Source organism: Artemia sp. Qi Xiang Cuo, chromosome 1, assembly GCF_049724085.1.
Source record: "Artemia sp. Qi Xiang Cuo chromosome 1, ASM4972408v1, whole genome shotgun sequence".
NCBI lineage: Eukaryota > Metazoa > Arthropoda > Branchiopoda > Anostraca > Artemiidae > Artemia > Artemia sp. Qi Xiang Cuo.
The window spans coordinates 59,261,214-59,385,883 of record NC_142794.1 but is presented as its reverse complement, the minus strand read 5'-3'; the positions used below and the strand labels follow the sequence as shown (position 1 = coordinate 59,385,883).

The window sequence follows — 124,670 nt, the reverse complement described above, 5'->3', positions numbered from 1 at the left end:
TTGATGTTGGCAGTTTATAATTTAACCTCCAGGATTGCTTAAATTGCCCAAATTTTTGTGTGCTACACAGTAATTTTCGGTGATAAAGTAAAAATTTGCTAAATTTCAAAACTTCAAGATTGGCACTAAATAAACAGATATATTAAGATAAAAAATTTAACTTAAAACTAATCCAAGTGCACTTAAATGGATTGTGTGCGTGTCACAACGCAAGCAACGACACGTGAAAATGTTTTTGACCTCATATCATGGGCAGCACAAGAGCGCTGCCTAAGTAAAGAACGATATTGGCAAAATATATTACTTACTTATTTTTTGGTTTTAGACCAGGGCACTTCGTATCGAAGAATTTGTCGTAGAAACTTAAAAAAAGGCTCATTCGATGGGAAATTAGAAGAGCTTGAGCCCTATTTAATAGCAAAAAAAATGGATGGAACTAACCCCCTTCCACGCCCACCATGTCCTCAAGCACATGCAATCAAAATTTTGTGATAGCCATTTTGTTCAACGTAATTGAAAGATCTGGAAATTATGTCTTTGAGGAAGATGATCCCCCCACAGCCCTCTGGGTAAAGGTTGTAAGTTATGTCCTTGGGGCATATGTAGAAAGTGTTGTCGTAGAAACGTCAAAAGGGGCTAATTTGATTGGAAATTGAAAGGGCTAGTACCATTTTTAATAGTCAAAGTGATTGGAGAGCAGCTAGCCCCCTTTCACACCTATTATTTCCCCAATAGCATCCAATCAAAATTTTTGAATATCCATTTTGTTCAACGTAGCTGAAAGTTCTGAAAATAAGGTCTTTGGGGATGACAGCCACCTCCCCCCACAGCCCTCAGGGTAAGAGATGTAAATTATGCCCTGGGGGCATAAAAGGTTTTTATAGAAAGGTTTGACGTAGAAACTTAAAAAGGGCTCATTCGACTGGAATTTAAAAGGGCTAGTGCCCTTTTAAATAGTTGAAAATGATTGGAGGGTAACTAACGCCCACGATTTCCCCAGATACATGCAATCAAAGGATTGAGATAGCCATTTTGTTCAATGTAGTTGAAAGTTCTTGAAATTATGTCTTTGAGGATAACAAACCTTCCTCACCCCTGAAGGCAAGGGTTGTAAATTATGCCCTGGGGTTATATAAGTTTTTTTTAGATAGCGTTTATGTAGAAACTTCAAAAAGGGCTCATTCAATTGGAAATTGAATGAATATAATTTGTACCGTAGAATATAATTTGTACCGTACTGAAAAATTCTTTTAAATGTTTTAATTTAATAACTTTTATAAATCAAAAATTAATTAAGATCTTAAGGGGAAAATATCAGCATATAAATATTAGATTGACACTACACATTTTTTTCAGTGAATGCATTTAAATTTTTTCAGTAAAGTACAAATTATACTTTTGCTTTTAGAAAGCATAAGGTTTTAACCCTACTCATATTAATTTCTGCTCGTTTGAGTTTGACTCTGTAATTTATTTTAATTTCTGTTTGTTTTGGGTTTCATTTATTTGTTTATACTGATTTGTGGTAGACTGGTAGTTTTATGCTTGGTAAATAATTTGATGCTATGTTGTTCATTTTAGGTTTAATGGAGTTCTTTACTTTTTTTTTGAAAATCTTATTTTGTGGAAAAAGTTTTCTTTTAAATTAATATCCTTAAGTGACCTATCAGGCCTAGTAGCATAAACACATTATTATGAACTGCTATCCATGACCAAAACATATCATATGCAGAAACCGTTATATATTGACGACTGGACAACATGACGGCATGGAGAATTTGAATATGCCAAGTGAAAAAAAGTTGGGGAAGGAGGTCTAGGGGTAAGACTGTATGTTTTAACACTTTTGGCCTTTGGTGAAGCTAAAAAAATCTATTGAAAGGTTGCTACTACTCAAAAAATACCAATGTGCATAAGGCTCGCAAAACAAGGTTTTTGTTAGCCGAAAAATCCACAAGCTGATCAAAAAGATTGTTTTTACGTTTAGAGCAATTATTTTTAAGACATAATAGGACTTCGAAAAAAACATTTTTCCTATAATGCCGGTTTCACATTAGATAAAAGGGTCTTTCACACTTGCTCACTTAAGGTCCCTAACCTCCATAAGCTCCGTAGCGTGACCTACTTAAGCTCTGTAACGTAAGCTAATTACAAAGTTGAAAAAATGTCAACTTAACATCCGTAACGTAATTGACTTTGAAGAAAAGGGGATACCATCAGATGGCTAATTGAAAATAGTACAGTCTCTGTATAGTGGATGTCCAAAAGGGGATACCACCAGATGGCTAATTGAAAATAGTACAGTCTATATATAAAGAAAAAAACCTTAGCCAAGCATTAGGCTATTATGGCTAGGCTATATAGCCTAGTTGTATGCTTCAATCAGGGACAAGAGAGATGCTTTGTCAAGGTAACAACTGTAATGGTTATAAGGAGCATAAAACAAGGAATTAATGGTAAATATATAATGTGAATAGGCCTACACCATTCAATGCCTTTTTTAATGCTGATTATGAATATAATAATCATTTCTATCAGAAATGAATTTTAGCTCCCCCCTCCCTATATATGCCAATTCAGGGTATATATTTCTACATTAGGGGGTGGGGGTAAAGTTTAAACTTACCTCCCATTTACATCAGAACTAAAATTTGCCCCCCCCTAATGTAGAAATATATACTCTGAATTGGCATATATAGGGGGGGGCTGAAATTCATTTACGAAAGAAAAGATTGTTATATTTGTAATCAGCATAAAAAAGGTATCCAATGGTTTATTCACTTTATTACTAACTCAATAATATGATTTGGTATATATTTACCAAATCAACTGCTACTAATTTTATTTTATGTTAGTTTATCTTTAGCCTAGTGCTATGTATGGGAGGTATATAGCCTAGGGTTTTATATGGGACTGTGAGGGGGGGGGGATTGTTGAAAAATGATTTTATCCATGAAATTAGCTTTCTCTTTTCTTTCTAGCATGTTTCTTTCTTTAGAGCTGCAATTTTACTACCCTAGTTAGCCTAAATATTTGTTGAAATTGTCTAAAGTTCACCATAGAAAAATTGACTTGATAAACTTCCTTTACTTGTCAAGGTTAAGTAGATAGGCTATGCATAAGAAAAATGAAAACTTCAGACATTTAAGTCCAGAGGAAGATTGATTAGGATTTGTTGTCCTAATTTCTTAAAAATGTTAGGTAAAATTGTTCAAAGATTCCCATGGAGCTCAAGCACTATAATAATAAAAAAGTTGCTAGTCCCTTCCTCCCCACTGAGGCCAGATATAGCCCAAGGCTATATGCAAGACTTCCATATTTTTTATAGTTAAATTAATTTTTTGCTTATATCTCATCTAGTCTGATCATAATACCAAATAAGGCTAATATGACAAATGCACTAAATCAGCTTAGTGTTTTGCCATCACAGGGCAAGGGGTGATTGCATTAACAATAATAGAAATAGTATATTTGGAATCAGCATTAAATGACACCTGACACAACAACTTCTCATGTTGTTGGGCAATTTCTAAACATGATATTCCAACAGCTCATATGGCTTAATTGAGGAGACACAGCTATGGTTTTTTACCTTAACTCATCTCCTCTAGGCCTCTAAATTTTCCATAAAGCTAAAAAACTAAAAGGGATATTAAATTAGGTGTATATGCTATTTCCAATTCTGATTACAGTCTTGCCAAATCCTTTGGTCTGAATGCTCAGAAATGTATCATTTTCCTTTGCAATATTTTGACAAATCTATTTACAAATAAATGTAAAAACAATATTTACTAGTGCTCAAAACAATTTTTATTTGATGATGTGTATAATAATAAATGCATGGGTGGTTTCTATAGCTGTAAAAATATGTCTGAATATAAGTTTTGTTTTTTCTATTAAGCTCCTTTTCAAAGGCAATGATATTCAGTGGCTATAAATTTTCTTTATTTTTGCTGTGCCTTCTGTTTTTTTTTTTTTTTTACCAATATGGATTATAAATAATTTCTAAGACCACAATGGCTAATCATGACAAAACAAAACAATAGTAAAAAAAGAGAAAAACGAGGATTATACAAGCCAGTGAAAAATATGGACTAAATATTTCGGTCAAGACCTCCGCTTGACCATCCTCAGTGCAGGATAATAACATCAAAATTACTAATAAAACTCCATGGATACTATAAAATTTTTTTTTCAAACCTTGAAACAAAACGCAACTAAAATTTGAAGACCCTCTCCATGTAACGGTGAAAGGGTAACTGAATGAAAAAATACAGTACTGAATGGGAATTCAATTTTTTAATTTATACAGAGCATGCTCTGTATAAATTAAAAAATTGAATTCCCATTCAGTACTGTATTTTTTCATTCAGTTACCCTTTCACCGTTACATGGAGAGGGTCTTCAAATTTTAGTTCCTTTTCGTTTCAAGGTTTGAAAAAAAAAATTTATAGTATCCATGGAGTTTTATTAGTAATTTTGATGTTATTATCCTGCACTGAGGACGGTCAAGCGGAGGTCTTGACCGAAATATTTAGTTCATATGTTTCACTGGCTTGTATAATCCTCGTTTTTCTCTTTTTTTACTATTGTTTCATTTTTAATATGGATTATGTGTTCCAAGAGGTTTCATGGACAAAAATCTTAGTACTAAGCTAGAAATGCTTTTCTCTCACAATGCTAGCCCATTAACTAAAAAACAAATTAAAGAGTTGGGTGTTTGGATGTATAGCTTTTGTTCCTGATATTGGTAGATGTTGACTTGCAAAGGCGGTGGACTTCTATAAGTGAAAAATATGTCAGGATGCAAAAAAAATGACCCTACCAAGTGTCTCTTCATCACCAACCTTGAAAAAACAAGATTTGAAATTTTTAGATGCAATGTAGTTTTTTAATGATTTTTTTGTGGAGAGAAATAGGAAAACTTTTGGTGTGTACATAAAATCTTCTGCTCCTCTTAGCTGTTGTATATAACAACATTATAATGAATTTGTACTTGCATGCTGTAACTCAGGATTTTTAAAGAATACAGAATAGCTGTACAATTTCAAAAAGTCATATGAGGCAAAGAACTTAAGAATCAAAATAGTCTAAATACACCAAAAAAGTAATATAATTCCAATTTGTTTATTGCACCATAATTTTGGAAGACTATGCAGCAAAGGGTTCAATTGCTACTGAACCACCATGCAGCAGGACCACTGTGCAACTGAACCACCATGCAACAAGACCCTTTTCCAACTGAACCCTCATGTAGCTCAACCCCATTTAAATAAACCTCCATGTAACCCCTTGGTTAAGTTACAGGCAAAGATCAGCTGATGTATGGTACATCTTTTTCATTAGATCTTTTTCTTATTGGATTTCAGTGTAAAGCATAGTTAAGCGTAATTTTCTGAAATCAACAATCTGAGCTGTTAATAGATCAGACCCAAGTGAAAAGAAATAAAAAATTATAGTAGAATTAAAGGTTAAATTTAATAATTGAAAGCCATACCAATTACTTTATATCATTCAAAAGATAAAACATTCATTTTGCATCATATTAACAACATCTTCAATTTGAAACAGATATTTCAATGAATTAAGAATTGTTAGATCTGCTAATGACATAAAATACAATAAACAATGATGTAAAAATGAAAACAAAATAAGCTAGATATATCTACCCCTGAAAGTGCCCTGGGGGTTTGTTTTTTGTGTAGGCACTTGTTTGTTATTCTAAGGAGAAACTTAAAACTATTTGTAAAATGTTAGCTTACTGTGTATTGATTCAGGGCATTCATTCTCCAATCATAGTGTTTTAAGATATTTATTCCTTCAAGACAATTATTTTATTAATCCCTGACTATGAATCAAAACTGACTTGTTATGTATTTTTGTACAGTTGGAGGTGAGGAGGGCATTTGATATCAGTTAGACAACCATACTTGGCACTGTAAAAATATACGATGGAACTTCCTTGTATGGCTGTGATATTGCAAGGTGCTTTATCTCAACCTTCATATTAAATTGTATCTATGAAACAGTTATTCTTATAGGGGTTATTTACAGCAATGTGTTGCCCTTGCTTGTTGGGCTACTTGTATCATTGTGGACTGAAGTAAAATTTATGGATCTTTTAAACAATATTGAAAAAAAAAACTTTAGAATATTAATTTGATGCTGTGTTGGGGTACAAGGGCACATGTGGTATTGAAGATGTGTTGTGTTTTTCTTAACAAGCTTTGGCCCTTAAAAGTGATACAAAACTTTCACAACCCTTCCCAAAGTTTTTATATGATGGAAAACATATGAAACATGACTGTTTCATATGAAAACAATCATGTTTTTTTTCTGTGGTGGAAAAATTCCATAGAAGGCTTAATGACTCTTTGCTAAGAAGATTTTTTTTGCTTTTAATACTACTAATTGTAACTAAGTGTAATTTCAGAATTAGCAAACATTATTACATAGGACTTATGTAAATCATTTGGAAAATTGATGTAATTTGATTTTGACACTTAAGTTGCAAAAGGCCTGGTAGCATAAATATTATATTGAATTGTAGGTTACAATAATAAGGCAAAATTCACCCCATATTTCAACTCATATAATTCTGAAAGTTTGTAATATCTAGAGTTACTTTTAGTTTAGCCTTGTAAATTATATCTGCTGCTTAAATTTTGTCAAAAATAAGTAAAAATTTCTAATTTTATAAATAAATAAACTATCAAAGCAACAAAATTTATTCAAAACAGCTTTTTTTTTCCAAGAGAATCTAGTCAAAAAAGTTTTTTCATTTATTTGTGTTTTTAGGTAACTGTGTATCTTCTTTACCTGTTGTGGGAGTCAATGAGATAGATGTAACTAACTTGGAGACAAATTATACAGAGGAAATTTGTGCAGATGAATTTGTTGAAGAGGATCTGAGCAGAATTTTACATAGTGTCACTCCTTCTGCTGATGAATTAATTCTAACCCCTTCTGCTGATGAATTAATTCAAACTCCTGAGATTTCTGTGGGTGTGTTTTGTTTTCTATTTGATACTAATCATATTGAAATAAATATAAGAGGTTTTCACATATGTAGATATAAATTATAGATTTATTACCAGGCCAACCTGTATGGAAATATAAGATATTACAACTTAACACATTTATAAGAGATTAATTATACACAAATATATGTAACAATATAGTTGCTAAAAATTCACACTCTTAGAAGAATTTAATCTCAGGCTTGTGTCTTTAAGAGTATAATATAAAATATATTTTGTTTTGTTTAATATTATTTGTATTAAGCTGAACATGTTTCTAATTGCATTTGTGCATGTGTAATACCTGCAATGGTATATTTTTTTTTATTGTTTTTTAAAGTGCTTGTAAAATGACAGAAGCTCTAAACAAAATTCTGATCTCCAAGGAATAAACTGAAGTTAATGTTCCATGTTTTCATCTAGCACAATTAGAATATTCCTGCTCCAATAAATATAATACTCTGAAAAGAGAATAAAATAGTAAAATTGAATGGGTTCAGAAAACATTACAACAAATTATCTATAGAGGTTCCCTCTTCCTTAACTTTTAATATTTTTGTTAGAAGACTTTGGCAAGGACTGGAGAACAATATTTTCCCTCTTTCCCCTAACACCCAATTTTGAGTTTACCCCTCCCCCAAAAAAATCAATTTCTTTATGTTTCACCTCTATACCTGTAGCCTATGTGTGGCCAAATGGGTAAAGTAACCTATTCATGTACTTAATTTCTTACTTCTCAAGAAACTTTCTGAGTGTAGGTAATTTCTGTAATCGGAAGTACTTCGTTTAACCTCCAGAGATTAGGAAAACATATATTCTCTTGCAGGGATCCCAAAATAAACTAATTCAGCTTTTTCAATATAATCTTGAGAAGATGTCACTCTTTGTAGATACTTGTCTAATTAGTTTTTGATTAATGGGTGGTGGATTAATACGTATAAATGACAATTCAATTCTACCATTGACAACAATATGATAATTTGAATTGATTAATTTGTAAAAAAATATGCTTTTTCAAAAAAGACCTACTATGTCAGCATTTTCCAAGTATAATTTGAGATTTTGTACTCTTATTTAGATTTTGACCAGATTTTATTAAGATTTTTGAGATGTGTTGACTCTTTCAGAAAGTCCTCATATATCGAGTACCCGTGTGAATCCCCGAAAATCTCCAGCTATTTCAAAGAAGAGAAGGGACAATGAAGAGAGATTGGAGGCATCAACAACTCAAGAGTCTCTTGCTACCTATTTAAAGGAGAAGCTTGCAAGGAAGAGCACAAGGCCAGATATATTTGATAAAGATGAACTGTTTTTATTGTCACTCCAGCCCCATTTTGCTAGAGTTGCAAAAGAAAAAAAGCAAGATGCCAGATTCAAATATTACAAACAATATTAGAATTCACTGATGAATAATGAAATTGATTTTTAGCTGTTTATGATTGTTTTTTATTTTTCTTACTTTTTAATACAATATATAGTTCATAACGGTTGCTTTAATCTTGAATGAATAACTATTCCCGATGCAATGAAGGCAGCTTTGCTATTCCGTAATTTTTAATTCCTGTTTTTCAAAACTAAAAAATAACCAGAAAAGGCTCTCTTAGCCATAAGACAAAGTCCCCTAAGGTCAACACTGGTTTGTACAGGCTTCTTTTATTTTCATAGTTGTGTCCTCAACTAGCATAAAGAAAAAAAAAATTCAGTAGCATTGGCTCTAACTTGATACATACAGTTAAAGAAACTCTATTAAAAAAAATTAACAAACAAATTTCTGACAAACACTATGTAATTAATATTTAATCAAACACTATAAACCATCAGTGATTAGAAGGAGCCACGAAGTGCTTTCTCTTGCTGCCATGGGACTGAACCAGCATCAGACAAGAAATATTCCATGAGTTTATTTCTCTGGTCCTGGTTATGTCTTGAAGAGTTGTTGCTTCCCACTCTTGTCATTGCAGAAAATCCTCCTGACACGTGTGGATTTCTATGATAATGGGATTCTTGGGTCTCTTGGGGAATTCCTCTTGATGAAACTATAAAATTATGAAGACACACTGCAGCTATTACAATTTGCTTAACCTTTTCAGGTTGACTAATAATTTCTGTTCTAAAAATTCTAAAACGCTGAATAAGAATACCAAAAGTATTTTCAATCAGTATTCGGGCAGAGGATATTCCGTAATTGAATATTTTTTGACCTTCAGTCAATCTATTCCCTGGAAATGGTCTTATTATATGTTCACTAAGGGGAAAAGCTTCATCTGCTACAAAAAAGTAAGGGAAATTGTCTTGTGTCCCAGGCAAAGGTACAGAAGATGTTAGTTGAATATTCCCATTTTGCAGACCTTTTCCAAAATCAGACCTTGAAAAAACTCCATCACTTTCACTACCATAAGCACCAACATCCACAAAATTAAACTTGTAATTAGCATCACATGAAGCCAACAAAACTAAACTAAAATAACGTTTATAATTGTAATACTCTGAGCCCGAATTATTAGGACACTGTATCCTTACATGCTTACCATCTAAAGCTCCAATACAATGAGGCAATGAGCCTTTTAATTTAAAAGAATTTGATATTTCAAGAAACTTCTCTGATTGAGGTTCTTGTAAATATAACGGGCACAGAACTTCTATTAGTGCAGATAACGTATCTTTGATGATTCCAAAAGCAGTTGATATTCCCACTCGGAATTCATAGTGTAAGGTTGTCATTGACACTCCAGTTGCTAAATGGCGCAATGTCAAGGCCAATTTTAGCTCTGGGGTAATTGCTTTTCTAAAGTTGGAATCTTGTTTTTTGATTAAATGTCCAACTAGATTTAGAAGCTCCAAAAACTCAGCTTTTGTGAATCTTATAAAATTGTAAAATTTTTCTTCACTGTCTGTTTTTAGTAAGTCCTTGAGCAGTGATACATGTCCCTTTGTAGCTCTCTCATTTTCTTTTAAGATTGGACGTACCCACATCCTTTTTTTCCTGAAAGATGCAATTTCATTAAAAGATAAAATAGAATGATATATACAGGCTAGATATTTTTATATACAAAAACAGATTAAAACGCAATTGTTTTTTTTTTTTTTATTGGAATATTTTCTTGGTGACTTTATTTTAAATATGATTTAGCAGCTCTGGGAAAGGTCACCTCACAATACATTCTCAAGTAAGTTAGTTCCCTTGGAATTCTCACCAACTGGTGGAGTCTCAGCTAACTTTTAATATTAATCTACTTCTACTATTAATAGCCTGCTATTAAATAAATTAAGAACATCACATATAATATTAGTTTTTATCACCCTACTGAATAGACCATGTTTAGACAAAATTCGCTTTGATCAAAAACTTTTCAAAACACCGAGGGCTTTATCCTATCTGTTAAATAAAAATTCCAAAGAGTTTTGAGGTGAGAATTTTGTTTGTTATTCTGTTAAGGTCAGAATAGGGTATACTATATTTGTGAATAAAATTTTAATTGAATAGCTTTTGTCATCTTTTGAAGCACCTGGGGAAGGGGAATTAAACTCCCAGGAATTAACCCAGAGCCTCGAAAATTTCTTAGGAACCTAGACAGGTATTTTTAAGTACAATATCTTCACTCAAAAAATTGCCATTTGGATTTGATTCAGGAATGGTAATAATGTTTTTCATTAGTATTAGCAGTGTGATATTATTATGGAAGCGAATTTGCAGAAATAAAAAAAAACAAGACACCCCGCAAAATGATGTCAGTTTCACTGTGATGTTATTCAGTGGCGCCAATTCACGAAAATGTAGGGGGGGGGCAAGGATTTTTTTTTCGATTTTTTTTTTAATTAAGATGCAAAAAAAAGAACAACATTTATCAAAGATACCTAAAACAGGGGGTAGCGGCAAGGTCGCTGCTTGGCAAAATCGTTGACTAATCTATCCAAATCCAGTTTCTTTACCTCCTCGTTTTCAACGGCCATTATCATGAGATCACTGAGTCTGTCGTTTCCCATCGTCGATCGCAGATAGTCTTTCACACGCCCTAATGCCGAGAAGAATCGATCATTACTGGTAGTGGTCACAGGCAAAGTAGCAACTAGCTTCATCAGTTTTAGCACTGCAGAATAGGCCACTGGGAGGTCGGATAAGATTTCGATAGCTCGAAGAAGATGCATTTTTGAAATATCACTTTTTGACAGATGCAGCTTCGCAAGAGAAAGCTGGGATTCTATGGCATGGTCGTCAACACCGAGAATCTCTTGATAATGACACATAACTCTTTCCACTTTTGAAAATTCGAAAAAATTGGAACTTGAGAGGTCGAAGGCAGATAAAGCGTCGAGTAGAGGTATATTTTGCATGAAACGTTGGTCCATCTCACTCGTGAAACGGTCTATTACCTCAAAGCACAGAAGTTTATCGCAGGCTGATTTAACTGGCTGACTGATATTGCGTTTACCGGTTGTTGAGTTTGAAAGAAAGGCTTTGAGACGAATGGAAATGGCTTGACTTCTCTTGTTTCGAGCACTGGTTTTAGATTGTGGAGATTTCGATTCCTGGATATCGTTTAAAGCTAAGAATTCAGATATGTTTTTGCTTAAGTTGTTCAATTCGTTATCATTTCTCAGTTTTTTGAGTGTCTCACATGTCCCAGAAATCAGTGCAAGCGCCTTATAAATCAACAAACTTCCGGATTGAAGTTGCTCTGATAAATAATTTACAATGACTAATACTTTTTCCATTATGTGCAAAGTTGAAACAAAAGAGGCAGAGTTGATTTTGTACAGTAGTCCTTTTGCTTCACACGCTGCCTCGCTGTTGGAACTATCAGAGACTGTGGCAAGCACACAATACAATCAAATCTGGCCTTCACCTTTGAAATAGAGCCGACTGCGTAAAACCAGCAAGTCTGGACGGTCCTCTCTAGCTCCAAGACTTTTTGGCCGCTAATACGCTGGGATTCCACAAATAGCTCGCGACGAGTATTGCTGCATGATATAAATGCGTAAAGTCTTTGCACCACAGAGAAAAATTCAGAAAGTTCGCTGATATTTTTTAGGCAGTCAGTCAAAACCAAGTTCAATCTGTGGGCGTGACAGTGTACATAAACTGCATGAGGCACCTTCTCCCTAAACTTTGCTTGAACTATGTTAAATTCCCCACTCATAACAGATGCGCCATCATAACATTAGGCAATACACAGCATCGAATCTACACCAAGCTTTTCTATAGTTTCACAAATCGAGGTGGATAAGCTCTCGGCATTTAATTTGTGCATGTGATAGCAGCCGATTGGTCGCTCCACTACTTTTCCACTTGATATGTACCTGAGTAGGATCGCTAACTGTTCTTTTCTAGAAACGTCTTTTGTCTCGTCGACAAGAATAGCAAAGTAATTAGCTGATTTTACTTCTGAAATAATATCTTGGCGCAAGGCATTTCCTATCAGTGTAACTGCCTCATTTTGGTACTGATGACTGCAATAGTGACCATATCGGCGCTGTAACTTGGCCTTCAGCTTTTCGTCGCCTTTAGACATTTCCTCCATCAATTCAACCAAATTACCCCGGTTTGCAGATGTTTCCGATTCGTCATGACCCCTCAAAGCAAGACCCTGGCGGCCAAGAAAGCAAATAGCGCGAAAAATGTACTTCACATGATCTTTATTTTCTTGAACCTCTTGAGATCTGTACTGAATTATGGCATTCGCTATAGATTTCGAAGTACCAGTACTCATTATCTTAAATTCCGTCCATGCTGACATACAATGCCTATGTCTTTCAGAACCATCATGTTGCTTTAATAGAGCAGAACTGTCTTTCCACTTGCAAAATCCTGACTCAATGAAAGCCCTTTTTCCAGCAGTTTCTCCAGCCCTTAGAGTCCCCATAGAAAAATGGCGGCAAGCAAAACAGAACACGGAATTCAAGTTTTTTGAGTATTCAATCCATTCATAAGTCTTATAGTAATGTACACTGAATTTCCTTCCGTTAGAAATGGAAGCCGGATATCTCTCAAGAATAGGTTGAGCTGGTTTGTCGTGAAGCGTCCTAGAGATATTTGAAAGAGTTTCTTGACTGCTACTGGAACCCGCACGGGGTTCAGCGATGCAGACCGAAATTTCATTTTGACCTGAGACATTTATTGTTCCTCTTGTTTCCTAAATTCTGTCACAGGCGGGGAAATTTATCTCAACTAACCTGAGACTTTGGGCGCTGACACTATTGCCAGTTTCTTGCACTAAAGTTTCTTCATTTTTCTTCCACATTTTCACCGAAAAAAATCCAAAGTTTGTTGTGGCTTTTTACTCATAGTTAAACGAGTAGTAGACAATGACTTCACTCAGACACGACAAGAGAAGAACTGAAGAAACACGTAGAAACTCACTTAGAAAATCACTCCCATACTCCACGATGAAACTACCCCGCTTAGAAACCCCATAAACCAATCACTTACATTTCCTGCTCACGACAGTCCCATACACTCCACTGGGACTAGTTATCACATAAACTATTCAACAACGTCAAGAATCTGCTGACCAAAACCCCTTGAAACCCTAGAACACATTTGCTTTCACAGCTACTAAAAAAGGCAATATACAAAACTCATAGTTTACAACGAATTCTTCACAAGAACAATAACAAACGGGTACTGACCACATGAAGCTTAGTTTTGAATGAACCCTACTCGGAAATAAAATAGTGTAGACACGCTCGCTCTTAGACATTTCAAAACAAGATTATATAATTAGGGCACCAGTTTGTTGGTCGCATTTATTGGACCAGTTGCTGGTTTAATATAGCACATAGCTAAAATAGAAAATAGCTGTGAAATATAAATAAGAAGGTAATTTTCAAAGTGTAGGGGGGGCCATGCCCCCCCCCCTGTCCCCTCTAATTGGCGCCTCTGACGTTATTTCTTAGGAATTTCAGGCTCCTTTTAAAACTTTCTGCAAATTTGTTTTTCGTAAAATTATAGATGAGCTTCTTTTGGCTATTTTGGAAATGGGTTAGGATATGAAAATGAAACTTCCAGTGATGAATCCTTGGCCAAAAGCATATTGGCCAAGCATATAAACTACAAATTTACCCAATTTTTTAGGAAATAAATCTTCGAAGGGTAATTGGCTGATATTGGACAGTAGCTTAATCTTAATTACTCATTTTCTACTAGGTTGCCCAGCTTCAGCTTAGTTTACTCTACTTTTTAGGTGTCTGCTGCTCCTCTTCCAGAAAAACAGCCAACAGCGCAAGGTCTTCATCACTGCTGGAGTCAGAATAGAAAGGACGGATTCCATTTGTTTCCTCAGTACCTTCCAGGTCTTTACATCTAAATATCTTCTTCTTCTATTTAACAGCAGGCGGGCTTTTCAGTATAACTATTTAGCCCTTTTCCTTTTGCTTCACTCTGTGGGCTACAGAGCTACTGGCTTGATTGCCTCATATTTATTAGATATATTCAGATATCTTTCAGCAGATCTTTCGACTCTAGGAGTTCAAATATAAGATGATAGATGTCGATTTAAATGCTCTGTGTGCAGGTACAGTTGGCTAGGCTCTTGGCTGAAAGTGGGATTTTGTGGTGTTTGAAGTATTTTAACAGTTTACAAAGCAAGGTATGTTGTGCAGACGTCAGCATATTACATTCAAATAGGCAATGGTCAATTGTTTCATTATTCATATTACAATGCCTGCAAAGAGGGGACAGGGGAATTGAACCACTTGAATTAGAAAGCTTATATGAGAATGCAAGGAAATTTAGTCCATTTGTTCCAGAACGAATTCTATGATAAATTTTAGAAAGATACTTATTGGGAAAGGGGGACAGGATAGGATTAATCTTATTAAAATTAATATCTGATAGCCTCCATCGGTAAATATCTCTAATTGGGATTGGTCTCCCACTTGGCTGGTCAATATTTATAGCATTTTTTGCTATTTCATCAACCTGATGATTACTACTTATGCCAGAGTGGCTAGGAATGTACTGAAAATGAGTTTTTATGCCACTTGAAGCAAGATTATCAATAATACTGAGACAATGATAAGTGTAAATGTCCAACTTATATTGAGGAGCTGAGGCCAGCAACTCAAGGCTTGATAAAGAGTCGGAATAGATGATAATATTTTTCGAATTTGCAATCAAAGGTTGGTTTTGCTTAAGGTGTTCTAATGCCATGATTATGGCATTTAACTCAGCAGACATTATAGATAAATTATTAAACAATCTCTCTCCCATCGCAATTTTCAGGTGAGGAAGGAAAACACCACTTGCAACTTTCTCATCCATTTTTGACCCATCAACAAATATTTGGAAGTGATTTTTATAGGTAATTGTATTAAGTTCTGCAAATTTTTTCTGGACAAAAGCAATGGGGGTTAAATCTTTATTCCATTTTGAAAATTCAGTATTTATTATGGGAAATGACCAATTCCATGGAGGGGATTGGGGGAAAGTAGGTGCAATAGATTTTGCTTGTACAGGGAACTTCTTTTGAATATTGGCATACTCATCTGCAATACCTCTATACATGGCTGGATTTCTTAACCAATTATGTAATGTGTGTGAGCTATTTGATTCAATTTTTGTAAGATGTTTTATCAAGAGAAAGCTACGTCTCTCCCTTATTGTTGTTAATCCACTCTCCATAAGCAGAGACTTGGTGCTTGTGGGTTTCCTAAGACCAAATATGAGACGTATTATATCATTTTTTGTTGTTTCAATTTTTTGCATCTGGGTCTTTGCACATGCACCATAGACAATGAGCCCATAGTCAATATGGGGTCTTATATGTGATTTATAAAACTGGAGTAAGGTTTTCTCCTTACAACCCCAGGGTGTGGAAAGAAGTCTTTTTAGTATATTTGCTTTTCTATAACATTTTTTTATTGTGTTTGAAATGTGGAGGTGGAAATTAAGTTTTTGGTCAAGCATGAGACCTAGGTAATTAATATTATTATCTTCTGGAATAGTTGTTTTATTTAGAGTTAGTTTTGCATTAACATGGTTTCTCTTCCGGTGAAATTGAATTATTTTTGACTTGGTGGGTGCAATGGGTAAATCTGAATGTTGAGAGAATTTTTCAAACTGGAAAAGTGACTTTTGCAGATTTGACTGTGCTATCTGAAAGGTGTTGCCAGATGACCATAGCACCAGATCATCAGCATATTGTAGATTTGTGTGGGGTAGGTTCATGTCCCAGAGATATAGGACAAAAAGGAGGCAACTGAGGACTGCTCCCTGAGGTAGGCCTTTGGAAATTGTCTTTTGGGGTGAAGAGGCTGAACCAACACAAACAATGAAACTTCGCACTTCTATGAAGGATTTAATAAAGGATACTAGCTTAGGAGGTATTCCAAGGTTTGCAAGTTTATTTAAAAGGATTTGGTGGTTCACATTGTCATAAGCTCCTTCAAAATCTAGGAAAGCTGCCACTAGGATATCATTTTTTTACAAAGATTCATTTATTGCATTTGTTAGCAAAATGAAAGCATCTGTTGAGGAGTGGTATTTCCTAAATCCAGTTTGAATGTGTGGAATCATGTTATTTTTCTCAGCAAACCAGAGGAGTATGTGATAAATCATTTTCTCCATTATTTTCCACATCACAGGTGTAATCATTATGGGCCAATAAGACTCAGGGTTATCTTTTGGTTTATTTTTCTTTAGGATTGGTAGGAGGGACGAACATTTCCATATATTGGGGAACCTAGAAGATGTCCAAGCGTGACTATAACAATTTAGCAGTTCTTGTTTGTATGAAGGTGTGAGATTCTTTATCCATGTAGGGTGTATATTGTCATAGCTACTGCTAGTTTTGGACCTAATATGATGTATTGCATTATTTAATCCCTGGATTGAAAATGGATTAGTTATGTACTTGGATCCTGGGTATGGTTGGTAACTAGGGTTCATAGGAATTGTGGACAGTTTGCTTTGATTATTTGATGTTAGCTTATTAACAAAAAGAGTTGCAAATAGGTTAGCCTTTTCATTATCATTGTCATAATGGGTATTATTATGTATAAGCTCATACAGGAGTGGGTTCGGAAAAGTCTTTTTCCCACATATGTGGCTTATGACTTTATGTATAATTGTCTCATTTGTTTCTATGGAGAGATTATTTGCAAAATTATTCAAGTATTTATATTTAGCATCTATTATAGTCCTTTTTAGATTAGATTCTGATTGTAATTTTTTTAAATATGTAGTAGGTGTTGTTTTTTTTATGAATTCTGTCCTAGCTGCCTTTTTTATCCTCCATTTATTTAGGCACTCATTTGTCCACCATGCTTTAGGAATTTGTTTAGGGAATGTTTTCTTAGGTGTTGTCCTGGGGATAGCATGATTAGCTGTATTTATTAGTAAAGATGTCAACGCTTCAGCATGTGTGTCAACTGTTGTGTTAGAAATGCATGAACTTTGGGTGAAACTTGTAATTTCATCATTTAGCTTATTTTGGAAAATAGACCAATTTGCTTTAGTGTTGATATATTTGGATGTATGAGATAAAGTTTCAGCAGGTTCATTTAGGGAGCAAACTATAGCAAAGTGGTCTGTACATAGACTATCAATTTTATTTATGTAAATTTTGTTCAAAAAATTTAAAGACACAATTTGTAGGTCAATTGTGGAGAAATTGCCACTTTTGGGGTTGAAATAAGTATTCAGGTTTGGAGGGGTAGCAACAACTAATTCATTATTATTTGAAGTCATATGCTCAATGAATTTACCAGCTTTATTTGCTGGTTTATTCCCCCACAAAAGGCTCTGGGCATTGAAATCACCACAAATAATGATATTTTTTAACATATTAGAATTATTTATATAATTAAAGAAATCCTTGGCATCCGTAGTTTGGCCATTAGGGTTATAAAAGCTTATTATGTAGGTTTTTAAATTATTCAGCCAAACACTTATACCAATTACATCAACATCATTTTCAAAATCTGGAAAATTTATGCCACAAAATTTTATATTATTATTAACTAATAAAGCTACACCAACTCCTTTTCTCTCTGAAGATCTATCCTTTCTCACGATAGTATATGCCAGAGACTTAATTTGTTGATTTTGGGTTAAATGAGTTTCCTGGAGGCAAGCAATATTAATTGAATTATTATTCATAAATGATATTAGTTCATTTAGCTTATTTTCTGTGAGTGATCTTACATTCCATTGGAGCATTGATAAATGTTGTGTTGTTGATTTATTCTTCATACGACTGTGTATCAATGTTCAGCTTTGTTAACAGTAAAGCAAGATCTTTTTTTGCTTGAATGAGCATATCATCTGGGATGTAGATTTTTGCCAATTCTGCAATAATTTTTGTTTTCTGTAGTGGATGTATGTTCATGGCCTGAACTGCATTACAGTTTAGAATGAATAAGCATATATTTGGGGATTGCATTTTTGGTAGTGCATCCTGTTTGTTGGTTAAGGGATTGATTCCTGGTAGTGTTTCTGGTTTGTTTCTTCTTGGGAGGGAGGGCCAGGCTGACCTCATCTCACCGGACAAGGAGGCTTGTTTGCTTGGTGCTTCCCTCTGATAGGGATTTGAGCTAGGGGGCTGAGAAGATGGTGTTTTATAGGGGGTGCGTGCGGCATTGGGGGCATTTGACTTGGGGGGTTTGGTTGGTTTCATTACAGGCTTTATTTGGTATTGTTGGGCAGCATTTGCTTCCATTGCTGCAAAGGGGTATGGGATTGCCTTCTCTGTTGATATTTGGAGTGTTAGAGCTCTTTTCTTGTATGCAGGGCATAATGATTTATTTGTAGATTCATGTGGGCCTTTGCAATTGATGCATGTAGGCTGGGTGTTGTTGCAAGTTGTCAGCTCTTTAGGATGGAAAGATTTACAATTACTACACTCTTGTAGAATTTCATTGCATTTGTTTGTTGTGTGTCCCAGTTTGAAACACTTCTGACACTGAATAGGCTTAGGTTTGTATTCCTTGTGTGGTTTGATTTGCCCAAATAGGACTAATTTTTCTGGGATATCAATTTTATCCTTCAGTGTGAATAAGAAGGATCTACTAGTTTTTAGGCCAGTAGAGTTGGGTTTTCCAAGTTGGGTAACATCCTCAACTGGGATTGTGTTTCCAGCCCTATCTGAAAGGCCTTCTTTTAACTCCTGAGTAGATATCTCTGGGGGAACATTATAAACTACTATTTTTGTTGGTGATTGTTTAGGGTTCCAATTAGATGCAATAATTGGGTTATTCAGAAGGGATTTAAGGTTAATTATTGTATATGCTGATTTCTGATCTTCTACAGCTATTAGCAGAGATCCATCACGGTTAATGTTAAGAGAAAACATTGATTTTAGCAATTTAAAAATTGCAACTCTTATTGCAGTGATCATTTTTATTTCAAAGGGGGTAGTGGGAGTAATTTTAAGGTAAATTCCTAAGTTTTTGGAGGGAGGATCTTGGGCAGGGAGAGGGGAAATGCTTTTAAGTGGGGATATTTTTTTCCTTTTTTTAGAGCTTCTAGAGAGGACCTCTTGAAACCCATTATCATCTATGGTTACATTAGCCCCTACACTTATCATTGTCCTATTCTCCGAATTGGAGCTATCATTAGAACTTTGAGATAGGGTGCTTGACCAGCCAGGATGGGTATCATTCACTATGACACTTTCACTGTAATTTGATTTGGGTTCTGGGGGGACTTTTTTTTTTGGAGGACTTCTAATCATTGCCTATTGGAAAAAGCTTTAAACACAGAAATAAAACTAAAACAAGAAGGGAAAATAGATGATATCAAACAGTCTGCACTATACTATGGGGGAGGATAAACACCACAGTATAGCCCTGAGGATGTCTTGAGCAGAATTGGTTTGGTACAACTGCTGATTAGAATAGATAATAATCACAAGAAAATATATTTCGATTTTCTTAAAAGGTTGCTGATCTTGTTCATCAAGATAAGAAAAATATTGACTATCATGCAAATTGTTTCTTCGTCTTCTTTTGAAGGTTAAATAATACAAAAAAGCTTACGTTACGGAGTTTATGGAACTGAAAGTGTGATAGGCAAAATTTAAATGTGAAACAAATTTACTTAAGCTCCATAGCCTAAGCCACTTAGCGTAGGCCACTTAGTGCTAATGTGAAACCGGGGTAATGGATATTAAATTTGTTGATACCCAATGCTTCCAATATAATTTATTACATTTAATATATTTTTTGTCAACAAAAAAATTTTTTCCTTGTCAGCTGGATTTCCAGACATTTTTTTTTTACATTTAAAAATTGGCGATTTGCTATTAACAATCAATACACAAAGAATGAAAATTGACATTAGCAAAATCTGTGAAAACATGGAGAAGCCCAGTGACGTCAACGCTGACCGAAATCAGCTGAAGAGCGAGAGTGTGCTTGATTGTTATTCATGAGAGAAAAGTATTCATTGACAGTGTAGCACTAAGGAGCGGCAGATCAAAAAATGAATCCCATGTCTAATTCAAGAATATGGATATTATTCTTTACATTGTGTGCTGTCTATTGTTATGAAACAAATGACACTTCTACGCTGGAATTGGTTCATATTGTAAGTGCAGGTAAAATTCTACTTTAGCTACTTTGGACTATCTTGGAGAGGGGTTAGGTTAAAAAAATGAAACTTTCAGGGATGGGTCAACAGACGAAAGTATATCCCAGGAAGATATTTTGAAGTACCTCCACTCCACCTCTCTCTCGTGGATCCTGGTCTTTAATGACCTTTAACATCTATGATTTATAGAAGCGAAGCCTTACAAAATAAATTTTCTGCTCAAATAAAGTACAACAAAATGGTTTCCAGCTTCACAACTTTGCTCAATCCTAATTTATAAGGTTTTAAAGATATGCAAATACATTTCCTGAATTTTGAAAATTAACATTGATATGGCTTAAAATACTACTCAAATAACAGGAATTGCATTTTCAGAACTAAAGCCAGAGAAAAAGAATCTTATAACTAAAAATTAAGGTAAAATGTTGTTTTGTCAAAATTTCAATAGGTATAGACCTGTCATGTAGGCAAATTTCAGGATCCTCTAGAGGGAGAAGGAGAGGATATAAGTACTTCAAAATACCTTCCCAGGACATATTTTAGCCTGTAGACCCATCCCTGAAAGTTTCATTTTCCTAACCTCACCCCTTTCCAAGATAGGTAAAAGTAACTAAAGTAGAATTTTACCTAAGTGCATTCATTCTTCGTAGGTGCAACCATGGTTAATATTTATATATATAAAATTCATAGCTAGGACAAAAGTACTAGGCTACAAGTAATTTAAAGTCTAAGTTATCATTGTATATAGCAACAGTTGCAGCAGACTTCAAAAAAAAAAAAAAAATGAAGAGCACACATTAGCCTTATTTAAATGTTACAATGGTAGAGCATGTTAAATTGGCCACAAACAACAGCTACATGAGTTTATTATTGTTTGACCTATAGGCCTATTGTGTATTGCTCAAGTAAGACTTTTCTTGACATATTTTGAGCCAACATTACTTTGACATAACAAACATCCTTCACATATAGCCTAATAGAATATCCTACAATATAATCATAGCTAGGCTGGTGCAAAATATGTCAAGAAAACTCTTATTTGACCAGTCTACAATATAAATCAAATGGGAATAAACTCATATAGCTACCAGTGGTCTTAAACTATTTTACTGTTCTTTACTGCCAATTGCCCACTGTAATATTTAAATAAGGGTAATGTGTGCTCTTCATTTTTCTTGGAAAATCTACTACAACTATTGCTGTACACAGTGATAATTTGGACTTCAAATTACTTGTAGTACTTTTCTCCCAGCTGCAAATATTAGATTGAAGTGATAGACTTCACTACTGTCTAATTCAAATTTTCTATCATTTGACTTGCCTAAGGCTATATTCATAAAAAGTAATCAAAGGTACCCTGCCCTAGTGCTCACTAGCTGTATTAAGATTGCATTCTTAACAACAAATTTGAATAATATTTAAAAGCTTCTAAGAGCAAGAACTTAAAGGGTAAAATCTGGGTAGGTAAATTGCATTTAGTTTTTGTCAGAGGCAATGCTGTAGTTTTGCCATAGCAAAGAGCCATAAGGCTTCAATGTTTGATTATTATTTTATTTTCCCTGGGGCACTTCATATTCAATTGGTGGTCATAAAGACTTTGGATGGGGTTGATTTAACCCCCCCCGCTACCTTTTTTTCCATATGTTTCAATCAAAATTTTGAGATAGCCATTTTGTTTGAAATAGTCTGAAAGTCAATTAACTATCTTCCAGGTTTGACAACCCCTCCCACCCAGGCAAGGGCTGTAAGTGATGCAAGTAGCTAATTGTTAACATAGAAGGTTTTTATGGAAGAGGTGGTTGTATAAACTTTGGAGGAAGCTCACTCAATATAATATTGGAAATTCTAGCTCCTTTTTGAAAAGTCAAAAGTGACTGGAGTGCAACCAGCCCCCCCCCCTGCCTTTTTCCCCAAATGTTTTCAGTGAAAATTTTGAGATAGCCATTTTGTTTGAAATACTTTGAAAGTTAATTAACTATAGTTCCAGGTTTGACAACCCCTCCCATCCAGGCAAGGGCCGTAAGTGATGCAAGTAGCTCATTGTTAACATATAAGGTTCTTAGTGGTGGTTGTATAAACTTAGGAGGGGGCTTTTTCCATTTAAATCAGAGGTTCTAGCACCCTTTATAAGAATCAAAAGTGTTTGAAGGACATCCCCTGAATACCCTTTTTCCTCAAATGCATACAATCTAAATTTTGAGACAGCCATTTTATTCAAAATAGTCCAAAAGGAAAATAAATATACCTACAGGATTGACAAACCCCCCACAGCCCCCAGGACAAGGGCTGTAAATTATGTAAGTTGCCCATTGCTAACATTGTTTTTTTTTTTTGTTGAAGGGGTGGTTGTATAAACTTTGGTAGGGCTCTTTTGAGTGGAAATAAAAATTCTAGCTCCTTTTTTAAGAGTTCAAAGTGATCAAAGGGTAACTAGCCCCCCCCTATGCCCCTTTCCTCTAAATAAATATGACCAATTTTTTAATATAGGCTATAAGGTTTTTATGGAAGGGGTGGCTGAATAAACTTTAGAGGAGGCTCACTCTTTTGGAAATGGAAAGTTTTAGTGCTCTTGTTAAGAGTCAAAAGTAATCAAAGGGCAACCAGCCCCCCTCCGCCCCAATCACGCCATCTTACCCAGATTCTCTCCTTCCCCCTTCCCTAACCATAAAAGTCTAAAGTCTATTGCATTATTTGTGATTTACTAAATATTTATTTAGTATTTGTAATGTTTGAAAATATTACAAATGTTTTCTTTTGTATTGACAACATTGAAAAATAAAAATTAAAGCTAAATAAAGTCTTCAATTTCTGAGTTTTCAGCAATTATTATCATTATATATTGGATGTTCAGTTATTTTTATTAGTTCTTTGCATGGACTTTACAAGACAAATAGATTTCAGCTAAACACAAATAGACTTTACAGCCCTTGTCCTGGGGGCTGTGGGGGGTTTGTCAATCCTGGAGGCAGGGCTCTTTTGAGTGGAAATAAAAATTCTAGCTCCTTTTTTAAGAGTTCAAAGTGATTGAAAGGCAACTAGCCCCCCCCCCCTACACCCCTTTCCTCTAAATAAATATGACCAATTTTTTTACATAGGCTATAAGGTTTTTATGGAAGGGGTGGCTGAATAAACTTTAGAGGAGGTTCGTTTGTTTGGAAATGGAAAGTTTTAGTACTCTTGTTAAGAGTCAAAAGTAATCAAAGGGCAACCAGCCCCCCTCCCCCCCCCCCCAATCACGCTATCTTACCCAGATTCTCTCCTTCCCTCTTCCCTAACCATACAAGTCTAAAGCAAATTGCATTATTTGTGCTTTATTAAATATTTCTTTAGTATTTGTAATGTTTGAAAATATTACAAATATTTTCTTTTGTATTTACAACATTGAAAAATAAAAATTAAAGCTAAATATAGTCTTCAATTTCTGAGTTTTCAGCAATTATTATCATTATATTTCAGATGTTCAGTTTATTTTTATTAGTTCTTTGCATGGACTTTTCAAGACAAATAGTTTTCAGTTAAACACAAATAGACTTTAGATTTTTACAGTTAGGGGTGGGGGAAGGGAACAGTAGCCAACCTCTGTTTGCAGGGCCATATCCCGGATTTTGTTTGGGGGGGGGGGTACAAAAAACCTTAAAACTCATTAAAAATGTTTTTTTTATTAAAGTTTTACAAGTTGGATAAAAATTCGGGGGTTTATGCCCTTTAAACCCCCTCATGAATATGGCCTTGTCTGTTCATAGCGGTTTTTGTTTGTCTTAATTTTGACTTGAATATTCAATTTAATTTTTATTTGTTTTAAGATTTATGTATTCCTTTATATTAGTACCTGTTGTGGGTTTGTTTGCTATGATTAATTAAAAAAACTTTTTCCACAAAATAAGTTTTTCAAAGAAAAGTAAAGACCTCCATTAAACAAAAAACGAGCAAAAATAAAATCAAATAAACTACCACAACCAGCATTGATAAATAAATGAAACTCAAAACAGACAGAAATTACAATAAATAACTGAGTCAAACTCAAAACGAGCAGAAATTAACATCAGTTGGGCTCAAAACCCTCAAGTCTTTTCCAGGCTAGAACATAACTTGCACTTTACTGAAAAAATATAAATGTTCTTACTTTCATAACTTTAATAAATCAAACCATATAAACATTTTGATTGCTAACTATGAAAAAAACTATAATAATCTGACAATGCAAATTTATTTGTATTTCTTTCAGTAAAGTGCAAATTATGTTCTGGCCTTGGGAAGGCATAGGGGTTTTGAGCCCAACTAATGTTAATTTCTGCTCGTTTTGAGTTTGAGTCAGTATTTATTGTAATTTCTGTTCATTTTGGGTTTCATTTATTTATCGATGCTGATTTGTGGTAGTTTCACACTTGGTAGATTATTTGATTTTATTTTTGCTCATTTTTTGTTTAATGGAGTTCTTTACTTTTCATTGAAAAACTTATTTTGTGGAAATAGTTTTTTTTTTAATTAATTTCTGTTTGTTTTATAGCCTTATTGGGAATTAGCATTAACACAGTAAATTTTGATTTAATCTTAAGGCAACATTTCGTTTTTAAACAAAATGGAAAATGGGAGGGTGGGGGTGGGAGGGGGATTAGTTTCCCTTTAATCGCTATTGAATATTTTAAGGGGCATTAGGCGTTTCTATTTTCAATCGAATAAGTCCCCTCCAAACATCTCACGACAGCCCCTTCAATACGAAGTGCTCTGGTCTAAAAAACAACAACAACAAAAAATCAAATTTCATACCCACATCGATCTTTACTATAGAAATGTCAAGCCTTCCAATCACTTTTGACTATTAAAAAGGGCACTAGGCCTTTCGATTTCCAATCAAATGAGCCCTTTTTGAGTTTCTGCAACAATGCTAACTATAAACACCTTATATGCCCCCTGGGCATAAATTACAACCCTTACCCTAAGGGCTGTGAGGGTGGTTGTCATCCTCTAAGACATTATTTTCAGAACTTTCAACAAGGTTAAACAAAATGGCTATCTCAAAATTTTGATTGGATGTGTTTGGGAAAATGGTGGGCATGAGAGGGGGTTTAGTTGCTCTCCCATCACTTTCAACTATTAAAAAAGTCACTAGCTCTTTCAATTTCCAATAAAATGAGCCCTTATGGAGTTTCTATGACCACGCCTTCAATAAAAACCTTATATGCCCCCAGGGCATAACTTAAAGTCCTTATTATGAAGACTGGGAGGGGGAGTTGTAACACTCAAATACCTAGTTTCTAGAATTTTCAAAAATGTTGAACACAATGGCTATTGGAAAATTTTGATTGGATGTATTTGGGGGAATGGTGTGCACAAGAGGGTGGTTAGGTACCCTCCAATCACTTTCAACTATTAAAAAGGGCACTAGACCTCTCGATTTCCAATTGAATGAGCCACTTTTGAAGTTTTTATGAAAACTATCTATAAAAACCTTATATGCCCCCAGGGCATAACTTACAACCTTTGCCCTTGGGGCTCAGGGGGTTTGTCATCCTTAAATACATAATTTCCAGAACTTTCAACTATGTTGAACAAAATGGCTATATCTAAACTTTGATTGAATGTGTTTGGGGAAAAGGTGGACGTGAGAGGGGGGTCAATTACTCTCCACTCACTTTCGACTATTAATAAGGGCAATTTCAATTTTCAAACAAATGAGCCCTTTTTGAAATTTATACAACAAATTTCTATATAAACATTATATGCCCCCAGGGCATAACTTACAACCCGTGCACTGAGAGCCAACCCTTGCACTGAGGGCTCTGAGGGGTTATCATCCTAAAAGACATAATTTCCAGAACTTTTGACTACGTTGAACAAAATGGATAGCTCAAAATTTTGATTGGATGTGTTTGGAGAAATGGTGGGCGTGAGGGGAGGGTTAGTTGCCCTTCAATCGCTTTCGACTATTAAAAGGGCACTAGTCCTTTCAATTTCAAAGCGAATAAGCCCTTTTTGATGTTTTTACTGCCTCGCTTTCTATAAAAACCTTACATGCCCCCAGAGCATAACTTACAACCCTTGCCCTTAGGGCTGTGTGGGGGGAGGGTTTTCATCCTTAAAGACCTAATTTCCAAAACTTTCAACTACGTTGAATAAACTGGCTCTCTCAAAATTTTGATTGAATGTGTTTGGGGAAAAGGTGGGCATGAGAGGGGGGTTAGTTGCCCTCAAATCACTTTTGACTATTTAAAAGGGCACTGGGCCCTTTGAATTTCCAATCAAAAGAGCTCTTTTTCAAGTTTCTATGACAAAGATTTCAATAAAAACTTATATATCCCCAGGGCATAACTTATCACCCTTACCCTGGAGACTGTGGAGGGAGTGTCCTGCTCAAAGGTATAATTTCCTGAACTTTAAACTGCATGGAACAAAATGGCTATCTAAAAATTTCGATTTGATGTGTTTGGGGAAATGGTGGGCATGGAAGGGGTTTTAGTTGCCTTCCATTCACTTTCAACTATTAAAAAGGGCACTAGCAATTTCAACTCCAATTGAATGAGCCCTTTTTGAAGTTTCTATGACAACACGTTCTATAAAAACCTTATATGCCCCCAGTGCATACAATCCTTGCCCTGAAGGCTGTGGGGGAGTGTCCTCCTCAAAACCATAATTTCTATCTGGAAATCAACTATGCTGAACAAAATGGCTATCTAAAAATTTTGATTGGATGTGTTTGGGGAAAAGGGGGGTTAGTTGCCATCAAATCACTTTCGACTATTAAAAAGGGCACTAGCCCTTTGAATTTCCAATCGAATTAACCCTTTTTCAAGTTTCTACGACAAAGATTTCAGTAAAAACCTTATATGCCCCCAGGGCATAACTTATAACCCTTGCCCTGAAGACAGGGAGGGGGTGTGTCCTGCTCAAAGGTATACTTTCCCGAACTTTAAACTGCGTGGAACAAAATGGCTATCTAAAAATTTTGATTGGATGTGTTTGGGGAAATGGTGGGCGTGGAAGGGGTGTTAGTTGCCTTCCAATCACTTTCGACTATTAAAAAGAGAACTAGCCATTTCAATTTCCAATCAAATGAGCCCTTTTTGAAGTTTCTATGACAACGTGTTCTATAAGAACCTTGTCAACCAAATGAGCCTTTTTTGAAGTTTGTATGACAATGCCTTCTACAAAAAACCTTATATGCCCCCAGGGCATAACTTACAACACTTGCCATGAGGGCTGTGGGGGAGTGTCCTCCTCAAAAACATAATTTCTATCTGGAAATCAGCTACGCCAAACAAAATGGCTATCTCAAAATTTTAATTGGATGTGTTTTGGGAAATGGTGGGCATGGAAGGGGTGTTAGTCGCCTTCCAGTCACTTTCGATGATTAAAAAGGGCACAAGCCACTCCAATTTCCAATTGAATGAGCCCTTTTCGAAGTTTCTACAACAACTTCTTTGATACAAAGTGCCCTGCTCTAAAGGAAAAAAATAATAGATGATAAATTGTGCCAACATTGTTCTTATATGCCCCCAGGGCATAAATTAAAACCCTTGCCCTGAGGGTTGTGGGGGAGTGTCCTCCTAAAAAATGTATTTTCTATCTGGAAATCAACTATGCTGAACAAAATGACTATCTCAAAATTTTGATTAGATGTGTTTGGGGGAATGATGGGTGTGGGGAGGGGGGGGGGGCTAGTTGCTCTCCAATCACTTTCGACTATTAAAAAGGGCACTAGCCACTCCAATTTCCAATAGATTGAGCCCTTTTCGAAGTTTCTATGACAACTCCTTTGTTACGAAGTGCCCAGGTATGAAAAAGAAGTAATACATTGTGCCAACATCATTCTTTACTTAGGCAGCGCGATTGCGCTGCCTATGATTGTTTATTTGTTTTTCGTTTGTTTTGGATTTCATTTATTCTTTAATAGTGATTTTTGGTTGGTTTGAGTTCAAACTATTACAGGAATTTATCTCTACTGGTCTTAGATTTATACAGCTCTTTACTTTTATTTGAAAAACTTCTTTTTAAGAGTACTACTTCTATTAAGTACTACTATTACAACTATTAGTGCCCTTTTCATTTTTCCAGTCTTTCCATTCCGGAAATGCCACCCAGAGTGCACATTTCAAGTGTTATATGACACTATATGATTGCATTATTTCATGATGTTCCAGTGTTTGGACCTACCTTCGGACCCACCCAGCCTTCGTCATTGAGTTGAATTTATAAAAAAAAAGTGATAAGACAAAAAATTGGGAACCAGTGTTTACTACTACTACTACTACTAAGAACTCACCGCAGCATCAAGCCGCCTGAGACCAACACAGCTAAGCACGTTCCTTCTCCATACCAATCTAATTAAAGCCTCTCTTTTTATACCTGTCCACAAAGTTCCCATTTCCTTTAATGGGAACTTTAATCTTTCTTTATGACGTCCTCCCACCCCAGACGGGGACGTCCTGCTTTCCGTTTAGCCCTAGACAGTTGGCCGAAAAGAATAATCTTCGGCAATCTGTCATCCGCACAACGTGCCCTAGCCACCTCAACCTTTCTTTCATTATAGCCCTAGAGAGCGGTATTGAACCACATTTTTCGTATAGCCTATTGTTTATATAGCCGTATAACCAGTGTTTACCACCACGGAAAATCCTCCCCTCCATGGCTGGTTGGTCTCCAATCACTTCTGACTTATAAAAAAGGAAGGGGTAGCCCCCTTCTATACGGAATAAATTCTGCTCATTTTGGGGTTTAATGTTACTTTTTACTTTCATAACAACAGTGTAGACCAGAAATAATCCCAGAAATTAAGAGGGATTAAATATTAGTTTCACATTTTTGATGCATTTTGTCCGCCCCCCCCCCCAGAAAAAAACACCCCCAACACAAGTCATGGCTATGGCCCTGTGAATTATCCATCAATTTATACCTTAACCCTCCTCTCTTAGTATTATATAGAACAAATTCTGTATTTATTGGAAGGCTCAATGAGAGTTGGGGTTTTGACATTAAAATATACCTTTTGAGGCAATTGCCTCCCTCCAAACATTTGCATATAAGGGCTTTAAACCTGTGCAACAGGGTTCTCTGATTGTTTTGTAGTTAGGGAGGGAAGGAGATACCACAAAGAGTGCATTTTAATGCAAAAATGTCCTAACTCTCATGTGAATACCATGTTAACTTATGAACCATTTTATGACCAAATACTGTATTGGCTATAACTAGATTGTTATACATACAAAACTGCAGCAATCTGTATCCATTACTGTTTTCTTTTCTTACGCCAAATTTACCCAGGCTAGGATACCATCTATCCCTATTTCTACCAACCTGGACATTAAATCTCTTAATAAAAATACCATATTTCTACCTAGTAAAATTCATCTGAGTCACTACTATCTCTGTCCTGTCAATCGGTTCTACAAGGGCATATACTACTATGATTGATATCCTGCAGTTTTTAGTCATAAAATGAGGGACTAGCATTCTATTATTAATACCTTCCCGACCTAAACAAGACTTCAGTTTCCTTATTCATCATGAACCCTACTTCCTGTCTATGTACCCCATCTTCTTGCATGAGTAAATAAATTATATATATATCCTAATTTTATGTTTTGCAGCCCTGAAATCTAGTTCGAAGCGTCTTAATTCGTCAGTCAAATGTTGGTGCGATAGCTGTTCTTTAACGTTGAAACATTCCAAGTTGCAATCCTCATATTCTTTAAACCAATGGAATTATTTTGGCCTCAGGAAAAGCAACAGTCCCAGAACCATTGCAGGACGGGGACCGACACATCTTCTCAAGTCTACACAAAGTGCTTAAACCAGTGTAGAACCAGACAGCAAGAAGTCCTTGGGACTTTCAGTTGAATGGAGGGTTTGTGTAATTGTTGGCCCATTTTGGTCACGACATGGTTTTCAGCACTTAGCGATGCTCTTCTATCAACAAGAGTCGAAATCCTGCACAGGCAATGTCAAATCTGTTACCTCCGACTCATTATATATTCATGCCTACAAATATTATGCTACTACATGGAGACAACCCATAGTAGACAAATTGGCTAGGAAGAAGTTTTTCAGCCGGAAAACGCCCACCAAAATATACCAAACCCAGAAGAATTATCCATTAATCAAAATTCAGTGGAAATTCTATGTCGTTTACTAGGCTATAACTTCCTCAAAGGGCGCCTATCTTCAAGATCATCCTGCAGCGCGTTGGCCGTCACCTTAATCGGCGTGAAGCTTAGTGATATTTACACCCCTTCACCACGTTGAGGTGTACTGACGGATTTATTATGCTACCTAGGATGCTTTCGAGTATCGCTTTCTAGAACTCTACCAGCGCTGCAGAAATTTCCAGCCTTAGCATGCCACATGCTCCTACTAAGCTTCGAGTGGATCAAAATCCAAGAACGCGTGCAAAAGAGGAATGAAGACAATGTTAAAAACATGAAGTTCAAGATAGGGCTCATATTCTTCAGGCTTTGGTGATATTGTTGCCAGAATCAGTCACATGGTTGGTGGTAACGAACTCATTAAGTTTAATGTTGCCCATTAAAACTTATGAGTCTTAAGAAAAAATAACCAATTTTCGAAAAAGGCGAAACGCAGCCCAAATATTCATTGACTTAATAAGAAAAAAGAAAAATTTCTGATACAGCAGATAGTGTCTTTAGGTCTCTGACAGATGTTGAATTTCATTGCATAGTTTGTTGCAATGAACGGTTTGTGGCCTTTCTGGGGAGCTTATTTCCTGTTTCTAAAATTAACCTCTTGTGGGGATATTCCCATGGACTCCAGTAGGTAGGACACCCCCCGCGGGAAGCTAGAAAACATTAAAGCTTTTATATAAACAGGAAATAAAAAATATTCCCATTCAAACTAGGTTGAAACAAAACTCCTAGTAGCACATGCCGACCTCACCCCCCCCCCCCAAGGTATTTCCTAGTAATGCTCATGATATCCCGCCCTCACTTTTCCCCCTCTGTGCTGGTAGGCATGTGAAAATAATCTTTTATGCTAGATAGAAAAAGATTGTCGCGACGGGAGGGTACTACCAACATAAGCACCAATATTAAAGGGGTGGACCAAAACTATTCTTGGGAATCAAGAGGAATTAGAGATCAATTTCTAAAACCCCTTCTCTAAAAATCTTTTTATATTTATATGAAGGCTTGATGAGAATTAGGAATTTTTTAGCATAAATATTAAAGGCATATTTTTGAGGGTTTAGGCACACTCCCTCTGCCTACAAAAAGTTTCACAGGTCCTTCTTCATAGTGACCAAATATATAGCATTTTACATAATTCTATCAAGACTAAAACGAATAAATCTAGTTGTATCAAGCTTTAAAAGAAATGTTTATATTAACCGTTTATTTTGTGGGAGTATGTGTACCCTTAGGAAAGAATACAGCAGCGTGAGGCATTACTGTCTCTGAGGTGGGAAAGCTCAATATACAGTTTCCTGGTAAATTTAAATCGATGATTTATCTTAGCATCTTCACTTGATAGCTTTTTGGCACCCTTAGGACTAACATAGTGTTTCATGCCACAAAATGGTGGAAAATACCACTTTGTCTCCTCACAATGTTTTTGTAATTAAAAAGATCTGTAGAACATTCGATTTTTCATGAACATTCGAACATTAGCATCTTTTCGATATTATATGTCCTTTGGCTCGATACGATCATCCCTCAAAAAAAAAGAAGAAACAACAACAAATAAACACGCATCCCTGACCACCCTTCTTGGGGGAAAAAAACAAAAAATCATATTTTTATAGAGAAGGACTTGAAGCTTCTAGAATAGTTTGTTATATATGCTGAATTTGAGGGAGTAATTATCATCAAAATCACTCGCCCCTTTTGGGCTGCTTTTCCCCTTTTTCGAAAATTGTTTATTTTTTCTTAGGCTCATAAGTTTTGATGGACAACTTTAAACTTAGGCTACCGGTAATGAGTTCGTTACCACCAACTATGTATGAAAAACATAAATAAACATAAATTCACTATTACTATTGAAATGTCACTAAAAAAACGAAGTTCCTGGTATCAGCTCCCTCCTCCTCCTTGAGGTAAATTTCCTGGCGGTGGTCTTAGTGCCCTTTTTCCGTCGTTTGCACCAGTAGGAATATGTTGCCAAAGAAAGCATTTTTCCGCAACAGCAAGAGAACTAACTATGTGCCACCATGCATCACTACCTCCTTTGAAACTGAGAAGGTCTATACTACGTAGTTTTCTGATTCATTTAAACCGGTTGGCTATCTCAAAATCCAGTTTTTGTGTGAGCATTGTTATCAAAACTTTTTTTTTAAGTTCTGGGTTACTATTAGCCTGTGTCACTCCTTACTTACACTTTGCTATCATGAACTGTTTGATAAATTTCCCGTATACTCGAGTGATTTTTTTTTTCCCAAGGGAGAACACCTTCCCAGTATGGTGAATTACAAGAAATATATAAGAAATTATAGATCAATCTCGGTATTTGGGAAGGTGTCGAGGACTCAGTTTGGTCATAGTTTTTTTTTCAATATTATTTTTTGATTTGGCGTTTGACGGCTTAGGGTACTCCCTTCTTGAAATAACAGTAAAGTGAATTTTTATGTTGCGTTGCTTAATTTTTGAAGGTGTTCATCAAAATTTGACGTAAGTTCATCCAAAAGCTCAGATTTGCACAAACTTGCAAATAGTATAATTTGTCCAAACTTGCATTTTTCACAAGTATTCTGTCATGCAAAAAAAGTATCTTGCAGAACCAGGATCTTTTCTCTGAACATTTAAAATGTTTAGCATTTTATAGGGGGTTGCTGTATGAAATGTAGAAGTAAGATGTAATTTTAAAAGCAACACAGTTCCCAATTTGTTCTATTGTATTGCTTTTGTGGTAGCCACTGCATTTACTGTTTCTGTCAGTAATAAATTGAATGGATTTCTAAACTTAGTTGTTCTTTTATAATAATAATGATAAGCTGTATACTTTAATTAAAGCCTTAGCTAGAAAAAAATATTTAAATACACTAATAACAAGTAAATTACTTTCAATTGAACACCATTTCTTTTAACATGGAATAGAAATAATAATAATAATAAATAAACACGCATCCGTGATTTTTCTTCTGGCAATAGAGGCAAATTTTTCAAATTTTTTCTCTGATATGCTAATTCGATGGTGTGATTTTCATTAAGATTAATTGCTGTTTTTGGGGTGTATTATTCCCTTTTTCAAAAATTGGGCAAATATTCTCAGGCTCGTAACTTTTTATGGGTAGCATCACGGGCGGATCTAGAGCAAAATCTTGGGGGGTCCAATGTGACAAAGGTACCAATAATTGACGAAATCGACAAATTTATTCTAAAAAAAAGAGTAAAAAAAGGAAGAAAAAACAAGGAATGAGGGCGCCATAAAAAATCTTGGGGGGTCCTCAGACCCCCCTGGATCAGTCACTGGGTAAGACTTTATGAATTTTATGTATTTTGAATAAGCTTCAACATGAGATTCTTCTGAGAGTTTCAGTTACTATTGAACCGCATTGCTCCTCACTCACTGTTCGTTATCACGGACTGTTTGATAAAGTGAAAAAAGGTTAGCAGACCCCAAGAGAGAGAAAGAGACGAGTCCGTAATTGCTCAACCCTTACCATGCGTGCGTATCTACCAGTGATGCTAATTCACAAAAATGTAGGGGAGGGAGCAAGGGTTTTTACGATTTTTAAATAGGGACATAAAAAAATATTTTCGCAATTTAGGGGGGGGGAGATTGACTCCCCACCCCACTCGCTCCCCTATTGAAGCCACTGCTATATGCTTTTACTTTATAATAGTATTTGATGTAAGTTAGTTAATAGAAACAAATCAGGAAACAAAATTTTACCGTCGTATTCGTTGACTAGTTGATAACTTTTTCGTTTTCTTTCAGCTTTTCAGACATGGTGACAGAACACCTATTAATCCATATCCAAATGATCCTTACAAAGATCCAGTCCATTGGCCTATGGGCTGGGGCCAGTTAACAAATGTAAGCATATATTCTTTTTTATTAGGCCTATTATCATTTCACGGGCATTGTAGCTATTGCGACGGTCGTTCAACAATTTTTAGAGTGTGTAATTATGAAAACAATTTATTTAAATTACACAACAATGAATTTCTCGTCTATAGACGGGAAGAATAATTCCCCCGTCCCCATAATCAGTTAAAAACCTGAGTATGTTCGTATATTTATATACGGATCCGCACATAGTTACATAATTTTTTTTTTTGCTTTGTCCAATTAAGTACTATTTACCATTTACTTTTTAGTAAATAGTTAATATTATTTATTAATATATATCCTGTTGCTAAGAGTGCGGTTTGCCTCCTCCTCATTTTTTTGTGGCGACTTCTAAAATACATATTTATTGAAATATATTGTCAGAGCGGAAATTTCTCTCATGGTTGTCAGTTAAGGTTTTGAATTTATTGCTAGTCTACACGTGACCGTAAACCATTGAACCATAAACATTATTGTGGGGATGAAGGGGGGAGGGGTAGCTAAGATGTAAAAATTTAACCATTTTTTTCGTTTTCAAAACAAGAAATTTTTTATTGAAGGTGGAATTCCTCAAAGGGTTTGAAAATTAAATGAATTTAATTTTGTATCCTCAAATTGAAATCGGGGGCATTTTCAAAAGGAATTTCATAGTAAAATTGCAGGGTTTTTTTAGATTAAAGTTATGATTGTTCAATTCCAAATGGGTAAGAATGCAAGAGTTTTCTGGGAAGAGGGGGCTCAAATACACGAAAACATTAAAAGTTGGCAAATTGTATGGAAATATTTAACTAAACATAAAATTCGTGATATTTCAAGGATGACCTGAAAGTCTTCTCTCTTGCGGGTATTGGACATATTTCACTCTATGAAAAGCTAGCCTTCGCATGCAAACACTCTTATTGAATTTACCGGGCAAGTCTTTGAGGATTTATCAATGAACAAATTTTTTGCCATATTCTTGTCCGAATGTAATTTATAAGATTGTAAGAGTGTCACGTAGCTCATAAAATACTGTTGGAGGTATTTGGGCATATATTGTCAATCTAACTTTTCAATTGACTTGGAAAATTAACTGCCTTAAGACAAGAATTTGAGAATGCAGGAATTTAACCGAGACTACTTTCGCGCGGATTGGACTATTTTTTTGTAGATGGCTGTATTGGAAATATGTTTGTGCTTTTGTCCACCTTAGGGAACATTTTCTACCTTGAAAAGCATCTCAATTAGACATTTCTGGGAGTCTATTCAAAAGAAGTAATACAATAAGACTTTTCGCCATTTTCCGTGGCATAATAACTATATAATTAAAGTGATACATTTTTTTTGCTTCATAACTTACCCAATCTTAGCTGATGTAACAGGAAGTCATCTTTCCATAGTGACCCAAAGTTTCCGTTTCAGGAAGGCAAAAGAAGACACTACCGCCTTGGGCAGTTTCTAAGAGAGAGATACTCAAATTTTCTGAATTCGTCCTATAACTTGGATGAAATTGTCATTAGGAGCACAGATGTCGACAGGACATTGATGAGTGCAGAATCTAATTTGGCTGGCTTGTACCTACCTATAGGGGATCAGATATGGGCAAACTTGTCCTGGCAACCAATCCCTGTCCATACCATTCCTGTTGTCCAGGATTTTGTAAGTTGTTAAAAGTTAGATTAATTAGTTTTTAGTCACTTGTTTAATCATCTTTAAATGACATTTATTTTAATGAGCACTTGAGGCTCTTTAATGGTAATATAAAAAGTACGTGGATTAAAAAATTAGCTTTTAAATGAGCCCTTAAACATCCCTTTATGACGTTTCAGTGCCCCACTAGCAGGGAAAAAAGAAGAACAAAAGGCGAGAAACATCGCTGCTTCCATTGTGAAAAAAAAAATTTCCTTGTTGCTCAATAACGGGGACTGTAATTCGCATAATGACTATGGGCTAGAGTTTGCTCTTTACTATGTTGCTACAAACGAGGCTAGTCCCCCCCCCCCCGCGGAACACCCCTCCCTTCCCTCTCCGGAAAATACCCCCGCGGCCGGTTTGTCGTTAGTCACTTTCGATTTATAAATAAAGGACCAGAACTCTCAATTTCTAACTGAATGAGCATCCTCCGAAGTTTCTTCGACCATGAGGCGGATTCTTATACGGTATATTTTAAAGCTCTAAACAAGTTTCACTGTCTTCGGTAAATTTCCTGTTGTTTTACAATTTCAAAAATTTGCATATAAGGGCTTTAAACCTCTACAAAGGTGTTCTCCGATTGTAACAATCCGATTGTTAAAAATCACATAAACCCTTTATCCAGAATACAATTAGTGTTGGCATTAATGTGCTCTAGCTCTTCCATTTAATCACCACGACGAGATATTATACAAAAGCCGAAAATATTAGACAGAGTACCATATAATACTATCCATTTCTGGGTTCTAGGCTTCCCCCCTCAGAAAAATTTCCCCTGAAATCCCCCCGATAAAATTTTGCCCGAATACCTCTCCTGCCTCCACGGGAAATTCCCCCACGTGCAAAATTGAGCAGCCATAGTGAAAGTACAGAATAGATGCCTCAAAATGCCTATCAGATGTCTTAAGGGGTAATAAAAGGACCAGATGTCTGCCTTTTTAATGAAATTTAACATGCCTGTTTCAGTAACAAAATTGAAAAAAAAATGAATGGAATCAAACCGTTTATCACATTTTCTGAGCAAAAATGTAAACGAAACAAACCAAATAAAAATTTTAAAAAACTAACAGGCAACGCGGAAAGCAAACAGAAATAAAACCCAAATTAGTAAGATTAAAAAAATCTAAAACTCTCCTTGAGAAGGAAAAGGGATTTTTCTTAAGGAAACATGTTCACATTTTCTGAGCGAAAATAACAACGAAATAAACCGAATAAAAATAAAAAGACGACGCGGATAGTAAAAAGAAATAAATACCCAAGTTGAAATAATTAAAAAAGCCAAGAGCGTGGAAAATTCCAATAACAGATAAACTGAACAACATAAATTTTGTATGTAAACAATGGACAAATTGTAAAATTTACAGCCCTTTCCCTAGGTGTTGCGGGGGGGGGGGTCCTGTTATCCCCAGAGGTATATATATTGGACTTGGCCTTTCAATTATGCTGAACCAAACGGCTATCTCAAAATTTCCATCGTTTGTCTTTGGGGGGGGGGGGTGGCAGAAAACGAACCAAGAAGGAGGCTAATTCCTCTTCTAGCTTCCAGCCTTTAAAAAGTGCACTAGAAATTTCAATTTCGAATCGAATTAGCTCCATCATAAGTTTGTAAGATAGCCCGTTCCGTTTGAAGTGGGTGGAAAAAACTTTTTGGTCCTATTTCTTAACTCAGCCCCCATCGAAGTCATCCCCAATACAACTCAAACCCAATAGCTTATGAATTAACACCGTGCAACTTGACCCCAATTGGCAAATTTGCCATGGTTGACCACATGAAAAGAAAATATTCGAATAAAAACAAAGTACTATCATTAGATTTCGTATTTTATGCTCTTTTCAAATATTATTTTTGAAAACCTTTCCACAGCCCCAGCGTTAACCTTTATCTTACTCTGCTATGACAAGTTAACCCCCAGAAACAAGATAAAATAGATAAAATAAATCGCAAAAATAAATACCACAGTAGATTCATGAGCGGTTACTAGGTATCTTTAAATTAACGTCTCTTAAATATATAGTGGCAACATGTTTTCTTTAATAGAGTTTTATTTTACTTATTAAATAAAGAGACAATTTTTTTTCAATTGAAAGTAAGGAGCAACATCAAAACTTAACACGAACAGAAATTATACGTTTATAAATGGTGTTCCCACTTCTCGATACCTCGCTCTTTACGTTAAAGATTTTTAGTACTTTTAAAAAAGCTTCTTATTGTTCTAATTAAACGACCCTTTGTGTTTCAGGAGTTGTTTTTAAAGAATTGGGACACAATTCAAGCTTTAGCGTAAAAAGCGAGGTGTTGAGGAGGGGGTAACGCCCTCATATACGTAATAATTTATGCTCGTTTTAAGTTTTAATGTTGCTCCTTACTTTCAGTTGAACAACCTTGTTCTATTTATTTAATTTTTTATTGTTTTTTAAATAATGCCAGGAAATCTGGCTCCACCTCCGCGGAAAATTTACCCCGGACGATTATCCTTAACATCTCCACGCGTAAAATTAAGTCGGCAAGAGAAAGTAAGACATATAAAAATAATTTTGTGTAGGAATTGCGGCAGATTCCCCCAGTGAAAAAGTTAATCCCCCTGGAAACTTCCCTGCCCATGAAATATTCTGCCCATGAAAATTGACAAAATCTAAGTATCAGAGTGAATAATTTTTTTATCAACATTGTTTGCCAGATACATCGAGTAAAATTGATACAACTTCCTTTGTCAGATACATCGACTAAAATTAATAAAACATAAGTGTCAAAGGGAATAAATTTTTTTTATCAACATCTTTTGTTAGATATATCAAATAAAATTGACGAAATCTAAATTTCAGATGAAGAAATGCTATAACAAAATCCTTTATCGGATATGTTGGACAAAATTCACAAAATCTAAGCATCAGAGTGACTAAATTATACATCCACATCCTTTTCTCGGACACATAGGATAAAATTGAGAGAATCTAAGTGTCGAAATGAATAAATTTTTTTATCAACATCCTTTGTCAGATACATCAAATAAAATTGACAAAATCTAAATTTCAGAATGAATAAATTCATTATCAACATCCTTTGCCAGATACATCGAATAAAAATTGATAAAAATATAAGTGCCAGAGTGAACAACCTTATTTTTTATCAACATCCTTTGTCAGATACATCGAATACAAATTTACAAAATCTAAATATCAGAATGAATAAATGCTTTAACAACATCCTTTATCGGATAAAATGGACAAAATCTAAGTATCAGTGTGATTAAATTCTACATCAACATCCTTTTCTCGGATACATAGATTAAAATTAACAAAATGTAAGTGTTAGAGTGAATATTTTTTTATCAGCATCCTTTGCCAGTTAAATCTGATAAAATTGACATAATCTAAGCGTCAGAGGGAATAAGTTCATTAACAACATCCGTTGTCGGATATGTCGGATAAAATTGATAAATCTAAGCATCAGAGTGATTAAATTCTACATCAACATCATTTTCTCGGATACATGGGATAAAATTCGCAAAAACTAAGTATCAGAGTGAACGAATTCTTTTTCAAGATCCTATAAATGCATTATCAACATCTTTTGTCGGCTGTGTCGTATAAAATTGACAAAATCTAAGTATAAGATTGATTAAATTCTATATCAACATCCCTTTCTCGGGTACATAGGATAAAATTGACAAAATCTAAGTATCAGATTGATTAAATTCTATATCAACATCCCTTTCTCGGGTACTGCGGATAAAATTAACAAAATCTAAGTATCAAAGTGAATAATTTATTTTTTATCAACATCTTTTATCAGTTACAACAATTATAATTAAAAAAATCTAAATATCAGAGTGAATAAATGCTTTTTCAGCATTCTTTTTCGGATATGTTGAATAAAATTGACAAAATCTAAATTCATTATCAAAATCCTTTGTCGGATATGTCGGATAAAACTGACAGAATCTAAGTATCAGATTGACTAAATTCCACATCAACATTCTTTTCTTGGATACATGGGATAAAATTGACAAAATCTAAGTATCAGAGTGAATAAATGCTTTATCAACATCCTTGAAATGCATTATCAACATCATTTGTCAGCTATATCGGATAAAATTGACAAAATCTGAGTCTCAGATTGCTTAAATTCTATATCAACATCCCTTTCTCGAATACTTGGGACAAACTTGACCAAATCTAAGTATCAGAGTTATTAAATTCTATATGAACATCCCTTTCTCAGATACATGGGATAAAATCGATAAAATCGAAGTATCAGAGCGAATAAATTCTTTATCAACACCTCTTAAATGCATTATCTGCATTACGTGACACATATATCGGATAAAATTGACAAATTCTATGTACCAGAAAGAATAAATTTGTTTTCAAAGTTTTTATTGGATACATATGATAACTGTCATAAAATCCAAGTTTTATTCATTTTGACTTCATGCGTCGTTACGTTGAACTTAGGTTAGACCGGTTATAGATGTCAGCAGTGCCACTGGGAAAGCACCTCGGAAATATCAAAACCATAGGTTAGGTTAGGTTGCTGACGTGCGCGCACTCTGATACTTAGATTTTGTCGATTTTATCCCATGTATCTGAGAAATGGATTTTGATATAGCATTTAATAACTCTGATACATAGATTTTGTCAAGTTTATCCCAAGTATTTGAGAAAGGGATGTTGATATAGAATTTAATCAATCTGAGACAATATGAGATTTTGTCAATTTTATCCGATATAGCCGACAAATGATGTTGATAATGCATTTCAAGGATGTTGATAAAGCATTTATTCACTCTGATACTTATATTTTGTCAATTTTATCCCATGTATCCGCGAAAGGGATGTTGCTATGGAATTTAATCACTCTGATACTTAGATTCTGTCAGTTTTATCCAACATATCCGACAAAGGATGTTGATGATGAATTTAGATTTTGTCAATTTTATTCAACATATCCAACAAAGGATGCTGAAAAGCATTTATTCACTATGATATTTAGAATTTGCTAATCATCGTTGTTGTAGCTGATAAAAAATGCTGATGAAGAATAAATTATTCAATTTCATACTTAGATTTTGTCCATTTTATCCTATGTACCCGAGACGAGAAAGGGATGTTGATATGGAATTTAATCACTCTGATGTTTAGATTCTGTCAGTTTTATCCGACATATCCGACAAAAGAAGTTGATAATGAATTTAGATTTTGTCAATTTTATTCAACATATCTGACAAAGAATGCTGAAAAAGCATTTATTCACTCTGATATTTAGATTTTGTTAATTATAATTGTTGTAACTGATAAAAGATGTTTATAAAAAATAAATTATTCACTCTGATACTTAGATTTTGTCAATTTTATCCTATGTACCCGAGAAAGGGATGTTGATATAGAATTTAATAACTCTGATACATAGATTTTGTCTAGTTTATCCCAAGTATTCGAGAAAGGGATGTTGATATAGAATTTAATCAATCTGATACTTAGATTTTGTCAATTTTATCCTATTCACCCGAGAAAGGGATGTTGATATAGAATTTAATCAATATGATACTTAGATTTTGTCAATTTTATCCGATATAGCCGACAAATTATGTCGATAATGTATTTAAAGGATGTTGATAAAGCATTTATACACTCTGATACTTAGATTTTGTCAATTTTATCCCATGCATCCGAGAACATGATGGTGATATGGAAATTAATCACTCTGATACTTAGATTTTATCAATTTTATCCGACATATCCGACAAAGGATGTTGATAATGAATTTATTCACTCTGACACTTAGATTTTGTCAATTTTATCCGATGTAACTGGCAAAGGATGTTGATAAAAAAATATTCACTCTATCACTTAAATTTTGTCAATTTTAATCTATGTATCCGAGAAAAGGATGTTGATGTAGAACTTAATCACACTGATACTTAGATTTTCTCAATTTTATCCGAAATATCCGATAAAGGATGCTGTTAAAGCATTTATTCATTCTGATATTTAGATTTTGTCAATTTTTATTCGATGTATCTGACAAAGGATATTGATTTAAAAAAAAGCTTGTTCACTCTGGCACTTATATTTTTATCAATTTTTATTCGATGTATGTGGCAAAGGATGTTGATAATGAATTTATTCATTCTGAAATTTAGATTTTGTCAATTTTATTTGATGTATCTGACAAAGGATGTTGATAAAAAAAATATTCACTCTGACACTTAGATTCTGTCAATTTTATCCTATGTATCCGAGAAAAGGATGTTGATATAGAATTTAGTCACTCTGATGCTTAGATTTTATCAATTTTATCCGACATATCCGATAAAGGATTTTGTTAAATCATATATTCATCTGAAATTAAGTTTTTGTCAATTTTATCTGATGTATTTGACAAAGGATATTGATAAAAAAAATTATTAACTATGAAACTTATATTTTAGATACTGTATTTAATATATTTGAAAAAGTATGTTGATAAAAAAAAATATTCAATCTGATAATTAGATTTTGTCAATTTTATCTAACATATCCGACAAAGGATGTTGATAATGAATTTATTCATTCTAAAATTTAGATTTTGTCAATTTTTTTTATGTATCTGACAAAGGATGTTGATAAAAAAAATTTATTCACGCTGACACTTAGATTCTATCAATTTTATCCTATGCATCCGAGAAAAGGATGTTGATGTAGAATTTAGTCACTCTGATCCTTATATTTTGTCAATTTTATCTGAAATATCCGATAAAGGATGTTGTTAAAGCATTTATTCATCTGAAATTTAGATTTTGTCAACTTTAGTTGATATATCTGACAAAGGTTGTTGATAAAAAAAATTTATTCACTCTGACACTTATATTTTATCAATTTTATTCGATATATCTGGCAAAGGATGTTGTAAAAAAAATTATTTACTCTGATACTTAGATTTTGTTAATTTTATCTGACATATCCGATAAAGGATGTTGATAATGAATTTATTCACTCTGACACATAGATTTTGTCAATTTTATCCGATGTATCTGGCAAAGGATGTTGATAAAAAAAATTCATTCACTCTAACACTTAGAATTTGTCAATTGTATCCTATGTATCCGAGAAAAGGATGTGGATATAGAATTTAGTCACTCTGATACTTAGATTTTGTCAATTTTGTCTGACATATCCGATGAAAGATGCTGTTAAAGCATTCATTCATTCTGAAATTTAGATTTTGTCAATTTTTTTTATGTATCTGAAAAAGAATGTAGGTAAAAAAAATTATTCACTCTGACACTTATATGCTCTCAATTGTATTCGATGTACCTGATAAAAGATGTTGATAAAAAAAAATTATTCACTCTAACACTTAGATTTTGTCAACTTTTTCCTATTTATCCGAGAAATGGGTGTTGATATAGAACTTAATCACTCTTATACTTAGAGTTTGTGAAAATGCTGTATTGTCTGTCTAGGAAGCGACTTCAATCGATAATGAATGTTAATAAGGAATTTATTCAATTTTTTTTTCATAATTTCCTTAATTAAATTTATCAATTGTGTATCCAAGAGGTGAACTCAAGAAAGAGTTTGTTACTTACTTACTTATTCACTTACAATTTTTCCATAATGACATCCAACAATGGATGTTGATAAAAAATTTATTCATTCTGATAGTATTTTCGTGTTTTTTGCAAGCCATTCGTACTATACCTTAAACGCATTCAGATATTTCCTTGATAAAAAAAATTTGTCCGACATATCCGACAATGATGTTGATAAAGCATTTATTCACTCTGACGCTTAGATTTTTTCAATTTTATCCCATGTATTCGAGAAAGGGTTGTTGATATAGAATTTAATCAAACTGAAACTTAGATTTTGTCAATTTTATCCGATATACCCGACAAATGATGTTGATAATGCATTTAGAGGATGTGGATAAAGCATTTATTCACTCTGATACGTAGATTTTATCAATTTTATCCCATGTATCCGAGAAAGGAATGTTGATATAGAATCTAATCACTCTGATACTTAGATTTTATCCGAGATATCCAACAAAGGATGCTGATAAAGCATTTAATCACTCTGATACTTAGATTTTGTCAATTTTATCCGTCATATCCGACAAATGATGTTGATAAAGCATTTATTCAATCTGATACTTAAATTTTGTCAATATTATCCAGCATATCCGACAAAGGATGCACATTTTACCATGTTCTCTCTTGATATTGTAGTTATTGTCTTCTCTTAGTTCGTAATCAGTAGAATAATCATTATTCCATTTTGAGTCATACACAATTTTTACTGGTGTGTCATCGACAGGCTCAATATGCTTTTCGTCTTTGGTATTATTTGGTTCATTGACTGTTTGATCAATGGCAGTAACGTTTGGTGGTACTTTGTTTTTCATCGATTCATCTTTATATTCCATAGTGATATTTTCTGCCACTGCCCTTTTTATTTTTCTGGCAATTTCACTGTCTATTATCACATTATTTTTACGCAGGTAAGAGTTTTGGCACGTAGACAAGATAGGGTTTATGATATTAGTAGAAGAGTAGGCCTTTCTTTTTTTGTTCTTCTGTTGAATGCTAATACCCGAAAGCTGATGATAGGATGTATCAGCAGGTAATGTGTTACCTGCAACAGTAGCAAGGAGTTGTCCTCTGTCATCAACGATTATTTTAATGTTGACATTTTCTTTGAGTGCAATCATCTCTGGAGATCTCAATCTTGCATATCCACCAACATAAGAGTTGAATTTTTTCGGTACTCTAAAGAAATTTAATTCCTTACTGTCATGACAACGTATGCATACATTACCAATAGTGCTACCACTTGTTCTTGTTTCATAGTTTAAATACTTCTCCTTGTCGGCAGTCAATGCTACAATAACATTGTCATGTGAACACACATTATTAAAATACTCCATCTTCACTTTTTTTAATGATACGACTTATGTGTTTGTCGTTCCACCGCGTAGAAAAATAATGATTTAATGCATGCAATAAACAAGATAGTGTCGATAACCATCCATAAAGTACCAGTGGTAAAGCCGCATCATGTCTCTGATCAAGCATAGAGTACAATTGTTAGAGCTGTAGGAATATTTTATGTCATTTTAATATACGTAAAAAAAAGTTGAATAATTTCGAAGTCCAAAAAAAAAATTTCGTCCAATAAAAAAGTGCTACTACAAACATTATTTTTCTAATAGTAAAGGTCATGACTATCATGTCTATACCATTCTCATTTTGAGTTTGGAAAATATTAAATGTGATTTTTTTTTTCGTTTCAAGTATGTTTCATCTCATTCGAAGACATGTAAAAAAAAGTTGAAAAAAACATGCTACAAAAATAATAAAAGAAGTGAAAAAAAATTAAAAAAAAAATGGGGGGAGGGGGCCAAAAAGTTGGAGGGGAGGGGGGCGCTCTTCGAGTTTGGGGATAGGGGACCTTTGGGGGGTTGAGGTCTCTGCTGGTTAGGGTCGTTTGTGGTTATGATACTTGATGGTTCGTAATCACATAAACCATAATACATTATTTTCAATGATTTATAAGGTTTTTTATTAATTTAAATATTAAAATTATTTTATTTCCATCTACATCGCTCTTAGTATCAACTTTTTAGCACACTAAAACGCTAGACTCTATTTTAAACTGACAACACTGTTCAAACGCCACTTGTGTATTATACAGAACACATTGAAGAAGTAAAGCTAGGTCAAGTCATAAGACCATTTTATCATCGTTAACCATTTCCATAGATTGATATTGTTCCAAATTTATGATAAATAAGGTATGAGTTAACATGCTCTTCAGGGTTACCTTAACTGCTTATCACTTTAACCCTTTTTCTCCATCTTCATACGATCCAATCACTAATCAGAATCATTCACGCTCCTATTATTCAAACATTAATTAATATCGTTCATAGAGTCCAATTCGCGAATCCCTTATCCCTTTTTGAAAATGTCAATCAAACAATTCCAATTGTATCATCCAATTTTTTAATTAGCAACAACAGATTAATAACAAACTACTCTCGAGTTAAGGCCATTGTCCAAAAAATCAGAAAAACCAGTCTGATTGTCTTATACAATCTCGACTATAGTTTCAAAACGTGTTTGACCACTTTATAGGTAAAGGATTGCTCGCTTTTTACAATGTGCACGTGAAACCACACTGTATATTCTTGTCCCTTTGAAATCAGCATATAGGTTACTACTGATTTCCTCCTTATTCGAAAATCAGACAAATTTTCTCAGGATCGTTTTTGATCGGTAACACTAAACTTAATGAAACTTCTATATTTGGAATCAGCATAGGAAGCTACTTATTTTGATGTACCTATTGGTATAAAAATTCCGTTTTTAGAGTTTTGGTTACTATTGAGCTGTGGCGCTCCTTACTTACAGTTCATTACCACGAACAGTTTAATTTTCATCTAATTATTTAGTATGCTTATTTGTATCAGTTTTGCGGCTGAGGCGTTTACCCCCCCCCCCCCCCTGGAAAATAACCCCGTCTCCCCGCTGCTGGTTGGTTTCCAATCACTTTCGACTTATAAAAAAAGGACTAGAACTCTCAACTGCTGATCGAATGAGCATCCTCAGAAGTTTCTACGACCATGAGGCGAGGATGAGGAAGTGGCAGCCCCCCTCCTATACGAATACATTCTGCTCGTTTTGGGGTTCAATGTTACTCTTTACTTTCATAATAACGGCGTAGATCAGAAATATTCACAAAAATCAAGAGGGATTAAATATCAAGTTCATATTTTTGATGCGTTTTTTAAAGTATTTTCGTCCCCCAACAAAAAAAAGTCCTGAATACGGCCCTGGGGATTTAAAATCAATTTTTACCCGTTGTTTTCTGTATCTGTTAAACATTGAATGGGCACCGGCAAGGGTAACAGGGGGGCTATGGCCCTCCTGGAAATTTGGGACTATAAGGTAATTATTAGGAAACCAAAGGAAAGAAATCAGAATAGGAAAAAACCATAGAAAAAAATGTTTGTTGTCCCATTGTTGGCTGCCTACCAATAGATTTTGACCCATAATAAGGAAAATATAAGTTCTAATTTGTGGCTGAGTAATCCCTAACCAGTTTTCCACAAACATTTTTTCTATATGATTTGGAGAAAAAAAAATGTTTGTCATAGTAATGAATGGTAAGTAAATTACGATCCTTGTCAATAACGAAAGTATAACAGCCTAACTATTGATAACATTCAGTCAAATAATCAGCTTTTTATGGTGATTTTAAATCTGTATTTGTTAATTAGTAATTAGCGCAGTTATTAGAACACAAGAAAGTTCGTATAATTATAGAAAGCACAAGGAAAACAACTTAATAAGGGACAATTTCAATAAGAATATGCCGTCAACTTTTGCTTGCATTGCAATTTGCAAGAGTACCCATGAGCTGATATATGAAGCCACTATAATCACAAAATGTTTCCCCTGAACGGAATGCTAAGAATTTCTGTATTTTCCCCCACGAACGGATACGTTTTTTGTATTTTATTATCATTTTTTTTTCTTGGAGTGATCGTATTTGTCACTTTGAAAAAAAAGTATGTTTTACAGTTATGAAGTATAAAGGTGTCTAATATATTGGCCTTTGGCATTCAAAACTAAATTAAAAATATTTAATTACAAACTTTTATTTGATTTCTTAATCTCAGCTTTGATGTTTTACTTTGAACAAACCGCTTAGATAATGTGTTACTTTTTATAAATACTGAGTCTAAAGGCATTATATATTTTGTTGCTTGATTACCAAGTTTAAAACTGTCGATATTGTTAAAAAATATCCGTCCAACGCTTCGGCATTGCTCAACAGAACTTAATGCTGGGAGTTCGTATCTCAGTTTTTGTAATTAGGCTATCGTTTTCTGTATGTTTTGTAACTACTTACTTTTTTCATTTTTAAATACTTTGACTTTAATTGACATACTTGTTCCATTGCCTTTAGAAAATTGTTTGTCTCTAAGCTTCATTAAATAAAGAAAACAAAACAAGTTTTTTCAACTGAACTTAAGGAGCAACATTAAAACTTAAAACGAACAGAAATTATTACGTATATGAGGAGGGTTGCCTCCCTCCTCAGCACCTCGCTCTTGAAGCCACAGTCTTTTGGCACTTTAAATAAAGTTACTTATTGTTCTAATTAAGCGACCCTTATGTTTTAGGAATTGTTTTTAAAGAATTTGGACAACATTTGAACTTTAGTGCAATGAGTCAGATGTTGAAGAGAGGGTAACATTCCTCATATGCGTAATAACTTCTATTCGTTTTCGGTTTTGATGCTACTCCTTACTTTCAGTTGAAAAAACTTGTTTTTTTTATTTTTGATCGTTTTTTAAATAAAAAAAACGAGTAGCTTCTGATGGGTAAGATTAAACTTAATGAAACTAATATACTCGGAATCAGCATAATAAGTCAATTCTTTCGATATTTCTATTGGTATCAAAATTTCGTTTTTTAGAGTTTTGGTTATTATTGAGCCAGGTTGCAGAAGTTACAGTTCATTACCGCGAACTGTTCGATTACCCGTGAAAATCCAAACAAATATAATTGAAATGTTGATCGTTTTTTGTGCGTCACCAAAAGTATTGTATTTATAAAACTTTACACTTTCATGAAATGTAATTAAACAAATAGAAAGGTTTTTCAACTAAAGTAAGGAGCAAGTTTAAAACTTAAAAATATATATATAAATTACTTTGTATATAAGGGGACAGTCCCTTTTCGACACCTTGCTCATTAAAAACTAGTTTTTTTAGTGCTTTGAAATTTTTTTTTGCCAATTGTAAATTTTCTTAAAAAATTTCGAAATAAGCCAAACTTCACAGTAAAGAGTAAGGAGGAGACAGCCCCCTTCGTACAAAGAAGCAAAAAGTTTTGTCAGTAGTTTTGTGCATTTTGGACCCCCCCTGGCCCTTTGTCTCACAGATATAAGTTATATGGCATTCTGGGAAACAATTTGACCGTTGTTTTTAAGGCTCATGTCTCAAGCTGATATTGGTTGTGCAGTAGAGTCCTCTCGGTCCTGGAATTTACAGATGTAAATTTCAAGCCTCTGCATAATCTGAGAAGCGGTACCTTTTTTTTCGTTTTAAGTTTTGATCTTCCTATTTATTTCCACCAGAAACACATCTCTTTATTTTTTGTCTGCCACTTTGAAGTGCTTCTTCTATCGGCCTTTCCTCGCTTTTTTAGTCACTGGAGTAAAAAAAAATCGCAAAAGTAAATGTCAAACAACTCGACAAGTAGAGTTTCAAATGGTTTCAAGCTTCGACTTCCAAATGTTTTTTTTTTTGGAAATAGACTATTGAATTGTCCTGGTACTAACTAAAGTGAAAACATCGTGCTAAAACAATTATGCAAACCTGGTCTTAGTGCTTTCTTTTACTTTCTATTTTTTCGTAAATAACATTGCCGTTCTCGGAACAAAAAATAAATCTACATGACGCTTAATTGGAAAGTAAATCCGTCTAGTCCCATATGCCGATGCCTATTTGTTTCATAAAGTGTTGTAAAGTCCTTCCACTATTTAAAACTACCACCAAAGAGACTATATGACACAAGGCCTTTTTCCGCCGTCCAATTAAAACTATTAGCTAACATTGTTAGAGAATATCTATAGCAAATCGAATACTTTTTAGAGAAAATTATTGGAATAATTTATTTCTGTTAGCTAACTATTGTGTTTCCGCCATTCAAACAAGTACCTTTTAGCTAACATTATTATCCAACAGATGGACAGCGGGGGGAAATCCCAGTATTCTTACTTGCTATTATTATTATTATATATTGAAAACCCGTCTTTGTACCAGTGGCGGATCCAGGGGGCGAGGGGAGCGCGCCCCCCTAGCGTAGTCTATAGTAGTGTAATTTTCTTAATTAACTCAAGCTTGCGTTAATTAAACTTGCTCCTAACGCAAGTTTATCGGATCTACCAATTTTGCGCCCCCCCCTCTAATTTTTTTTATCGGATCAACCTATTTTGCCTCCCCCCCCCCCCTAAAAAAAACCTGGATCCGCCCCTGCTTTGTACAAAAAGAAAATGACGGAACACTACAAAGTATATACTAAAATATAGTGAAATAAATCTACTGCACCAGCTAAATTATTTTCTTTCTTTTCAGTTGTTAAGTCCAGATTCATTTTGCCCTCGCTACAATCAGATGCTTATTGAATTGGACAATTTACCTGAAATCAAGAGATTCAATGAAGAGCATATGGAATTGTATAGATATCTAACAGAACAATCAGGGAAACAAATTAATAATGCAAAGGATGCTGAATATATTTATGATACGCTTTTTATAGAGGTAGGAATCGTTCAGTGCTCTTTAAATAAAGTCTACACCAGGCTAATCGCCTAATCTCATCAAATCATGAGTTTGACAACCTGGTAAATAGCGAGTGATTTTTTTTTGTAATGCAATTGTAAAGTGCCATAAGACACCTAAAATGGCGCTTTAGGTGCCATTTTTGATGTTAAAAGAGTGTGGGCAATAGAATGAATACCATTAAAATTCACATGGTTAATAACTCCTGGAGGTTTACAATCTCTCTTTTCATATACTCCCAATCCCATAAGCAAGTGAAAAAGAAAAAAAGCGGGGCTTAAAAAAACGCCTAGTAAAAAAAATCATTTAAAATTGATTAACGAAAAATAACTTTTTTGATGTTTATCTTCCTAGTTTTTTTTTATCGATAATTCCAGCAGATTGCAATGAAAAGGGCAGGATTAGAATCATCAAAATCTTTGACCAGACGTTTATAATGCCCAGCTTGCAAATTTCTGCCCCACCCTCATCTTAAAAATGCATCTTCTTGCGTTCGAAACAAGGGAGTATCCAAGATTCTTGGTGGGGGGGGGGCACAATAAAAACTTTAAAAAATCCATCAAAAATTTGTTTTTATTACAATTTTGTTACGTTTTTACGAGTTGGGCAAAAATTTCGGGGGGGGGGGGTCAAACCCAGTACTCCCGCTCCCCTTCTGGATACGGCCTTGTTTCAAAACTATTGTTTAAGTACAATACAAACAAGTCATGTGTGCACTCTCATGGAAGGCAGCCAATATAGCCACTTTAAATAGAGAGGGATTTAGGGGAAGGCTCACCTTGGGGGGGGGACACTGCGACTAGTTTATTAGTAATAGTAGCTGTGTGAGGCCGAATACTTTTTCCTGTTTTTTTTTACATTAAGTAGGTAAACTTAAATCATTTCTTAAAATAACATTTTTTACATTATCTGAAGTGCTTTAGAATTCGGTCAATTGTAAACCGTGCATTCAATGACAAAAAATATTGGACAAATGTAAAAAATAAGAAAGGGGGGAGATCATTCACTATCTTTCACTTCCAGGAGTTTCTGGTTGTAGAAAAGAGTATTAGCTTCTTTTGTTAAAGGTAGAAGTAGTAACTGAAACTTTATTATATTTAAAGTATAATAAACGCTATACAAATTTGAAAAAATAGCGCACTCGAATTGGCATGTGTGCTACAATTGTAACTTAACCCATAAAATTAAATTGAAAATTATTAATATTCAGCTAACAAGCTTCTACTTATAAATGCAAAGATAGCCAAGAAAACTAGTGAAATAAGAAAATTCCAACTACTTATTGCCCTAATAATGTCGAGTATATCATAAAGAAAACTGACAGATTAGTATTGTTACCTATCCTCTGAGGAAAAGAATTGAAAGGCGTTTCCTGTGTGTTCTAAATTAAATCTGGAACTGATTTTTCAAGCTTGCGAAACTAGGCCATCAGCATAAATTGCGTTATGAGTAGGAAGTTGTATGCAAAAAAGCTCAAGAAATTATCTGATACCATTCAACTAAAATCCTAACATTTACACTTAGTCATTTAAACTTGTATTTTCTTGTCCTTCATCAGTTGAGAGAGACATGCTTTTGCTCGGATCCATACAAGGTTCTATTTAGAGGAGACTCTCCCTCCCCTTTTTTTAACAATAGAGAATCTTCATGTAGCTTCAGCTGAACTTACATGTTAATAAAGTAGCGTTAAATAGTGTGCTAGAAATAGGGTTCCCAAGCTGTCTAAAGCCTGAGTGAAGGCCCTGAGTCCCTGAGCCTTTGGCCCTGAGTGAATTAAAAATAAAGAAAATGATACCCCCTTGCCTGTATACCTCAACGTTGATTTAAAACATAATATTGGAACTTGAAGTATTTACAATATTTTGAAGTCCAAAATTCCAGCAGTAAATTGTACATTATTTTTCTTCAGTTTTACGACTTAAAAAGTCATGTCCAATTTCAATGCTTAAAATAAAGCAAAAACTTGTTTTAGAACAGCTTTTTAATATTTAACTAAGCAATTTGCTTCATCTTTCACAAAATTATATGCATTGATGTGTAAGTGCGCAGCAGCTATTATGAAGCAGGGGGGGGTAGATGCTCCAAAGGATTTGTTTTAATTCCAGACATCCTAACTATCATTAAGCCCTCAGATAAATACAGAACTCCACTTCCTTACAAGTTCTAGGGAAGGGGGGGAGGTTAGAAATTGATATATAAACCCTCTTGTTTTCCGAGAATATTTCTTGTTTACGCCTTTATTATGAAATTAAAGAGTTATATCATATCCTAGAATGAGTAAAGTTTATTCCGTATAAGAGGGGGACTGCCCTCTCTCTCCTCAGCCCCCTTGTGGTCGTAGAAACTTCGGAGAAAACTAATTCGGATCGCGAATTTAGAATTTTCATATATTTTTTTAATCCCTCTTGATTTTTGGGAATATTTCTTATCAAATCCTAGAATGAGTAAAGTTTATTCCGTATAAGAGGGGGACTGCCCTCTCTCTCCTCAGCCCCCTTGTGGTCGTAGAAACTTTGGAGAAAACTAATTCGGATCGCGAATTTAGAATTTTCATATATTTTTTTAATCCCTCTTGATTTTTGGGAATATTTCTTATCAAATCCTAGAATGAGTAAAGTTTATTCCGTATAAGAGGGGGACTGCCCTCTCTCTCCTCAGCCCCCTTGTGGTCGTAGAAACTTCGGAGAAAACTAATTCGGATCGCGAATTTAGAATTTTCATATATTTTTTTAAGGTCAAAAATGATTGGAGAGCAACCAATTACTGTCCTAGAACTTTTTTTGGGGAGCCGGTGTTTATGCCCGCCCCCCCCACCCCGTAAAAAGAGGAAGGGGGCTAGTTGCCCTCCATTCTGGTTTAAAAAAATCTCCATTCTGTTGGTCACTTAAAAATGCACTTAAACTTTTAATTTTTGTTCGAATGAACCCTCTTCCGATCTTGTAGAACCCCTGGTTTCATACGATCGTGCCTGGGGAAAACTTATTGTAAGTTTCTTCTTTTTTATTTAGATAAATACAGAACTAATTCTAAGGGTGAGACGGAGTGAGGGTGGATGTAGAAATGGGTATAATAATCCCAAAAGTAGTACCCAGGACTTTTGGTTGGGGGATTATTTTTCCCGGGGGGGGGGCACAAAAACTTTAAAAACGTGAAATTCATATTTAATCCCTCTTGATTTCTGGGAATATTTCTAGTCTACGCTGTTATTGTAAAAGTAAGGAGTAACCTTAAACCCCAGTAAGGAGTAACCTTAAACCCCAGAATGAGCAGAATGTATTCCGTATACGAGGGGTACAGCCCCTTCCTCATCTCTGCCTCGTGGTCGGAGACACCTAGGAGGATGTTTATTCGACGGAAATTGAGAGTTCTAGTCCTTTTTTATACGCCGAAAGTGATTTGAGACCAACCAGCCGCGTGGGGTATTTTCTGGGGGAGGGGACAAACGCCGGTTCCCCTTTTGTTACCCCTTAGGACATCTGATCGATGTCCCTATGATGGAGGTACCTATTTTGTACTAGTAGAGTACTAGGTACTATTTCCAGGAGCTTATGTTCCTTCCTATGCTATTCCAGGAGCTTATGCTCCTTCCTATGCTATTCCAAGAGCTTATGTTCCTTCCTATGCTATTCCAGGAGCTTATGTTCCTTCCTATAATATTCCAGGAGCTTATGTTCCTTCCTATGCTATTCCAGGAGCTTATGTTCCTTCCTATGCTATTCCAGGAGCTTATGTTCCTTCCTATGCTATTCCAAGAGCTTATGTTCTTGGCACCTTTTCAGAGCATGTACTTATGGATTCTACGACTTTATGTTCCTTGGCACCTTTTCCAAACGAGCGGGGATTCCCCACTGGTCCGGTTTTAACTCGAGAGTAGTTTGATTAAGAATGTAACATGTCTAGAATTGTTTGATTGACATTTGCAAAAAGGGGTAAGGGATTTGCGGATTGGAGTGTAACTCGAGAGTAGTTTGTTATTAAAAAATTGGATGCTACAATCAGAATTGTTTGATTGACATTTGAAAAAGGGGTAAGGGATTTGCGAATTGGATTGTATGAAGGTGGAAAAAAAAGAAAATAAAAGGGTTAAACTAATTATCAGTTAAGGTAACCCCTCAGGGTTTTTAACTCAGGCAATTTCTTATAAATTTGAGACAAGATCAATCTATGAAAATGGCTAATGATGATAGAATGACATTGTGAGTTGACCTAGCTTTATTTCTTCGATGTGTACTGCATAATACACAAGTGATGTTTGAGCAGTATTGTCAGTTTAAAATATGGTCTAACGTTACAGTATACTAAAAAGTTGATACTAAGAGAGATTTAGATAGCAGGAAATGAATTTTAAAAAAGAAAATCAGAACAATCCATAGAAATCCTTAAAGATCAAGTAGTAAGGTGTATGTGAGTACGAACCATCAAGGATCATAAGCACCAATGGCCCTAACCACCAGGGACTTCAACCCTCCATAGGTCCCCTATCCCCAAACTCGAAGGGCGCCCCCTCCCCTCCAACTTTTGCCCCCGTCCCCCGATTTTTTTTTCTTTTATTTTTGGCAATTGACATTTTTTCTGATAACAAGTATCATTCATTACGATCGTAGCTTTCAAATGTGAAACTTAAGTCCATTTTTGGATCGAAAAATAAAACTATTTCCGTAAAATCTGAGCTAATAAGGGTTTTTGACCGTAAACTCTAGTTTTTTTTTTTTAAGAAAATTATGGAAAATACAATTGTCTAGTTCAAATTTGAAACTTAAGTCAATTTTTGGATCGAAAAATAAAATTATTTCCGTAAACTCTGAGCTAATAAGGGTTTTTGACCGTAAACTCTAGTTTTTTGTAAGAAAATTATGGAAAACACAATTCTCTGGTTCAAATGTGAAACTTAAGTCCATTTATGGATCGAAAAATAAAACCAGTTCCGTAAAATCTGAGCTAATGAGGGTTTTTGACCGTAAACTCTAGTTTTTTGTACGAAAATTATGGAAAATACAATTATTTGCTTCAAATGTCAAACTTAATTCAATTTATGGATCGAAAAATAAAACTATTTCCGTAAAATCTGAGCTTATAAGGGTTTTGACCGTAAACTATAGTTTTTTTGTAAGAAAATTATGGAAAATACACGTCGCTGGTTCAAATTTGAAACTTAAGTCCTTTTTTTAGCATTGAAAAATAAAACTATTTCTGTAAAATCTGAGTTAATAAGGGTTTTTGACCGTACACTCCAGTTTTTGTAAGAAAATTATGGAAAATACAATTCTCTGATTCAAATGTGAATCTTAAGTCCATTTTTGGATCGAAAAATAAAAATATTTCCGTAAAATCTGAGCTAATAAGGGTTTTTGACCGTAAACTCTAGTTTTTTTTTGTAAGAAAATTATAGAAAATACAATTCTCTGGTTCAAATGTGAAACTTAAGTCCATTTTTGAATCGAAAAATAGAACTATTTCCGTAAAATCTGAGCTAATAAGGGTTTTTAACTGTAAACTCTAGTTTTTTGTAAGAAAATTATGGAAAATACAATTCACTGATTCAAATGTGAGACTTAAGTCCATTTTTGGATCGAAAAATAAAACTAGTTCCGTAAAATCTGAGCTAATGAGGGTTTTTGACCGAAAACTCTAGTTTTTTTTACTAAAATTATGGAAAATACAATTAATTGTTTCAAATGTCAAACTTAACTTCATTTATGGATCTGAAAATAAAAATGTTTACGTAAAATCTGATCTAATTAGTGTTTTTGAAAGTAAACTATAGTTTTTTGTAAGAAAATTATGCAAAATACAATTCTCTGGTTCCAATTTTAAACTGAATTCCATTTGAATCGAAAAATAAACAATTACTGTAAAATCTGAGCTAATCAGGGTTTTTGACCATAAAATCTAGTTTTTTGTAGGACAATTATGGAAAATACAATTCTCTGATTCAAATGTGAAACTTAAGTCCATTTTAGGATCGAAAAATAAAACTATTACTTTAAAATCTGAGTTAATAAGGGTTTTTGACCGTAAACTCTAGTTTTTTGTAAGAAAATTATGGAAAATACAATTCCCTGATTCAAATGTGAATCTTAAGCCCATTTTTGGATCGAAAAATAAAACTATTTCCGTAAAATCTGAGCTAATAAGGGTTTTTGACCGTAAACTCTAGTTTTTTGTAAGAAAATTATGGAAAATACAATTCTCTGGTTCAAATGTGAAACTTAAGTCCATTTATGGATCGAAAAATAAAACTATTTCCGTAAAATCTGAGCTAATTAGGGGTTTTGACCGCAAAGTATAGTTTTTTGTAAGAAAATTATGGAAAATACAATTCTCTGGTTCAAATATGAAACTTAAGTCCTTTTTTTAGATCAAAAAATAAAACTATTTCCGTAAAATCTGAGTTAATAAGGGTTTTTGACTGTAAACTCTAGTTTTTTGTAAGAAAATTATGGAAAATACAATTCGGCTCATAGGTGAAACTTAAATCCATTTTTCGTTAAGTCTCAGAGTGAATAAATTCGTTATCAACATCCTTTGTCAGATACATAAAAAAAATTGACAAAATCTAAATTTCAGAATGAATAAATGCTTTAACAACATCCTTTATCGGATATGTCGGATAAAATTTACAAAATATAAGCATCAGAGTGACTAAATTATTTTCTTATCAACATCCACTGCCAGATAAATCGAATAAAATTGATAAAATATAAGTGTTAGAGTGAATAAATTTTTTTTATCAACATCCTTTGGCAAATACATCGGATAAAATTGACAAAATCTAAATTTCAAAATGAATAAATTCATTATCAACATCCTTTGTCGGATATGTCGGATAAAATTGACAAAATCTAAGTATCAGAGTGAATATATTTTTTTTTTAACTAAATTTTTTTTTGGACTTCGAAATTATTCAACTTTTTTTTAAATCTCTAAATCATATCAGAAAAATATAATGACACTTTTGATTTAAATTTTAAAATATATTATTGTGCATACCCATACTCCTATTGATGAGGACTGATGGTTCTAATTCAATATTTTTTTGATGAAAGCAAACTACTTTTTTTAAATAATTTTTTTTTGGACTTCTAAATTATTCAACTTTTTTTTTACATCTCTAAATCATATCAGAAAAATATAATGACACTTTTGATTTAAATTTTAAAATATATTCTTGTGCATACCCATACTCCTATTGATGAGGACTGATGGTTCCAATTCAATATTTTTTTCATGAAAGCAAACAATGTTTTTCTAACTAATTTTTTATTGGACTTCTAAATTATTAAACTTTTTTTTACATCTCTAAATCATATGAGAAAAATAGAGTGGTACTTTTGATTTAAATTTTAAAATACATTCTTATGCATACACATACTCCTACTGATGAGGACTGATGGTTCTAATTCTATGTTTTTTTAGTGAAAACAAACTATTTTTTTAACAAATTTTTTTTTTGGACTTCGAAATTATTCAACTTTTTTTTACATCTCTAAATCATATTAGAAAAAAAGAGTGGTACTTTTGATTTAAATTTTTAAATATATTCTTGTGCATACCCATACTCCTATTGATGAGGACTGATGGTTCTAATTCAATATTTTTTTCATGAAAGCAAACTATTTTTTTTTAAATAAATTTTTTTTTGACTTCGAAATTATTCAACTTTTTTTTTACATCTATAAATCATATTAGAAAAATAGAATGACACTTTTGATTTGAATTTTTAAATATATTCTTGTGCATACCCATACTCCTATTGATGAGGACTGATGGTTCTAATTCAAAATGTTTTTCATGAAAACAAACTATTTTTTTAATAATTTTTTTTCGAATTCGAAATTATTCAACTTTTTTTTTACATCTCTAAATCATATCAGAAAAATAGAATGACACTCTTGATTTAAATTTTTAAATATATTCTTGTGCATACCTATACTCCTATTGATGAGGAGTGATGGTTCTAATTCAATATTTTTTTCATAAAAAACAAACTATTTTTTTTTGGACTTTGAAATTATTCAACTTTATTTATTTTTTTTATTTATTTTTTTGCATGTATCTTAAAATGACATAAAATATCCTTATGACTATAAACATTGTGCTCTATGTCTTCTCAGAGACACAATGTAGGTTTCCCACTTGTATTATGTCACCGGTTATCAACACTACCTACTCTATTGCATGTACTAAATCAGCATTTTTTACACAGTGGAATAATGAAAACATAACTAATATCTATAAAAAGTGAAGATGATGCATTTTGAGAAAGTGTGTTCACATGATAGTGTTATTGTAGCATTGAATGCTGACAAGGAGAAGTATTTAAACTATGAAACAAGTACAAGTGGTAGCACTATCGGAAACGTATGCTTGCATTGTCATGACAGTAAGGAATTAAATTTCTTTGGAGTACCAACAAATTAAACTCTTATGATGATAGATATGCGAGATTGAGATTTCCGGAGATGATTGCACTCAAAGAGAATTCCAACAAAAAAATAATCGTTGATAAAGAGGGGTATCTTCTTGCTAGTGCTTGTGGTAACATGTTACCCAGTGTTAAACCATATCGTCAGCTTTAGGGTATTAGCATTCAACGGAAGGTAAAAAAAAGAAATGCCTTCTCTTATACTAATATCATAAACCATATCTTGTCTACTTGTTGAAAATGTTACCAGTTTAAAAATAGTGTGATAATAGACAGTGAAATTGCTAGAAAATTTAAAAGGGCATTGGCAGAAAATATTATTAAGGAATATAAAGATGAATCGATGAAAAATAATGTACCAGCAAACGTTACTGCCATTGATCAAACAGTCAATGAACCAAATAAAACCAAAGACGGAAAGCATATTGAGCCTGTTGATGACACAACATACGAATTGTGTATGAGTCAAAATGGAATAATGATTATTCTACTGATTACGAACTAAGAGAAGACAATAGCTACAATATCAAGAGAGAACATGGTGAACTATTTTATGGAACAGATTCAAAATGTCCAAAGTTGTTCATTGATATTAATAATGTATAATAATATATATTTTTTGTATTAATATTCTACATGGCATTATTTCATTAAAAATATATTATGCATTACATTGTTATGTTTTCATTATTTTTAGAGTAAGCTAGCATATCAAACGTTCAGAATGTCTAATAAAACATCAGAGATGTAAGAAAAGGAATTTGCATACATCTATTGTCTGACACATGGGATAACATTGACAAAATCTTGGTATCAGAATGAATAAATTATTTATCAACATCCGTTGTTGGATATGTCATTATGAAAAAATTGTAAGTAAGTAAGTAACAAACTCTTTCTTGAATTCACCTCTTGGATACACAACACAGAAATTTAATCAAGGAAATTATGAAAAAAAATTGTAAGTAAGTAACAAATTCTTTCTTGAAGTCACTTCTTGGATACACAATGCAGAAATTTCATTTAAGAAATTATCAAAAAATTGTAAGTAAGTAGAAAATTCTTGAATTCGCCTCCTGGATAAATGAAAAAGACATTTCATTCAATGAATTATGACAAAATTCTAAGTAAGTAACAAACTCTTTATCGTTTTCACGTCTTAGATACACAATGCAGAAATTTCATTCTAGAAATTATAAAAAAATTCTAAGAACGTAAAAATCTCTTTCATGAAACCCCCTCTTGGATACACAATACAGAAGTTTCATTCAAGAAAATATGACAAAATTTGTAAGTAAGTAACACACTCTTTCTTGAAGTCACCTCTTGGATACACAATACAGATACTTCATTCAAGAAATTATGAAAAATCGCAAGTAAGTAACAAACTCTTTCTTGAATTTGCCATTTGGATGCACAATACAGAAATTTAATTCAGGAAATTATGAAAAAAAAATGTAAGTAAGTAAGTAACAAACTCTATGCTTTTTCACCATCAATTGTCGGATATGTTGAATAAAATAAGCAAAGTCGACATAGCTCTATTTCATTTTTTAAAGTTAATTTAGACAAGGTTACTTGCGTGCGCGTAACCTCGTCTAAATTAACCTTAAAAAATGAAATAAAGCTGTGTCGACTTTGTTTATTTTATTCAACATATCCGACAATTGATGCTGAAAAAGCATAGTTTGTTAATTACTTACTTACTTACATTTTTTTTTTCCTAATTTCCTGAATTAAATTTCTGTATTGTGCATCCAAATGGCGAATTCAAGAAAGAGTTTGTTACTTACTTGCGATTTTTTCATAATTTCTTGAATGAAGTATCTGTATTGTGTATCCAAGAGGTGACCTCAAGAAAGAGTGTGTTACTTACTTACAAATATTTTCATATTTTCTTGAATGAAATTTCAGTATTGTGTATCCAAGAGAGGATTTCAAAAAAGAGAGTGTTACTTACTGAGAATTTTTTCATAATTTCTTGAATGAAATTTCTGCATCGTGTATCTAAGACGTGAAAACAATAAAGAGTTTGTTACTTACTTAGAATTTTGTCATAATTTCTTGAATGAAATGTCTTTTTTATTTATCCAGGAGGCGAATTCAAGAAAGAATTTGCTACTTACTTACAATTTTTGATTTTTCTTAAATGAAATTTCTGCATTGTGTATCCAAGAGGTGACTTCAAGAAAGAATTTGTTACTTACTTACAATTTTTTTTCATAATTTCCTTGATTAAATTTCTGTATTGTGTATCCAAGAGGTGAATTCAAGAAAGAGTTTGTTACTTACTTACTTACAATTTTTTCATAATGACATATCCAACAACGGATGTTGATAAATAATTTATTCATTCTGATACCAAGATTTTGTAAATCTTATCCCATGTGTCTGACAATAGATGTATGCAAATTCCTTTTCTTACATCTCCGATGTTTTATTAGACATTCTAAACGTTTGATATGCTAGCTTACTCTAAAAATAATGAAAACATAACAATGTACTGCATAATATATTTTTAATGAAATAATGCGATGTAGAATATGAATACAAAAAATATATATTATTATACATTATTCATATCCATGAACAACTTTGGACATTTTGAATCTGTTCCGTAAAATAGTTTACCATGTTTCACTCTTGATATTGTAGCTATTGTCTTCTCTTAGTTCGTAATCAGTAGAATAATCATTATTCCATTTTGACTCATACACAATTTTTATGGTGTGTCATCAACAGGCTCAATATGCTTTTCGTCTTTGGTATTATTTGGTTCATTGACTGTTTGATCAATGGCAGTAACGTTTGCTGGTACTTTGATTTTCATCGATTCATCTTTATATTCCTTAGTGATATTTTCTGCCAATACCCTTTTTATTTTTCTAGCAATTTCACTGTCTATTATCACACTATTTTTACACAGGTAACTGTTTCGGTACGTAGACAAGATTTGGCTTATGATATTAGTAGAAGAGTAGGCCTTTCTTTTTTTGACCTTCCGTTGAATGCTAATACCCGAAAGCTGACTATATGGTTTAACACTGGGTAGCATGTTACCACAAGCACTAGCAAGAAGATGCCCCTCTTTATCAACTATTAGTTTTATGTTGGCATTCTCTTTGAGTGCGATCATCTCCAGAGATCTCAAACTCGTATATCCACCATCATAAGAGTTGAATTTTTTTGGTACTCCAAAGAAATTAAATTCCTTACTGTCATAACAATGCACGCATACATTTCCAATAGTGCTACCACTTGTACTTGTTTCATAGTTTGAATACTTCTCCTTGTCAGCATCCAATGCTACAATAACACTATCATGTGAACGCACTTTACTAAAATGCTTCATCTTCACTTTTTAGAGATATTAGTTATGTGTTTATCTTTCCACTGTGTAAAAAATACTGATTTTATGCATGCAATAAACTAGACAGTGTCGAAAACCGGCCATAGAGTAACAGTGGGAAAGCCGCATCGTGTCTCTGAACAAGCATAGAGTACAATTGTTAGAGCCGTAAGCATATTTTGTCATTTTAAGATACGTGCAAAAAAAAAAAATTGAATAATTTCGAAGTAAAAAAAAAATAGTTTGTTTTCTTATGAAAAAAATATTGAATTAGAACCATCACTCCTCATCAATAGGAGTATGGGTATGCACAAGAATATATTTAATAATCTAAATCAAAAGTGTCATTATATTTTTCTGATATGATTTATAGATGTAAAAAAAAAGTTGAATAATTTCGAAGTCCAAAAAAAATTTAGTTAAAAAAAAATAGTTTGCTTTCTTGAAAAAAATATTGAATTAGAACCATCAGTTCTCATCAATAGAAGTATGGGTATGAACAAGAATATATTTAAAAATTTACATAAAAAGTGCAATTATATTTTTATGATATGATTTAGAGATGTAAAAAAAAAAGTTGAATAATTTGGAAGTCCAAAAAAAAATTTGTTAAAAAAATAGTTAGTTTTCATGAAAAAAATATTGAATTAGAACCATCAGTCCTCATCAATGGGAGTATGGGTATGCACAAGAATATATTTTAAAATTTAAATCAAAAGTGTCATTCTATTTTTCTGATATGATTTAGAGATGTAAAAAAAAGAAAGTTGAATAATTTCGAAGTAAAAAAAAATTTTTTGCTTTCATGAAAAAAATATTGAATTAGAACCATCAGTTCTCATCAATAGGAGTATGTTTATGCACAAGAATATATTTTAAAATTTAAATCAAAAGTACCATTCTATTTTTCTGATATGATTTAGAGATGTAAAGAAAAGTTGAATAATTTCGAAGTCCCAAAAAAATTTAGTTAAAAAAAATAGTTTGCTATCATGAAAAAAATATTGAATTAGAACCATCAGTCATCATCAATAGGAGTATGGGTATGCACGAGAATATATTTAAAAATTTAAATCAAGAGTGCCATTCTATTTTTCTGATATGATTTAGAGATGTAAAAAAAAGTTGAATAATGTTGAAGTCCAAAAAAAAAATTGATACGATAAAATTTTTTTTTCATGACAAAAAAACTTAATCAGAATCAACAGTCTTCATCAATGCGAATATCGGTATTCAAAACAATATATTTTTAAAATGAAATCAAAAGGACCATTATATTTTTCTTATATTATGTAGATATGTAAAAAAAAAGAAAGTTGAATAATTTCGAAGTAAAAAAAATTAGTTTTCTTTCATGAAAAAAAATATTGAATTAGAACCATCAGTTCTCATCAATAGGAGTATGGGTTTGCGCAAGAATATGTTTTAAAATTTATATCAAAAGTACCATTCTATTTTTCTGATATGATTTAGAGATGTAAAAAAAGTTGAAGAATTTCGAAGTCCAGAAAAAATTTAGTTAAAAAAAATTTCATGAAAAATATTGAATGAGAACCATCAGTCCTCATCAATAGGAGTATTGGTATGCACAAGAATATGTTTTAAAATTTAAATCAAAAGTGTCATTATATTTTTCTGATATGATTTAGAGATGTAAAAAAAAAAGTTGAATAATTTCGAAGTCCAAAAAAAATTTAGTTACAAAAAAAATATTCACTCTGATACTTAGATTTTGTCAATTTTATCCGATGTATTGGCCAAAGGATGTTGATAAAAAAAATTATTCACTCTAACACTTATATTTTATCAATTTTATTCGATGTATCTGGCAATGGATGTTGATAAAAAAAATTTATTCACCATGATACTTAGATTTTGTCAATTTTATCCGACATCCGATAAAGGATGTTGTTAAAGCATTTATTCATTCTGAAATTTAGATTTTTTCTATTGTATTTGATGTATTTGAAATAGGATGTTGATAACGAATCCCTTCTCTCTGAATATGAACCAAAAATGGACTTAAGTTTCACCAATGAGCCAACGAATTGTATTTTCTATAATTTTAGTACAAAGAACTAGAGTTTACGGTCAGAGACCCTTATCACCTCATACTTTACGGAAATAGTTTTATTTTTTGATCTAAAAAAAGGACTGAAGTTTCACATTTGAACCAGGGAATTGTATTTTCCATAATTTTCTTACAAAAAACTAGAGTTTACGGTCAAAAACCCCTATTAGCTCAGATTTTACGGAAATAGTTTAAATTTTCGATCTAAAAATGGACTTAAGTTTCACATTTGAACCATAGAATTCTATTTTTCATAATTTTTTTACAAAGAACCAGAGTTTACGGTCAAAAACCCTTATTAGCTCAGATTTTACGGAAATAGTTTTATTTTTCGATCCAAAAATGGGCTTAAGATTCACATTTGAATCAGAGAATTGTATTTTCCATAATTTTCCTACAAAAAAACTAGAGTTTACGATCAAAAACCCTTATTAACTCAGATTTTACAGAAATAGTTTTATTTTTCGATCCAAAAAAGGACTTAAGTTTAACACTTGAATCAGTTAATTGTATTTTCCCTTATTATCTTACAAAAACTAGAGTTTATGGTAAAAAAACCTAAGTATCTCAAATTTTACAGAAACAGTCTATTTTTTCGATCCAAAAATGGACTTAAGTTTCACATTTTAACCAGAGAATTGTATTTTCCATAATTTGCTTACAAAAAACTATAGTTTACGGTCAAAAACCCTAATTAGCTCAGATTTTACGGAAATAGTTTTATTTTTCGATCCATAAATGGAATTAAGTTTCACATTTGAAGCAGAGAATTGTATTTTCCATAATTTTCTTACAAAAAACTAGAGTTTACGGTCAAAAACCCTCATTAGCTCAGATTTTACGGAACTAGTTTTATTTTTCGATCCAAAAATGGACTTAAGTTTCACATTTGAACCAGAGAATTGTATTGTCCATAATTTTCTTACAACAAACTAGAGTTTACGGTCAAAACCCCTTATTAGCTCAGATTTTACGGAACTAATTTTATTTTTCGATCCAAAAATGGACTTAAGTTTCACATTTGAACCAGAGAATTGTATTTTCCATAATTTTCTTACAAAAAAAACAAACTAGAGTGTACGGTCAAAAACCCTTATTAGCTCAGATTTTACGGAAATAGTTTGTTTTTCGATCCAAAAATGGATTTAAGTTTCACATTTGAAAGCTACGATCGTAATGAATGATACTTATTATCAGAAAAAATGTTAATTGCCAAAAAATAAAATAAAAAAAAAATGTGGAGAGGGGGCCAAAATTTGGAGGGGAGGGGGCGCCCTTCGAGTTTGGGGATAAGGGACCTATGGAGGGTTGAAGTCCCTGGTGGTTAGGGCCATTGGTGCTTATGATCCTTGATGGTTCGTACTCACATACACCTTACTACTTGATCTGTAAGGATTTCTATGGATTGTTCTGAATTTCTTTATTAAAATTCTTTTCTTGCCATCTACATCTTTCTTAGTATCAACTTTTTAGTATACTATAACGTTAGACCATATTTTAAACTGACAATACTGCTCAAACACCACTTGTGTATTATACAGTACACATCGAAGAAGTAAAGCTAGGTCAACTCACAATGTCATTCTATCATCATTAACCATTTTCATAGATTGATCTTGTCTCAAATTTATAAGAAATTGCCTGAGTTAACAACCCCGAGGGGTTACCTTAACTGATAATTAGTTTAACCCTTTTTTTTCTTTTTTTTTCCATCTTCATACAATCCAATTCGCAAATCCCTTACACCTTTTTCAAATGTCAATCAAACAATTCTGATTGTAGCATCCAATTTTTTAATAACAAACTGCTCTTGAGTTACACTTCAATCCGCAAATCCCTTACCCCTTTTTGCAAATGTCAATCAAACAATTCTAGACATGTTACATTCTTAATCAAACTACTCTCGAGTTAAAACCGGACCAGTGGGGAATCCCCGCTCGTTTGGAAAAGGTGCCAAGGAACATAAAGTCGTAGAATCCATAAGTACATGCTCTGAAAAGGTGCCAAGGAACGTAATCTCTCAACCTGTGTGAGGGAGTACTGACTCTCTTTTAAAAGGTGTAGAGGGCCCGTAGAATAACATAGGAAGGAACATAGTTCCATAGAATAGCGTAGGAAGGAACATAGTTACATAGAACAGCATGGGAACATAGTTCCATAGAACAGCATGGGAAGGAACATAGTTCCATAGAATAGCATGGGAAGGAACATAGATCCATAGAATAGCATGGGAAGGAACATAAACCCTTAGAATAGCATTGGAAGGAACATAAACTCCTGGAATAGCATGGGAAGGAACATAAGCTCCTGGAATAGCATAGGAAGGAACATAAGCTCTTGGAATAGTATAGGAAGGAACATAAGCTGCTGGAATAGCATGGGAAGGAACATAAGCTCTTGGAATAGCATAGGAAGGATCATAAGCTCCTGGAGTAGCATTGGAAGGAATATAAACTCCTGGAATAGCATATTAATAAGCATAAACTCGGGTAATAGCTAAGGAGGGATCATAAACTCCTGGAATAACATAGGAAGGAAAATAAACTCATAGAATATCATAGGAAGGACTATAAACTCCAAGAATAGCATAGGAAGGAACATAAACTTCTGGAATAGTACCTAGCACTCTACTTGTACTTGCTCTTTGGCTCCTCAATTTTACGTCTAGTGGAATTATCGGTGGGGGGGGGGTATTTTGGGCATCTGATCAATGTTTTGATCGAGGATTTTGTCAGCCAGTGGCAAAATATGAAAACGAAAAATAAGCAAATATTTCGACAAGGACCTCCGCCAAGTCATCCTCAGTGCTAAAAAAAATGCTGATCAATGTTTTTTTTAGCACTGTGGCCGACTTGATGGAGGTCCTTGTCAAAATGTTTGCTTATTTTCGTTTTCATATTTTACCACTGGCTCACAAAATCCTCGTTTTCTCACCCTTTTTTGGTTTTATTTTTCATTTATTATTTCCTTTCCTCTCTTAGCTTCATTAATTTACATGGAAGGGTGACATAACCCCAGATACCCAGGGATAACGATCATAAATTTTGCGAACTGTCAACTCCTTACATATGTATTTTACTGTGGAAATAGGGGGGAAGATATTAGATCTTGGGAGACCAGTGGCGTGAAACTTTCAGGTACTATGCTCTTGGTAAAAAATCATAATTATTTTTCTGTGGGAAAATGGAGGGATTAGGGACCCGGAAATGAGCCACAACACCTTTTTTATTATCAATTTGAAGCTTACAGTCGTAAATCCTTGGGCCAAGGGGACTAATGCACAAAAAGTTATTCAGAAAATGACTCTATCATCTGACAAATCTTTCCGATTAGCCTGAAACTTATGTGAAACTTTGGACGTGGAGACCGCAATGCAGAAGTAAAATTAAAAACATCGTTCCCCTAAAAATATAGCCCAAAAAGGGTGAGAAAAGTTCCAAAAATCTTTATCCCACCTGCTTCAAATGGAGGGGGCTATTTTAGGAACTTGGGGGGATTTTTGAGTGGAAAACTGAAAGTTCTTGTATTCTTTTTGAGGCCGAAAGCTACTAGAGGGCAAACGGCCTTCCTCTCGGTTCTGTTTCTGCTTTCCGGCCCTCCTCTAACCCCTATGATACCGAATTAAATATGGATACATCTGTTTCGTTCAAAACTTTGGAATGTCTAATAAGTTTGCCTTCAGGATTTATATCACCCCCACTGCCTCAATATCTAGCCTTATCTTACCCTGCTATAATAATTCAATCTTCACAAAACAGAAAAAGAATAAGAATAAAATAAAAATGTAAAAAGAAAAAAAATACTATACAACATTCTACATCACACATTCTGCCTATATTTTAGAATATTGGTAGAATATTTCAAAATTCTTTCTTTTTCTTCATTAATTTTGTTTGTCATACTTTCTCTATGGTTGCTCAGTTTTGTTATGGCTAGTTATCTTTATATGTTTTTATTTTGATGTTTTTCTTTTGCCTTAGACACGTTTCAACCTTACACTTCCCAATTGGACGGACAGTGTTTACCCAGAACCATTAAAGGAGGTGTCAGATTTTAGTTTTGGTATGAAAGCATACACAAACGAAATGAAGAAAATACGAGGAGGTAAGTTCGTTCGTCTATAACGATAATGTAGTTTGTCAGTGATGAAATTGGTTCAAATCAATTAATTCCTGTTTGTCTTTTTTTCGAAGACAAACAGGAATTTAAATCCTTTTGTTTTTTTTTTTCGATACTGTTGTTCAGTCTCTTTCAGTTTTCGAAAGACGAAGGAAAAAAGTTTTTTTTTTTTTTTGGTGTCAATGGTAAATCAGTATACTGTGTGGTTGTTTGTGCCCAGTTAGATGGCAATAGTTTCTAGCGCTATTGCTGCTTTTATAATGTATTCATTATGTAAAGATAACATTTCGAAAAAAAAATCGTCATATGATGTTTATGCATCTAGTACAGTCAAAATACGGTTAGACCTTGAGCAAATTGCAACAAATTTATTTTTATACCACGCAATAGAGAAAATTGAGCTTATTAACATGTCCAAAATTGGCATCACTAGCCCTGGTGAACTGGGTTAAATTCACTATTAAAGTGCGGAGGAAGGAGAGCGAGCTAAAAGTTTATTTCACGATAGTATATAGATAGAGTTGTCTTCAGTGGGGTTATTGAGGTCGTAAAACCAAAAATGAAGATTTTGCAGGGACTTTTTTGCAAAATATAGTTTGAAGTGAAAGGATAAAGTTAAAAAAAACAGTGAAATATACTATTTTAGTAAGTAAGGAGTCCTCTCTAGAGTTTTCTTGGTCGTAGATATGGAATATTTATTATACGCTGCTTCTGTAGAATGGCTAACTTTTGCTGAAACTCTTTTTTTTAAGATTGAATAGACAGAACTGGGGTGTAAAATACAACTTAATCGAATACCTTGCTAAAAAAAATTCCAAGGCGTCAAAAAATATAAAGTATGGTTTATTAATAATATAGCAAAATCTATTCACGTAAAAATTAGGAAATGAACTAGGTAATCTTGGTTTCAGCTATTTTCACTTTGTCAAATGTAAAAAGATAGAACTTTCAAAAATCATTGGCATTTAAGGAAGGTGCCATTGTCTTAAGCTTCCATGGGATTTTTGCAAGAAATCTTCTGCACTGTTTGCAAGCAATCGAGCAATCCAGACCTAACTTCTTGCAAGAGCATTTTTATGAGTCACAGCTATTCGACTTACAGGAGCACTTCACAACTTTCAGAGGCTTCATTTAAGTGGGAGATAAGTCAGTCATTGTAGGAATAAAGACAGTTTATCTGCACCTGAATCTCCTACTGAAGAGGGTCGAGACTGTTATTTTCACTCCAATTTTGGACTTGATAATAGAAGTGCAGCTAGGAAAACTTTGCGGATGCACGTGTGGGTGGTAAGACTCTAAGATGCGCAAATTTTGAGGATATTGAGACCTTCTTTTGGAAGATGTGATAGTAAGCTGAGTTTAGATCATCATCACTCTTTTGCCCATAGATAGAAAATAAAGCACATTCTCGAGCACTAACCATCTCCTCCTTTGTGCTTCTCCACCTTCAGGAAAATTTGAGAACCTCTTCAGAACGCATCGTCTCCTTTAAATAGGCTTACAGCCGTTCTTTCCCAGTACCATGTATATGGGAAGTGGTATTGGAGCCAAGTAGCGCTGATAGAAAAACATGCAATTGCAGAGTTCTATTCTCAAGCTAGTTTTCATCATCTGTATGTTCCACACAACATCATCTGTATACCCTCTTGTTCCGCTTTGGGAGAATAATGAATTTGCCTGAAAAACAGCCTCAACACCTTTAGAATCTTATTTATATTAATATTTCGAACGTTAATTATATTAAAATCACGAATATTGTCCTTTTAAATATTAATATTTCTACCACTTTTACCAAGTCTCTTTAATGTAATACATGATGACACTTGAGGGTTTTCAAAAAAATACGTGTGTTATATCATCTCTTCACAAAAGATATGTCTATTATATCATCTTTGTAGGAAGATACAATTTTTGTAAAAAAAATTATGCTTTGACATTATGTTTTGTTACTTACAAAAGGCACTTGATATTACAATCGTCTTCCAAATTAGCTCTGATTATTCAGTCATCCACTAGTGGTAATGAAAAAAAAGCAGGGAACAAAAGTAGACACATCACTGTTACTCATACGAAAAATTTAATTTCCTTGTTGCTCAAAGCGGGAACTGTAATTCTCCTAAATAGGATTTTCAACTATGGTGATTCAAACCGTGCTCGTTTTATTTCGATCCGCATCATTTTTGATGGTTTTCTGGCTATTTTTCTAAATTCCCGTAAATTTATTTTCTCTAAACTTTTATCATTAAGATAAGTTAAAATAATAGTTACCACTCCTGAATAAGCTTCAGATGGTGACTCTTCCTCACTTGACAGTTTTTTTTTCGAAACGGGTCTTTAAATTTTCGTTTATTGTGGGCTGAACTTCGTTCTTTACTAGGTTGCAGTAAATGCTGCAACGATGATAGTATTTCACTCAAAACTTCTTGTGTAAACCCATCTTCTTTTTTAACAAGCTTAAAGAGTTTTCGATAATATTCCTAGCTACGTTTCTTTCCCTTCATCCCAATGACACTTTCTGGTACTTCACAAACAATTTTCCTAAAACTCTCCATCCATCTTCTTCATTATCAAATTTTAAACTCTCCAGCTTGATATCCAACCGTTCTGGATAATTTCCTGTAACATTCTGATCTTGGAGTCTACCAACTTCGTAACTTCCTGGAAGGTAGTTATCCCTAAGTTTTAGCTTCATATTAACTCTAGTCGCTACGGGATGAATATTTTTACTTTTCGCATCTATAACTGCACTCCTGTATAGCCTAGTGTCTTGTATCGATCCGCATCCTTTGATTTACAATAACACTATCAATGAAGTTGGCCGTCATATCAGTATGTGACTACCATGTTAGCTTATAGGCTATTTTATGACCAAATACCTTTTTTTGTAACTTGATTGTTGTACCTAAAAAGCTACAGCAGTGTATAACTGTTGCTATTTCCATTTCCTTCACCGAATTCACCTAGGCTAAGATACCATATGTCCCTATTTCTATCAATTTGGGTATTGAAACTCCCTAATAAGAACACCATATTTCTACCCGGGATCCTGTCTATGTGTTCTTGTAATTGTATTCAAGATCCACCTGAATAACTACTATCTCTCCTAGTTGGTTCTACAGGGTTACATACCACTGGTTTATACCTTATAATTTTTATCATTAGACGAGCAACTAGAATTTTATTTTTAATTGTTTCCCAACCTAAATAAGACTTAGGAGCTTCCTTTCTTACAATGGGCCCTATTCCCTGGCCCTGTACCCCATTTGTCTTGGATTGCGCATTAAAACGTCAATACGATATCTTTTTTAATATTGTAGCGTTCGAAGTTGTAATTTTCGTATTATTTAAATCAGTGAGATTGTCTTGGCCTCAAGAAAAACAGTGGATCCCATCGGTGCAAGTTAGAAACTAATGCTACTTCTCAGGTCTACATAAAGTCCTTAATTCAGCTTAGAACCAGGCAGCAAGAAGTCACTGGGACCTCCAGTTGAATGGAGGCTTTGTGCAATCTTGGGCCCATCTTAGTCACAACATGGTTTCCATTCTTGGCGATGCTCTCCTATCAACGAGAGTCGACGTCCTACACCAGCAATGTAAAGTCTATTTCCTCCGACTAATGATATGTTCACGCCTACAAAAATTATACTACAATCGGGATAAGGCAGGTAATAATAGATCACATGGCTATGAAGAGATGATTCAAATAAAAAAAGCCAACCCAAACAAGCAAAACCCACTAATGAATTAAACCATTAATCAAAATTGAATGTAGTGCTGTGCCGTTTACTAGGCTATAATTCCGTCGAGAAGCCCCACTCTTTAATGTCACCCTGAAGCGCGGTTTTTAGTTACGGTTCTTGTTAGTCAAGCTTGTGAACGATTCACTGTGACGCCACTATGAGGCTATGCAAGCAGGGTTCCCCTTCCGGTGTAGGGATGAAGGAAGAAGCTTATGACCGAGCGGAGATCCCAAACCATATCGCAACACCGGTGCAGTTCCAACCTTTTATACTTAGCTTATCCTCGTCATGGCATTCGTCTGGGATATTTCGCTACTGATTTTGGTTGCTGTCTTTGAATGGCTGTGTACAAAGCTCGTAAAAAATGCTCTGCTTAGGCTTTTTTTGTGATAGTTGTTCTTAGTGTTTTTAGTTGTTAGTATTTTATTAGTGGCGCGTCCACGATGGGCTTAGCTATTAGCATCTTCTCAACATTCTGTGAAGAGCTCGCATTATTCATAAACACGCGGGAGTGCTTAATTTTATTTTCCATGCAAAATTTAATAAGGATCCTTGAATCTTTTTTTTTAAGTGAAAATTTGCCAAGAACGCAAGAGTAAGTCTAACCTTTATATCTGTCAAGGACAAACTAAAAATGCAAACGCGTGATGGTGTCAACACATGTTGAGAACCCCTTAACCAGCATAACAAAACAAAAAGATTGATAAATCGGGGTTGCGTGAAGATTGACCTTTTAATTTGGACATGCCTCACACATATAAAATTCTTTTCTGTTTTATAGGTCCACTTGTCCGTGAAATTAGAGAACATATTAAAATGAAGATTCAAGGGAAGTTATTTCCAAAGAAACGACGTTTCTTCATGTACTCTGCTCATGACGTTACGATTGCGATGTTTCTGCAGTCCCTAGACATTTTCAATGGGATTCAGCCTCCGTATGCAAGTTTAGTGATGCTGGAGCTTCGTAAGGATGAACTGGAGAGGCATTTTGTCAAAGTACGTCCTAATAAATGAGTTTAGTGACTAATTATTTTATCTCATTTATCCAGTGACAAATCATTCTTAAGTGCTCCATTGCATGCTCTAATTATGTCGAGGCTCCTCAATATGTCCGTCTAGAAAAAGTAGATTGATAATGAAATTCCAAAGAATACTAAAGCCCTTATCCTTAGCATGATTCTATTAAATAGTCAACAAGGAGATAAGAGAAAAGTCAGTTGCCCCAGACTACGCTTTGATTAGATTCTTATACACTACAATCTTCAAAGGTTTCTCCAAATTGGCAATGCAACTCCAGCATCGCACTGATTTGATCGGACAATATGAATCATGATTCTGTATCTAAAGTCAAACCCAGCTAATTTAGATGTAGATTGCCAAACGTTCATTTTTTGCGTAATGTTTCTTTTTTTTAGCAGATTTTATGCTTCACCGACTTGACAAGAATGTCCACATCAGAGCCATTATTTTCAATAGAAATTGCCACATATGATAGTACTGAAAGTTGCCATCTCTGATACTATATTGTTATAGATGGCGATGTTTACTTTTGAATATGAGAGACGGATAAGGCAAGTTTTGTACCGGTTATAATATACAATAATGTTAAAGTGGCACAAATATATTAAACATCCCTTAGAAACATTTGGAAAATAAATGTATAATACTATAGATTTAGCAAAATTTTGATCTTCCATACAAATTCATTGAAATCCAACGATGAAATCCAAACAATTGAAATGCAAAATATTTTTGTTAATAATATTCATATATGCGTAAATGTTCTAAAATACCATTGATAATTGTTCCGAAATTTTAGATCCCGCTTATTATGTTCCCCTTATCATGTTCCCAAATCCACATATGGAGAGAGGGCGATGTCTGGAGGCTCTTCTGAATTCCCTCCACTCAGAAAAACTATATTCTAAAAATACAATTTTTCCCTTTTTTACACACATCCCCATTTGCTCCGCCGAGAAAACTCCATCCCCAGGAGCTAGGCGTGTGTATGTCTCTGAGTGTGTGCATCACGAAAGCAAATATTGACGAAGACCACACTGCCTTTCCATATCAAACAGACACAACTTAAAAACAATAGGGAAATTTTTTCCAAGACAGTGCAAAACAGGTGGTCCGGGAATCAATCGAAATTAGGCTCAAAATAAATAAAAATATTTCCTTAAATAGGGACTTAGGAGAATATTCACTGAATTCTTTATACTCAAATTTAATTAGAAATGATCTAACAAAATATTTATTAAACCAATTGACAATAGTATTGAACCCGTTACAAAAAGGCCTTTAAGACTAGCTGCTAAAAAAGCAAGATTAGCTTTGAAAACTTGCAGTTAATAATTTTATTTTATTTCGTTTGAACGGATTCATCCTCTTTCCTCATTTTATTTATCAGTCCTGGTTGAACTTCGTTGAAGTAAGGTTACTGGGGCTGTTTTAAAAGTTTTTTAAAAGCATTTTTAGTTTTAAACTTCGTATTTTAATGTAAGTTGTTTATATATATTTTTTTTCTTTAATGTTGTGCTGAAGACGGCCCTTGGACATAGGGCCGAAATATTCACCGATTTAAATTGCACTGTCTTGGAGAAAAAAAAAATAAAAAATCCCTATTGTTTTTAAGTTGTGTTTGTTTGATCATGAAAGCACTACTTGGTGTAGCAAAATCTTAAGCGTAGCTTTACTAAATAGCCCCCAAGAATAGGCCGGCCTAGAGCTATTGCGATAAAAGAAACCTAAAAGTTGGGATTTTCTTGGGAAGCGCCCGAAATTTTTTTTAAACAAAGCGGTACGTGGTAGAACGCTTTTTATATAAATACCAGTATATAACATACAAGCTTGAAAGACAGTGCCCATGCCTGCTGGCACACTTCAGCGCTGCAAATATTACACAAATGGAGACGAAAGCAACCTTAAATGAAGAACACACAGAAATACTCTCCAGCAGATTGAAGTTTCAGATAACGTTTTAACAATTGCTTAAACAGTCTTTTATCAAAATGATCACGAACTTCAGCTGGAATTGTGTTCTAGATTTTTAGTCCTGTGTGACAAATGCTGTTCTAGATTTTTGGTCCTGGGTGACGAGTGCTGTTCTAGATTTTTAGTCCTGAGTTGCGAGTATTGAAAGACGCCTTCGAAGTTAAAGGAATTTCGCAAGAAAAATCTAATCTGTATCTTCTTTTGGGCTGTTAAACTTCGTGTCGAGTATGTAGTCAAAGAAGTAGCATTATGGGATAAAAGCCAAAGCTAAAAGTTTGCTTATGTTGGTTCTTCATGTGTGTCTTGTACTGAAATATAAGTGCCAAAAAGTCTCGAAGTTGAATTTTTGCTTCCTCTCACACTGTTCGGGTTTTTATGTCGAATATCCAGAGGATTATGTATATATTTTTTTGGTGCTTGCTCAACTAATAAATTGTTTTGACTGTTCCAAGAATCTCCGCAAAAAATCGATATCCCTATATTTAGTTGGGACAATACTCTTTTTTTAAGTTTCTGATTTCTCTCTACAAAAAAAAGAATTTTTTTTATAACCCTCATGGTTGATTTGAACTGTTTGCAGGAAAACAGGGGGTCTAAACACTTCTTTTTTATTTCAGGCTCCCTCACATGAAAAATAGCTCACATTTTCCCTTATGCCAACATCACGATTTACTATAGTTTCAAATCCTATTTGATAAACTTCCCCTGCCTCATGGTCAAGGTTCTTAGACGGGAAGTTCCAGAAAATTAGAGTCTTTCTGTAACAGCCCTTACTATTTCTGGATTTATTTTTGTGTAGGTTGAAGTTACAGCAGTATGTAGGTTTGAGCTTTTTCGACAAAATTTCCAACATTTTGAGTTCCACCTTAACACTGATTGCCACATATCATGGCTGTTGTTTTTTTTTTTTTTTTTTTTTTTTTTTTTTTTTTTTTTTTTGTATACCTAACTATTTCTTTCTCAGTTGATTTTTGTTTAAAATTGATAAATTCTTGGTGAATTTGTATTTTGGTACACATTGTCGTCGGATTGTATGTGGCAGTGAATGTCTCTCATAGATAGGGACCGTACGGGTGGCCATTTTTTCCTATTCAGCCAGTAAAATGAAATGAGTTCTGTATATTTCAAATGAAGTAGTTTTCGCCCTTAAAGGTATAGAAAAAAAGATCTCCCAAGATATTCAATGTATGTAGATTTTTTTATATAACAGCTAATATCTACCGTTTCCATAGGTGAACTCCTCCTTCTCCTGAACGGAGTGCCCCCTGACAGTAGTCTGAGCTGCTTCACCCTATCGGTAGTAATTAATGACTATTCGATCATGCAATGTAATATATATATTTAAGCTTCCATAACAAAGATATAATATAATTTTAATGAATTAAGCTTTAATGAAATAAGCAAAATACATAAAGCACCAACCACCTTTCAAAACTCGCAGCGCCTGACTGACTTATGTTCACATCTTCACTGTTAGTGATGAATACTAGTCTTTCAATTCTTGGCAAAAATCAAATCTATGTCATGAAATAGTTTATCCTCTTCGGCTAATATTTATCCGTTAAATTTTATTCTGCACACACCATTTTTATCGCGAAATTGTCCTGAAGGACAGGCTATCACTGGGAAGTTATTTATGTGACTGACATTAATTGGTATTTTTGTAACAAGATGTTCAGTCTCTTCTTTGCTTGCCTCTATAAGTTCATAGCTAACATCTGGCTCGTCTGTTGTTTCTGATTTTTCTACCACAAGAGATTCCTCATTGGTTGTTGGGTACTCGGGCTTTTCTTGTGTTTCCGTGGGACAAATTCTAAAGCGTGGAAATGCTAAAGATGCACTGAAGAAGAAACATAAAACTAGTATCACTTTCATGGTTGCTGAAATTTAACTGAGGCTTTTGCATTTTGTTTTTGGCTATTAAAAGTTTTTCAGTTGCCGAAATCCATCAAAGACTATTTAACTTATGACTGGCATGAATATGCAGGTTTCTTTTGAGTAAGTAACCGTCGTCTGCGATAATCTGTCTGTGACTATAATTGGAGAATGACGTTTAATTCGAGGAAATTAAACTAAAAATAGTTGGATTTCCAACTATGATCTAATCTTGAATATTTAATTTATTATATTAATTGAACCAATCAGATTTTCCGTAGAATTTTATGATTGGTTGAAAAACTAAATGAAAAAATTTGATTCGCTCAAATTAGCACTAGGAAAATCTCGGCATTAGTAAAATCTCGTTGTGAATACAGTAGGCATTTATTGAAGACAAACGTCTTTATTTTCAAGTTTATTTAGAAGCCTTAAGGTGTTCATATTAATAGTCAATACGGCAAGAATAATTAATATTGCAGTTATTGGTTCAAATCAACTAGCACAATGAATTACAACTAGCACAATTTAAAGAAAACGTATAAGGTGAATTGTATTCGGGCATGTGTTCAAAAGATATAACATATTATGAAACACTACCCAGCAAAATATGAAACATCTATGACAAGTTTAAACTGACTTTAATTTAAATTTACTTGGAAATTTAGACTATAATAAAAGGCATAATTTCTTCTGGAAGTTTTCTGAATGTGAGATTGTTCATTTGTGTTTAAGTCCTTTTGGATTATAAAATAGATAGGGCTAGCTTAGTCAGCAGAACATACCCTTTTTTTAATGTACGCAAGAATAATTATTGCGGCCTTTTTGCCAAGTGGGTCCTTTGTCTCCCACTTAATGTAAAACAAAAGTAAATAGGTTCAAGGCGGTACCCAGGATTTTTTTTTCGGAAGGGATTTGACTCAAAGATTTCTTTTTTTTTGGGGGGGGGGGTTACAAAAAAAACGCATTCAAAATTTGTTTATAGCTATTTTTGTTACGTTTTTACGAGTCAAACAAACAGTTCGGGGGGGAGGTCAAACCCCCCTAAACCCCTTCCCTTCTCTGGGTACGGCCTTGAATAGGTCGATAAATAAAGGAGATATGATTAGTATTTTTATTTAAATGCTTACAATTCGCTTTGGTCTCTTTTTTTCTTGTGGATGAGTTACTTGAGTTTCCTCTTCTCAGCTTCTCTAGTGTCCGATCTGATTTTACAGGTATAAATTTTCAGTGGATCATGATGGCCCTTTTTTTTCTTTCTTTTTTTCATCTAATACTAATCTTTGTGTAGAAACATCTTACAGTGAAATAAGACACAATTTTAAATCTAATGCTGAACACAAAATGAACGATTGACATTACATGCTTGTTATTGATTTTTGAGTTTCTGATCAAATAATTACTGATGCCTTGATTGCCAGCTTTGCATATTCCTGATTGCCAATTGTGCACACACGGTAAGGAAAAAGAATATATTGGGAATTGGATGAAAAGAGCTAATGGTTGTAACAGGCGGGCTGCATACCTCACAAAAGCAGAAGTTAGGCTACAAAAGAGATAGACTCGTACTGTGCCCCTCTTCATTCTTCTGGCTTCAGTCTTTTGATGCTGATCAATACATTTGATGCTGATCAATTTTATTAGTATAGTTGACCATTGGTCAGTTATTGTAATGTATGTCTTTGTGCAGAATGTCTTATGGTAATCAGCTAATTTATGTATAAGAGTTGTACTGTTTTCTAATCTTGGTGTTCACTAAGTATCCATTCATTTTTCTTCTATTTCCTTATTTTTAACGAGCCTCGGGTTTGTCGTTCAGTACTACACCAATTAGGAAAATGATTTCAGTCGGACAATGAATTAAATGGTGTTAATAGTATCAAACTTGGTTGGTGCTAAATTGCACGTACCACTGACCTTCCTTGTGATGACGTTTGTTGTCCGTTTGCTTTGTCTAACTGAAATCCCTGGATAATTTCATTTCCCATGTTTGTTAACTTTCGAGCCATTAGTATATTTAAGATTCATGATACAAAATAAATATTTACTCTCCTCTTAGTACTTAAAAACTCTTGGTCATATAAATTTTCGTCTTTTTTCTTTAAAGATATAAATTGGAATGAGCTATTTATTATAATACTCAAGAAATATTTGGGTATTATTACTCAAGAAATTCAAGAATCTAATTACTAAAATCTAATTATTCAAGAAATATTTGTTATCGCCACTTAAATACGTCACATAGGGCACTAACAAAGAGAGGGAAACCTTTGTACTAAAAGAAAAGAAAAAAAGACACTAAGAAAATTGACTGTTGGAGCCTTCTTGCTCCTATTTCTGTTATGGCATAGGAAGGAAATACCCAAGTTGGATCACTTGGTACTCAAGCGATAGTACGGTTCTACTAGCTGTCACATTTCAAGTTAGTAGCTCAGCTAAACTTCTCTGTTATAATCAAACCATGTTTAACAGAAATGCTAGTTACTTCACTAGGCCTCTATATCCCTCTATTAGACTTTGCCTTATTCAAGAAAGATTTATTGTGTTGTTTTTGCCTAATGCATATATTTTGAACAAAAAAAAAAAGAGAAGAAAAGCGAAAATGGGCTTTTATAAGGTTAGCGAAAATACTGGATGTTACAGAAGGAACTATTTCGAAAAGACTACAGCTTCCCTTCTTCAGCATTATCAGAGAAAGCCTAAAAAATCTAGTGTACTTTTCCTGAGCGAAAATGGGAACGATTTAGACCAGAAAAAGGAGGATAAAATAAATATAAACACAAAAACAAACACCTTGGACATCAAAATGAAACGAAACCCGTAATGGAAGAATTCAAAAGCTAACAGCACAGAATAAAATAGCAGGTAAAAAAAAATTCAAAACAACAAACCCAAATAAAAAGTCAGCCACTCACCCAAAATCTTACGACTAACGATGTTTTTGATTAGAGTCTAGACAAGTGACTTCTCAATTCTAATTTCCTAGGTTTTTGCTGTGTATAACAGGTTTCAATTAGTTTCAAACTTGAATATCATATTTCTTTGAACTGAAATCCTGCATAATAATCCGGTCGCCCAACTGAGAGTAAATGGTGTAGGTATTCAGTAGAAAGCAAAAATCAATTTGTTTTGTTCTTCTGCACCAACAGTGATTTACTATTTGTCAGTTAAAATCACACCTTTATGTTTATTAAATTATAAAAATATGGGCCTTTTATATTCCAAATTTACTCATGTCCTTTAAATATTTTCCGCTAAACAGACTAAAATTCTGCCTTTCAAAATTTGGCAGTGTTGAACTATGCGCGTGGCAAAAATAATTGGACGACAAATACAAAAGAATCGTTAATATTCGAGAATAAATTTGCTGCGTGGGAGGGGTTTATTGGTAGAAACTCTTTATTGAACCTTGGAAAGGTTGTTTGAATGTTCGTAAACCCTGTACGTGTGTTACTAGTCTCTCATTATCTCATTTAAATAAATGTGAAGACTATTTTGCCTCTATAATAACATAAATTATTCTGTAGATCGTTTACAAGAATCATACACGAGAGACGAGGGAAATATATACTCTGGTTCTACCTGGATGTCGCCCGCTTTGCCCCGTTGACGACTTTCTCCGTTTGACACAAGGTGTTGTGATTGATGATTATGTCGATTTTTGTAAGACTGCACCGACACCAACACCTTTGTTTCCGGCTTTATCCAAGATAGAATTTATCGGTAAGATTTATTTTTAAGATATTTTAAGTGCGTATAGAAACAAATTCTCAAGTTGAAATGATTTGAAACCCTATAATCCTTCTTTTTGACCCTCCAGAGCCAGGAACGGCGCATATTGTGCTTACAAAACTTCGTCAGACATCTTGGAGCCAAGTTACAGTCGTGACTTCTCTCCTTCTGTGGTTGGAGAAACAGTTTTTAATTCTCAGGTCCCGGTCATGCTGCCATTCTAAGGTTTGTCAAGGTCTGCCTCTTTTGTCTCTCCCCTAGAGACGCTACTCATACACTGTTTTTGGAAGTTGATCCTCTGACATGTGAAGGACATGGCCAAAGTACATCCATCTACGTTTCAAAGTTTCAATAAATAATGGCTTACCAGTTTGCCGCTGAAGTACTAAGTTTACCTTGGAACTCCTATATTTTGAGCTGAAAAACATTCTCTCTCTCTCTCTTTCTCTCTCTCTCTCTCTCTCTCTCTCTCTCTCTCTCTCTCTCTCTCTCTCTCTCTCTCTCTCTCTCTCTCTCTCTCTCTCTCTCTCTCTCTCTCTCTCTCTCTCTCTCTCTCTCTCTCTCTCTCTCTCTCTCTCTCTCTCTCTCTCTCTCTCTCTCTCTCTCTCTCTCTCTCTCTCTCTCTCTCTCTCTCTCTCTCTCTCTCTCTCTCTCTCTCACCATCTCTCCTTTTCTGAGAATGAAGGAGTGTGTTGTAGAAGGGCAGCATATTAGCTCTTTCATTGAGATCAAAAGTTGTCAAGCTAGATAAGCTACAACTTTCAGGAATGGATAAGCAGCTAAATTTCTCACCTCAAAATTCTTACCTCTTTGAACTCTTTTGTCTTTTTTTTACCTTTGTCTTTTATTTTCGTTCAAGATTGCTTTATGGATTGGGCATTGTCAGCGGGGGAATTTCGGCAGCATTGAAAACTTCGAAATTTTTTGTAGTTGAGAAAGCAAAACTTTTGAAATTGAGAAAGCAAAGGTTTCTAATCGTTTCGATTGCGTATTGGTACGTTTGGAGGAGTGTTTTTTTTTGTTTTTTGTTTTGTTTTTTGGCTCTGTTCGAAATAACAATAAGTTTGGCATAATAATCTCAATAATCTTTCCTTTGACAATAACTTACACTCTTGAGGTTTTTGGTTTAATATTTGTGTTTCATTTGATATTTATAATAAATTATTTTTATATATGATCACATTTTTTTTTCAACCAAATTTGAATCTGAACGTCCTTTTTGACAGTTGAATTTGAAAATGTAAGTCTTTATATTTTAAACAAGTGAAGATTGTTTAAATTTTCAACGAGCAGAATATACTAAATAATAGGGCGAGGGCTGCCATAACAGGCGAAAATAATGCCACGGAGTATGCGCTAGCTCACCATTTACCGAAAGCTTTATGGCTCAAGTGCCACTATTTGTATTTTGTTCTTGTTCATGTCGGTGTTTTGAGTAGAGGATACAGTTACATCCTATTTTACGTCTGAAGGGTTGGGGGTCTGCAGCCTCCCTTAACATTAGAGAATTTTTCCTTGTTTTACCTTCAATCGCTCTGTATTTTGTATATACATTGTAATATACATTTTGTGTGTACACTTTCGTATAATTCCTATGTTTTTATAATTCCAGCGTAAAAGATTTTCATTTCTGTATCACAAAAATGTGTGCAAGTCTTCGCCCTATAAAAGTTCCTTTTCGGGCCAAAGAGGAACGAATTCTTTTTTTGCTCAGGTGGTATGGCCCAAATTTATGAAAATTATCAGAGACTCTGTCACAGTGGCGAAAGAACATATTTTTCTGTTGCGGAGGTGTTGGCAATCCTCCTCGTCTAATCCTCCTCCTATTCTTTATGTTTCTAAGTTCTAAATATAAACTTTCCAATTTTCCAATCCCTCCAATTTAAAACTTCCAGGTCAAAACTTTCCAAGGCTTGCCAACTCGTCGTCATTTTGAAAGATTCCGGTTCTATGTTTAAGGACGAAAAATGCTACCACTGGTTGTTTGTTGTTTGAGTTGTGAAACAATTGAAAAGGGTTCTGGAAAATCTAATTTGATTTCATATTATGTTTGTTGTTTCGGATGTCAGTTTGGTCCTTTTTTGGCCAGAAACGCCGTTTCCATGCACAAAATCGTTGAAAACGATAATGTCATGGTAGGATGTCTTTTGTTACTTCGGGATCGAAGGCTACTAAATATAAAAAGGCTCTTTTAAATGAGCTCTCTTCCAAATTTCCTGTGACTTCAAAAAAAAAGTTCAATACCATCACCCCTTGAACTAAGGGAAAAAATATAAACAAACGGGAGTAATGACGGAACATGAAAAGCGTTACAATTTTTACTGTTTTAGAAAGGGCGTTAAAAAGTCGAATAAAGTTATTGGGTAGCTCAAACCACCCCCTTTATCCGACAAAATACCCACTTTATGCCCCCTTTGAGTCAAACATGAATTGTTGTGCAATCAGCAATCATTAGAATATTTTTGACTCTGCGTTGTTTTTTTAATTTCTAAATTAAAATAATTTTTTAATTTCTAATTTTTAATAGCTAAACACTTCCGGCGTTAAGGCTTGATTCTAGTTACTATCAGCATATTCTTTTTCAGCTGTCCTTGTTTCTGGCATGCTGTTTGTTCTACTAGTTCTTACTTTGATCGCGTGCTTGGTCGCATGGGGAAGACTCAGGGCAATACGAAGACGAGGCTATACTCCAATATCTGAATATGGCTCAGCTATTGAGTCAACACCAATTCTTTCGTCCCTACCATAGCTGGATCTGTCATCCAGAAGCTATAGATGGGGTTTAAGTTGTATAATGGTCGTATTTATATAGTGTGTGCACCCATTCTTAAAATTATGTTTAATCGTATATCAATCTTTGATTTATCGATTCTAATCTTATGTATATATATATATATTTATTTATATATTATATATATATATATACATATATATATATATATATATATATATATATATATATATATATATATATATATATATATATATATGTATATATATATATATATATATATATATATATATATATATATATATATATATATATATATATATATATATATATATATATATATATATATATATATATATATATATATATATATATATATATATGTATATATATATATATATACATAATATCTAGCTATAGAATATTTAGCTAATTGAACGTTCATTGTTTGTATTCAATTACCTTTTCTTTATTTTTATAATACAAAAAACAATTGAATATAAATTATGGAATTTAATTTCGTCAGATGAGCTAATTCGTTTTGGGATGCGGGGGGGGGGGCTTTGCACTTCGGCATTTTATTTATTTTTGCATTATAGGACATACCAAAGGAAGAGAACCAGTATTTATGAATTGTTTAAAAATCTATATTAGATAATTACTATGTTTTTCCACTCTTTTTTTTAAGAATTGTTCTGGTGAATGATGTTTGCCTTTTTAATCTTTTGGACAGGAATAATAAATACTTTGTTACGTGAACGAAAGCAAGATTTAGCTAGATCTATCGACAATTCCATAATAGTAATTAACAGTATTACACAGTGAAAATGATAAAAGTAAAGCTTATATTTGTTAAAAATAAACTCTGTTAACTTTTTTTATATCGCTTAGGACCTTGCGTTAATTCAGGGCCATAATCGTTTTGTTTCATTAATAATTTGTTTTATTTTGTTTCCACTAAGTGTAAGAAGTGTCTCATTGTCAATTTATTAAATGACTTTATTTGCTATATATCTTACATTTAGTGTTACGATCCTGTTGTTAAGCACGTTTTTTATGCGTCTATCCTGCTTCATATATTTTATTGAACTAAGGAATTTTATTATGTAAGCTCTTTAAGTAGGACGGTCTACTCGCCATTAGACTTAAATATTGTCGTGAAACTAAATTATATTACTGCCTTGAATTTTGCGTACTTAAAAGATCCTACGTTTTTTTTTGTAATTTTCTAATGAAAATCTAAATATCTAGAAAATAAAGTATTTAGTGTAATATTTTATGTTTGGACTATAATTTGGTGGTTTAAGCAGGCTATTTGTTATTCTTGTGCTTTTACTCCGTATTATTTTTTACGTATTATTTTCGTTTGAGTGCTAAATTTGTGCGGTATATTTTATATATGTATATATATCTATATTTGGAGTGTAATAAAATTCAAAGTATATAAGACATGCTTATGACTTCCTATGCTTTCTTAGTTTAGTATTTCGTTCGTTTTTACTCCTTTTCTCGGATTGAAGTTTTATGTAGATTTGCAGATAAGGAAAAAGTGAAATGTTATGCAAGTAATCTTATAGGTAATATATCTAAAGAATTAGAGGATTTTTCAGTTCGAAGTGGTCTAAAATTCCAAATACTTTGTCTTTAAAAATAAATTATCTTTAGGGGGGAGGCTTAAGCAACCTTGTTAGATATCCCTGTTTTGAAGGATAGCTCCACTTCTCTGTCCTTAGTCTTTATTTATTTAACAGAATTTTACAAATTAAACTCTGAAGGGTAGTTTGGGTGAAAGTTTGAATAAAGAAAAGAAGATTATTGCCTACACAACCGTTTTAAACTATCCGCCTTTTAGCGTTTTTTTTGTCATTATATGAATGCTTATATTATTCATTGATTAATAGTAGATACCAAGTAGTTGCAAAAAATGAAATCTAACATAGAAAGTGTTTCCTGGATCTCTCAAGATACACAGTGTTTTGAAGCATCTTCAAACCCAACAGAACGGCGTTTGGAATTAAGCTGTTAAATTAAATCAAAGGTGCTTATAATGGTTTCTATTTCTCTGGTGTTTTCTCTCTACCTGTCTTTCTTTCTCTAATTCACTTTTTCTTTTTATAGTCCAAAAAAGCTACTTTTTCATTTTCTGTTTCATTTTTCATCTTCTACTTTTTCTTTTTCATGATCTGTTGAAATGGTTTTCTTCGGAATGAGCTTTTCACCGGGTGCCACCGTTTCTCAAGGTGATAATAATATTGTTTTGGCACACACCCTGTTCTGACTGCCCAAATGAGAAAATTCTAAGGCCGTGTGTTAAATAAATAACTTTGTTTAATACTGTCCATCTATTTATAATACACTCCCTGAGGGGGCTGTTTTGTCAAAGCCATTTTTCAATTTCTCAAACAAAGGTTCAACAGATAGATTCAGCTTAAACCGTGCTCCATTTACACTTTTTCTGAGAACATTTAGCTGCAAAACTGAAAAACGTGTTCTATTATTGTCTGTGCGAGTATTAGTTTGAAAACTTTTTTCGTTTTGGATGTTCTGAGCAAGTCTTTACGGAAATGTTCTGAACGTTCAGAAAAAATAACTCTTCGAGTTCTCCTCAGTGGTATCAATTGTAGGAAGAGAGTATTTGTCCCTCCCTATATTTTGAAAGATACTTCTTTATTTTCATTGAAAATGAAATTTTTTGGCATTTCATTAAAAAAAAAAAAATTGTTTTGTCTTCTAGATCTTGAAAAATACATTGTTTTCCCAAACCCTTTCTTTCTGTAAATTGACGCCACGTGAATACTGAATTGACGCCACACATACTTTTTAATAATACCAAATATTTTCTTGAATAATGCCTAGGAAACAATAATTTTGCAATAATATTTTCTTTATTGTGATGTATAAGAATTTATGTTTCAAATATGTTTCTCAGAAATTCGTGTTCTATTTAAAGCTAAGATTTTGCGACAAGAGCTCGTAAAACCAGTTCCATGTGAACTTGTCTCGACAAATATTTGAGAGAAAATAAACGAATGTAAAGCAGCTCTGGAGAGGGAGCTAGGTAAACAATTTTTGGTCCATTGGGTATTTCTATTGAGTCTAGCAACGGGAATTGTGTTTCAGAAAAAAATGCTCAATTTGTGTACCTGCTCAAGTTAAAGGAAGGTCTCAATCTAAAAAGATAATAAGCGGTTGAGGGAACCAAACCTAATCAGATGTCCTACTTATCACTCTTCCCACCTTCTAGGCTGAGTAAACAGTGCCATGGCATTGCTCGATAGTGACGTCCTCAGCAAACTACTGTCCATAGGATCAAAGACACTGAGAGAGTTTGGGTGTCTCCACCCGCGTGAGTCTTTGGCTCTTGCAGATTGGCCTTGCTGTGCTGCCATTTTTTCATGATAACACATACGCCGCTAATATATTTTTTTTTTCTTCATATATAGATTTGAATTCTTGTTCAGGATTATTTGCAGAAAGTTTCTAGGTTAAAAAGGTTAGCTGTTAAATCAGTCGACAAACTGACTATACTAAACCTTACTACAGAAAAGATTGAGGCTCGCAGGATGAATTAGTTCTACATCTTTACAGGTAGAGTGTTTGATAAATTCATGAAAAAAAGTCTATTATAGAAACCATACATCTGCAAGCAAATACCACGTGTTAGTCTAGTTCTGAATAGAGAGGCTTTAGAAATAATCAATTACATTCTTTTACTATGATGCAACGTTAAGCTATAATTCTGATGAAAAAAAAAATATTTTTAAACATTCCGTATAGATATTTTTTTTCGCTGAAGTTTAAACGTTGTTCAAAGACTATGCGTATTGTATCTAGGACATTCTTAAGTTTGAAAAATGTCAATATATGGTGTTTTTCTTAGAATAGAACATTTTATGCCACTGGAGTTTAGGATGCCACTGGAACTGTTACCAGGAGTTTAGGATTAGTACTGATTACTTACTGCGTGTAGGCAGAAGAGTGTGTGGGTGGATAAATTAAAAAAGGGAAGATGAGTTTAGAAGAAGGGCTACTCAATTAATATTATAATTAGTAGGCTATGCGTTTTGATTGTCGCATTGGCCTTCTTAAAAAAGACATACAATGCTTACGTTTCCCATCATGTGATTCTAAACCATTTAGTGTTTAGAGATGGTATATTGTGTTTCCTATTTGATGTTAAAAGTATCAATTTTAAAAATGAATGATTAAAAATAAGATAATTTCATAGATTCTCAAGCTGACCTGAAGAATGAAACTCCATTGAATTCCCAATAGACTCTGTGTACAGTCTTTTGCAACCTAAATAAACGTAAACTCTTTTTATTTATTTAAATCGTACTAGTGGAATTAGTAACAGCAGTATCCCAAAAGCTATGGCCTATAATCCCCATTTGTTTTCAAAACACAATCGATGTGTCCTATTCACAATAATAAACACAATGCCTTTTGAATTATTTTAAAGCAACATTTAGGTTTAAAGCATAATCGGCATATTGCATAATTGTGGGGGGTTGACATGTCTAATATCCCTAAAGACAAAGTTGCTGGACCGTTCTACTATGCTGAACAAAATGGCTGTCTCAAAGTTTTGACTCGATGCTTTCGGAAAATGAATGGGCTTGAGAAAAGGCCTGCTCGTCCTCCAATCTCTTGTTACTCTTAAAAAGGGCACAAGAACTTTTAATTTTGAATTGAATTAGCTCCTTTAAAAGTTTCAATGACATTCTAGCTATTATAGAATCATGCTACCGAAAATATTGCTTAAATGCCCTTTTGAAAACCTGCATGCATACAGTTTTTTCCTTCAATTGAAATTCCTAAACGTTCCATAAGAATTTCATCTTGATACCTTTAGCGTCATTAGTTACATTAACTGTAGTGGTAGCATTGAAAGTACACATATAGTGCTTTCCATTGGCGCCCATCTGGCTGAATGATGCTGCCTTATTTTTATATTTTTGTTCTGATATTTCTATTATACAACATTAAAAGTGCCAAATAGACGTGGTTTGCCCCCCCCCCCGGAATTCAGCTTATGGGCGCCCATGGTGCTTTCTGGCTAGTTCAAAATCCCCAACAACTTACCCTTAAAAGTCTAAATTAACAATATCAGTTGACATAATATAAGTTGAAAATGTGGGGAGGTTGACCTCCCCAAAGATATAATTACTGGACCTTTCAGTAATGCTGAACAAAGTAGTTCTCTTGAGGTTTTGATTGGATGTGTTTTGGGGAATGATAGGATTGTGGGGGGAGACTGGTTGTCCTAATTTCACTTTTGACTCTCAAAAAGGGCACTACATCTTCCGACTTCCAATCAAATGAGCTCCATCCGATCCGAAGTTTACTCGACCATCCGTTCCATAAGAATCTTATATGCCCGGGCATAACTAACAACCCTTGCACCTAGGCTCTGGATGGTTTTTCCAGCCTGAAGCCATTGTTATCCGCTCCTTGGACTATTATGAACAAAATGGCTATCTCACAATTTTGATTGGATGCGTTTGGGGAAGACGGGTTTAAAGGGGGGGGGGAGGGTAGTTGCCTTACATCAATTTTGACTCTTAATAGGGAACTACAACTAAACATTTCCAATCAAATGAGCTTCCACTAAATTTCAAACAACCACACCTTCCATAAAAACCTTCTGTGCCCCGGGGCATGACTTACAATCCTGGCCCACAGACTCTGGGGGGTTGTGTAAACCCCAAAAGCCTTGCTATGTGATCTTTGGACTGCTTTTGAACAAATGGATTTCTCAAAATTTCAGTAATGTAGCAGATCAAAAAATATAAATTTCTTCATATAATAGCTTAATAGCTATAATGTATAATTATTAGTTATAAATCTTATTTTAGAACAAACTTATCTTATCTTGTATTTTTTTTTTTTTTGAACAAAATTATCTGTTTTGCGTTCACTTTCCCGTTGAAGACTCAAAAGCCATTCAAATCCTTTCATCCTACGATATTAAACGATAAAATACGTTTAAAATGTTGAAATTTTATAATTTTAATAAATAAAAAATTGTTAAAACTTTCGAAAATATATATAAGTATATGTATCCTAAACTGACAATCCTCAGAAATTTGGGGGTTGTCAGAAACATAATTTCCAGACCTTTCAACTACGCTGAACAAAATGGCTATCTCAAAATTTTAATTAGATGTGTTTTGGAAATTGATGGGCGTGGGGGGGGGGGCTTGTTGTCGTCCAATCACTTTTGACTAATGAAAAGGGCACTAGCCCTTTCAATTTCCAGTCGAATGAGCCTTTTTTTAAGTTTCTACGATAACAAATGGCCATCTCAAAATTTCTATCAGATGCATTTCGAGAAAATACGAGGTGTGGGGGTATCAACCCTTGATCACTTTCAATTTTTAAATAGACGCTAGAACTTCTGATTACCAATCCCATGATCCCCCTCTAAAGTTTATACAATCACCCTTTTCTACATAAACCTTATATCTTGTCCGTTACCACTATGAAATTACTGGGCGTTACCATCTCAAGCGACTTAAAATGGGATTGTCATATTAATGACATCTTAAAACGTGCAAATGCCGCATTTTACCTCCTTAAGCTCCTAAGAAAATTTAAATGCCCTAAATCGCACTGTTTAAGGATTTTCCTGTCATTTGTACGCCCAACCCTAGAGTACGCCTGTCCTGTTTGGCATCCTGGGATTTCCATTGAATTGTTGTCGGACAGAATAGAGGCAGTACAAAAAAGGTGCCTAAGAATTATCTTCAATGAGGGTAAAGTACCTTATATTTCCCTTCTTAGGAGAGCTAATCTTGTCACCCTTAAGGAAAGGAGAGCAAAAATTACATTGCGTTTAGCTAACAATGCCCTTCATAGGCCTCGAACACCTCCCCTTGTCCCTGGTCAATCTTCACCCCTTCAACCTCGCCTCCTACGTTCTGTGTCAACAAAAATTCCTCTTCTTGCCCCAATAAGAGTTTGCACAGAAAGATATAGAAGAACTTTTATCCCTTGCATAGTTGACATTTTCAACCACTGAATCTCCGCTGCCTCCCCCCCCTCACTCACTCTTTACCTCATAGTTATTAATTTTAATGCCCATTTTGCAAATTTAGAGGTTTTATATTTTATGTTTGTTAGTCACCAACTAACTTATGTTTTTGTTTTAATTCTACTTTATCCCCTTGTTTTAATTTTACGAGTTTTTTTTCTGTTTTTTTTTTGGGGGGGGGGGCATTTTTGCTGACTTGACATTGGCCTTCTAATTTTATGAGTTTACTTTGTACTTTGTTTTTAACGTTTTTACGTATTTGACATTCACCCTTTTATAATTTACTGTTGTTGTTTGATTGTTTGTTTTTGTTGTTCTTTTTTCGCTGTATTTGACGCTAAAGTGCGAATTCGGCCCTTTTGGGCTTGTGATAGCCATTTTTCAGCAATAAATCTTATCTTATCTTATATTTCCTAAGGGCATAACTTACAACCCTTGCCCTGAGGGCAGTGGGGGTGTCATCCTCAAAGACATAATTTATAGACCTTTCAATTACGTTGGACAAAATGGCTATATAATAATTTTGATTGGATTTGTTTGGGGAAATGGCGGGCGTGGGAGGGGGTTAGTTGCCCTCTAATCACTTTCAATTATTAAAAACGGCACTAGCCCTTTCAATTTCCAATCGGATAAACTCTTTTCGAAGTTTCTTCGACAACAAATGGCCATCTCAAAATTTCTGTCAGATGTGTTTCGGGAACATACGAGGTGTTGGAGGGGGGTATCCACCCTCCGATCACTCTAAATCTTAAAATGGGCACTATAACTTCTGATTACCAATCCACTGAGTCCCCTTCAAAGTTTATATGATCACCCTTTCTATATATACTTTATATGCCCCCCAGGGCATAACTTACAATCCTTGCCCTGAGGGCTCTGGGGGGGGGGATGTCATCCTCCAAGACATAATTTCTGGACCTTCCATTAACGTTGAACAAAATGGCTATCTCAAAATTTCGATTGGATGTGTTTAGGGAAATGGTGGGCGTGGTAGAAGGTTTAGCTTTAGTTGCCCTCCAATCACTTTCGACTATTAAAAAGAGCACTAGCCCTTTCAATTCCCCATCGAATGAGCCTTATTTGAAGTTTCTATGACAAAAAATGGCCATCTCAAAATTTCTATCAGATGCATTTCGAGATAATACGAGATGTGGGGGGGGGAGAGCATCCACCCTCCCGTCACTCTGAATCTTAAAAAGGGCACTAAAACTTCTGATTAACAATAAAATGAGCGCCCTCCTAGGTTTATACGATCACCCTTTCTATAAAAACCCTATAAACTCCCAGGGCATAACTTACAACCCTTACCCTGAGGGCTATAGGGGGCTTGTCATCCTCAAAGACATCATTTCCGGACCTTTCAACTACGTTGAACAAAATGGCTATCTCAAAATTTTGATTGGAGGTGTTTGGGGAAATGGTGGGAGTGACAGGTGTATTAATTGCCCTCCAATCACTTTCGACTATTAAAAAGAGCACTAGCCCTTTCAGTTTCCAATCGAATGAGCCCTTTTTGAAGTTTCCACGACAAGTCCTTCGACACGAAGTGCCCTGGTCTAAAAAAAAATAAAATAATAAATTGTGCTCACATCGCTCTTTACTTAGGCAGCGCTGTTGCGCTGCCTATGAAACTACGCCTGCTGTCGCTAATAGCTCGATTCCGTAAAAGAAAAGGAAAAATTAAGAACGATATGAATCGAGCGGATACTTGACTCTTTTTAATGCTGCTTATTCCGAGATAATCCCTTCTTTTACGAAAAAAAAAATATGATGAAAGCTTAGGAAATATTTAGCGATTCAAACAGTTTGTGGTAACGAACTGCGACTAAAGAGTGACTTGTGCTAATAGTAAACTAAACTGTAAAATAAGGATTTTATTGCAATATATGCATCCAATGAACTGTTTTTTTTTTTGGAATGACTAAAAATATGTAAATTTAACGAAGATTGTGATTGATAATGCAAAAGCTATGAGGCAGAGAAAAATCACCTAGTTTTAGAAACAGGAGGAAAACACTCCCGAGATGAGGATTAATGCTGCTAAAAAATGTGCCATCAAGTTTTGTATGACAATTTGCCATAATATTTTATTTGAGCAGTGCGTTCTTATTTGAGTATCATCAACAAAAAAAGAAGGAAATATACCATTATAATTAAGATTATTGAAACGAACTAATGAAAGTTCCCTGACTGTTTAGTATATTATGATATCCACTCCTCGAAGTCTCATAAATTTTGGAATGATTAATATTATAAAAGAAAAAAACATTTAGAATACGTTCTGTCTTCAGAAAGACGCCAATTACTCTCTGGCCTTCAGAAAGTTAACGGGCACTACTCCTTCTTCTGTTTGGGGTAATTTCTGTTCGTTTTAAGTTTCTCTTGGTTATTCATTGTAATTTCTGTACCCTAATCCGTCTCTAAAATATTAGAGATACGCCCTTTTCGACAACCTAGACGCTCATGGTGTCTTCTGATTTAGTTCAACATCCCTTGAAAGTTTCAGCTTAATACCCGCGACCGTTAGTAGTATTGGCTTATTGAATACTAGCGGCCTAATAGCAAATGTACTATCCGTTAAATTAGTCTTACTAGTCCTTCAAAATTTCTGTATTATTAATAAGGGTTTTCTTAGGATGGGACATGGTGTTCTGGTAATGAGGATGACGTAAGGGGATTTAAATCCATTGTTATCAATCGATTGATACGACCTTGACAAGGCCACATTTTTTTACAAATGTACTTTGATTTTTCCAAAACCTGCTATTGATTATTTTTTGACAAAGACGACGTAGCATAACCCTTTAAATCGTCATTTGTTTATATGAATGTAGGGACATGATGAGAATTTTTCAAAGTACTAAATTATTGAAGGAAATGATGAAACTTATGGGAGCTGACCCTGGCTGACCCTCCAAGGGCCTGTGGTACTCCATGTTATTTTGTTTTGTCTCGTTTATTACATTAATAAATTGAGTAAATGTTTTGGGACCACGATGCATTAGCCTCGTGCAATAGCCCAATGATGGAGAGTCCTGTTTCAGTATATCATCAGTCATTCCTTGACTGAAGATCCCCTTCTACACTGACAACCTATGGCACTGGTCATCTAGATTCAGCCATTTTTCTAAAGTAACAAGATTTCGTAGGATTTTTTGTCTGTCCACTTCTTTTCTCTTAAAAACAGGAGCGTAAAACCACTCCTTTCATTTATATTTTGAAAATTTATAAGTTACAAAATCTTAGTCCTGAGAAAAAATCTGTCCCGAAACAAATTCCTCTACAAAAATTCTTTTTTAAAGGAAAAAATTACGACAGACAAATATATACCATGTTCGTTTCATACTAAAAATCTAAAAAAAAATTTTTTTTTTTTGGGGGGGGGGAGGAATGGGGAGGGAGCAGGGCCCATGGGCCATAGAGGGCCTGGGGGTATGGGGGCATGGTGGGCCTTGGGCTTAGGGGAGCTGGATACGGAGGGCCAGTGGGCTCAGGATGGGGGGCATAGAGGGCCAGGGTCAGTTCATATTAGTTTTGAAGCACAATATCGTTAATAAGTTTTCTGAGGGGCATGGGGCACAGGATGCAACGGGGCCATGATGAACCACGAGGGAGGGCCTGTCACAGAGCTTGGGTGTCCCCTGGACCATTATGATCCGCAGGATATGTATTACTATGGGTCAGAAAGTGCCACGGACCACAAAGTGCCGAGGGCCCTTGAAGGGCCAACCGGGGTCAACTCCAATAAGTTTCATCATTAGCTTCAATCGGTTGGTCACAGAAAATTCTCATCAGATCCTTACATTCGTAATCAGAGGCAACACTATAGCGTTGCCTATAGTAAAGGCCATACGGCTCCAATGTTTTATTATTATTTTTTTCCCAGGGGCACTTCATATGGAAGGGGTCGTCACATAAACTTCAAAGGGGGCTCACTCGATTGGAAATCAAGAGTTCTAGTACCCTTTTTAATAGTGGAAAATGATTGGAGGGCAACTAGCCCCCTCCCCACGCCCATCATTCCCCCAAACATATCCAATCAACATTTTGAGATAGCCATTTTGTTCAGCATAGCTGATTTCCCGACAGAATATATATTTTTTAGGAGGACACTTCCCCAAAACCCGCAAGGCAAAGGTTTTAAGTTATGCCCTGGGGGGCATATAAGGTTTTTATAGAAGGCGTTGTCGTAGAAATTTCAAAACAGGCTCATTCGATGGGAAACTAAAGGGCTAGTGCCCTTTTTAATAGTCGAAAGGGATTGGAGTGCAACTAGCCCCCCCCCCCACGCCCACCATTTCTCCAAACACATCCAATCAAAATTTTGCGATAGCCATTTTGTTCAGCGTAGTTGATTTCCAAATAGAAAATATATTTTTGAGGAGGACACTCCCCCACAACCCTCAGGGCAAGGTTTTTAAGTTATGCCCTGGGGACATATAAGGTTTTTATAGAAGGCGTTGTCGTAGAAACTTCCAAACAGGCTCATTCGATTGGAAATTAAAGGGCTAGTGCCCTTTTTAATAGTCGAAAGTGATTGGAATGCAACTCGTCCCCTGAGAGCGGTTTTGTCGTAACTAAGGTTTACAAAATTCCGAGAAAAACGACTTTGAAAATTTCACCTTTGCTGGAACTTACACGGTACAACTGATTTTCTTCGCAAATACATAAAAAAAAGAGAAAAAATAACAAGGAAGGTCTCCCCAATATGAGATAGAAAAGGTAAAGTTTTCATGGTTGAAACTTGAAATGAAATACAGATACGAAAATCCGCCCTTAACGAAATGGGAGTAAACTTAGATACGATAAAATGGTGTGGGCTGCCTATTCTTTTCACCATGAAGATACGACAAACGAGTTCTGATGCAGCAATACTATTTGAAAAAGCATAAAAATTACAAAAAACGTCAGAAACGTTTATTTTTTGTTGAGTTTCTTTGCCGGCCGCCGGTTTGTTTCAGTGGAGTCCTCCTCTGGACAGGGATCTCGCATAGACGGTGAGGCTTCCAAACGTTCAGCATCCTCCTTGGCCTTGTAGTACTGTTCAATCTTGGTTTCAAAATACTCCTTGTCTTGGTTGGGGATGAACTTCAAGAGATACTTGACATCTTTGATTTTCACCTCAGGTAGATCAATGTTTTTGCCACAAAGCTTGGGCAAAACAAGACGTTCAATAACACGTACAGCCGAAGTATTGGGACACTTTTTAACCAAAGTACATTCTTGTGATATAGTAGCCATTTGCAAGTCTCCAGAGAAGGAAGTTTTGAACCAAACTCTCTTAGCGTTATCCTGACGGAACTCAAGTTGTTTTACCTTTGAATACGGTACCAACGAGTACTTGTATAGCTTTGCTGGCTTTTGAAAGTCAAAGAACTTTGACTGGGTCATTTGCACGACATTAAAAGGATGTATGCTTCTTACTTTCAGTAACTTCCTCACCAGATCTAGTGGGGAAAACAAATCAAGATGCTTTAGCCCCCGCTCAATAGTGCTATGTACAGCATCAACCTCCTGTATACTCGAATGACCTGGTTCACAATACTTCATAACCACTTGTTCTAAGCGCGGAAATTTTCTTAGAACATCTTGGATGGCGAAGCTTATAATTGAGTTTCGGTTCTGGGACACGCAGGAGTCCGACCTAGTAATTAACTGGCAGATATCAGGGTAAGTATCAAGGACTTTTTCCAGTATGGCCACTAGTCCACTAACTATTTCGTTTGCTCCACGTCCAGCCTCAAACTCGGACCAAATGCAACAGTATACCTCATTGATTTTCTCTCCAGTCCTTCTCTGGAATGAAAGAATTGCCGTGAGGTTGAATTTAGTTATCTTCCTTTTATAGAAAAATGAAGAAACATTACCCCGGGGCAGCGGAAAAACATTCTCCAGATCAAAGCAAAGTAGGGGAATAGATAGGTTTGACCTGTCCACGTCACGTTCAATCTTGGTCTCAATTTTACTTTTCACATGAGCCTCATACTTGTCTTTTACTTCCTGATCCATTTCAATTCGGTTTTCTTCACTTACACGTTTTTCCTCGCATACATCACATTGATCTGTTTTCGGAATATGAAATGACAAATTAAACTGCGTGTTGAAGATCTCACGATACTTGAACTCACTAACATCATTTCTTGCTAGTTCTCTGCAGTATTCCTGATACAGTTCATACATTTTGCGAACGTTTAGATTTGCCTCCAAGAATTTTCTGGAAGACTTGGCGCGAGTATAATGCGATTCAACGCACGGGAAAGATTTAATATGCTTTTTCACTAGTTCAATGTCCTCGTTACTAGTTTTGTTTCGATGTACCTGTACTGCCTTTGGGTTTGGCACTCCTGTTGTAGCAACATTTGAATATGCGTAGTAAACTCTTCTCTCTGAAATATCAAGAGTAGCCAAATAAAATGTCTTGCAAATCTAGACTGTTTTCGTGTTAACGACAAAATAATATCGCAGTGTGCAACTCCTGCGCGTCTCCGCTTTCTTCTTGGTTTTAGTCTTGGTTGGAACGGTCTTAGTTGTTTTCAAGTAAAAAATTTTCTTCATATCCTTACTTAGTCTCCAGAAATCATCAAAAATCTTTTGCCTCTCTTCAGAGGCAATAGCCTGACCGCAATTGTAATGACAATCCTTATTAAAAACAACATCCTTCACTTTCCCATGAGTTTTCTGGTTGTTCGGATTCATGTATACAGTACCAGAGTTTACTGCTGCCTTGATCTTTGTCTTAACCTAGTTCTTCCTATCTGAAGTTCATTTTCTGGTCTTTTTACATGAATTAGGATGATCCACTGTATTGCTTTGACTATTTAGATCTGGCTCGGTTGTGTCTTGTACATGTTCAGCATTATTGGGAATCTCGAGGTGCTCCTGATTTTCTGCTGCCACTGAACCTGTTATGGCACTTCAACTAGAACCACAGCCAACACTGACATTAACCTCTGAAAAGAGATCATAATCCACATTTTCTTGAAAAGCCGCAGCTACTTCCTGATCAGATTCTCGGAAATTTAGTTCTGAAAGGCTGCTTGCATCTAGTTCAGGTCGATAGAGAGGATCACTGCCTTTTTCTGAATCAGAAGATAAATCTTCCTCGCTAGAAAAAACAAACAAAAAACTATAGCTTAAGTCTTGAGTACACCAGTCATAAAAGTTCAAGGAGGCACACTTGTGCCTCTTTAAAGAGGCGACCCATCAGAATTTTAAGCAATTTCCGGTCCTAGCGGTCGCAGAGAGACGGTGGTGATCGCTTTTTGTAGCTTAAGATCAAACTAAAAAACATGCGAAATTTCACCCCCCCCCCTCCGCCTTTATCTTCATGGGGGAAAGTGGGCCGGAAGTGTCGACCCTCCCACCACAGCCCCCCTTTAACGTTGTTCGATCGGGCTGAAACTTAGACGATAAGCTTTCCTAGGGCCTGGGAGCTCATCCTCAAAATTTCAGCTCAATCCGATAACTCCTTCCCTGTTTTCCCAAAACCAAATATAGCCACTTAATGTTCATCAAGTTATTTTTTTTTTATCAGACACGCCTACAGGCCACATTTGGCAACGGATCCGGAGCAATGAGGACTCATTCGAAGCGGAAATTGACCTGTTACGGCCTTTTGATATTTTCAGACCTAAAAAATTATCCCCCGAATTTACATTTACGAAAAACCTCATTTTCCCATAAGAGCCCATGTTAATTTTTGAAATTCCTAAAAGCATAGTATTTCATTATTAAATTAGATTAAAATAGTCCTCTTAACCTGAAAAGACCGACTGCAAGCTTTCAGTTGTAACTCCTAATCCATGTACGTTTTAAGGTTTGAACTTGTGACTCAGCCTCTTTAACTCTTTAGAAAACGTAGTTTTTTTTCAAATAATAGTACACAGGGGCGAATCCTGGGCGGATCCAGCCTTCCAATGTAGGGGGGGGGGGAAATCTCGACAAAGAGGGAGGGTGTGTACAGAAAATTTTCGGTACTTTTTAAGCACATCTTTCGATCTTTTTCAAAGCTTACAGATTCTATCTCATGAAATCACTAAAACAGTATTAAGAGTGGAGTTTATAGTCCGTCTAGGGGAGGGGGGATCATCATAATATTGTAATTGCAACACACAGTAAAGGAGAAGCACTCAAAGATCATTTCTGTAGTTAGATGGTTGTCAAGCTCCTGTATGTTGTGTGTGGGTCAGATCACTTAAGAGTGTGCCCAAGCTTGGCAGCTGAAGCTACAGGAAGATCCAGAGCTATAAATTGCTTAACAGACAGGCTACTGCATTACAAGGAAACACTACCAAAATATGACCATAGCCAAGATTTATTCTGACCACTGATATGCACCAAAAATCATAACAAATCAGGTAGCCTATTAAATAGGCTACTTGACTTGTAGCCTATTTAATATTTTGTTCCAAGAGTATATCAAATTTTGATATACTCTTGGAACAAAATATTAGTCAATTCCACAAAAATGAGGTACCTGGATTCCTGCAAATATTGTTCAGCTTGTGCGGATGTAAACAATGTCCGTTTGGGTCTCATTGTGAAACTTCAACCAAATCTTTTCTTCTTCAAAAGTATACGCTGACGGAGTTACGACAAAAATGCCAATGTAATTTTCTCATATGAGGTACGACGAAACCGCTCTTAACAAAACGGCAAAATGTGAGATACGATAAACGAGAAATCTAAAATTGGGGCACTTATAGCTGAGCTACAACAAAATGGTCGACGGAATCGGATAGAGCAAAAAATTTCACGTTAGATGGCAGTCCTAACTCCACTTCCCGAAAAAGTCTCAGATACGACAAAACCGCTCTCAGGGGCCGAAATAGCCCCCCCCCCACGCCCATCATTTCCCCAAACACATCCAATCAAAATTTTGAGATAGCCATTTTGTTCAACGTGGTTGATTTCCAGATAGGAAACATGTTTTTGAGGAGGCCATTACCTCGCAACCTTCAGGGCAAGGGTTTAAGTTATGCCCTGGGGGCATATAAGGTTTTTATAGAAGGCGGTGTCGTAGAAACTTCAAAAAAGGCTCATTCGATTGGAAATTCAAAGGGATAGCGCCTTTTTAATAGCCAAAAGTGATTGGAGGGCAACTAGCCCCCCCCCCCCGCCCATGATTCCCCCAAACACATCAAATCAAAATTTTGAGATAGACATTTTGTTCAACGTAGTTGATTTCTGATAGAAAATATGTTTTTGAGGAGGACAATCCCCCACAACCCTCAGGGGAAGGGTTTTAAGTTATGCCCTGGGGGCATATACGGTTTTTATAGAGGGCGTTGTCGTAGAAACTTCAAAACAGGCTCATTCGATTATAAATTCATATGGCTAGTGCCCTTTTTAATAGTCGAAAGTGATTGGAGGGCAACTAGCCCCCCCCCCCCTTACGCCCATCATTCCCCCAAACACATCCAATCAAAATTTTAAGATAGTCGTTTTGTTCAGCGTAGTTGATTTCCAGATAGAAAATATATTTTTGAGGAGGACAATCCCACACAACCCTCAGGGCAAGGGTTTTAAGTTATGCCCAGGGGGCATATAAGGTTTTTGTAGAAGGCGTTGTCGTAGAAACTTCAAAAAAGGCTTATTCGACTGGAAATTCAAAGGATTACTGCCCTTTTTAATACTCGAAAGCGATTGGAGGGCTACTAGCCCCCCCCCACACCCAGCAGTCCCCCAAATACAGCTAAGAAAAATTTTGTGATATCCATTTTGTTCAGCGTAGTTGCCTTTCACATAGAAAACATTTTTTTGAGGAGGACACTCCCCCACAACCCTTAGGGCAAGGGTTTTAAGTTATGCCCTGGGGGCATATAAGGTTTTTGTAGAAGGCGTTGTTGTAGAAACTTCAACAAAGGCTCATTCATTTAGAAATTCAAAGGACTAGTGTCCTTTTTCATACTCGAACTCGATTGGAGGACAACTAGCCCCCCCCCCACACCCATCATTCTCCCAAACACATCCAATAAAAATGTGGAGATAGCCATTTTGTTCAACGTAGTTGATTGTCAGATAGAAAATATGTTTTTGAGAAGGACACCCCCACAACCCTCAAGGCAAGGGTTTAAGTTATACCCTGGGGGCATATAAGGTTTTTATAGAAGGCAGTGTCGTAGAAACTTCAAAAAAGGCTCATTCGATTGGAAATTCAAAGGGCTAGTGCCCTTTTTAATAGTCGATAGTGATTAGAGGGCAACTAGCCCCCCTCTCACACCCACCCTTTTCCCAAACACATCGAATCAAAATTTTGAGACAGCCATTTTATTAAACGTAGTTTTAAGGTCCGGAAATTAGATCTTTGAGGATGACAACTCCCCTACAGCCCTCAGGGCAAGGCTTGTAATTTAAGGATTCTCCGAATCCTTCATATTATTTTTTATGGAAGGGATACTCGTATAAACTTTAGAGAGGACTCATTTGATTGAAAATTGAAAGTTCTTGTTCACTTTTTAAGAGTCAAAAGAGATTGGAGGGCAACTAGCCCCCCTCCTCCACGCCCTAAATGCATCAGATAAAATTTTTGTTTAAAATAGTTTAAAGGTTAAGTAACAAAACTCTGGCGTCGAAAAAAAACCCCAGGGCCCTGGGGCAGGCCGGGATTCTCGTATAAAACTTCAGAGAGGGCTCATTTGATTGGAAATTGGAAGTTCTAGTCAAGCCCTTACGAGTCAAAATCGATCTAAGGGCAAATACCCCCCCACGCCCTTTTTCCCAACCCCTCCCTTTGAACTAATTCGGTTTATACCTGAAGGCCCAATGAGAGTTAGAATGTTTTGGTATTAACACACACCTATTAGGCATCTGCTCTCCTCCCTAACAAGGAAAGAAACAGAGAGTGTAAGGCAGTGGCGGATCCAGGGGAGGGACGAGCCCCCCTAACGTAGTCTAAAGTAATGTAATTTACTTAATTAACGCAAGATTGCGTTATTTAAACTTGGGCAGACTTTGAGCATCAATCTCCTGGAATAAAAATAAATTTTCAGTTTTTTTGCTAGGTAACTTATATAGCCTTATAGGCTTAAATTACAATCATCTTAAACACATAGAAAAAAAGAATGCCACTCCTTCTTAGAGCTTAAACTATCTATATTTTAAATACGACACATAAAGAAAAAAAAAACACTCGGATCAACCTATTTTGCTCCCCCTCCCCCCTTAAAAATTCCTGGATCCGCCCCTTGGGTAAGGGCACTATAAATTTCAATTTGTAATTCAATGAACCCCGTTCCAAAGTTTATGCGACAACCTCTTCCACATAAAGTGCCCCTGGAAAAATAAATAAGTATTAATTCATTGAACCCTTAAGGCTCTTTACTTAGGTAATGCTTGAGCATTGCTTCTGACCTAAAAAGTTGAGTAGAAGTTTCAGCTTCCATTTTTATGAATATCCGAAATTATCTGAGGGGAATATGTGGGGAGTATATTCCACGGCTGGGAAATTTCTGCTGGGTGAAATTTAACGCGAGGGAATTATCAGCAGGAAAAGAAAATGTTCTTTGAGGGGGAGGAATTTCCCAGGGGTGGGTTTTCCAAATATGAATTATACAGGGAGGGGACAACTAAACCCATTCGATAATATTGTAAGTTTGACATCTGAAAGTAACGGGAATAAAGAATCAATCGGAAATGTCAGAGATAGCACTTCAGGTTCCGCTAGACGATTTTGTTCGTGTCTTTTTAAAAAAGACATTTTCAACAGACATATTAATTTCATTTGTTTTAATTTCTCTGGGGCTGATCAATTATGCATGTGAGGGGGGAGACTTCCCCCCACCACTGTCTCCACTAACGTTTCACTTTTTATCTGAAGCCTTAAAAATGAACGCAATGCGATAAAAGTATAACTCAAAATAACGTATATAGAATAATGTATGCGTATAACACGGAACAATTAATCAAAATCACATATTATGAGTTGAGGCTGACCCAAATGATGGCCCAGGGGGCTCATTTTTCCACAATCTATGAAATCAATCCTGCAATAACTGAAAATATAAAGTATTTTTGAGTATTTTATCGTCTTCCACAAGTCAAACGGTCCAATATTCTACAGCCAAATGAATCTGTCTAATCTCCTGAATCGGGAACGGAGGAGATAAGTAGAGTTCTGCCCCGTATTGGATGAGTCTCCAACCTCACCCTCCCTCTCTCCTACTGTCTACGCTAAAGTTTTCTTCCTTCTGCCAACTACGCCGCCCCCACCCCAAAGACTTTAATAAGGTAAAGTTTTGTATGGGAAGAACACACAGTAAATCTGATATAATTATCCAATTATAAGGTTAAAATACATACTCTGTGATAGATGCAACATTGCTTTGGCACACAAAATCCTATTAAGGTGAATTCAAAACAGTCGTGATCCCTTTGTGTCAGCAAGTGAAATGGCCAAAACACCCTTATTGAAGCTATTTTTTCAATCCATTCATTGTTGCCAATCGCTGTCCACAAGTTATGCAAGCTGTCTATTGTTCATATAAGGTTTTTATGAAAGAGGTAATCGTATAGACTTTGAAAAAAGCCTCTTTCGATTTAAATTGAAAGTTCTAGATCCGTTTTTAAAGTCAAGAAAATCGCACAGTAAGCACCCCCCCCCCCCCATGCAATAAAAACTTGAAACTTTTTGCAATCAAAAACGAACAGAAATTAATTTAAAAAAAAAAATTTCCGAAAAATAACTTTTTCAAATAAAAGTAAAGGCCATTGAAACTTAAGCTCAGGAGATATTAATACCTTTTAAAATTAAAACTCAAAACGACCAGAAATTACTATTAAAGAATAAATGAAACGCAAAACGAACAGAAATTAAATAAACAATCATAGCAAAAAACATACAACAAGTAATAATATAAATGAATAAATAGATTTTAAAGCGAGTAATGCTTAGATTGAATATGAAAATCAAGCTTAAGACGAAAACAAATATTTTGCTATTAAAGTATAAATGAAACTTAATACGAACAGAAATTAAATAAACAATCAATGCGAACAAACATACAATATGTATTAATGTGAATGAGTAAATAAATCTTAAAACGAGTGAAACTTAAACTGAATATGCAAATCAAGTTTGAATCGAATAAAAATAACTACAAACAGGAGTTTGGGTATCGCCTCACTGCAGAAGCGTAAAACCTACTGCGTCATTGGCGCTTTACTGAAAACGAATTATATTACAAATGTTTTCTTTTGTACTTAATAGTGAAAATACATATTACAATTACAGTAAAATTGTTAACTGTATGAGCTTTTAGCAATTAATATCATTATACATCAAATATTCAGTTTAATTTATTAGTTCTTTCCAAGAGTGGTCAAGACAAATATAGTTTCACTACAAACAAAATTTGGATGCTGCCCCCTTCTTTAACTGTAAAAACCTAAAGACTTCTGCGTCATTGGCGCTTCAATGAAAACGAATTATTCTTATATTACACAAATTTATTCTTTTCCAGTTCTTACAGCATTGAAAATGAAAATAAAAATTACAGCGAAAAAAATCTTGAACTGATGGATCTTTCAACAATTAATATCATTATATATCTAAAATTCAATTTGATTTTGTTTATACTTTCCAAGACTGTTCAAGACTCATGTAGTTTTCAGTAAGGCACCAACGACGCAGTAGGTTTTAGGCTTCTGCAGTGAGGCGATACCCAAACTCTTGTTTGTAGTTATTTTTATTCAATTCAAACTTGATTTGCATATTCAATTTAAGTTTCACTTGTTTTAAGATTTATTTATTCATTTACATTAATATATATTGTATGTTCGTTCGCATTGATTGTTTATTTAATTTCTTTTCGTTTTAAGTTTCATTTATACTTTAATAGCAAACTATTTTTTTTGTTTTAAGCTTGATTTCATATTCAATCTAAGCATTACTGGCTTAAAAATCTATCTATTCATTTATATTATTACTTGTTTTATGTTTTTCCTATGATTGTTTATTTAATTTCTGTTCGTTTTGGTTTTCATTTATTCTTTAATATTAATTTCTGGTCGTTTTGAGTTTGAATTTTAACAGGTATTCATATCTCCTGAGCTTAAGTTTAAAATTGCCTTTACTTCTATTTTAAAAACTTATTTTTCAGAAAGTTTTTTTTTAATTAATAAAATAAAGATGACGATTTAAATAGTTATGCTACGTCATCTTTGTCAAAAAATAATCGATGACAGGTTTTGCAAAAACTGAAAATAAATTTGCAAAAACTGTGGCTTTGTCAAGGTCGTATCAATCGATTTATAACGATGAATTGAACCGCCATTGACGGATACAAGCGAATAACTGAGAAATAAAAGAAAAACATTCATTCACTCAAACCAAAACGAAACAGCATTGAATGAGTTGGAGAGCTATGTCATCTGACTCCTGATTTTAATAATTGTATTCCTCGCAGACACTCTTTGAGACTTAAGGGGTTGTTGACGTGTCTGATTAAGTGATTGAGAAAGTGTTACAAGGTTTATATCTGGGACTATTAAAGTATCGGCTTCTCTTTTGAAAAAAAACGAAATACGCTTCATTTATTCTTAAATCACGTGAATACCTGTTCAAAGCTAGACCTAAATGTTGGTATTTATAAATCTCAACAGCTTCTCTATAGTGCTGGACAATACCTTTGTCATACGAAATTAGGCTAGCTTGATTAAACAAAATAGTATGGTCAGGGTTTTCAAAAATGTGCTCTGCAACGGAAGAGTCAAAATTTTCTATTTTTTTCGCTTTTTAAGTGTGTTATTAATTAAGGTACAGTGCTGAGTTAATCTATCCGTGAGTCACCGATCAGTTCTTCCGATATACCAAAGACCACACGAACAAGGAATTCTGTAGACACCTATCCCGATAGGTGAAAACTCCGGTGTCTAACCGTTAACCGTTTCTGAATTATTTCCGACATGCCCTTTTGACAATCTGGATTAACACAGTGTTTTTGCATGCCCTGAAAGTGTCAACTTGATACCCTTACCCGTTCCTGAGATATTACAGATACGCCTTTTGATTACCTAGACGTCTGATTATTTCAATGTTGCCCTCGACATTCCCTGAAAGTTTCAACTAAATATCCCCTGTGGTTCCTAAGATATTGCAGATACGTCCTTTTGGCAAACTGGATGTACATAGTGTTTTATGATTTTGCTCAAGTTCTTCTCAAAGCTTTAACGTCATACCGTTTTTCGTTCCTGAGATGTTGCGGGTGTGCCCTTTTAACCTGGATGCACATAGCGTCTTTTGATGTTTTTCTGTATCCGTTCAGTATTCTCTGAAAATTTTAACTTAATGCTCTCAGTCGCTACTGAGATATTACAGATATACTCTTTTGACAACCTTGATGTACATAGCGTCTTTTGGTTTAGTTCAACACGTCCTGAAAATTTAAGTTAATACCCTTAGAACCTTAGATATAGTTGTTGAGCATGTCTGGCAATCCGGATAAACATATTTTAATTTAGTTCAACATCTTCCTCAACATGCCTGAAAAAGTCAACTTAATCCCTTAAGCTCTTTCATAGATATCGTAGAAACACCCTTTTCACAACCTCTGTGAGAAAGGTGTTTTTTTTTTTTTTTAGTTCAAAATGCCCTAAAAGCTTTAACGTTATACACTTAATCGTTCCTGATGTATTGCAGATACATCCTTCTGGCAACCTGGATGAACACAGTATCTTTGTATTTAGTTTAACATCCCCCTTAACATGCCCTGAAAATGTCAAATTAATATCCTTAGCCATTCTTGAGGTATTGCAGATATGCTCTTTTGACAACCGGGATGCAATTTAAGCATTGATGCATCTTAATTTTTCTTCTTTTTTTCTTTGCCACTAGTAGGACACTGGAACATCAAACAAAAGCTGTTTGAGGGCTTATTTTAAAGCTAATTATTATGTACAAGTTTTTTTTTTATAAATTCGTCTTGATAACACCATCATAAAGAGTCAAATTACCCTCAATATGCCTGCAACTGTCAACTTAATCCCCTTAGCTCTTTCATAGATATCTTAGAAAGGCCCTTTTGACAACCTCTGTGCATAAAGTGTGTTTTCTTTCTTTTTTTATTTAGTTCAACATGCCCTAAAAGTTTCAACGTAATACCATTAGTCGTTCCTGATGTATTGCAGATACATCCTTTTGACAACCTGGTTGAACACAGTGTCTTTGTATTTAGTTTAACATCCCCCTTAACATGCCCTGAAAGTGTCAAATTAATATCCTTAGCTGTTCTTGAGGTATTGCAGATATGCTCTTTTGACAACCGGGATGCACTTGTAGCATTGATAGATCTTGTTTTTTTTTTCTTTGTCATTAGTAGGACACTGGAACATCAAGCAAAATCTCTTTGAGTGCTTATTTTAACGCTAATTTTTATGTACAAGCACTTTTTTTTTATAAATTCGTCTTGATAACACCCCCATAGAGAGTCAAATTTCACCAAAAATGATAATTTTTTGTGCCCATTTGCCGTAGAAACGCTAGGAAGCATAAAAAGGGCACCATTGTAATCTTCAGAAAAGGAAACCTAAAATTTAGGTTAAATATCCCTCGTCTTATACACTCCCCCTCCCAGCTCCCTAAGTAAGTTTCTTAAATTGTTTGCTGACTGGCGAAATTAGCAGGCTACCGGAAAATCTTAGAGAGATGTTTAGGACTCATTTCAAATCTCTTGACCATATCTACTTGTTTTTTTCTTTTTTTTTTTGTTACTTCGTCTTGTGAAGGCCATCATAAAGTGCCATTTAGAACCAAAAACAGCGTTTTTAGGTGCTATTTCTGGAGTTGAAAGGCTAGGAAGCATAAAAAGTATTCCATTATAATCCTCATTTTTTAAAACTTGCAGTTGGAGGTTTTGAGCCCTACATTTTGAAAAAAAAGGAAAATGAGGTGAACGTGGATGATGCAATGAGCTTCTTGTTCTTTTTTTTAATCTTCTGCTGACTAGTAAGACTACCAGACTACTGTAATTTCGTACAGAGCTCTTTGATGGCTCAATTCAAAGTTTGTGAACATGTCTATGTGCTTTTTTGTAAATTTGTCTGGATTACACCATCGTAAAGTTCCATATGGAATCAAAAGCAGCAATTTTGTTGCTCTGTCTGAAGTTGAAAGATCCATGTAAAAGTAGCTGAAAAATCCGTGTAAAAAACACTTGGCTGGAGATTTAATACTCCCCCTTTTGTGCACTCCTCCTTCAGACCCCTTAGCAGGTAAAAACTAAAGAACACATTCTGAAAAAAAACTGCCGAATGAAAAAAAGGAGTTTTTCCAAAAATGAAGTTTCAAATAGTTCGTGGTAACGAACTGTAAGTAAGGAGCGACACTGCTCAATAGTAACCGAAACTCTAAAAAAAGGAATTTTTATGCCATTAAATGTATCAAAAGAATTGGCTTATTCTGCTGATTCTAAATACATAAGATTCATTAAGCTTAGTGTTACCCATAACAGGTTACGAGCCTGAGAAAACTTGCCTGGTTTTCGGATAAGGGGGGAGACATCCCTTAAACATCCAATAATCTTAATGAAAATTGTAGCATCCGATTCAGCGTATCAGAAAACCCTACTGCAGAGGTTTCAAGCTCCTATCTGAAAAAATGTGGAATTTCGTATTTTTTGTCAGAAGAAAGATAACTGATGCTTTTCTTTCTCCGGGGGTAATTGTATTGAACTAATGGTCCTAGAACATCGGGAGAGGGCTCATTTGAACGAAAATAAAAAGTTCTAGTGCTCTTTTTAAGCCACCAAATAGAATGGAGGGCAACTAGCCAACTCCCACGCTCCTTTTCCCCCAAAAATCATCCGATCCAAAATTTGAGACCTCCATTTTGTTCAGGATAGTTAAAAAGCCCCAAAAATTTGCCTTTGGAGATAAACTGACCCAGCCCCCCAGCACCTGGCAATATGTCTTTAAGTTGTGAAATTTGCCCATTGTTAACGTATAGTATTTGATATTGGGAAGTGTACAGACTTTTTGGGGGGGATTTTGTGCTTGGGGTGGATTTCCCTGCGGATAATTTTCCGTGTCAAGGGAAATTTCTGGCGCTGAACTTTACAGGATTAACTTTAAACTGGGGGGATTTGGCAGAATTCCTATATGAAATTCATTTTGTTTGTGTTTTTTTTTTCTATGCCTACTCAATTTTGAATGGGAAGACGTTCTGGGGGAATTGTCCAGGGGAAATGTTCGGCGTATTTGGATTTCTGGGAAATAATTTCTATGGAAGGGGGTTTCCGGTGTGATCGGAAAAACGGTTAGAACTGAAAGTCTTTTTAAAATGAAAATATGCTATGAAGAATTTTTCAGGTTGAATCTTCTGCAAGAAATTTAACGGAGGAGGGGATTTTCAGCGAGGATGAAATTATCCGGAAGGAATTTTATGGGAGGAGGGGGTATATTTTACGTGAGAGGAAGTTTCCATAGAGGAGCTTCCCATAAGGGGAGGGTATTCTACATGGAGGGTGAGCCAGATTTACAGACATTATTTGAAAAGCGAACAGAAATTTAATAAAAGAAAACAAGTTTCTTCAACTGAAAGTAAGGAGCGACATTAAAACTCAAAACGAACAGAAATTATTCCGTATATGAAGTGCTAGCCCCCCTCCTTCATACCTTGCTCTTTACTCTAAAGTTTGACTGTTTGTCCTATTTTTTTAAGAACGACTTCTGGAACAAGGGCCATTTAATTAGAATAGGAAGCTTTTTTGAAGTGCTAAAAGCTTTAGCGTGAAGAGCAAGGTATTGAGGAGGGGGCAACCCCTTCACATACGGAATGATTTCTGTTCGCTTTGAGTTTTAATGTTGCTCTTTACTTTCAGTTGAGAAAAACTTGTTTTTTCTTAATTTCAAAAAAGTGGAGCCAATCGAAACCTAAGATGCACATAAATAAAGTCATATAGCGGTCAAATTCAGGCCTTCCTAAACTATGGGTCGCGCCTCCTAAATGGAATCGCTTAACAAAATCATGGAGTCGCAAGAGATTTTAAAGCCAAATATTTATAACATACTACAGAAAAAGACATATATTGTAAAGTTGATGAATTTTTAAAGACTGAAGGTCTAGAATGGAAAAATTGCTATGGAAGATGCCCAGATGGTTCAAGAGTGATGACGGGCAAAAATATTGGTTTTAAATCATTTTTTCAAGTTAGTCATTATGACCATATAACTTTTCCTCACTGCCTTATTCACCGAGAGGCCCTGACAGCAAAAAAAATTAGCACCATAATTGAACGATGTGCTTCAGAATGCTGTTAAAATTAGGAATTTTATTAGGAGCCGTCCTCTTTACAGTCACTTATTTTCAAATCTTTGGAAAGATAAGGATTCCGTCTATACAACTTTATTATGACATGCAGAAGTAAGATGGTTGTCAAGAGGTCAAAGTTTAAGAAGCTTATTATTATTAAAGGACGGAATTGAAATATTCTCAATCGAACGAAAATGTGAACTTGCTGCTTTCATAGGCAGCGCGCTAGCGCTGCCTAAGTAAAGAACGATGTGGACACAATGTGTTTTTTTTTTTCTCCATACCCTGGCACTTCGTATCGAAGGAGTTGTCGTAGACACTTCGAAAAGGGCTCATTCGATTGGAAATTGGAGTGGCTAGTGCCCTTTTTAACAGCCGAAAGTGATTGGAGGGCAACTAGCCCCCCCACCCACCCCATCCCATGCCCATCATTCCCCCAAACACATCCAATCAAAATTTTGATATATCCATTTTGTTCAGCGTAGTTGATTTTCAGATAGAAAATATGTTTTTGAGGAGGACACTCCCCCACAACCCTCAGGGCAAGGGTTTTAAGTTATGCTCTGAGGGCATATAAGAACGATGTTAGCACAATGTACTATCTATTATTATTTCCTTTAGAGCAGAGCCCTTCATATGGAAGGGGTCGCCATAGAAACTTTAAAACAGACTCATTCGATTGGAAATTCGAAGGGCTAGTACCGTTTTTAATAGTCGAAAGTGATTGGAGGGCAACTATCCCCCCCACGCCCATCATTCTCCCAAACACATCCAATCAAAATTTAAGATAACCATTTTGTTCAACGTAGTTGATTTCCAAATAGAAAATATGTTGTTGAGGAGGACACTCCCTCACAACCCTCAGAGCAAGGGTTTTAAGTTATCCCCGGGGGCATATAGGGTTTTTATAGAAGGCGTTGTCATAGAAACTGCAAAAAAGGCTCATTTGATTGGAAATTCATAGGGCTAGTGCCCTTTTTAATAGTCAAAAGTGACTGGATGGCAACCAGCCCCCACCCTCAAACCCATCATTTCCCCAAACACATCCATTCAAAATTTTAAGATAGCCATTTTGTTCAGCGTAGTTGATTTCCAGATAGAAAATATGTTTTTAAGAAGGACACTCCCCCAGAGCCCTCAGGGCAAGGGTTTTAAGCTATGCGCTGGGGGCATATAAGTAGTAAGGCATGTATTGATTGAAAACCTACAAGAAAACCTACGCCTGAAGCAGTGTAGTTTGACGTGCACATTGCAAAAAGCGAGCAATCTTTTTATATTATATACCGATAAAGTGAACAAACACGCTTTTAAAGTATAATTGAGATTATATAACGCAAGAGGACTGGTTTTTGAGGCACTTTCATCATAACATTTTTTTTAATCAAAAACTATAAACTGTCAAATTGCGTAATCAAAGAATGGTCTCATTCTAGAAATACCGGTTTACAGTCGGTTATAATCATGTTTTTTTTAACCAGAAACTAGAAATTGTCAACCTTTTCAAACAGAGTGAGTAGAACTTGTCAAAGAGTTTGATAACATCTAGCTTAAAGGCATCTCATCGAGTTTGATTAAGAGTGCAACATGTTTAGAATTGATGCCATATGCTGTTGAATCATTTACCAAAAAAATAACTCTATTTGCAAAAAAAGGTTTAGCATTTGCGAATTGGGCTCTATGAATAATATTATTTAATTTTTGGATAATACGAGAGGCAATGATTCTTATTAGTGATTTTTTCGTATTAAAATGGAAGAAAGGTCAGCAAGTGATGACTAGTTAAGGTAAGTTTGAATAGTATATTCACTCGCAGAGTCTTTATTATACGTTTAGAGCAAATTCAGTTTATGGAACCGACTAATGATGATAAAGCGATCTTATGAACTGGTCTAGCTTTATTTCTTCGATATGTTCTGTATAATACACAAGTTGTGTTTGAATAGTGTTATCAATTTAAATTGAGTTCAAATTTATATTAAAATAAACATTTTATATTAAGAGATATCTAGATGTCAATAAAATAGTTTTAGTTTTTGATAGCTTTATTTCTTCGATGTGTACTGTATAATACAAAAGGGGCGTTTGAACAGTGTTGTCAGTTTGAAATAGAACCTAACGTTAAAGTATACTAAAAGGTGGATACTAAGAGAGATGTAGATGGCAAGAAAATAATTTTAATAATGAAATTCAGAAAAAAACCTTAGAAATCCTTGCAAATCAAGTAGTAAGGTGTACGTGAGTGCGAACCATCAAGGATCATAAGCACCAACGACCCTAACCAGCAGAGACATCAGCCTTCCAAAGGTCCCCTATCCCCAAACTCAAAGGGCGCCCCCTCCCCTCCAACTTTTTGGCCCCCCATCTTTTTTAATTTTTTTTTTGAATTTTTTTTAACTTTTTTTTATTATTTTTTTAACATGATATATTTTTTTCAACTTTTTTTACATGTCTTCGAATGAGATGAAACATACTTAAAACAAAAAAAATCACATTTAATATTTTCCAAACTCAAAATGAGAATGGTATAGACATGTTAGTCATGACCTTTACTATTAGAAAAATAATGTTCGTAGTAGCACTTTTTTTTATTGGACTAAAATTTTTTTTTTGACTTCAAAATTAATCAACTTTTTTTTACGTATATTAAAATGTCATAAAATATGCCTACGGCTCTAGAACTTGTACTCTATGCTTTCTCAGGGACATGATGCGGCTTTCCAACTGGTACTTTATGGAGGGTTATCGACACTATCTACTTTATTGCATGTATTAAATCATTATTTTTCTACGCGGTGGAACGATAAACACATAAGTCATATCTTTAAAAAAGTGAAGATGGAGCATTTTAATAAAGTGTGTTCACATGACAATGTTATTGTAGCATTGAATGCCGACAGGGAGCAGTATTTAAACTATGAAACAAGTACAAGTGGCAGCACTACTGGAAATGTATGCAAGCCTTGTTATGACAGTAAGGAATTAAATTTCTTTGGAGTACCGAAAAAATTCAACTCTTATGTTGGTGGGTATGCAAGATTGAGATCTTCAATGATGATTATACTCAAAGAGAATGCCAATATAAAAATAATCGTTGATGATAGATGACAACTCCTTGCTACTGTTGCAAGTAACACATTACCTGCTGATACATCCTATCGTCAGCTTTCGGGTATTAGCATTCAACGGAATATCAAAAAAAAGAAAGGCCTACTATTCTACTAATATCATAAACCATATCTTGTCTACGTTCCGAAGCTGTTAAATGTGTAAAAATATTCCGATAATAAACAGTGAAATTGCCAGACAAATAAAAAGAGTATTGGTAGAAAATATCACTATGGAATATAAAGATGAATCGATGAAAAACAAAGTACCAGCAAACGTTACTGCCATTGATCAAACAGTCAATGAGCCAAATAATACCAAAGACGAAAAGCATATTGAACCTGTCGATGACACACAAGTAAAAATTGTGTATGACTCAAAATGGAATAATACTTATTCTAATGATTACGAACTAAGAGAAGACAATAACTACAATATCAAGAGAGAACATGGTAAACTATTTTATGGAACGGATTCAAAATGTGCATCCTTTGTCGGATATGATGGATAAAATCGGCAAAATCTAAGTATCAGATTGAATAAATGCTTTATCAACATCATTTGTCGGATATGACGGATAAAATTGACAAAATCTAAGTATCAAAGCGATTAAATGTTTTATCAGCATCCTTTGTCAGATATCTCGGATAAAATCTAAGTATCAGAGTTATTAAATTCTATATGAACATCCCTTTCTCGGATACATGGGATAAATTGATAAAGTCTAAGTATCAGAGTGAATAAATGCTTTATCAACATCCTCTAAATGCATTATCAACATCATTTGTAGGGTATATCGGATAAAATTGACAAAATCTAAGTATCAGATGGATTAAATTATATATCAACAACCCTTTCTCGAATACATGGGATAAAATTGACAAAATCTAAGTATCGGATTGATTAAATTCTATATCAACAACCCTTTCTCGAATACATGGGATAAAATTGAAAAAATCTAAGCGTCAGAGTGAATAAATTTTTTTATATCACCATCTATTGTCAGATGCATCGAATATAATTGACAAAATCTAAGTATCAGAGTGAAAAAATGCTTTATCAGCATTCTTTGTCGAATATATCGGATAAAAGTGACAAAATCTAAGTCCAAGAGTGAATAAATGCATTATCAACATCATTTGTCGGATATGTCAGTTAAAATTGACACGTCGGATAAAATTTACAAAATCTAAGTGTCAGAGTGAATAATTATTTTTTCTCAACATCTTTTGTCAGATACATCGAATATAATTGACAAAATCTAAGTGTTAGAGAGAATAATTTTTTTTATCAACATCCTCTGTCAGAAACATCGGATAAAATTGACAAAATAAAACTATCAGAGTGAATAAACGCGTTATCGTAATTACTTGCCAAATATGTCGTACAAAATTTATTTATCAAAAAAACATGTTAATTTGTTTAAAGTAAAGTACGAATGTCTTGACAACACATGAAAATACTACAAGAATGAACAAATTCCTTATCAAAATCCGTTGTTGGATGTGTCATTATGAAAAAATTGTAAGTAAGTAAGTAACAAAGTCTTTCTTGAACTAACCTCTTGGATACATAATACAGAAATTTAATTCAGGAAATTATGAAAAAAAATTGAACAAATTCTTTATTAACATTCATTATCGATTGAAGTCACTTCCTAGACAGACAATACAGTAATTTCACAAAATCTAAGTATAAGAGGGATTAAATTTTAAATTAACATCCATTTCTCGGATACATAGGAAAAAGTTGACAAAATCTGAGTGTTAGAGTGAATATATTTTTTTTATCAACATCTTATCTCAGATACGTCGGATAAAATTGAAAGAATGTAAGAATCAGAGTGAATAATTTTTTTTATCAACATCCTTTGTCAGATACATCAAATAAAATTGTGAAAATCTAAATTTCAGAATGAATAAATGCTTTAACAACATCTTTTATCAGATATGTCGGATAAAACTGATAAAATCAGCGTGACTAAATTCAAGGGTGACAAGTATCAGCGTGACTAAATTCTATATCAACATCCTTTTCTCGGATACATGGGATAAAATTGACAAATTCTAAGTGTTAGAGTGAATATTTTTTTTAACAACATCCTTTGCCAGATACATCGGATAAAATTGACAAAATCTAAATATCAGAGTGAATAATTTCTTTATCAACATCCTTTGTAGGATATGTCGGATAAAATTGACAAAATCTAAGTATCAGAGTGAATAATTTTTTTCTTAACAACATCCTTTGCCAGTTACATCGAATAAAATTGATAAAATATATAGTCAGAGTGAATTTTTTTTTTATCAACATCCTTTGTCAGATACATCAAATAAAATTGACAAAATCTAAATTTCAGAATGAATAAATGCTGTAACAACATCCTTTATCGGATATGTCGGATAAAATTGACAAAATCTAAGTATCAGAGTGACTAAATTCTATATCAACATCCTTTTCTCGGATACATAGGATATAAATTGATAAAATGTAAGTGTCAGAGTGAATAAAATTTTTTTTATCAACATCCTTTGTCAGATACATCAAATAAAATTGACAAAATCTAAATTTCAGAATGAATAAATTCATTATCAACATCCTTTTTTGGATATGTCGGATAAAATTGACAAAATCTAAGTATCAGAGTGAATAATTTATTTATCAACATCCTTTGCCAGATACATCGAATAAAATTGATAAAATATAAGTGTCAGAGTGAATAAATTTTTTTTATCAACATCCTTCGTCAGATATATCAAATAAAATTGACAAAATCTAAATTTCAGAATGAATAAATGCTTTAACAGCATCCTTTATCGGATATGTCGGATAAAATTGACAAATCTAGGTATCAGAGTGACTAAATTCTATATCAACACCCTTTTCTCGGATACATAGGATAAAATCGACAAATTCTAAGTGTTAGAGTGAATAAACTTTTTTCATCATCATCCTTTGGCAGATACATCGGATAAAATTGACAAAATCTAAATTTCAGAATGAATAAATTCATTATCAACATCCTTTGTCGGATATGTCGGATAAAATTGATAAAATATAAGTGTCAGAGTGAATAAATTTTTTTTTATCAAAAGGTTACGTGCGCCCACGTAACCTAGTCTAAACTAACCTTAAACATTAAAAACAGCTATGTCGACTTTGAATGTTTCTCTCACTGTGTCTGCGCAGTCGCGGGGTACACTCCATGTGTTTCTAGGTTTTTGTGTCTAAATCTAAGTCTTTGTATGTACTTTTATCTCTCTCACTCTTTTTGCCTTTGTGTCTGTGAGGGTGTTTTCTTATTCCAATGCATATCTGGCCACTCTAAGTGAACCTAAATTAACTTTTTGAATATCTCTCTCACTATGACTGTGTGTCTGAGCGGATGTACTGCCATCTATAACCAGTCTAACCTAACTGCAATGTAACGATACATTAAGTCAAAATGAATCGAGCTCGTATTTTATACCTGTTATGGGATAGATCCAATAAAAACTATGAAAACGAAATTTTTTTTTCTGGTTCTTAAATTTTGTTAATGTAATCCCATACATGTGACATGTGGTGTTGATAATGCATTTAAGGATATTGATAAAGCATTTATTCACTCTGATACTTAGATTTTGTCAATTTTATCCCATTTATCAGAGAAAGGGATGTTGATATAGAATTTAATAACTCTGATACTTAGATTTTGTCAAGTTTATCCCATGTATTCGGGAAAGGGATGTTCATATAGAATTTAATCAATCTTAGACTTGGATTTTGTCAATTTTATCCGATATAGCCGACAAATGATGTTGATAATGCATTTCAAGGATGTTGATAAAACATTTATTCACTCTGATACTTAGATTTTGTCTATTTTATGCCATGTATCTGAGAAAGGGATGTTGATATGGAATTTAATCACTCTGATACTTAGATTCTGTCAGTTTTATCTGACCTATCCGACAATGGATGATGAAAAGGAATTTATTCACTCTGATACTTAGATTTTGTCAATTTTAACCCATGTATCCGAGAAAGGGATGTTGATATAGAATTTAATAACTCTGATGCTTAGATTCTGTCAATTTTATCCAACATATTCGACAAAGGATGGTGTTAAAGCATTCATTCATAGTGATATTTAGATTTGGTCAATTTTATTCAATATATCCGACAAAGGATGCTGAAAAAGCATTTATTCACTCTGATATTTAGATTTTGTTAATTATAATTGTTGTAACTGATAAAAAATGTTGATAAAAATAAATTTTTCACTCTGATACTTAGATTTTGTCAATGTTATCCCATGTACCCGAGAAAGGGATGTTGATATAGAATTTAATCAATCTGATACTTAGATTTTGTCAATTTTATCCCATGTACCCGAGAAAGGGACGTTGATATAGAATTTAATTAATCTGATACTTAGATTTTGTAAATTTTCTCCGATATAGCCGAGAAATGATGTTGATAATGAATTTAAAGGATGTTGATAAAACATTTATTCACTCTGATACTTAGATTTTTTCAATATTATCCCATGTATCCGAGAAAATGATGTTAATATAGAATTTATTCACTCTGGTACTTAGATTTTTTCAATTTTATCCGACATATCAGACAAAGGATGTTGATAATGAATTTATTCACTTTGACACTTAGATTTTGTCAATTTTATCCGATGTAACTGCCAAAGGATGTTGATTAAAAAAATATTCACTCTATCACTTCGATTTTGTCAATTTTCATCTATGTATCCGAGAAAAGGATGTTGATGTAGAATTTATTCACTCTGATACTTATATTTTGTCAATTTTATCCGACATATCCGATAAAGGATGTTGTTAAAGCATTTATTCATTCTGGTATTTAGATTTTGTCAATTTTTATTCGATGTATCTGACAAAGTATGTTGATAAAAAAAAGCTTGTTCAAACTGACACTTATATTTTATCAATTTTATTCGATGTATCTGGCAAAGGATGTTGATAAAAAAAATTATTCACTCTGATAGTTAGATTTTGTCAATTTTATCCGACATATCCGACAAAAGATGTTGATAATGAATTTATTCACTCTGATATGTATCTGGCAAAGGATGTTGATAAAAAAAATATTCGCTCTGATACTTAGATTTTGTCAAGTTTATCCGACATATCCGACAAAGGATGTTGATAATGAATTTATTCATTCTGAAATTTAGATTTTGTCAATTTTATCCGATGTATCTGGCAAAGGATGTTGATAAAAAAAAAGTTTATTCACTCTAAGACTTAGAATTTGTCAATTTTATCCTATGTATCCGAGAAAAGGATGTTGATATAGAATTTAGTCACTCTGATACTTAGATTTTATCAGTTTTATCCGACATATCCGATAAAGGATGCTGTTAAAGCATTTATTCATTTTGATATTTAGATTTTGTCAATTTTATTTGATGTATATTATAAAGAGTGTTGATAAAAAAAATTTATCCACTCTGACACTTATATTCTATGAATTTTACTTGATAGATCTGGCAAAGTATGTTGATAAGAAAATTATTAACTCTGATAATTATATTTTTTCAATTTTATCTGACTTATCCGACAAAGGATGTTGATAATGAATTTATTCATTCTGAAATTTAGATTTTGTCAATTTTATTTGATGTTTCTGACACAGGATGTTGATAAAAAAAAATGTATTCACTCTGGCACTTAGATTCTGTCAATTTTATCCTATGTATCCGAGAAAAGGATGTTGATATAGAATTTAGCCACTCTGATACTTAGATTTTGTCAATTTTATCCGACATATCCGATGAAGGATGTTGTTAAAGCATTTATTAATTCTGAAATTTAAATTACGTCAATTTTATTTGATGTATCTGACAAAGGATGTTGATATAAGAAAATTATTCACTCTGACACTTAGATTCTGTCAATTTTATCTGATGTATCTGACAAAAGATGTTGATAAAAAAAAATTATTCACTCTAACCCTTAGATTTTGTCAACTTTTTCCTATGTATCCGAGATATGGATGTTGATATAGAATTTAATCACTTTTATACTTAGATTTTGTAAAATTCCTGTATTGTCTGTCAAGGAAGCGACTTCAATCGATAATCAATGTTAATAAAGAATTTTTTCAATTTTTTTTTAATAATTTCCTTAATTAAATTTCTGTATTGTGTATACAAGAGGTGAATTCAAGAAAGCGTTTGTTTCTTACTTACTTACTTACTTACTTACAATTTTTTCATAATGACACATCCAACAACGAATGTTGATAGAGAATTTATTCCTTCTGATAATATTTTCATGTTTTTTGCAAGCCATTCGTACTATACCTTAAACGCATTCAGATATTTCCTTGATAAAAAAAATGTTGTCCGACATATCCGACAAATGATGTTGATAAAGCATTTATTCAGTCTGATACATAGATTTTGTCAATTTTATCCGACGTATCTGACAGAGGATGTTGGTAAAAATAATTATTCACTCTAACACTTAGATTTTGTCAATTATATTCGATGTATCTGACGAAAGATGTTGAGAAAAAAAAATATTCACTCTGACAATTAGATTTTGTCAATTTTATCCGACATGTCAATTTTAACTGACGTATCCGACAAATGATGTTGATAATGCATTTATTCACTCTGGTACTTAGATTTTGTCACTTTTATCCGATATATTCGACAAAGGATGCTGATAAAGCATTTATTCACTCTGATACTTAAATTTTGTCAATTATATTCGATGTATCTGACAATAGATGTGGATATAAAAAAATTTATTCACTCTGACGCTTAGATTTTTTCAATTTTATCCCATTTATTCGAGAAAGGGTTGTTGATATAGAATTTAATCAATCCGATCCTTATCTTTTGTCAATTTTATCCCATGTATTCGAGAAAGGGTTATTGATATAGAATTTAATCAATCTGATACTTATATTTTGTCAATTTTATCCTAAATACCCGTCAAATGATGTTGATAATGAATTTAAAGGATGTTGGTAAAGCATTTATTCACTCTAATACTTAAATTTTATCAATTTTATCCCAGGTATCCAAGAAAGGGATGTTGATATAGAATTTAATCACTCTGATACTTAGATTTTATCTGAGACATCCGAAAAAGGATGCTGATAAAGCATTTAATCACTCTGATACTTATATTTTGTCAATTTTATCCGTCATATCTGACAAATGTTGTTGATAAAGCATTTATTCAATCTGATACTTAGATTTTGTCAATTTTATCCAGCATATCCGACAAAGGATGTACATTTGAATCCGTTACATAAAATAGTTTACCATGTTCTCTCTTGATACTGTAGTTAATATCTTCTCTTAGTTCGTAATCAGTAGAATAATCATTATTCCATTTTGAGTCATACACAATTTTACTGGTGTGTCATCGACAGGCTCAATATGCTTTTCGTCTTTGTTATTATTTGGTTCATTGACTGTTTGATCAATGGCAGTAACGTTTGCTGGTACTTTGATTTCATCGATTCATCTTTATATCCGATAGTGATATTTTCTACCAATGACATATTTATTTTTCTGTCAATTTTACTGTCTATTATCACATTATTTTTACACGGGTAACAGTTTCGGCACGTGGACAAGATATGGTTTATGATATTAGTTAAAGAGTAGGCCTTTCTTTTTTTGATCTTCCGTTGAATGCTAATACCCGAAAGCTGAGGATAGGATGTATTGTTACCTGTGTTACCTGCAACAGTAGCAAGGAGTTGTCATCTATCATCAACGATTATTTTTATGTTGGCATTCTCTTTGAGTGCAATCATCTTTGGATATCTCAATCTCGCATATCCACCAACATAAGAGTTGAATTTTTTCGGTACTCCAAAGAAATTTAATTCCTTACTGTCATGACAATGCATGCATACATTTCCAATAGTGCTACCACTTGTACTTGTTTCTTAGTTTAAATACTTCTCCTTGTCGGCATTCAATGCTACAATACATTGTCATGTGAACACATTTTATTAAAATGCTCCATCTTCACTTTTTTTTAAAGATATGACTTATGTGTTTTTCGTTCCACCGCGTAGAAAAATCATGATTTAATACATGCAATAAACTACATAGTGTCGATAACCCGCCATAAAGTACCAGTGGGAAAGCCGCATCGTGTCTCTGAGCAAGCATAGAGTACAATTGTTAGAGCTGTAAGCATATTGTATGTCATTTTAAGATACGTAACAAAAAAGTTGAATAATTTCGAAGTCCAAAAAATATTTTTAGTCCAATAAGAAAAAAGTGCTACTACAAACATTATTTTCTAAAAGTAAAGGTCATGACTAACATGTCTATACCATTCTCAATTTGAGTTTGGAAAATATTAAATGTGATTTTTTTTTGTTTTAAGTATGTTTCTTCTCATTCGAAGACATGTAAAAAAAAAGTTGAAAAAATATATCATGTTAAAAAAAAAATAATAAAATTTTTTTAAAAAAAATTCAAAAAAAAAAATAAAAAAATGGGGGGGGGGGCCAAAAAGTTGAAGGGGAGGGGGCGCCCTTCGAGTTTGGGGATAGAGGACCTTTAAGGGGTTGATGTGTCTGCTGGTTAGGGTCGTTGGTGCTTATGATCCTTGATGGTTCGTACTCACATACACCTTACTACATGATTTGCAAGGATTTCTAAGGTTTGTTCTGAATTTCATTATTGAAATTCTTTCATTGCCATCTACATCTCTCTCAGTATTAACTTTTAGTATACTTTAACGCTAGATTCTATTTTAAACTGACAACGCTGTTCAAACGCCACTTTTGTAATATACAGAACACATCGAAGAAGTAAAGCTATCCATTATTAAAATTCTTTTCTTGCCATCTAGATCTCTCTAAGTATCAACTTTTTAGTATACTATAACGTTAAACTCTATTTTAAATTGACAACACTGTTCAAACGCCTCTTGTATATTATACAGAACACACCGACGAAATAAAGCTAGGTCAAGTCATAAAACCATTTTATCATCGTTAACCACCAACATAAATTGATATTGTTCAAAATTTATAATAAATAAGCTATGAGTGAATATGCTCTTCGAGCTTACCTTAACTGCTAATCAGTTTCACCCTTTTTCTCCATCTTCATACGATCCAATCACTAATTAGAATCATTCACGCTCCTATTATTCAAATATTAGTTAATATCGTTCATAGAGTCCAATTCGCAAATGCTAAACCCTTTATTTGGCAAATAGAGTTATTTTTTTGGTAAATGATTCAACAGCATATGGCATCAATTCTAGACATGTTGCATTCTTAATCAAACTCGATGAGATGCCTTTAAGCTAGAGGTTATCAAACTCTTTGACAGGTTCTACTCACTCTCTTTGAAAAGGTTGACAATTTCTAGTTTCTGGTTAAAAAAAAGCATGATAATAACCAACTGTAAACCGGTATTTCTAGAATGAGACCGTTCTTTGATTACGCAATTTGACAGTTTCAAGTTTCTGATTTTAAAAAAAATGTTATGATGAAAGTGCGTCAAAAACCAGCCTGCTCGCGTTATATAATCTCAATTATACACTCAAAACGTGTTTGTTCACTTTATAGGTATATAATATAAAAGGATTGCCCGCTTTTTGCAATGTGCGAGTCAAACTACACTGCCTCAGGCGTAGGTTTTCTTTTAGGTTTTCAATCAATACATGCCTTATTACTCATATAAGGTTTTACAGAAGGCGTTGTCGTAGAAACTTCAAAACAGGCTCATCTGATTGGAAATTCAAAGGGCTAGTGCCCTAGTTAATAGTCGAAAGCTGATTGGAGGGCAACTAGCCCCCCCCCCAATTGAACCATTCCCCCAAACACATCCAATCAAAATTTTTAGATAGCCATTTTATTCAACGTAGTTGAAAGTTTTGGAAATTAGGTGTTTAAGGATGACCTGGGGGCATATAAAGTTTTTATTCAAAGCATTGTCGTAGAAACTTCAAAAGGGCTCATTCAATTGGAAATTGAAAAGGCTAGTGCCTTTTTTAATAGTTGAAAGTGATTGGAAAGCGACTAACGCCCCTCTCATGCCCACCATTTTCACAAACACATCGGATTAAAATTTTGAGATATCCATTTTGTTCAACGTAGTTTAAAGTTCTGGAAATTGTGTCTTTTGGGATAATAATCCCTTCAGAGCCCTCAGTGCAAGGGCTGTAAGTTATGCCCTGGGGCACATAAAGTTTTTATCGAAAGCGTTGTCGTAGAAACTTTAAAAGGGCTCATTCAATTGGAAATTAAAAGGGCTAGAGCCTTTTTTAATGATTGAAAGTTATTGGATAGCAACTAACGCCCCTCTCACGCCCACCATTTTCCAAAACAGATCCAATCAAAATTTTGAGATATCCATTTTGTTCAACGTAGTTGAACGTTCTGTAAATTAAATCTTTTAGGAAGATAACCCCCTCGGAGCCCTCAGTGTAAGGGTTGTAAATTATGCCCTGGGGGCATATAAGGTTTATATAGAAAGTTGTTGTATAAAATCATAGGCAGCGTGATCGTGCTGCCTAAGTAAAGAACGGGGACACTCGAGAATGAGACAAGAAACGGGGACTAAGTAAAGGGGAGGACACTCCCCCACAGCCCTTAGGGCAAGGGTTTTAAGTTATGCCCTAGGGACATATGAGAACGATGTTGGCACATTGTATTATTTATTAATTTTTTTTCTTTAGAGAAGAGCACTTTGCATCGAAGTAGCTGTAGTAGGAACTTTAAACACCGCTCTTTCAAAGGGAAAATGGAGTGGCTTGTGTAATATTTAATTGTCGAAAGTTATCTGAAGGTATCTAACATTCCGCCTACGCACAACATTTCCTGGAATACATCCCATACAAATTTTGAGATAGCCATTTTGTTTCAGCGTAGTTGATTTCCAGATAGAAAATATGTTTTTGAGGAGGACACTCCCTCAAGGCAAGGGTTTTAATTTAGGCCCTGGGGGCATATAAGGTTTTAATAAAAGACATTGTCGTAGAAACTTCAAAACAGGCTCATTCGATTGGAGATTCAAAGGGCTAGTGCCCTTTTAATAGTCGAAAGTGATTGGAGGGCAACTTGCCCCCCCCCCGCTAATCATTCCCCCAAACACATCCAATAAAATTTTGAGATATCCATTTTGTTCATCGTAGTTGATTTCCAGAAAGAAAATATATTTTCAGGAGGGCACTCCCCCACCACCCTCAGGGCAAGGGTTTTAAGTTATGCCCTGGGGGCATATAAGGTTGTTTTATAGAAGGCGATGTCGTAGAAACTTCAAAAGGGGTTCATTCGATTGGAAATTCAAAGGGCTAGTGCCCTTTTTAATATTCGAAAGTGTTTGGAGGGCAAGAAGCCCCCCCCCACGCCCATCATTCCCCCAAACACATCCAATCAAAATTTTTAGATAGCCATTTCTTTCAACGTAGTTGAAAGTTTTGGAAATTAGGTTTGGATGACAACCCCTTCCCCCACAGCCCTCAGGGCAAGGGTTGTAAGTTATGCCGTGGGGGCATATAAAATTTTATTCAAAGCGGTGTCGTAAGAAACTTCAAAAGGGGGCATTCAATTGAAAATTCAAAGGGCTAGTGCTTTTTTTAATAGTTGAAAATGATTGGATAGCAACTAACGCCCCTCTCATGCCCACCATATTCCCAAACACATCGAATTAAAATTCTGAGATATCCATTTTATTC

At 34.3% G+C, this 124,670-nt stretch overlaps 3 protein-coding genes across 3 annotated transcripts; 2 read left to right on the top strand and 1 right to left on the bottom strand.

Moving 5' to 3' along the window:
* Window positions 1–2,204: 2,204 nt before the first annotated feature.
* On the top strand, window positions 2,205–8,495 carry LOC148956537 (uncharacterized). The gene is made up of 3 exons (XM_089095792.1): window positions 2,205–2,456; window positions 6,799–7,005; window positions 8,147–8,495. The coding sequence occupies exons 1-3, from the start codon at window positions 2,348–2,350 to the stop codon at window positions 8,413–8,415; spliced, it is 585 nt and encodes a 194-aa protein (XP_088951918.1). The 5' UTR covers window positions 2,205–2,347; the 3' UTR covers window positions 8,416–8,495.
* Window positions 8,496–8,702: 207 nt separating this feature from the next.
* Window positions 8,703–10,064, bottom strand: LOC148956536 (uncharacterized). Its single transcript, XM_089095784.1, has one exon. The coding sequence runs from the start codon at window positions 9,990–9,992 to the stop codon at window positions 8,844–8,846; it is 1,149 nt and encodes a 382-aa protein (XP_088951910.1). The 5' UTR covers window positions 9,993–10,064; the 3' UTR covers window positions 8,703–8,843.
* Window positions 10,065–20,401: 10,337 nt separating this feature from the next.
* On the top strand, window positions 20,402–83,680 carry LOC148956535 (prostatic acid phosphatase-like). Its single transcript, XM_089095778.1, has 8 exons — window positions 20,402–20,544; window positions 34,429–34,527; window positions 35,944–36,180; window positions 50,348–50,533; window positions 68,380–68,503; window positions 73,040–73,254; window positions 80,655–80,850; window positions 83,445–83,680. The coding sequence occupies exons 1-8, from the start codon at window positions 20,440–20,442 to the stop codon at window positions 83,606–83,608; spliced, it is 1,326 nt and encodes a 441-aa protein (XP_088951904.1). The 5' UTR covers window positions 20,402–20,439; the 3' UTR covers window positions 83,609–83,680.
* Window positions 83,681–124,670: the final 40,990 nt, after the last annotated feature.

Coding starts and splice junctions, on each gene's coding strand:
- LOC148956535 (XM_089095778.1), top strand. CDS start 20,440: ATGAATCCCATGTCTAATTCAAGAATATGGATATTATTCTTTACATTG. Junction 50,534..68,379: donor ATGATACGCTTTTTATAGAG/GTAGGAATCGTT, acceptor CTTTTGCCTTAG/ACACGTTTCAACCTTACACT. Junction 68,504..73,039: donor AATGAAGAAAATACGAGGAG/GTAAGTTCGTTC, acceptor TCTGTTTTATAG/GTCCACTTGTCCGTGAAATT.
- LOC148956537 (XM_089095792.1), top strand. CDS start 2,348: ATGGCTAGGCTATATAGCCTAGTTGTATGCTTCAATCAGGGACAAGAG. Junction 2,457..6,798: donor CATAAAACAAGGAATTAATG/GTAAATATATAA, acceptor TTGTGTTTTTAG/GTAACTGTGTATCTTCTTTA. Junction 7,006..8,146: donor AACTCCTGAGATTTCTGTGG/GTGTGTTTTGTT, acceptor TGACTCTTTCAG/AAAGTCCTCATATATCGAGT.
- LOC148956536 (XM_089095784.1), bottom strand. CDS start 9,992: ATGTGGGTACGTCCAATCTTAAAAGAAAATGAGAGAGCTACAAAGGGA.